Below are 144179 nucleotides of genomic sequence, written 5' to 3'. Positions count from 1 at the left end.
GGAACTAAGATCCTGCAAGCTGAGCAGCAAAACAAACAAGCAAACAGCGAAACAGAATCTTGAACCTTGACCCAAAATCTTTAGGATGGGAACTAATGTATAGCAGGGTGATCATAGTTAATAGTATTGTAAAGTTCTCATCACACACAGATATGTATACACACACACACACCCACACACACACACACAATGATAGTACTGTGAGGTGTTAACTACCTGGTTACAATAATCATTTTACAAGATATATATATGTGTATACATATATATAAAATCATTACCTTGTACGCCTTAAACTTACACAGTGTTTTATGTCGATTATATATTAATAAAGTTGGGGAAAATAATAGTCCGAAAAAAGTCTGTAGAATGGGAGGAGGGATTCAGGACTGTGTCTAGTGGGCTCTGAGGAGATCCCTATTTTCTCTCAAGTTTGAGAATGACTGCGAATCCAGGCATAAACTTTCAAAGAGGGGAGGGAAGGGTGACAGTAGAAACTGGTCATCGCTACCTAGCTTTGGATGCGGTGGAAACAGGTGGGGAGGGAAGAAGGGTGCAGTCTGGGTGGTGAGGATGCCCCTGGAGAATGCATCTCTCTGCTCTCATTGTCACCCTGTTTTCATGCTTGAATGGACTGAAGTCAAGCACTGGCTATGAGAACTGTTATGTAAAACTACCCCACAGCTACAGCATCACCATGGGTACAGTGGGACCCTAGCTTACATTCTCCATAATACTCAAAACCAGACGAGTAGGTTGAGGTTCCGTTTTATGAATGAAGAAATGCCCTTCCTCAATAAGCCGAGAGAAAGCAGGTAAATGGTGACCATTTCAGATTTCTGAAGATTTTTTTTTCATGAGTGGAAATAAACCCTTTGATGAATCAAAATATATTCTTTTCATGCTGGGGATTTTGCTCAGATTTTCTTTATCCTGGTTTGGGGACTATTATTCAGAGCACGTAGGTGAGATTATTTGTGAGAACACATGGAAAACCCATACTTGGTCAGTGTGATTTCCTACCATGGGTGGATAGTTCTGTAATGATTATTTCTGTAGGTTCTGTGACAAAGTTGTCTTTATAGCACAAATACAAATACATACAAAATAGAAAGACAAGGGAAAATTTCATCAGTCAATGTCTTAACTTCAGACAAGTTTGAGATCAAGCCTCAGGGAATCCAACTCATCTCTTGATAAACCGGGTATCCCATGTTTGAGGAACCCTGACATGCCTAGCCTTGGGTGAAGTTCAAAATTCCGTATCTCTTGAGTGAAAAGTTGATCAAAGAGAGGAGCTTCTCTGGCTTAGCAGGATCTTTCGGGAACTACAGACGTGTGAATAACCCCAACACAGGGTAACATTGCAGGGGAAAGCCAGGCAACCTCAAAGGACCTAAAGAAGACTTTGGATGAGGGGTGGCCACAACACAATAGCAGCACTGTGGCTTTGCACTGGCTGAAGAGTGAACCTCTACACTTGTGGTAAGCAGGCTCCTGGGGTGAACTTGCTCCCACTCAAGTTCAAGTGGCGTCTTGGTGGGAAGGAGAATAGAAGTATAGGGGAGAGAACCTTCCTGGTGGCCCAGTGGTTCAGAATCTTCCTTGCAATGCAGGGGACTCAGGTTTGAACCCTGGTCAGGAAACTTAAGATCCCACATGCTGGGGGGAAACTTAGCCCACATGCTGCAACTAGAGAGAAGCCTGCTCACCAAAATGAAGAGCCTGCCAGCCACAGCGAAAGATCCCACATGCTGCAATGAAGACCTCGTGAGCTGCAACTGAGACCAGAACATAGCCAAATTTGTTCAGTCACTCAGTTGTGTCCAGTTCTTTGTGACCCCATGGGCTGCAGCACACCAGGCTTCCCTGTCCATCACTATTTCCTGGAATTTGCTCAAACTTGTGTCCATCAAGTCAGTGATGTTATCCAACCATCTCATCCTCTGTCTCCCCCTTCTCCTCCTGCCTTCAGTCTTTCCCAGCATCAGGATCTTTCCCAATGAATCGACTTTTCATATCAGGTGGCCAAAGTATTGAAGCTTCAACTTCACCTCAGTCTTTCCAATGAATATTCAGGGTTGATTTCCTTTAGAATTGACTGGTTGGATCTCCTTGCAGTCCAAGGGACTCTCAAGAGTCTTCGCCAGCACCACAGTTTGAAAACATCAGTTCATCAGTGGTCAGCCTTCTTTATGGCCCAAGTATCATATCCATACATGACTACTGGAAAAACCATAGCTTTGAATAGACAGATGTTTGTTGGCAAAGTGGTATCTCTGCTTCTTAATACACTTTCTAGGTTCATCATAGCTTTTCTTCCAAGGAACAAGCATCTTTTAATTTCATGGCTGCAGTCACCATCTGCAGTGACTTTGGAGCCCAAGAAAACAAAATGTGTCCCTGTTTCCATTTTCACCTCATCTATTTGCTGTGAAATGATGGGATCCAATGCCATGATCTTCGTTTTTTGAATGTTGAGTTTTAAGCCAGTTTTTTCATTCTGCTCTTTCACCTTCATCAAGAGGCTTTTTAATTCTTCTTCATTTTCTGCCATAAGAGTGATGTCATCTGCGTATCTGAGGTTATTGATATTTCTCCCAGCAATCTTGATTCAAGCTTGTGCTTCATACAGCCTAGTATTTTGATGATGTCCTCTGCATATAAGATAAATAAGCAGGGTGACAATATACAGCCTTGACATACTCCTTAAATAAATATTTTTTAAAAGGGGGAAGAGACACAGATTTCCTTTCCTTCCACATAGCCTCCTGAACAAAGATCTCTTGTGGAGGTTTTCCCTGTCTATTCATCCTTCTCCACTTTGCTTTTCTTCATAGTATTGATGCTTATTTTGTTTCTCACCTGTGTCCACTTTGCTATTAATAGAATCTACTCACCATGAAGGATGGATTCCTGTCTGTATGTTCACAGGTATTGCCCCACTGCCTAGAAGAGTTTCTGGTACTTACTAGATGCTTACTAAGTACCTATAGAAAGAATGATTAAATCCCTACTAGATTGTGACAACCTATATGAGAAAAGAATCTAAAAAAGAATTAACATATGTGTATGTATAACTGAATCACTTTACATACTCCTGAAGCTAACATGACATTGTAAATAAACCATACTCCAAGACGATATCCTTCCCACATTCAGTGATACAAAGTTACTATATTTTATGCACTTTTAGAATTGTCCCCCCGAAGATGACAATAAAATATTTAGGGAGTTGGACCAAGGTGGGATATTTACCTGGTTGGTTATTTCTGGGTTTCAGGTTAGGTAATTTAGTCATTGAGGGCTTCAGCTCTGGAATCAAACTATCTTGGTTTGAATCCTAGTGCTGGTACTTACTAGTTGTGAAACCTCCAACCAGTTAATTAACTTATTTGTGCCGCAGTTTCCTCCTGTGTGAAATGGGATGATAAGAGGAAGTAGCTCTAAGTAGATGTATCTAAAGTGTTTGAAAGGCAATCCTGCACAGAGCAGACAAGAATTACACTTATTGTGGCTGCTTTCCTGTAAATGTCATGTTATCTCTTCCATCAACAGTGCTTTCTTTTGACCATAAACACACAGTTACATTCGTTTTCTTGAGTTAAATCTGAATTTATTAAAATATGTAGCAGCATGACCATTATGAGAATCAGAAGGTACAGTTTATGTGCAGAAAACAAAAAGGGAACAAGGAAACCCAGGTCATAACTATAGCAACAATGAAATAAGAGCTATTATTTGTTTAATATTTTATTTTACATCTATCCACCCTTCTAACTGTCCACCCATCCATCTATCTACTTATCTCTCTCTCTCTATCCTACTGTAATTGTATGGTCCTATCCAACTAAGAAGCTAGTTGTTAATGGAAGTTTCTCATCTGAAACAATAAAACACCAAACACACATACAGTAATTACTTTGTGCCAGGTACCATTCTAAACATTTAGAGAAAATTTCCCATTTGTCAGTGTAAATACCCAAGCATTCACTTGCAACTTTAGAAATCCTATGTAAAAGTTTCATACTCAGAAACACACTTTCAGGGATGGTTAATCTTAATGTTATTGTCATTATTTGTTCTCAATGATTCATGTAAGGGTCCTATGACCATATGCACATAACTCCTGCCTTCTGGAGTTATGGCTTCCCTGGTGGCTCAGTGGTAAAGAATCTGCCTTCAATGGGGGAGACATGGGTTCAATCCCTGGGTCAGGAAGATCCCCTGGAGAAGAAAATGGCTACCCACTCCAGTACTCTTGCCTGGAGAATTCCATGGACAGACGAGCCTCATAGGATCTTGTGTCCATGGGGTCACAAAAAGTCAGATATGACTGAGTGACTAATACTTTCCTGCCTTCTGGAGTTAACAGCCAATGGAGTTAACAGCTATAGTATTAATTAAATAATAGTACACATGCAAATGCAGCCCAAATGCTCTAGTCAAGATATCTTTAAACTCTCCAACCTTCTGGGGCTATTTTACTGTGTATCATTTTATATCCAAGATGAAAGAAGTCCTATCTATACTCCTCAGCATCTCTGAGAAGTTGTTAAGACTTACAGCTCTCCTTAGGGTTCCTAGTTGGCTGCTTCTCCACACCTCCTTCCCTCTCACATACCTCTCAGTGTGAACAAGGCTCCATTTTCTTTGAGGAGGTCCACCTCGGTCTCATTGGAAAAGACCCTGATGCTGGGAAAGATTGAGGGCAGGAGGAAAAGGGGTTGACAGAGGATGAGAAGGTGGGATGGCATCATCAACTCAACGGACATGAGTTTGTGCAAACTCAGAGAGATGGTGAAGGACAGAGAAGCCTGGCGTGCTGCAGTCCATGGGGTCACAAAGAGTCAGACACTACTGAGCAACTGAACAAACACAATCTGGTACCTCCACTCTCTTTTTCATGCCCCTGGAGCATTAATTTCACTGTTACTGGTAGCTAACTTGTGTTGATCTTCTGAGGAAGGGGTGGTGCGGTGGGAGAAAACAGGGTAAAGAGAACACAATAGCAATCATTTCAACCCAGAACACAAAGCAACCTTAATTTCAGGCATCATTCTCCCTGGCACTTCTGAGCCATTTCCCACCACTGAGAATTTCTCACTGCCTCTCTCCTGCCAGATCTCAAGTTTCCTGTCTTTTGTGACCCTTCTTGCTTCTCTTTCTCCCTGTTTCTCAGGCTCTTTACTCATGTATTCACTCCCTTCTTTAAGGTTTCCCCCAGAAATACCAAGAAGTTCTCCCCCTCCCGCCAGGCAAATGACAAGGGGACCTTCCTCAACCAAGATAACCATCTTATTATGATGTTTTCATAAAAAGAACTTGGATGGGGGAGATCTTCTGGAGGAGAGCACAGCAACCCACTCATATTCTTGCCTGAAGAATCCCATGGACAGAGGAGCCTGGAGGACTACAGTCCATGGGATTGTAAAGAGTTGGACATGACTGAGCAACTAACACTTACATGACTGAGCAACTAATACTTCCATTCCACCCCCCAGATGGACGTATGACATTACTCATGGGAGTTCCAGAAGTTCTGTGTAGCAGGAGCTCTGTAGATTTAGTCTAATTGAAAGGAAATTGAGAAAATCTGATTTGAAATTGTGCTTGCATAGCAAACAAACTCTCCTTGACTTAATTGCATATCAGTCAAAGTCCTGCAGAAATCAAAGTTCCACTCAAAGGGCTTAAAAGGAAGAGAATTTAATTAAGGGACTGTCTCTAGAGGTGTGGACAAGTTAGAGAAGCCAACAAGGATCCTTGAGGCTCCCGGAACGGGGGAGTGTGGCACCATCTCACCCCCAGGGCTGAAGAAACGAGAGGAAGAAGTGGCGTCTCTGTGCTCCTGATGGCTGGAAAGAGGCAGGAAGAGCTGTTGTTTCAGGGGTTACAGGTCCCAAAGATGTACCCTGATCTCTCCTTCCCCTTGCCCTCCGAACTCCTGCAGATGTTTCCCAGGGGCTGAACCCAACCAGAAGTCAGAGGGCAGGGGAGACTCCCAGGCGAAGGAGTCTGCAGGCCCTGAACAGGTCAGGTAGGATTGGGTGATGGCGAATCACCAAAACAGATTGGGTGTTTATTTGGTATAATATTGAAAACAGAATCTTAGCAAGGTGAAGGATGGCCGGACCACTGCTGGCCACTTCCTAGAAGGCAGAAGTAACTGGAGTCAAGCTTTGTTTCACCTTGACATTTTCCCCTCCTAACACCCTAGTAGCTGTTGTGGAGACAGAGATTAGGCCTCCCCTCCCTCCCCATTCCTGGGGAAAGGTCTGAGTTCTGGGCAGAGCACGGTGTAAGGGAAGTATTTGAGTGGTATCCACCTTGGTCTTGTGGCCAAGATTCCTACCTCCTTTGCACCACGGATCAGCTCCAAACTCTCTGTATCATAAGAAATAGTAAAGCAATTTTTGAAGCAGAAAACCAAGCTGCAACAGCCAGTCCAGAAGTCAAGTTAAGCATTGGGAGAAGTCAGACACGATCAAGGATGTACACTTTTGAACTCTAAATTCTTTTTTATTGCCTCTAAAGTCAAGGTCTCAACCAACCATGACAAGAGTTTACATTCCTCCTGGAAATCAGTGAGGCAAAAACAGATTACCAAAAGCTGGAGAGAAGGATGCAGTGTTGATTCTTTCCTCAGGGCTGAATACTAATTTGAGGGGATGGCTCTGGATCTTTGCAGAGAATGGACTGCAGTATCCGCCCCTGAGGACTGCCAGCCAACCTGGCCCGCTGCCTGGTGCTCCTTCATCTGGTTGTGTCTGCAGCTGCCAAGAGAGTGATGGAAGAATTTCTGCAAGAGACTTCGTTTCAACCCAACTCCTTACTGGGTCAGAGACCACCTCGACTCCAGAAGCATCATAGCATGAGGATATGGCCCTGACCAGCAAGTCTTCAGGGTTTACTGTGGAGTCAGGGAGTGACATGAAATGTGTAAGAGGAGAATACTGTCCTCTGTGAAGTTAACTTTGACATGACCTGAGAAGTGAAAGAGAAAAGTACCCTTGAATGTATTGGGTTGGCCAAAAATTTCCTTTGGATTTTTCCATGGATGGCATGACAAAACCCAAAGGGAGTTTTTGGCCAACACAATACATGTTGCCCAAGCTCCCCTTCACTGTTTTTTTTTTTTTTTTTTTTTTTTTGCTGTCTAGTATAGCCTGCAAAAGAGGTCCTGAGCTGAGTACTTTAAATTATTCACCTCAAACTAAATGTGGAAGATGCATACTTACATATCTCTATTTTAAACTAAAAATTTTTTAAATCTCTATTTTACAGAGAGAGAAGATTTGAGGAAACCACTGATTTGCTCAAAGACATACAGCTTGTACATGGTAGAGCTGAAAACCCAGTTTTGTCTGTGTTCAGCACCTTTGCACCTAACAACCACACGACATAGAATGAGTGTGCCAGGGAGTTTAGAAGGAGGATAGTGAGATGGTATAAAGCATGGATGGTTAAAGTTGTTTCCAGAGTTCTGAATCTGTGATATTAGGATTGCTAAGAAATAGATATTTGGTCATTCAGATGACTGAAATTATTTCTCATTACATTTGGCCTTCACGCATAGTTCATGGTTTACAGTTCCCCAAGACCTCTGTCCTAAGTGTTGAAAGTCATAAAGGTGTCTTTTGTTATGAAAATGAGGTGACTTTTGGAAAGCATCTGAGGTCAGGGGCTGGTTGCCAGGAGAACCAACAACATGATTAGAGGATAGGAACTTTGAGTCCCACTTCCTGGAGTTTCAATCAATTGTCAGTGGCCAGTGATTTAGTCAGACATGTCTGTGTGAGAAAGCCTCCATAAAAAATCCAGAAGGACAGGGTTTGGAGAGCTTCTGGATTGGTGCTGGGAGAATGTGCTTCTGACAGGGCCCAGGAAGCCCAGTGGCCTGTCCCCGTACTTGCTTTTTGTATTGGGCTTTCCAGGTGGCGCTAGTGGTAAAGAAAAGTGAAAGTCGCTCAACTGTGTCTGAATCTTTGAGACCCCATGGATAGTCCATGGAATTCTCCAGGCCAGAATGACTGGAGTGGGTAGCCTTTCCCTTCTCCAGGGGATCTTCCCAACCCAGGGATTGAACCCAGGTCTCCCGCATTGTAGGCGGATTCTTTACCAATTGAGCTATCAGCAAAGCCCTGGTGGTCAAGAACCCACCTGCCAGTACAGGAGACCTAAGAGACTCCAGTTTGACCCCTGGGTTCAGTAAGTAAATGTAAGTAATCTAGTGAGTAAAATGTTTCTCTGACTTCTATGGCCCCTCTAGCAAATTAACTGAACCTGAGGAGGGGAGTCTTAGGAACCTGTGACCTATGGCCAGTCAGTCAGAAATACCAGTATCAGCCTGTGCTTGTGACTGGCATCTGGAATGCGTGTGTCTGTGTGTGGATTTTCCTTTTTGCGGGGGGAGTGGGTATGGGGGTTGGAGAAGTCTGGTAGGACAGAACCCTTGCCCTGTGGAATCTGTTGCTGTCTCCAGGTAAATAGAGACTAGAATTGTGTTGGATTCTCAGCCCACCAGCTGGTATATAAGGATTACTTGGTGTTGTGTGGGAAGTCTCCCAGTCCCTCCCCTTGGAATTGGGTCCAGGATCCCCAAAAGAGAGCTATATACAAGGGTAAATTTGATCAGCCACAACTCTCAGTTGAAAGTGACAGAAATCCTATTCAATTTCTAGCTTAAGCCGGGGGGTGGGGGCAGGGGGAACTGACTTAATTAACCTAAAAGTTCAAGGACTGGTGACTCCCAGCATAGAACCAAACACTTAAATGAAGTTTCCAAGAATCATTCATTTACCAATCCCCGCCCCCCCCTCCAAAGACAGGGAGGTATTGGCTTTAACTTGCAGGCTGGTTGTGTCTATGTAATAGAGAAGATGAGTCTTGACAGAATCAGATTTACATAATCCTGTGGCTCACAACCTCAAACAAATAGATAAGGCTGTCTCCCTGACCGTCCATGTGGATCTGTGAAAGACCTGCGGCTCAGCTTGGATCACGTGCCCATCCTGAACCAATCACAGTGTTTGAGGCAAATACAATGTTCTCATTGACCAGCCTAAGTCAGAGGCTCACTCCTAGTAAGCCAGGTAAGATCATACCATCAGCAGCCCCAACTGTTCCCCAAAGAGTTTCCAAAACAGAAGGAGGCCGGGCAGATTTTTTTTTAAAGTAAGCAAATAAAAACAGTGACAAAAATTGCTAACTTGTTAACTAAATAAACAGGACAGCCGCTTGTTGTGGTAGGCTACATGAACAGGATAAGTTTATGAGGAAAGCTTACTTCATTAAGCAAGAGATGCGATGTGTTAAAAATAGCTCCCTTGAGCAGAGCTCACTTCTTGAACAAAATAGATGTTTTCCGTATACTCAATATGTAGACCTATACTATGGAATAATGATAATTTCCTTCCCTGAAGCATTTTTCTTTTTTTCCCTAGTAGGGAAATCAGGAATCTCCATAGTTATTACTCTGAAACAACAATCAGTTTAGGAGTTAGAACCATTACAACACTTTTATAGGAGAAAGAGAGAGAGAAAATGTCTTTATCCAAAGTCAATGCCTGGTAGACTCAATGTAGGCAATCTTTAAATCAGAAACTCTTCCTGACTGAAAAGCATATGATATTTACCTCTGGATTATATCAAGGTCAACATCCCTCCAGGACTGCTTTTCCAGGAGACCATTTTTCTCTGGCTGGTCAGAGCTCAAGGAATCTTGGAGTAAGAACTTGAGGTTAGTGGATGAACTAAGCCAAGGGTCTTTTCCCTTCTCTGTTCTCCTCCCCTTCTCCCTCCAGTCACCTCCAAAATTCAACTTCTAGACTGCTCGAGCAGCATCTCTTTTGTGCTTTCCTACACTAAAGAATTCTTAGTTTATTGTCCCATTTGTTTATATGTGCATTTTTTCCCATTTTTTTCCAGCCCCACTCCCCATCATGGATTGGGGCTTCCCAGGTAACTAAAAAAAAACAAAAACAAAAAAACACCTGCCAATGTAGGAGACTTAAGAGATCCAGATTTGATCCCTGGGTTGGGAAGAGTCCCTGAAGGAGAGAATGGCAACCCACTCCAGTATTCTTGCCTGGAGAATCCCACGGACAGGGAAACCTGGCAGACTACCGTCCCTAGGGTCACAGAGATGATGAGGTGACTTAGCATGCACATAATTGACTAGAAGATGAGGCTCATACTTATTTTTGTATCTACTGCAGTTTCTACTCTGCCTGGCATATACTAGGCACTCAGTAAATGTGGTTGAGTGAATGAGAGCTTGACTGTTAACTTATAAAGTAGTGATCTTCTGGTTTGTTAAGGGATGGTGAGTAATATACTACACTGAATCTCATACTAGAGTGCAGAAAAGTAGTAATAGTATCAAATGTTTAAGGAACATAGTGAGATGTATAGCTTAAGATGAGTGTTAGGGTCCAGCAGACCTGGGTTCTACTACTGGCTGTTCTGGTTATTATTTCTGCATAAGAGTCACCCCAACTCTAACCTAGCAGCCAGTAGTTCTCACTCAGAGTCATATATTTGCAGTCGATCTTGACCTGCAGGTAACTGAAGGTTTGGCTGTGCTGGAAATTTATGTTTTTACTGAAGTATAGTTAATTTACAATGTTGTGTTAGTTTCAAGTATATAGCAAAGTGATTCAGTCATATATATGTGTGTATATACATGTATTCTTTTCCAGATTTCCATTATAGGTTATTATAGGATGTTGAGTAGCAGTAGGCCCTTGTTGGTTTTCTCTGTTATGTTAGTAGTGTGTATATATTGGAGAAGGAAATGGCAACCTACTCAAGTATTCTTGCCTAGGAAATCCCGCAGACAAAAGAGCCTAGCAGGCTACAGTCCATGGGGTCTCAGAAGAGTTGGACACGGCTTAGCAAGTCAACAACAACAACAAATGTGTATATCTAAATTTCAAACTGCTAATTTATCTCTAACCCTCCCCACACCCCCTTTGGTAAGCATAAGTTTGTTTTCTATGTCTTTTGGATCTGTGAGTTTATTTCTGTTTTGTAAAGAAGTTCATTTGTATCATTTTTTAAGATTCCACATATAAGTGATATGTATTTGTCTTTCTCTGTCTTTGGTCCATCCATGTTGCTGCAAATGGCATTATTTCATTCTTTTTATCGCTGAGTAATATTTCATTGACCACCTGACCTGCCTTTTGAGAAACCTGTATGCAGGTCAAGAAGCAACAGTTAGAACCAGACATGGAACAACAGACCGGTTCCAAATAGGAAAAGGAGTACGTCAAGGCTGTATATTGTCACCCTGCTTATTTAACTTATATGCAGAGTACATCATGAGAAATGCTGGGCTGGAAGAAGCACAAGCTGGAATCAAGATTGCCTGGAGAAATATCAATAACCTCAGGTATGCAGATGACACCACCCTTATGGCAGAAAGTGAAGAGGAACAAAAAAGCCTCTTGATGAAAGTGAAAGAGGAGAGTGAAAAAGTTGGCTTAAAACTCAACATTCAGAAAACTAAGATCATGGCATGTGGTCCCATCACTTCATGGGAAATAGATGGGGAAACAGTGGAAACAGTGTCAGACTTTATTTTTGGGGGCTCCACAATCACTGCAGATGGTGATTGCAGCCATGAAATTAAAAGATGCTTACTCCTTGGAAGGAAAGTTATGACCAACCTAGATAGCATATGAAAAAGCAGAAACATTACTTTGACAACAAAGGTCCATCTGGTCAAGGCTATAGTTTTTCCAGTGGTCATGTATGGATGTGAGAGTTAGACTGTGAAGAAAGCTGAGTGCCGAAGAATTGATGCTTTTGAACTGTGGTGTTGGAGAAGACTCTTGAGAGTCCCTTGGACTGCAAGGAGATCCAACCAGCCCATCCTGAAGATCAGTCCTGGGTGTTCATCGGAAGGGCTGATGCTGAAGGACTGATGACTCACTGGAAAAGACCCTGATGCTGGGATGGATTGTGGGCAGGAGGAGAAGGGGACGACAGAGGATGAAATGGTTGGATGGTATCACTGACTCGTTGGACATGGGTTTGCGTAAACTCCAAGAGTTGGTAATAGACAGGGAGGCCTGGAGTGCTGTGATTCATGGGGTCGCAAAGAGTCGGACATGACTGAGCAACTGAACTGAACTGAACTGAATATTTCATTGTGTATATATATATATGTCACATCTTCTTTATCCATTTATCTGTCAATGGACATTTAGGTTGCTTCCATGTCTTGGCTATTGTAAATAGTTCTACTATGAACACTGGGGTACATATATCTTTTTGAAATGAGTTTTTGTTTCCCTTATATATGTCTAGGAGTGAGATTGCAGGGTCATATGGTAACTAGTTTTTAGTATTTTAAGTCACCTTCATACTGTTCTTTACAGTGGCTACACCAGTTTATTGGGTTGGCCAAGAAGTTCATCCGGGTTTCTCCATAAGATGTTATAGAAAAACCTGAACGAAACTTCTGGCCAACCCAGTACATTCCCACCAGCAGTGTAGGAGGGTTCATTTTTCTCCATACCCTCTCCACGTGCTGAAAATGTAAATGGTGAACTGACGACCAGAGTGCCTATGTGTGGCCTCTCTTGCATAGAGGTCTCAGGATGGTCAGATTTCTTCCATGCCAGTTAGCTTCTACCAAACCAGGCATCACAGAAGAGCCAGGCAGAAGCTGTGTGACCTGTTCTGACCCAGCCTCAGAAGTTACACAGTGTCACTTCCATGGATTCTATTTCTTACAAGTGAGTCACAAAGGCCAGCCCAGTTTCCAGGGAAGGAGGCCTACCTCTCAATGGGAGAAATGTGAAAAAATTTGTGGACAGGTTTAAATCCACTAACCTAACTCTTCCACTTATTGGAGTAGCCTGGAGGGAAATTAGTCATTTGGGTTTCTCCATCTATAAAATAAGATCCTTGTGAAGATTTAAATAAGATGATGTATTCAAAACACTTATCTCACAGTTAGCTCTCAAATGTTCCTGTATTATTGAGAGAGAATATATGGAGGAAACCCTTTAAAGCCAAGAAAACAGTATCCAATAATTACATTACCCTGAAAATTGGAGAAAGGTTATTGCTCTTATATTTTTCTGTAAGAGTTCCTTGTGGGACACCAAGACCTCATGGGACAATAATTTTAAAAATGTTAAATTCTAACATTTTTATACATACAGTCATTCCAGGTTCCAATCAAATGACTAAAGTTCCACATGTGAACTTTATTTATAAATGAAACGTGGTTTCCACATGTGTGCATGTATATCCATTTATTATGCTAAGAATATGCAACTTTGTGTTCTGAAGAGATACAAGAAAAAAGGCAGAAAAAAAAGTCTATCATCAAATGATATGACTTTGCATTACGCAAAATAGCAGAAAGAGACTGATGGTTGATCTTGCTTTAACACGAAAGCAAGAACTTTAAAGACTAACAGAGCCTTTGTCGAAATAACACACTGATTTAGTTTCCTCTTGGCTTTGAGCCTGTAGGATCATCATCTCTTCTGTCTAGAAGGCCTTATTCCATTTCTTTGGCTGTAACCTATTCATTTATCACCTTCTTGGAAGCCAGTGAACAAAAGAAACAGTTGTCTGTGGAAGCTGGGGAGAGAAAATCTCTCTTTGCTGTTGCCAAGGGAGAGATCTTAGCTAGTGATCATCATCTTGTTTCTCTCTGTTAGATCATTCTCATCTTTCTCATCTTGGGCAGGGAGGAATGTGCCCTCCACCCGGGGTCTTCTAGCCTCCTTACTATCGTTCTCATTCTTCCACTGCTCCCTTGTAACACAACCCTATCCTGCATGACAGTCTCATTTGGTGCGATGTCCTGGGCATGCAAAGATAGGGGGGGAAAACCCAGCTCCAAAAGTAATGACCTGGTGTCTGTAAAGAAAGAAGGTAATAGCATCCGGTCAGTGCTGACTGTTAATGAGGCCTAAATTAATTGACCAACAACCAGACTCTATTTTCAGCTCTCCTGGAAACATTCCTTGTCTTTGCCATCTTCCCTGAATCCCCAAGTATTGTTTTCTCTTCCAGGAACACTGGTTCTTCCCTGGCCTAATGTTCCTCTTGGTGGACTGAAAAGCCACTCAATTATTTGAGAGGCAAAACACTCTTCCTTCCTGCCTCTACTTCCTAACAAAAAAATTTCCTTCAATAGGACATTTCCTTCTCAGATACAGTTTGATTATCTGAGGGTATCCTGATGGATACATCTGTATTCAGTTCAGTTCAGTTTAGTCGCTTAGTCGTGTCTGACTCTTTGCAACCCCATGGACTGCAGCACGCCAGACTTCCCTGTCCATCACCAACTCGCAGTTTACCCAAACTCATGTCCATTGAGTCAATGATGCCATCGAACCATCTCATCCTCTGTCGTCCCCTTCTCCTGCCTTCAATCTTTCCCTGCATCAGGGTCTTTTCCAATGAGTCAACTCTTCGCATGAGGTGGCCAAAGTATTGGAGTTTCAGCTTCAGCATCAGTCCTTCCAATGAATATTCAGGACTGATTGCCTTTAGGATGGACTGGTGCGATCTCCTTGCAATCCAAGAGACTCTCAATAGTCTTCTCCAACACCACAATTCAAAAGCATCAATTCTTTGGCACTCAGTTTTCTTTATAGTCCCAACTCTCACATCCATACATGACTACTGGAAAAACCATAGCCTTGACTAGGTGGACCTATGTTAGCAAAGTAATGTCTCTGCTTTTTCATATGCTGTCTAGGTTGGGTCATAACTTTCCTTCCAAGGAGTAAGCGTCTTTTAATTTCATGGCTGCAATCACCATCTGCAGTGATTGTGGAGCCCCTCAAAATAAAGTCAGCCACTGTTTCCACTGTTTCCCCATCTATTTGCCATGAATTGATGGGACCAGGTGCCATGATCTTAGTTTTCTGAATGTTAAGCTTTAAGCCAACTTTTTCACTCTCCTCTTTCACTTTCATCAAGAGACTCCTTAGGTCTTCATCTTCTGCCATAAGGGTGGTGTCATCAGCAGATCTGAGGTTATTGACATTTTTTCTGGCAATCTTGATTCCAGCTTGTGATTCATCCAACCCAGCATTTTTCATGATGTACTCTGCATATAAGTTAAATAAGCAGGGTGACAATATACAGCCTTGACGCACTCCTTTTCCTATTTGGAACCGGTCTGTTGTTCCATGTCTGGTTCTAACTGTTGCTTCCTGCCCTGCATACAGTTTTCTCAAGAGGCAGGTCAGGTGGTCTGGAATTCCCATCTCTTTCAGAATTTCCCACAGTTTGTTGTGATCCACACCGTCAAAGGCTTTGGCATAGCCAATCTGTATATCTCTGGCTTAAGGGACTCCGTAGTACTGTTTTAGTGAGATGGTATGTTAACATGATTGGTTTATCTGATAAATCTGAGACTCATTATTTGCAAAGTTGTCAGATAATGGACTCAGAAGAATCAAGACTCTAAATAGTACTACAGGATAGGATCGGAGATTGTGGACACTGATGACTTTAGAAAGAGGTTCTGCAAAGAGATAAGGGATCACCATGCACAATTTGGGATATTGCAAAAGAACATCAGCGCAGGAATAGGTCTTAGAAATCATAGAAGAAAAGTGTCGATATATGCCTTTCTGCTAGCCAGTGTCTCCAGTGTGTTTGCTTCTTTAATTGTGGTATATATATCTAACAAAATTCACCACCTTAACCATTTTTAACTGTACAGTTTAGTCATGTCAACTATATTTACATTGCTGTGCAACAGTTTTATAGAACATCTCTGTGCAACAGATTTCCAGAACATCTCATCCTAAAAAATGGAAACTCTGTGTCTATTAGACAACTGCCAGATCCACTACCACCCCATTCCCAAATATTGCCTGGTAACCACCTTTCTACTTTCTATTTCTATGAATTGGACCACTCTTAAGTGGAATCATACAGTGTTTGTCATTATGTGACTGACTTATTTCACTTCACATAATGTCTTCAAGACTCACCCAAGCTGTAGCATTTCTTATGACAAGATTTCTTTCCTTTTTAAGACTAAACAATATTCAATTGCATGTATATGCCACATTTTGTTTATCTGTTCATCCATTAATGGGTGTCAGTGCTGCTTCTACTTCTTGGCTATTGTGAACAGAGTTGATACGTGCGTGGATGTGCAAACATCTCTTTGAGACCCTGCTTTCAATTCTTTTGGAATTCTTTTGGGTTTATACCTAGATTGCTAGAGCATATAATAGTTCTATGTTAAATGTTTTAAGGAAACACTACTGTTTACCAGTTGCACCATTCTACAATCCCACCAACTGTGCACAAGTGTTCCAATCTCTGCATATCTTCACCAACACTTTTTATTTCTGTTTTTTCAGTTGTAGCCATCCTAATATGTGTGAGGTGATATGTCATTGTAGTTTTGATTTGCGCTTCTCTAATGATTAGTGATATTGAGCATCTTTTATATGCTTGTTGGTCATTTGTATATTACATTTGTATATTATCTTTGTAAAAATGTCTCCTTAAGTTCTTTATTTTTTAAAGAGTTATTTGTTGTTGTTATTGTTGTCATTGAGTTATAAGAGTTCTTTATATTAACTCCTTATTAGATGTATTACTTGCAAATATTTTCTCCCATTCTCTAGATTGCCTTTTTAACTGTATCCTTTGATGCACAGGAGTTTTAAAGTTTGATATAGTCCCATTTGTCTGTTTTTTATTTTGTTGCTTGTGTTTTTGATATCACATCCAAGAAATCATTGCCAAATACATTGTTAGGAAGACTTTCCCCTATATTCCCAAATTCTTCTGGGAATTTTATAGTTTGGGGTAATACATTTATTTTTTATTTATTTATTTGGCTGTCAGGTCTTAGTCGCAGCAGGCAGGACCTTCGTTGCATCATGGGGGGTGTTTCATCACAGCTCTTGGACTCTCTAGTTATGGCCTGCGGGCTCAGTAGTTACAGCACGAAGGCTCTCTAGTTGTGGCACATGGGTTCAGCTGCCCCATGGCATGTGGGGTCTTGGTTCCCCCACTAGGAATTGAACCTGCATCCCCTGTGTTGCAAGGCAGATTCTTAACCACTAGACCACCAGGGGAGTCCCTAGGGTATTACATTTAGGTCTTTAATCCATTTTGAATTGACTTTTGTATATGGTATAGTAAGATGATGCTTCCACATCATTCTTTTGTGTGTGGATATCCAGTTTTCCCAGCACCATTTGTCGACGAGACAGTTTCTCATTGAGGGTTCTTGATATCTTTGTCAAAGATCATTTGACCATATGCAAGGACTTATTCCTGCCCTGGAGTTCATTTTTTAATTCACTGAGGTGTCTACCCTGATTATGTGGCTTCGTTGTTCAGTTCAGTCACTAAGTTGTGTCCGACTTTTTGTGACCTCATGGACTGCAGCACACCAGGCTTCCCTGTCCATCACCAACCCCTGGAGCTTGCTCAAACTCACGTCCATTGAATCAGTGTTGCCATCCAACCGTCTCATCTTCTGTCGTCCCCTTCTCCTCCTGCCTTCAATCTTGTATAGACTTCTTTGTATAGAGACTAAATAGACGCATGGCCTCTTGTATCAGTCTACCCCGAGTATAAGTACTCTACTGTTTACTAAGCGTGTGATGCTAGACAATTTACCTCTCTGTGCCTCACTTCTTTATCTGTAAAATAGGGATAATGGTAGTACCCCCCTCAGGATGGGATTGTGAAAATTAAATAAAATAAAGCCCCGTAAGAAAATGCCTGATACATAGAAACTACTCAATAAATCTTAGCTATTATTATCTCTTAAATTTGCTTCTCTCATAGTTTTACTAGAACACATTCAACACAGTTATAGTTTCCTAAGGATCTTCAGATCTTAGCAATGCCCTCAATTCTAGATCCAATACTATTCATGCCTACTGTGCATTTTCATGATACACCAACAGGGGCTTTTTTTTTTTTTTTTTTTTTTTTTGGCTCACTGTGTGGCATGTGGAATCTAGTTCCCCAATCAGGGATCAAACACATGCTCCCCTGCAGTGGAAGTGTGGAGTCTTAACCACTGGATAGCCAGGGAAGTGCCTTTCTTTCTTTTATTATTTTTTATTTTTTGGAGTGCCACACAACATGTGGGATCTTAGTTCCCCAACCAAAGATCAAACCCACACCCCCCTGCATTGAAATCCTGAAGTCTTAACCACTGGACTACCAGGGAAGTCCCTATTTTTGTTTTTTGTGAATTCCACAGGACCGCTTTTCTTGCAGCCTTCTACCCGTCCCGTACTTGCCCTGAATATAGGGAATAAAGAATGATCAATATTGGAAAAATATAAAAGAAGGTAAAGGTCTCTGTAGCTTCTTAAAGTTGGTGTTCAGTATGTATTGATCCATGAGCCTAAAATAGATCTGAGAAGGATCAGAGACTTTTCTTCCTATTCTGTGTCCACTGTGAAGTGATGGAGGTGAGGTCGCAGGTGGGAGGGGTAGAGGGGAACCGAAGCCCTTTGGTACAGCTGAGCTTGAGATTGGCAGGAAGCTGCTACAGAAATCTGCCTGGTTGTTAGAAAGCTGCATTGGCCTCCTCCTTACCTCACTGATGACTGCTGCGTGCGTATGGATGGAGCGAACTTAGGTTAAATGAATGTACTAACCGTGCTAGCAGCGAAACAAGTCAGAACAGCGAGGGACGTCGCGTAAACCTAAGCAGAGGTGACAGTTAATGCTGGTTCCGCCCCATGTGGTTTGGCACAGCTGGAGTTAACTGAGTCTCTGTACCTTCCGTTCTTTTCAGATTAATTCTTTCTGTTAGAACCAATGTGCTTTCCATTATCTTTTGATCTTGTTCCCTTTCCATATTGAAAGATCTCTGAAAAGCGAGAGGTATAAATGTTGTTTATAAAAATTTTCCTTGTCCCAATATCAATGTAAATTAACCAGCTCTGCCTTTGATATCACTGTCAACTAATCTCAATATTAGAAAACTCAGTTTTAATTAAATTGATAGCTATCTTTGATTTACATTATTTCATCCTAGAAGTCAAAGTGTCAAAAGTGGATTTTAGACATTAAGAAAAACTTTTTTTCTTATTATACTTATTACAGTACATATCAGTATGTGATTATCAAATATATTAGAAGGTTAATAGTTTTTTAAATGGAGGCAGAGATGGAAGCCCACTCCTGTATTCTTGCCTGGAGAATTTCATGGACAGGGCAGCCTGGCAGGCTACAGTCCATGGGGTTGCAAAGAGTCAGACATGACTGAGCTCACAGGACAAGACTTTTTTTACAACCTTGGAACGTAATGATTGTGTTGTCAGAGAAAACTTTCGTGGGTATTTTAAAAGGTTCTAACTATAATTGAATATTGTTTTTGAAATGGGTAAAACTTCCAGATTATTCTAGAGACTAGCAAGATAAGATGTTTTCTTCACTTTTCAAAAGTTTTTCTTATAGAAATAAAGAACATATATCCTTTATGAGAACTTTGAGAAAGTCATGTTTAATATCTCATTTAAAGGGAGCCTTGGAACTGGTTGGTTCCACAAATTCTTTTTTTTTTTTTTTTAATATTTGTTTATTTATTTGGTTCCACTGGGTTTGAGTTTCGACATGCAAATTCTTAGCTGCAGTATGTGGGATCTAGTTCCCTGACCAGGAATCGAACCTGTACCCACTGCCTTGGCAGTGTGGAGTCTTAGCCTCTGGACCACCAGGGAAGTCCCCACAAATTCTTCTAGTCAAATGTATACCCTTCTCAGCATATCCCCATCCTTCATCACTAATATATACTGGAGGTAGTTTTTCAAACTCCTGCTTTTTTTGTCCACATCAAAAGCCTCTGTCCCCAGATAAAAGTCGGTGAGATGAAATGGAATGTGAAACCAGCTTGGACTGTGCCTCTCATGAACTCTGTGACTTTGGACAATTACTTCATCTCTCTGACCTTTTATTTCCTCCTTCATGGGATGACTCACACTTTGTGAAGTTTGTTGTGAGGATTAAATAAAATAATACAGAGTGCTTACTAAGTCTATGTTCTTATTATGAGCATCTCCTCATTAAATTCAGAGCCTCTGATGTCTATGTCAGTCTGGTGAAAGGCTTGTGAATGAATTCCTCTGTATTTTCAACATTTTCTTCTGCTCCTTTATTGCTCACCTACTATGAACCTGATACAATGATAGCTTCTGGTGATCCATGAATGAATAAGAGACAGACAAGTCAAGATGCCCTTAGAGCAATAAATTAGGAGTTTGGGATTAACATATGTGTACTACTATGTATGAAATAGGTAAACGACAAGGATTGAACAGCACAGGGAACTATACTCAATATCTTGTAATAACCTATAATGGAAAGGAATCTGAAAAAGTATAATATATACACATATATATACACACACACACATGCACACACATAACTGAATCACTTTGGTGTACACTTGAAACTGACACAAAATTGTAAATTAACTGTACCTCAATTTAAAAAAAGTGCCCTCAGAGCCTCCCAGTTGGTGCTAGTAGTAAAGAACCTGCCTGCCAATGAAGGAGTCATGAGACGTGTGTTGATCCCTGAAGATCTCTTGAAGGATCTTCCCAACCCACTCCACTATTCTTGCCTGAAGAATCCCATGGACCGAGGAGCCTGGAGGGCTACAGTCCATAGGGTCGCAAAGAGTCAGACACGACTGAAGCAGTTTAGCACACACACATACCCTCAGAGCACTAGAGGAGACAAATAAATGCTATAAAAGCCCCAGAATGGAAAGCCAGAGGGTGAAAGAATTTTTTTTTTAAAGAGAAAATGCTTGAGCTGCACATAAAGGGGAGAGATTGGGCAGCTCATGGTGTCTCCTTGGGCCTCTTCCTTATGAAGAGAGTGCCCAAGTTATCCAGGAATTTCTGGGCTGCAGTTGAAACCCTACCTTATTCTGGTGGCCCCCTTTCTCTGAAAACCTTCTGTAAGGGCGTCCCTTCCAGGTGGCTCAGCAGTAAAGAATCTGCCGGCAGTGCAGAAGACCTGAGTTTGATCCCTGGACTGGGAAGATCCCCTGGAGAAGGGCATGGCAACCCACTCCAGTATTCTTGCCTGGAGAATCCCATGGACAGAGGAGCCTGGCGGGCTACAGTCCATGGGGTCACAAAGAGTTGGACGTGACTCAGCATTAGCACCTCTATAATAGGACTGCAACACAGAAAGGAGAAGTTTCTCCCCTTCATGGGGAAATAAAGAAAACTTGTCATTCTCTCCATACATTTCTCCATTCGTTTAAGTGTGAAACAAACATTCATGTCAATGAAGTACTAGGCCCTGTGCTAGATGCTGGGAATTTAAAGAGACAAGAAACTCAGTCTAGAGAGAGAGAGAAGTGAGGTTGTTGCTCATCGTGTGCGGCTCTTTGCAATCCTGTGAACTCTAGCTTCCCAGGCTCCTCTGTCCATGGAATTTTCCTGGCAAGAGTACTGGAGTGGCTTGCCATTCCCTTCTCCAGGGAATCTTCCCGACCTGGGATTCGAATCTGGGTCTCCCACATCTCAGGCAGACGCTTTACCCTCTGAGCCAGAGAGAGAGAGAAAGTCAAAATGTTAGCCTGTTTATAAGAGCTCTATTGGAAGTGTACTGAGGGGGGGGGGGGAGCAGTGCTGGTGTGACCAGTTTTCCCAGTTTATCTGCTACTGTCCCCATTTTGGCACTGAAAGTCCCACATCCTAAGAAACTGCTCAACCCTGGACAAACCGGGACAATTGGTCAACCAAGCTCCTAGCCACAGAATAGGGCCCCCTGATGCAGCCTGGGGTAGGGCTGGGAGTATAGTCATGTTAGAATTTGATGTTCAAGCATAAACTTAATGAAATACTAGGTGAACGAGAACAGGGAACGTTTGTGAAGGGAATGAATTTAGCACGTGGAAACCAGAAGATGCTGAATTATGCTTAGGAAAATCCCGGCAATGTGCCCGGAGTTCATGTAAAACCATCCCAGCATGTTTATTAACCACAGAGTTTATTTTTTAAGCTGAATTTGATAGCAAAATCTAAGTTTCCTGATTTCTTTTTTCCAGTTGCTCGTGCCCTGTGAGTGCCAAGTCAGTTCAGTCCTATTCAACTCTTTGCGACCCCATGGACTGTAGCCCTTCAGGCTCCTCTGTCCATGGGACTATCCAGGCAAGAACACTGGGAGTGGGTTGCCATGCCCTCCTCCAGGGGTCTTCCTGACCCAGGGATCGAACCTGAGTCTTCTGTGGCTCCTGCATCAGGCAGATTCTTCACCTCTGAGCCACTGGGGGCAGAACTTCATAAATTCAACCCCGCTGTTTGTTCATCCCTGTGCCTCTCTCTGCTCCCCTCATCCAATTTGTGCTCCCATAAAATGCAATGTTCACATCTCACTTCTCAGCAAAAATATGAGATGTGTTGAGTGAATTCACATTAATAATATTTTAGCTAACAACACTTTGAAGAGCTCTACAGACCATTTACCAAGGAAACTAAATTATTTCGAATGCTTGTGTCAAAATAAATGAACCAAGGCTTTTCTGATGTAGCAGCCTAACATTTTATTGTGGGTATAAACACAGCTCCCCCCTCTCCAAAATTCAGCAATCCTTTATTAAGTTCTTTCTTCATTAGGGTGAATAAAACATGTCCTCCTATGGATTTTTCCATAACTTCTAGCAGTGAAATAGGGCATCTGTTTCCTAAAGTAATTTAAACTAACATGAAATGCTTTTCTAATAGTAAAAAAGTGTCTTAAGAATAACTTAGAATTATTGCAGATGATAAGCAGAATTTATTAAGGTTATAAGTCAAAGAGAAATGTTCTGTTGTTGTTATAATTAAAGAAAAAACCTTTAGAGGTTAATCTTTTCCCCCATATTTTGGCTTAGCGATTGAGTTCGGGTTTTTTTTTTTCCTCTCCTAATAGGTTCTCTTTGGTTCCAAGGTATTCCCAGCTGCTGAGAGTCACAAATTCTGCCTGAATAGAAGGGTGACCTTTTCAGAGAGCAGCCAATGTTTGTAAGCTCAAGTACAAAGAAAACCAAGTTTACTGACTCTATGCTAGAGGAAGAAGAAAGCTCATTCAAACCAGCCCTCTCTCACCCCCACTCCCATCCTTACCAGAGTCTCCCAACTCCTTCCTCTTCATCCTGCCTGACCTTACTGGACCAGTAGAGCGGCCAGCTACAGGGATGCCATAATTCACTCAGGCTCTTTGATGTCTTTAAAATCCTGTCTCCGTTTCCGCTTGTCTTTTTCGGGCTAAGAAGCAGCATCTGGCCTCTCCACTCTATGGGCTGTCTGCTCCTGGGAAGGATGATCAAGAGGTTGCCATCCTCGGTTAGGAAGGCAGGTGACCTGGGTTATGCCTGCCTACTGCCAGCCTCCCAGGTTACTTTTGGTCTGTATCTGACCAGATGTCCTCAATTCCCCAGGCCTGAATACACTTAACCTTGCTTCTCCAAACTGCTTTGCATTCCTCACCCACCCCCAGATGCTCTCCATTCTCAGCTCTTAAAAAAAAAAAAAAAGAAAAGAAATCACAGACACTGCAGTTATCACACATCTTCTGACTGTTCATCACAGCTTTGCATGCTCCTTTCAAATCATCTCTTCCTTTCTTCTCCTTCTTTTTAACCTCCCAATTCTGCTTTTTGGCAAACAACCAAAGAAGATGTCTCTGTGTAACTTAAAAGAAATATTACAAGACAAACCTTCTCCTGGTAGAGAGCAATGGAATGATTTGCATATATAATCTCTTCCTGTGTCTCCTGCTAGCTAGCATGGGCCTTTTCGTCTCCAATCCTCATGGTCTAACAAAAGAATAAATTACAGCCCTACTGATGGAACATTAAACCGACAATCTTCTGAGGCACTGGGAGTTTTAATGGAAACCAAAGAAAAGTCAAGATTAGACAATTTCTTTTAAATGTATTTCTTTTTTCCTATATGCCCTCTCACGTATTATCAATTTTCTGACCTTCTTATTATTCAGTTTCCTAGCTGCCAAATAACATCCAAAGCTGCTTTTGAGCCAATCTCTCATCAGTGGAACTGTACTTGTTGTTAGAGAATTAAGGTATTGGCAAATTGGTTACAAGGTGTTTAGGCTTATAATTTAAAGATTTAGTTAAATTAATAAATGATAGCAATTTCAAGGACTGAATGGATTCCCTTACTTAATATTTTGCCTCCTTCCGATTTCGTTGAGATGGGAAAACTGAAAATAAAGATGTCTATATAGTGCCATCTAGTGGCAGAGATGTTTAAAAGCTCTGGAGAAGGAAATGGCAACCCACTCCAGTTTTCTTGCCTGGAGAATTCCATGGACCTAGGAGCCTGGAGTTGGTGATGGACAGGGAGGCCTGGCGTGCTGCGATTCATGGGGTGGCAAAGAGTCGGACACGACTGAGCAACTAACACACACTTTCATTGAGGGACTGATTAAATGAACCTAGAAAACTGCTGCTGTTAATATTAGGGTCTGATTTTTAGAATCTCCAGGCTTGATTCTAGTTTTGTTTTACCTTCTATCAGTCAGTTCAGTTCAGTTGCTCAGTCATGTCTGACTCTGCGATCCCATGAATCGCAGCACACCAGGCCTCCCTGTCCATCACCAACTCCTGGAGTTTACTCAAACTCATGTCCATCGAGTTGGTGATGCCATCCAGCCATCTCATCCTCTGTCATTCCCTTCTCCTCCTGCCCCCAATCCCTCCCAGCATCAGGGTCTTTTTCAATGAGACAGCTCTTCACATGAAGTGGCCAAAGTATTGGAGTTTCAGCTTCAGCATCAGTCCTTCCAATGAACACCCAGAACTGATCTCCTTTAGGATGGACTGGTTGGATCTCCTTGCAGTCCAAGGGACTCTCAAGAGTCTTCTCCAACACCACAGTTCAAAAGCATCAATTCTTCGACGCTCAGTTTTCTTCACAGTCCAACTCTCACATCCATACATGACCACTGGAAAAACCATCGCCTTGACCAGACGGACCTTTGTTGGCAAAGTAATGTCTCTGCTTTTTAATATGCTATCTAGGTTGGTCATAAATTTCCTTCCAAGGAGTAAGCGTCTTTTAATTTCATGGCTGCAGTCACCCTCTGCAGTGATTTTGGAGCCCCCAAAAATAAAGTCTGACACTGTTTCCACTGTTTCCCCATCTATTTCCATGAGGTGATGGGACCAGATGCCATGATCTTAGTTTTCTGAATGTTGAGTTTTAAGCCAACTTTTTCACTCTCCTCTTTCACTTTCATCAAGAGGCTCTTTAGTTCCTCTTCACTTTCTGCCATAAGGGTGGTGTCATCTGCATACCTGAGGTTATTGATATTTCTCCCGGCAATCTTGATTCCAGCTTGTGCTTCTTCCAGCCCAGCGTTTCTCATGATGTATTCTGCATATAAGTTAAATAAGCAAGGTGACAATATACAGCCTTGACGTACTCCTTTTCCTATTTGGAACCAGTCTGTTGTTCCATGTCCGGTTCTAACTGTTGCTTCCTGACCTGCATACAGATTTCTCAAGAGGCAGGTCAGGTGGCCTGGTAGTCCCATCTCCTTCAGAATTTTCCGCAGTTTATTGTGATCCACACAGTCAAAGGCTTTGGCATAATCAGTAAAGCAGAAATAGATGTTTTTCTGGAACTCTCTTGCTTTTTTGATGATCCAGCGGATATTGGCAATTTGATCTCTGGTTCCTCTGCCTTTTCTAAAACCAGCTTGAACATCTGGAAATTCACGGTTCACGTATTACCTTCTATGGGGATATCCAATCATGGGGACCCTTTTTGGTGTCATTGAGAAAGTTTTAATCTGCTTAGTGGAGAGCCAGAAAAACTCTGAAAATCCAGAAGAATTGCTGCTGCATTGCTGTTTTAACTTTAAACTTTCTTGCCACTCCACTTCTGATTGTAAAACAGATTCTGCTGAGAAGAGAAAAATGTTAGTAATCTAAGAAAACAGCAATGATCATACCACTGAAAATACAAAGATGCTCTCCTCTTCCAACTCTTCTCACTTAAATCTATTGTTCTTAAATGCTAACTATGTGAATGTGTACAAAGGTTTAATCAGTTATATTTATGAAAGAGATACGCTTTTACGCAGACAAGACCAGAGTTTGAGAAGCTGGCCCCTGCTAGCAAAGTTCAGAATCAATAAACAACCCTCCCTGCGCTCCGCCCCCCCCCCCCACATATAGAAAGAAAGAAAAAATTAGAAAAAATGAAGCCAAATCAGAAGCTATGGTCTAATTTATTTGTGTTCCCAAGGCTCTGCATGCCCTTTTGAAGACTGATCTTGCATTTGGAACTGAGGTGGGCTTTGCTTTGTGGGCTTCTTCCAAGACCAGAATTCTATCTTGCCCCAAAGTCCTTCTGGCTTTCTCAGAGGGCTCTCCTCTGGTAGCAGCACTGAGAAGCTGATCAGATCTGCATGCATCAGTCATCACGTGCTTCCTAGCCGCTGACAGAGGTTGCTCCTTGCCATGCTGACCTCAGAGACCTCAGATATGTTTCTCAGGCCCTCTTCCTGCTGTGCTTGCTTGCTTTCTGTCTTGATCGTGTGGATAAACTGACAAACACGAATGTCAACTGAAATATAAGACAAGCTGTGCAGATCTAAAATGTTTTGAATAGGAGGTACTTGAATGAATGACTCAGCCCTCATAGAATGTCTGCTGAGATACATATCTGTTGAATCGGGGTCAGGATTCCTAATTTCCCGAAATATTCCATCATCGGGGCATTTTTTCTTCTTTTTTTTTTTTTTCCATTTATTTTTATTAGTTGGAGACTAATTACTTTACAATATTGTAGTGATTTTTGCCATACATTGACATGAATCAGCCATGGATTTACATGTGCTCCCCATGGGAAGACCCAGAGGGGCATTTCTTCTTAAAGAAGTTTGGTCTTCCTCTCATGGTTCCCTGACATTTACAAAAGGACGTCTTTGGTCTTAATCTTTTCTTTTTTTATTAATTTATTTTAATTAATTTTTAATTGGAGGATAATTGCTTGACAATGTTGTGTTGGTTTCTGCCATCCATCAACAAAAGGACGTCTTTGGTCTTAATCTTTTCTTTTTTTATTAATTTATTTTTAATTAATTTTTAATTGGAGGATAATTGCTTGACAATGTTGTGTTGGTTTCTGCCATACATCAACATGAATCAGCCAGTGTTTATACATATGTTCCTTCTCTCCTGAACCTCCCTCCCACCTCCCCCTTAATCTTTTCTTCACTGAGGTACTGTTAACTGTGAAAATGAATATGATGAAAATGAATGTTTCAGGGTAGAGGCTTTTAGAACACGGATTTTACTATCATTTTGCCATGTTAATTAGAGAGTAACTGAATGAGGTACACCTGTCTAAAGCAGTTTTTAGTTAAAAAGGACTCAAAACCTCTGTTCTGAATTTTGGCTAAACTACTATAGAATTTGCCTTTTCAGAAACAGGATGCTAGTCTCTTGATCTCTGTGGTTTTAGAATCCCTCTACTGCCCTAATTCAAAGGCTTGCATTTTGTTGATGGCATTAGCAGCAGTCTCATAATTGCTGGTTAGAATTGACATGTGGTGAAGTTGAAGTGGTTGTTGGGCAAGTTGTTGTTAAAGAGTTTTAAATTAAATACCAGTTTGGTATCTGGTGTTCTTTGAAAGGGCCAACCTTCCACAGCAGGAATTTTAGTGGAAGAATGCCAAGCCGTGCTCACTTTTTGTCTCCCTTCCAACCCTCTTAGTGGTGCCAAGTTTATTACGGGTTAGAAACTGAGCAGGATCAAGGGCTTCATTTCTAAAATGTAATCATTTAATGTTCATATAATTTTATGAGGGCAGTTTAATTGTTTCATAATTACATAACCAGAACACGGCACGATACAAAGTTGTGATGAATGCCCTGTCTTACAACCCTAAATATACCTCCCCATCCTCCACCCCCGCCACCCCCGCCTCAGAAGTCTTAATCAAATCACATATGGAGATTCAATTAAACTAATACCTAGTTTGTGTTGGCATCTCTTTCTCTTCTCTCTGTGTGGGCATTAACTCAGAGTTTTCCTGGGCATATAGTAAGAAAAGCCTTCCTCCTATGTCCTTCTGGTTTCTCTTAGTGCTTGAACTTTCTGGTAACCTGTTAGACACTATTTTATGCTGCTCTTGAAAGTAGAACCATGAGGGACTTCCCCGATGGTCCAGTGGTTAAGACTTTGCCTGTCAATGCAGAGGGCGTGGGTTCAATCTCTGGTCAGGGAACTGAGATCCCATATGCCGAGGGGTACAGCCAAAGGTCTGGGAAAAAAAAAAAAGTAAAATCATGAGACTCTGTAGTAAGATGCTCCCCTAGGAATCTCTCTCTTTCTGTCTCTGTCACCCTTCTCAAAGATGTGTGACTAGAGGACACATGGATGCTAAGCTGTGGGCTTCATGCCCTCCCTTCCAAATAACTTTTTTCACATCCCACTCATCATGGAAAGGTGTTTGGAACTCAGTACTGGGGCACTGATCTATTTCTGGCACATCATTTTATTAATGAACAAAATAGCACCTAAAACAGATTCTTGCTTGCAGTAGTAAAAGATATCTCCTGAAAAGAGTGGACTAGTTTAACCAGGAACTAGAGCCATTCTCATTACAAGGAACTTAGGACTGGCAGGAACTATAAGGTTGTTCCAGTTTCGTAAAACTAGAAACAAGTTGTGTTAATTGCTCAGTCCTGTCTGACTCTTTGCAATCCCATGGACTGTCGCTCACCAGGCTTCACTGTCCTGGGATTCTCCAGGCAAGAATACTGGAGTGGGTTGCCATGCCCTTCTCCAGGGGATCTTCCCGAACCAGGGATCAAACCTGGGTCTCCCACATGGCAGGCAGATTCTTTACCATCTAAGCCACCAGGGATCAGTTCAGTTCAGTCACTCAGTCCTGTCTGACTCTTTGCAACCCCACAGACTGCAGCACGCCAGGCGTCCCTGTCCATCACCAACTCCCGCAGTTTACTCAAACTCATGTTCATTGAGTCAATGATACCATCCAACCATCTCATCCTTTGTCGTCCCCTTCTCCTCCTGCCTTCAATCTTTCCCAGCATCAGGGTCTTTTCAAATCAGTCAGTTCTTCACATCAGATGGTCAAAGTATTGGAGTTTCAGCTTCAGCGTCAGTCCTTCCAGTGAATATTCAGGACTGATTTCCTTTAAGATGGACTGGTTGAATCTCCTTGCAGTCCAAGGGACTCTCAAGAGTCTTCTCCAACATTCTTCAATTCTTCAAAAGCATCAATTCTTCAGCACTCAACTTTCTTCACAGTCTAACTCTCACATCCATAATGACTACTGGAAAAACCATAGCTTTGACTAGACAAACCTTTGTTGGCAAAGTAATGTCTCTGTTTTTTAACATGCTGTCTAGGTTTGTTATAGCTTTTCTTCCAAGAAGCAAGCGTCTTTTAATTTCATGGCTGCGGTCACCATCTGCAGTGATTTTGGAGCCCCGCGAAAAATAGAGTCTATCACTGTTTCCATTGCTTCTCCATCTATTTGCCATGAATTGATGGGACCAGATGTCATGATCTTAGTTTTTTGAATATTGATTTTTAAGCCAACTTTTTCACTCTCCTCTTTCCCTTTCACCAAGAGATTCTTTAGTTCTTCTTTGCTTTCTGCCATAAGGGTGGTGTCATCTGCATATCTGAGGTTATTGATATTTCTCTCTGCAATCTTGATTCCAGCTTGTGCTTCTTCCAGCTCTGCGTTTCTCATGATGTGCTCTGCATATAAGTTAAATAATCAGAGTGGCAATATACAGCTTTGATGTACTCCTTTCCCGATTTGGAACCAGTCTGTTGTTCCATGTCCAGTTCTAACTGTTGCTTCCTGACCTGCATACAGATTTCTCAGGAGGCACGTCAGGTGGTCTGGTATGCCCATCTCTTTCAGAATTTTCCACAGTTCGCTGTGATCCACACAGTCAAACGCTTTGGCATAGTCAATAAAGCAGAAATAGATGTTTTTCTGGAATTCTCTTGCTTTTTCAATGATCCAGTGGATGTTTGCAATTTGATGTCTGGTTCCTCTGCCTTTTCTAAATCCATCTTGAACATCTGGAATTTCATGGTTCATGTACTTTGAAGCCTGGCTTGGAGAATTTTGAGCATTACTTTGCTAGCGTGTGAGATGAGTGCAATTGTGCAATAGTTGGAACATTCTTTGGCATTGCCTTTCTTTGGGATTGGAATGAAAACTGACCTTTTCCAGTCCTGTGACCACTGCTGAGTTTTCCAAATTTGCTGGCATATTGAGTACAGCACTTGCACAGCATCATCTTTTAGGATTTGAAATAGCTCAACTGGAATTCCATCACATCCACTAGCTTTGTTTGTAGTAATGCTTCCTAAGGCCCATTTGACTTCCAGGAATAGTAATGGTTTATTATTTACTTGTTTGTTTGTTTTTGACTTTGCTGGGCCTTCATTCCTGTGCATAGAGTTTCTCTAGTTACAGTGAGCAGGGTCTGCTCTAGTTGTGGTGTGAGGGCTTCTCATTGCACTGGCTTCTCCTGTTGCCGAGCACAGGCCCTAGAGCTCTCTGGCTCAGTAGTTGTGGTGCTCAGGCTTAGTTGCCCAGCGGCACGTGGGATCTTCCTGGACCAGGAATCAAACCCGTGTCCCCTGTGTTGGCAGGCAGAGTCTTATCCACTGGACCACCAAGGATGTCTTATTAAGTATGTCCGTGATTCCAAAAATATATTTCTAGAATATCTAGGTTTCTTATAAAAATTTCTTGGGTTTTATGGACGTAATTAGGAAATAAAAGGACATTTCATCTTATGAGACAGCTTCCTACTCTGAGAGCTCTAAGCGACCCACGACCCCATGTTACAGTTCTCATCCACAGAGGGAATTTTATGCTTCAGGTCCTAAAGAGAGGACTTCCCTGGTGCCTCATTGGTAAAGAATCTGCTTGCCAGTGAAGGAGACGAGGATTTGATCCTTGCGTCAGGAAGATGCCCTGGAGAAGAAACTGGCAACCCACTCTAATATTCTTGCCTGGAAAATCCCGTGAACAAAGGAACGTGGCAGGCCACAGTCCATGGGGTCGCAAAGAGACAGACATGACTTAGCGATTAAAACGACAACTAAAGAGAAGGTGATGGATGGATAGGGATGAACATAGACAGATATTTGTATCTTCACAGCACTAGATTAGAACCCAGGTTGTGTTGTCTTAAGAAACGATTTAGCTTTGTATTTTTAATAAGGGGTGGGGGACAGGGTGATTTCTGCGTTGGGGATAGGAGTGAGGCAGACGTGTGGGCAGAAACTGAGAAGGAAGGACAGATATTATGGGCTCCACTGGGAAAGTCATCCAAGCCTGCTTTAGACATCAGTCTCTACAAGAGGAGACCTCGGTGCGAGGCAGTGTAAATGCTGCTGACAACCTGGCTCTGAGGACTGGGGCACCAGGAGTCTACATGAGGTGTCTACACTGACTGTACGTAATGCTGGGGAACTAGACAGTCTGCAGATAGATCCACCTGTCTGAGAATAGGAGTTCTCTGAGGGCTTGCTATCACCTGTGTACAAATTACAGCACTGTAAAATAGCTCACAGACACTGAAAGGCCCAGGGACCCAGTAACATCAGCTAATTTACCTAGTTTTCCATTAGTGTCACCCAGATCTTTTTGGTCCATTTCAACGTCTTTCCACAATTTTTTCCTACATTGGCAATCATGGAAATAAGAGATTGTTTTCTGAGGCTCCCCTGAAGCCTATTCATTCTTCAATTCGTTTACAAATAACTCAATTTAAAAGTTTATTCTGAGAGGAATCGGGTGGAGAGGGAGGTGGGAGGAGGGATCGGGGTGGGGAATACATGTAAATCCATGGCTGATTCATGTCAATGTATGACAAAAACCACTACAATATTGTAAAGTAATTAGCCTCCAACTAATAAAAATAAATGGAAAAAAAATAAATAAAATAGTCAAACTCAAAGAAGAAAAGAGTAGAATGGTGGTTGCTTGGGGTTGTTGAGGGGTAGGTAACAAGGAGATATTATATAAGAATGGTTATAAGATGAACGAATTCTGAGGATCTAATGTACAGCATGATAACTGTAGAGTTAATAATACTGTACAGTATACTTGAAATTTGCTATGAGAACAGATCTGTGTTCTCACCAAGAAAAAAGTGTGTGAGTTGATGAACATGTTAGCTTGATTCTGATAATGATTTCATAATATTTACATATATAAAATCATCATATTGTACATTTAAATAGGTAAGATTTTTATGTGTAAATTCTATCTCAATAAAGTTGGGAAAATTTTCAAAAAAAAAAAAAAAGTTTATTCTGATCTTCTCAACTGATTGTAGCTCTCTCTTATATTAACAGCTCCACAATTCCCTTGTCTCTCTCTCTCTCTGTTTTTCTTAAATATATATTTTTAAATTTTTTTATTTGGCTGCACTGGCTCTTAGCTGTGGTGCTCGGAATCTTTAGTTGCAGAATGTGAGATCCTAGTTGCGGCATGTAGGGTCTAGTTCTCAGAGCAGGGATCAAACCTAGGGCCCCCTGCATGCCTTGGGAGGCGGCAGAGTCTTAGCCATTGGACCACCAAGGAAGTCCCTCGCTTATGTCTCATTTATGGCAATATTTCATTTTACTATCAGTAAATGAAAAAAATTAAACCTTTGGAGTGTGGGCTTTATAATGATTTAAAGGAACAGAAGTCCTTCATGGTCATCCTTATGAGAGGATTTTACTATGTTTTCCTCCAGTGAAATTAGAAGTTTAGAAAAGCTTTCCCATAAAAAATGTGAATAAAAGTTTTTTTTTTTTTTAAGATTTTTAAGAATGCCTTTTATTTTTTGAAGTTCAGGTTAGATCCTGATCACCAGTTAATCATTTATGGATTGGTATTACCTCAAAATCATTTTTAGGTCATTCGGTATGTAAACAGAGAGAGTTTAAAACACTGCCTTCAAAACTAGAAAACAATTGCACTGGGACCCAGAAGCAGTTGGCATCCTTGCATAAAAGACACTGGGTAGCAATCATTTATTCACTAAAGGGGTCTAGAATCCCAGATTAAGTCACTCACAGTTTTGATTCAATTAGCTTTTGATTCAGTACCTGTGTCTTTAATGACAAAGTTATTCCAGAAAAAGTTGAGCCCTGGAAAAGTTTTACCTAGCTGAGATTCCCCTCAAGGGAGGATGTGAGTCACACAGTACTTACACTGGCAAATAAAACCACAGTGCATGTCTGCTCCCTGCGGATTTTAATTTGCAGCAACAATAAGCTGCAAGTAATGGGCCTGAGGTTAAATGGTTGAATATAAAGTTCAAATCAGAATTAAAACATCTTGTCTTGAAAACAATGAGGTAAATGTCAGAGGCCAAATGTTCTGAGAAGCTTTACAGAAATGACCACCCCCACCCCCTACCCCCAACAATCTAGATAGGGGCTTCCCAGATGGCTCAGTGGTAAAGAATCTGCCTGTCAAGGCAGAAGACGCAGGTTCGATCCCTGGGTCAGTAAGATCCCCTGGAGAAGGAAATAGCAACCCACTCCAGTATTCTTGCCTGGAAAATTCCACAGATACAGAAGCCTGGTGGGTTACAGTCCATGGGGTTGCAAAGAGTGGGACACAACTGAGCGACTGAACACCAGCACTTTCTAGATAGCCTGGGTTTATCTCCCCCCACAGATACCTTCGAGTGAATCTTTTCACTTGAATTTATTATTTCAATCCAGTTCGTACCTTGCACTCACAATCCCAGGGGAAAGGGAAAGCAGACATGACCAGGAGAAAGAATTAAGTTGTCAAAGCATGAATTTGCCAATTGATTTCTCCCCTTGGAGTACACATGCATCTCTAATACAGTGCTCCCTGCCTTTCTCCCTCTTAATTTATTCTTTCATGCTTATGTTGTTGTACTTATTCATTCATGTTTATTTAGTCATTCCTTCAACCAACAAATACCTGTTGTTGAATCAAGGTATAGAATAGAATCTCAGCTATTTCTTACTGGAGATGCTATTGGCATTTTCGGAGAGAAAGATCTTTTTATTTATTTATTTGGCTGTACTGTGTCTTTGTTATGGCACTCAAGATCTTTAGTTAGAGGATCTAGTTCCCTGACCAGGGATTGAACCCGGGTCCCTGCAGTAGGCACTCAGAGTCTTAACCACTGGACTGCCAGGGAAATCCCTGGGGGAGATAAATCTTTGAGATATTCTTGTGCTGGATGGTCCCATAGACTGCAAAACATTTGTCATCTCTAGGCTCCATCCACAAAGCAGTTTGCTCTCACCCCCTGAGTATCCTAACCCCACTCCCCACTTCGATTTCCAAACATTGCAGAAGAACTTGGGTATGATGTCTCATAGGAGGGTATCAGGATGAATAAGACAAGGTTGTGGGCCTCGGGAAGTTGGCAGCCTCAGAGAAAAGCAGATGAGTAAATACAGTACAGCTTGACAATGTGATATGAGAAAAATAAACACAAACTAATGACTCCCAGAGGTATTCAAGAAGGCTTCTCAGAAGACAAAATGTTTGAGCCTCATCTTGAGACCAAATAGAATGCTTGAGAACAAATAAAAATGAGCTAGATGAGGATTTCTAGGCATCACAAGAGGCCCAAGGGTCATGCCAGAGTTTAAAAAAGTGCTTTGAAAGAGCTACTTGCAAATTCATCATGACTGGTGCATGGAATTGGAGTTGGAGAGAGCATGACTAATAAGCTAGGAGGTGTGATTTCGAGGAGGCTGTCACAGGCTCGGCTCCAATACTTAGACTTTATCATGGAAGTGACATCATTAGGTCTGAATTTCAGAAAGGTCACCCTGGAAAGGACTCTGGGATGTAGATTAGAGGAAATAAGACTGGAAACAAGGAAAATCATTTTATGAGACTGCTGGAGTAATTCAGGAGAGAAATGAAAAGTACTTAATGGATTTCGGTGAATAATACATCAATGGATACAGTAAGGACTGCCAACACCCTCCAGTCAAAGACCACCAGATACGTATGTTTAGTTGAACAAGTTGGTTTTACTACTCACTGCAAAGGAATATGAACGCTCACCATGAGGAACCAAGGGGTTTTTGCATAAGAGGGTGTTAGAAGGAAACTATTTATTGGATTTGAGCTTTATTGGATTAGTTGGGTAATTTGGGGAAAAGTGTAAGGAAATGAGGGGTTTACTCACTACCAAAAAGTGAGGGCAACTCTATGCTTGGATGTCTCAATAAATTATATCTATTGGGAGGGCAGACTAGAGGGAAGATTGTAAGGAGGTAGTAGTCACTCTTATTAGCTGGAGGAGGGTGATGATTGATATTGTGTGTATTGCAGGGACCTTACTTTTGTCTCATGTTATTATGGTTTCCACTGTGTGAAGACATCAAATGTTTGGTTGTGTTCAGCAGCATGAGTTGGGGTGAGTTTTGTTTGTTTTTTGAAGAAAGACAGTTGACCAATAAGCCGAGGAGATGTGCTCAGTAGAGAGTGAACTGTGAAGGAGGGAGAATAATGCAATGAGAATCCAGCAGACAGTAGAGATCAACATTTTCATTTGTGAATTACACATAATTGTTTAATTTCTTCTAGTAACACCCATCAGTCAAGATAAAGGGCAGTGGAGGACTCTGTTAATTACTTCTTTAGTGTGTTATTTCCCTCTTTCTAGTAGCTACTGATTTCTATTTGGGATTCATGAGATTCTAGGGAAACTAATTCCCTTTCCAGCACCAATATGGGAACACATAACAGAATTGAAGATTATCAGTTTATCTGAATTACCTGGCCAGAGTGACTGGCTCAGTGGTGGGCACACAACCTAGGACTTTTACCATGAATGCTGGGACACATATTTGTTTTTTCCCTGCTGGATATGATGAGAAAAAATATTACTTCAAAATTTTAGAACCCTAAGGCTTCCAATGGCTTCCCAGGTGGCACAGTGGTAAAGAATCTGCCTGCTGATGCAGGAGACGCAACAGACATGGGTTTGATCCCTGGGTCAGGAAGATTCCCCAAGAGTAGGAAATGGCAACCCACTCCAGTATTCTTGCCAGGAGAATCCCATGGACAGAGGAGCCTGGTGGGCTGCAGTTGGTGGAGTCACAAAGAATCGGACATGACTGAACAACTGAAGATGTGCAAGGCTTCCAGTGGGATAAAGTAGATCACATACCAAGGAGCAGGAACAAGCATGACATCAGAATTCTCAGGAGCACTTCTGCTCACCAGAAGGCGCCTGGCCTGAGAACAAAGCCAACCCCAAGGAAGGCCGCATGAAATGACAAAGGGAAGCTTGGTGTTGCTCACATCATTTGAGCTCTAAGATGAAGCCGTGTTGGAAGACAGTTTTACCTTCGGTCTTCTCAGTTCAGATGCCCTTCATTATTTACACAAGTGTGTGTTCCTCTTCCTGTTACTTGTTATCTTGTTTCCAGCATAACTAAGGTAAGGAGTGAAGAAGGCTGAGGTGTAGGTTGACCCAGGATTACCACTGAGTTTGAGGCAGGCATGTATCCCAAGAATTCAGGGAATTAAAAGTCACGGCAAAGGACTTCCTTGGTGGCCCATTGGTTAAGAATCTGCCTTGCAATGCTGGGGATACTGGTTGAAAGATCCCCAAGTGCTGCAACTAAGACTCGACACAACCAGATAAATAAATACTAAAAGAAAAAAAAAATGAAGACGGAAAGAAAGTGAAAAACATTTTCTTAAATGAAAATATTTAAGAAAGAATGATAAATGAATGTAGACCCCATAGGCTTAAAAAAATCTGGTCTTCCTCCACTAAAATTTTCCTTTTCTCTGTCTTGGCTTATTAGGGCCAGAGTCCATATTTTTCATGCTATTATCTAATTTGATTAAAGTCAAATAAAAACTATTTATAAGTATTGCAGCATTAAATTTTGTGAGAATACAGAAGTCTAGGTTCCTGTTTCTAGTCCTTCTGCTATATATAATAAAGGTGTTAACATACACACAGGGGCTTCTCAGTTGGCCCTAATGGTAAAGAACCCACCTGCCTCGGCAGGGGACGTAAAAGGCGCAGGTTCGATCCCTGGATCCGGAGGCTCACTTGGAGGAGGGCATGGCAACCCACTCCAGTATTCTTGCCTGGGAAATCCCGCAGACAGAGTAGCCTAGAGGGCTACAGTCCATGGGGTCAAAAAGAGTCAGATGTGACTGAAGCAACTAAGTACAAACACACTCTCACACACACACAGCACTCACCAATTTACTTATTCAACTCTTAAAAAGCAAGACAAGGCAAAATGTGAGAACGAGCTCAAGTGAATTTTGCAGATGGCAAGTGCAATGGGATTTGAGAGGATGTAGAAGGCAATCTGTGCAGTTCAGCTAATGTGGGGTGATTAGAGGAAATTCCCCGGGGCTCCCTTTTCTCTCATTTAATCTGTTAGCGTGACAGGGGGCAGCAGGCTTAGTCTGTTTCTGATGTGATGGATGAGGAATCTTTTACTGGCTCTGTGACCTTGAGCAAGTCACTTAACCCCTTAGAGCATCATCTTTTTTATGATAAACCTCTTGATTGTAAGTCCCTACTTCTTGCTCAGGATTTATTGCTGAGAAGCAAAATCATAACTTCCAAACTGGAAAACATCAAAGAAAAGTAGGCAATGATGGTGATAACGAATCGTGAACCTCAGCTGATCTAAAGGTACCCTGACTATGATACTATTTACTATGTTTTGCTTTGTTTTTGTCTTTGGTCAAAAATCTAAGTATCTAATGGTGGCAGTTTTAGAGGACTTAAAAAGAACAAAGCTGTGAAGAAGAAATTGCTACACAAGTCGTACCATGTACCTCTCTGTCATCTCCATTTGGGGGCAGGTCCATTGGGCAATGATGTAAATTTTTAGGAAGCGCTTATTCAGCTGCATTTTACCCACAAACCTAAAACTGGGATCAGGAAACAGATGTACACGAACAATGACCTTTTCTATTTGGGAGCAGAGAAAGCTTCCATTCAAATGAAGTTATTCACGTGGCTCTGCTTTTGTAAACTTCGTAAGTTAATTTCTTCACATTAAAGGCTGAGCAAATTAGGAGCAAATTGCCAACACCAGCAAGGATCCAAATGCACATACACGTTGAAGGCAAAGCAGTCATAAGGGTTATAGGGGAAATGAGGTCCTTAAGATCCGGGCTGTCTTCCTCCTCCTCCTCCTTTAGCTTAGGCCAAGATAATTTCTCTGAGTCTTACTTCGTTTTTCTGAACTGTGTGTTTCAGTCTGTTCTCTTGCTTTCTCCTCTGGTCCTGTGCTGGTCTTCTTGTCCACTCCTGATCTGCTTACAGTAGAGGGCAATTGTGCAGCTCCCTGTAGTATCCCCCTTTCAGAGCCCTCACTTAACGGTGTGCTTAAAAGCAGGAAGGAGCCTCCCAGGTGGCGCTAGTGTTTAAGAGTCCACCTGCCAATGCAAGAGATGTGGGTTCGTTCCCTGAGTCTGGAACATCCCCTAGAGTAGGAAGTGGTAACCCACTCCAGTATTCTTGCCTGGAGATTCCCATGGACAGAGGAGCCTGATGGGCTACAGTCCGTGGGGTTGCAAAGAGTCAGATGCAACTGAGCACAAAAGCAGGAAATTTTCCGAGGCTTAGTCTTCCTACCATCTGAGAACCAGGATGGGTCACTCAGGGGGGTTAGGGAGGGCTGTGCTGCATAGCGTGAGTGAGCTATAGAAGAAAAACCACATTCTGGACATGGAAGACATGCCAGAATTCTGGTTTCTTTGGAATTTCAGAATAACAAAAAACCTCAGAAAGGGAGGGCCACCGACTATTGCAAGGTCCAGTTCTCTCTGCTTTTAGAGGTAACCAAGCAGCTACATTCAGGCTCAAAACAAAGAAATTCTTGAGGGATATTGTGTAACCTTATTACATTCTATCCTGATATCAATTTCTCAGTGGTTTCAGTGGGTAGAGATATGCTTTAGGCTTTGTTGATCAGCCTTTTAAGTCTCTCAGAAAATTAAGATATGGAATTGAAACCCTCGGAATTAGAACCAGCCAGCATTCAAAAGTGCAAACAACAGAGCCTGCATTGTTTAGTTTAAGCCTAAAAGGAATGTATTACGACGTTGGGCGCCTTATAATTTCTGAGAGAAACTTTATAATTGGGTTTATAGGCTACAGGGCCTGTAATAATTGGCTACTGGGTTATCCAGTGAAGACTGTATCTCTCTTGCTTCGGGACAGAGGAAAGGAAGCTTGTTCTTTTGCAGTGTCAACAATGAATATGCAACTCAAGTTCTAGGACCTTCACCCTAATTACCTTTGAAATCTGAATGCTTTTGCTTTTTAAACTTTTATTTCCATTTCTTTACTTTTTAGAAAACATATTTATTTTTTATTTTGCAGTAATTATAGATTCCCCTGCAAAAATAGCTCAGGGAGGTCCCTTATACCCTTCACCCAGTTCCGCACCCCCCAATAATTACATTTTATAGAACTATGCTGTGCTATGCTTAGTCACTCAGTCGTGTCTGACTCTGTGACCCCACGGACTTCAGCCCACAGGCTCCTCTGTCCATGGGATTTCCCAGGCAAGAATACTGGAGTGGGTTGCCATCCCCTCCTCCAGGGGATCTTCCCGACCCAGGGATCGAACCCAGGTCTCCCTCATTGCAGGCGGATTTTTCTTTACTAGCTGAGCTACCAGAAAAGCCCTTATATAACTATAGACCTGTGTACAGATCTGTGCAAATGTATAGATTTTTTACCGTCTGAGTCACCAGGGAAGTCCAAGAATACTGCAGTGGGTAGCCTAACCCTTCTCCGGGGGATCTTCCTGACTCAGGAGTAGAACCAGGGTCTCCCTCATTGTAGGTGGATTCTTTACTAACTGAGCTACCAGGGAAGCCCTTATATAACTATAGCACAAATCAAATAAGGAAACTCACATGGCCCTTATTCAGATTTTGTCACTTTTTCATGTGAATTCATTTATGTGTCTGTGTGTACCAGTCTGTGCAAATGTATAGATTTGTATAACCATCCCTGGAATCAAGGTACAAAACTGATCCATCACCATAAAAATTTTCTTTGTGCTATCCTTTCATAGTTATACCTACTTCTTCCTGTTGCTAAGCCCGGCAACTATTAATCTGTCTTTGTCTCTATGCTTTTGTCATTTCAAGAATGTTAAGTAAATGCAGTCATGTATGATATTTTAAGATTGACTTTTTTCCCCACTCTTTACACTCAGCTTATTGCCCTTCAGACCCATTTAAATTATTGTGTTAGTTAAGAATGAAAAGTTAGTTCCTTTTCATTGTTGAGTAGTATACCAAGGTATGGATATACCATAGCTTATTGAACAATTCACCTACTGAAAGATATTGTGGTTGTTTCTGGTTTGGAACTTTTACAAACAAACTTGCTTTGAATATTCACGTAGTTTCCCTGATCCACTTTTAAACCAAGGTCTTCATCATATTGACCCACTGACCCATTGGAGGTAGATCTGCTTGATAGAACCCAGATCAGAGTTTGTGCCCAAGGTTCCTAACAGACCTCCCCTATCATCATTAATCTTGTATTGGTCATTTAGTATGATTAGTACAATTTCAAACATATACAAAGTATATATAATTTTTCCCCCAATTATTTTTATTAGTTGGAGGCTAATTACTTTACAATATTGTAGTGGAAAGTATATATAATTATATATATATGATTTTAACATATACAAACTAGAAATATATAGAGATTTTAACATACACAATAATTATGTACATATACAATTTCTAACATATACAAAGTAGACAGAAATGTAAAATGAATACCCATGAGCATCACTGAACTTCAACAGTATCGTGATTCTGCCAAGTCTTTCACTCATATCTCCACCTGCTCTCCCTACAAACACTTGATTATTTTGAAACAAATCCTCAAGCTATAATTTTAGCTGTGAATATTTCAATATGTATCTCCAAAAAATGAAGAACTTTAAAAAAACATAACTAAAATGTCATTATCCCAATGTCATATTCTGGGTTCCTCCATAAACTCATAATATAACAAAGACTTCATTGCAAATAGTCTGTTTGAGAGAAGGAACCGCATTAGGGAAAAGGAGGAAGTGTGATGAAAAAGGGAAGGCTGTAAGTTAAACATGGGTAGAAAGCTGCTCTGGTAAGGATTAGCTCCTCAGCACTTGCAGACAACTAAGGGCTGACCAAGACTTCAGCAGGCAGAGAAAGCCCTCAGAGAAGAAATGCAGATGCAGACAGCAAAATTCTGGATAGCATGCACCTTACTAGTAAGGGTGAGTGACTGTGGGACCTGGGAACTTACTCTACACAGGCATAAAAACACTTTAACAAGTAATCAGCCAGTGTGCAGATTTCCCCCTAGTGTCTCATCATTTTTAGCATCTTACGTGTCCAAATTATGATCCAAATCAAGTTCATACATTGTAATTGATTTATACAATTTGTTTGAAATTTCAGATTATTTATTTATTTAAAAGATTTATTTATTTTTGGCTGTGTTGGATTTTTGTTGCTGCGTGCGGGCTTTCTCTAGTTGCGGTGAGCAGGGGCTACTCTTCATTGCAGTGTATGGGCTTCTCACTGCAGTGGCTTCTCTTGTTGCAGAGAACAGGCTCTAGGATACTTGGGCTTCATTGTTGCTGCTCTTGGCCTCTAGAGCTCTGGCTCCGGAGTTGTGGCACATGAGATTAGTTGCTCCGCAGCATGTGGGTTCTTCCCAGATGGGGGATGGAACCTGTGTCCCTGTGTTGCTAGGCAAACTCTTAATCACCTACACCACCGGGGGAGCCCCTGAGTTATACAATTTTTAAGTCAGTTTTCCTCTTTTTATTTTGAAAACTTTAAACATGCAACAAATTTGGAGGAGTTTTACTGTGAACTACAGTAAACATTTTTAATATACTTTCCTTATCACATATCTATCATCATTCATCTTTATCTCCAAATTATATTTCTTGTCACATAGTAAATAGCAGGCATTAATTTACACTTAAATATTTTGGCATAAAATCATTGCTAAAGTTCATATTATTTACTATTTTTTTTCCTCTTGAAGTAATATTTAAACAATGAAGTGCACAAATTTTAAGTGCATATCTGTTGTCTTGACAATGCATACAGTTTTGTAACCCACACCCCTGTAAAGATACAAAATTTTTTTTTATTTACCAACTTAGAAAGTTTTCTTTTACCCTTTCCCAGACAATATCTATCCCTGATTCTTCAAGGCAGACCACCTAACCCAATGTTGTTTATAATGTTTTCTAATTTTTCCTTCTAATGTCTGTAGGATCTAGAGTGATGACTTCACTTTCATTCCTGATACTGGTAATTGGGGTTCTTATTGAGAGATAATTACCCATGGGTCTCTGTTACCTGAAAACTATGTTTACCTCTTGATGGATATTGAGTCAAAAGACACAACCAGGCCAAAGAGCGGGAGAAAGAATTTATTACTTGCAGCAAGTAAGAAGAATACCAGGAATTTCCCCCAAAGCACCATCTCCCTAAACAGCAAAATTGCCAAGGGTACATGTATATTCAATGAAGGGATTGGGATGGCACATTCATATTCCTGAAGGGGCTTGAGTAGAGGAGAATTCAGCACAGAACTGGGGCAGCGGTTAAGAGAGTCCAAGTTTGGTTGCCTGAAGCAGTCAGGAGGATCAGAAAAGGTCAGCCTTTGTCAATCCTTCAGTTTCAGTTGATCTGGTGGTTGAAGGCTGGAGGGAGCTTGAATTCTGCAAAGGAGCTCAAGCATGCCTCAGGCAAGTCATTACCATTAACTGGTAGTCTTTACAACTGATTTATTATCTCTGCTATTTTCACTTCTCTTGCCTGATATTAGTAATTTATTCCTGCATTCTTTTGTTCCTTAAAATTATAATCTCTGAGCCCTGTTGAAGGACGGGCACTGTGCAGGCTTAGGTCACAGAATGGCTTAGGCCCCAAATGGCTTCTCTTGTGTAAAAAACGCCTTACCTGGTTCTCTGTCTCCAGGAAACCCCACCCTATCTACTTATATGTCTTCATGTTTCTGCACATCTTGTGAGGAGGACACTGACAGCCTTTGTCCTCCACTGTCTTCTCAAGGTCATTGTGTTGGTATAGCAAACAGCCTTGGTAAATAGCAATAGTGGCTTTCTCTGGAGCAGAGGACATGTTTGTTTACTATTTAGTATAATAAAGGCAATTTCTGCTTCAGGGATAAAAACAGGTCTACTTGCAATATATTTTAAAATACTGTTTCCCTCAGCTTGGCGTTCCTTAGCTGGGATGCTGACTCACTAACATTTGTAACATCTACCTGGGCCACTCTGTCATTCCTGATGGATTTGGGGACCAAAAGTGAAACTGTACCTCTGATTGGGAGTTGAAGCCACTCACCAGGACTTGAACCCAGCCGAAACCCAGACTGACACTTGAACCCACAGTCTTTTAATTGAGTTCACACGAGGTCTCAGGACTTAATGAAGCTCAGGTTCTTGATGTCTCATTGCAAAAAGAATTCAGTGAGAGACAAAGTGATAGGTAAGAAGTGGATTTATTTAGAGATAGACACACTATTCAAACTGAGTGTAGGCCATCTCAGAAGGCAAGAGTGGCCCTGAAATATGGCATGGTTAATTTGTATGGGGGCTTCCCTGGTAGCTCAGACAGTAAAGAATCCACCTACAATGCAGGAGACCTGGGTTCAATCCCTGGGTTGGGAAGATCCCTAGGAGGAGGGCACGGCAACCCATTCCAGTATTCTTACCTGGAGAATTCCATGGACAGAGGACCCTGGCAGGCTACAGTCCATGAGGCTGCATAGAGTTAGATACAACTGAAGTGACTTAGCACGGCTCACAATCCTCCTACTTATCAGCCTATGAAACTACCCAGCCTATAAAAACGTGCTGTAGGCTGTGCTAGTCACTCGGTTGTGTCCAACTCTTTGCAACCTCATGTACCACAGCCCGCGAGGCTCCTCTGTCCATGGACTTCTCCAAGCAAGAATACTGGAATGGATTGCCATGCCCTCCTCCAGGGGATCTGGACGTGATGCAAACATAAAGCTCGTTCCGTCTGCCATGCCACCCCACCCTCTAGATGGTTATAGAGCAGCGGCATGAGCTCCCTGGTCATACAGCAACTTCCCTCTAGCTAGCTGCTTCACACGTGGAAATGCACATGTTTCAATGCCGCTCTCTCAATTTGTCCCACCCTCTCCTTCCCCTGCTGTCTCCAGAAGTCTGTTCTCTAGCTGACTGATTTTTGGTTGCTCTTCTTCACTAACATAAGTATTGAAAGTTATGAATTTCTGTATATGAGTACTACTTTAGTTGCAGCATACAAATGATATGTTGCATTTTTATTTTTGTTGTTGTTTAGTTACTAAGTTGTATCTGACTGTTTTGCCACTCCATGGACTGTAGCTCACCAGACTCCTCTGTTCATGGTATTCTCCAGGCAAGAATACTGGAGTGGGTTGCCATTTCCTTCTCCAGGGGATCTTCCCAACCTAGTGACCAAAACCAGGTCTCCTGCATTACAAGCAGATTCCTTTTTTATGACTGAGTAATATTCCACTCACTATATGTTCCACACGTCTTTATCCATGCGTCTGTCAATGGACATCGAGGTTGCGTCTGTGTCCTGGCTATTGTAAATAGTGCTGCTATGAACATTGGGGTATATGTGTATTTTTCAATTATAGTTTTCTCAGGGTATATGCCCAGCAATGGGATTTCTGCGTCATGTTGTAGTTTTATTCCTAGTTTTTTAAGGGGTCTCCATACTCTTCTCCATAGTTGCTTTATCAATTTACATTCCTGTCAATAGTGCAAGAGAGTTCTCTTTTCTCCACATCCTCTCCAGCATTTATTGTTTGTAAATTTTTTGATGATGGCCATTCTGACTGGTATGAGGTGATACCTCATTGTAGTTTTGATTTTCATTTCTCTAATAATTAGTGATATTGAACATCTTTTTATCTGCTTATTGGCCATCTATATATCTTCTTTGGAGAAATATCTGTTTAGGTATTCTTCCCATTTTTTAATTGGACTGTTTCTTTTTCTGATATTGGACCATATGAGCTATTTATATATTTTGGAGATTAATCCTTTGTCGGTTGCTTCATTTGCAATTAGTTTCTCCCATTCTGAAGAATCAATATTGTGAAAATGACTATACTACCCAAAGTAATCTACAGATTCAGTGCAATCTCTGCCAAACTACCAATGGTATTTTTCATGGAACTAGAACAATAACAAAAAAATCACAGTTTGTATGGAAACAAACAAACAAAAAAACCCTGAATAGCCAATGCAATCGTGACAAAGAAAAATGGATCTGGAAGAATCAACCTTTCTGACTTCAGACTATACAACAAAGCTACAGTCATCAAGACAATATGATACTGGCACAAAAACAGAAATACAGACCAATCGAACAAGATAGAAAGTCCAGCAATAAATCCCCAAACCTATGGGTACTGTGTCTTTGACAAAAGAGGCAAGAATATACAATGGAGAAAAGACAGCCTCTTCAATAAGTGGTGCTGGGAAAACTGGACAGCTACTTGTAAAAGCATGAAACTAGAACACTTCCTAAGACCATACAAGAAAATAAACTCAAAATGGATTAAAGACTTAAATTTAAGGCCCCAAACTACAAAACTCTTAGAGGAAAACATAGACAGTACACTCTGACATAAATCAAAGCAAGAACCTCTTTGATACCTCCTGGAGTAAGGGAAATACAAACAAAAAATAAACAAATGGGACCTAATGAAACTTAAAAGCTTTTGCACAGCAAAGGAAATGATAAACAAGATTTAACTGATTTTTTATTTTAAACATTGAACTGATGGCCATTATAACTGATTCTTGAACAAAGTTAATCTAACACATGTATTTTTTCCTCAAAGCATCTTACAGACTTCTTGGGCTTTGGAACACTTCAGCACTCCATATTGGGGGGGCCACTTTAAAGAAAAAAATCATCCATAAAAAGCACAAAAATGCAAAAAACATGGCAATATATAATGACACCTATTTGCATCTTGAGAGCTAAAACAGGAAGGCAGAGCGGTCTTGTTTGAGCCCATCTGGAATGTGCTGAGAACACCTGGAATAGGTGACTCAGGGTTTCCGCTGCCCTGAATCCCTGAATGTGTGTATCCTTGAATAACTGGGAAAGCTCTGAGTACTGATTTAGGGGTTACACATAAATTTTAGCTCACTGGTAAATGCACAAATACAGAATCTGTGAAAACTGAGAGTTGACTATATTTCCTTGAACATTTTCCCTTCCTTCCTGAAATTTTGAGTTTCCAAGTGGCAGCATTCCCATTGAAGCATTTCTTGTGGGCCAGTTCTGATGGCAGTCACTTCTCTTAGTTTTTGTTTCTCTAAAAATACCTTCATTTGCCTTCATTATTGAGGGACAATGTCTGGGTTGACAGTTTTCTTTCTTCTGCTCTTTAAAGATACTGACCTACTGTCATTTTCATAGGTGGCACTGTGGTAAAGAACCTGCCTGCCAACGCAGGAGACATGAGAGATGCTGGTTCGATCCCTGGGTCAGAAAGATCTCCTGGAGAAGGGAATGGTAACCCACTCCAGTATTCCTGCCTGGGAAATTCCATAGACAGAGGAGCTGGTCGGGCTACAGTTCATAGGGTCACAAAGTGTCGAACACAACTGAAGCGACTTAGGACACATGCACATCATCTTCATGGTTTATGATGTGAAATTCATGGTGATTCAAGTCATTCTTCCTTTTATATAATACTACATCTTTCTCGGAGTGCTTTTTTATTTCGCTTCCTCTGGTTTTCAGCAGTTGGACTATGATGTTTCTGGGCATAGCTGTTTTTGAATTTATTCTGCCTAGGTTTTGCTGAGCTGCTTTGGATCTGTAAATGCATATTTCTCACAATGTTAGTTTCCCTTAAATATTTGCCGATTCTTAATTTTGTGCTCATCTATGCACAAAAGAGATTAGAACACTATTGTTTGTGGAGGAGGCTGTGTCTGTGGTGGGGAGGAATAAGACCTGTAGCCACACCTGAATACCTGTCTTGCTTTAGGGGTATGAGGAAGGGGTGGGTCATGTTGCTGAACAGGAAGAGCTAGTAGCTAGTGTTGAGGTATAAGAGTTTCCTGATTACTCCAGGTTTCACCTTCCACATGGCCACTGTCCTGTCTTTTAAACTGAAGGTCCAATATTCTATCTGGAGGCAGATATCCCAACTGTGTTCATTGAAGAGGGAGGCTAAGGAAGATTCAATTAGCTTATCTGCTCCTGTTGTGATAGTCCAGTTAATCACTTGGTGGCTTAGTATGAATTCCTTTCTGCCACCCTGGCTGTGGAACACTTTCGCACTGCTGTTGTCTTTTGTAGCAGTCCTGTCTTGTTGGTTTTGAGGCTGTTACTACTTTCTACTGTCCAATCCAGCCTCCTATTCATCTTTCAGAGAATCCTCCTAAGTTCTGGACCATCAATAGCCAACGTTCTTATCTTTCAATGCACTCATTTATGAATTTTAAAATTCAATTTTAAAGATGCTTTTCCTGCCAGGTCTAGAGATTTGTGGCATGCAGTATGTGCCCAGCCTGCCATCTTAAATCCAACTTGCTTTTCTTCTCCTCCTCCCCAATCCCCTCACCTCCTCTTCCTTCTCCTGCCACTCCCTCTTCTTAAAGAAGTAGTGATAATATGATTTAATTACATAGTTAGGCAAGAAGGAACACAAGAAAATCTAAGTTAATTTGGGCTAAGAAACGAGCACTACAAATTCTCGTAGTAAAGGGGGAATGGTTTGTCCTGATTATAAAAGAATGCTAAGCTTCCCAAATCCATAGATTTGATTTCTTACAACTTTTGTTTGCCTCATGTAGGCTTTAAAATAGTCTTGAATTTCTCCAGTATTTGCCTTCAATTTTTGGATTTATTGGTGAACTCTGCTTTGAAGCTTATATATTTCTAAAGTTATATCCAAACATTGCCATCTTGTGGGTCATTTCTTGGGTCTCCCAATCCCACCCCTCAAACTCACCCATTCAAACATGTTCATCCAGAAGATTTCAGGGATATCAACATTTATTAGGCACACTAACAACGGCACTGAGATTTGTATCAAATCATTAAACTTCATAAGGCCTTTATGAAGGAGGTACTGTTAACCACCTGTCAGAGGTGAGGAGATTGAGGCCTAGAGTGGTTGTATAATTTGCCTTAGGTCTCACAGCTAGTAATAATAAAAGGAAATTTTTATATTCAGTTTGCCTTCAGGACCTTTGCTTGTATTGCACCCACATATAAAACTAATAAATTTAAAAAACAACCCAGTGTGACACAGTAATATGAATAAGCTATAGAACTAGTAGAGAAGAGAGGATAACTGTTAGGAAAGGACATCAGGGAAGGCATCACAGATTTGTGAGGAGGTTGCCTCCTCTAAATGAGAATTAGAAGGATAATCTTCCCATTGGAAGCATGCAGTGGAGACCATAACCCCTGGATCTAAAAACACAGAAACACCCTAGAGTTATCTAATTTTATCTGCCATTGTACCCTGTCTTCTTTTGGGGAACTACTTGTCATTCTGCTTCATTTGTTGTTTAGTTGCTAAGTCATGTCTGACTCTTTGCGACCCCATGGACTGTAGCCAGCCCAGGTTCCTCTGTCCATGGAATTTCCCAGGCAGGAATACTGGAGTGGATTGTCATTTCCTTCTCCAGGGGATCTTCCTGACTCAGGGACTGAACCTATGTCTCTTTCATTGGCAGATAGATTCTTTACCACTGAGTCACTATAGAACTCTAATAAAGTCTGTCAGTCATGATGCCCTTACGCTTCACCTAATTTGAGACAGTTTCAGGGTACATCAGGGGCCCTGAGATTTTTGTGCTTGAGGCAGAGGGTCAGTGCTGTCTTCCCTTGTGGTAAAACCGAGGTGAGTGTCAGCAAGCTGCTTCCAGCCAAGTGTTCTTATCTGGAAGGCAATTTGGAGTAAAAGAAAATCAGGTCAAACAATAAAGTTCTCGTCATCTGTAGCCCAGCTGCATTGCTGATCTTCCAGTAGTGATAACCACTCTTGCAAAACCTGAGCAGGTCTGGGTTTTGGTTCATTGCAACCATACAAATTCTGATATTCTTTCTTCTGTCACCAGCTGAATTTGGGGCAGTACTGCATTCCTTGTCACTGTACAACTTCAATGGTAGCACAGTATACTCTGATTATGAAGGATAGCACAATTAACATGGGAAAGTGGCATTTATGGAGTTTATTGGAAATGGTGTGGTTTAAACATCTCTGTGATGCTCTGTCTTGGCCTCATCTCAAGCTCCATTCCTGAGGCCTGGATTATTTTCCTACTTCTCTGCCTCTAAATCACTGTAATCTTCTAAAGCCATCCTTAGATTTCTTGCTTTAAGCCTAATTTAATTTAAAAAAATTGTTTATTTTTTGGCCATACCATATGGGTTCTGGATTCTTAGTTCTCTGACTAGGAATTGAAACCAGGCCCTAGGCAGAGAAAGCACAGAGTCCTAACCACTGGACCACCAGGGAATTTCCTAAGCCTACTTTGGAGATGCCAGTCATTTTATGCCATTTTTTTTTTAACTTAATGAAGTAACTTTAATTATTGCAAATAAAAATGACAAATTCAACATGATAGAAATTAAGAGTCACCATAACCCACCACACATAATTGCTACTGGTATAGTTCTCTCTCTTCTTCTATGTGTCAGCACAAAGAGAATTTTTTTTTAATGGCTAATTTTGATCTCTTCCTTCACTAACCACATTGCCAATGCGTTTTTCATGTTCCTTTATTTGTACTATTTCCTAATCATTGCAGTATTCCATCCTGCAAATTACCAGTATCTTTGAAGACATCTAATCTTCCAGGGAAATGGAGAGCAATCTCACATCCCTTGGCTTGCAGTGTCCTTTCTCACCTGCTTCATCTTGTTATCATATACTCATTCTTCCAATCTTAGTTCAAGTGTCACTTCTTTGGGAGCTTCAATTTATCATAGTATTATTTGCGGTTTTTGTACAAGTTGCAAACAATTCTTATGTGTGGGATTATCTGGGTCTATATAAGTGTTTTGTTCAGGAATCGGATCCCTATTGTTTACAAGTGCCTGACACCGGCTATTGTTAAAATGAATGGAATAATTGCAATGGAACTAGAATAATTCCACTGCTGAGGAAACACTTCTTATTTATAAAAAGTAACATCTACCATTTAGGAAGTGTTATTGTGTTCCAGGCACTGTGCTAAGTGCAATATGTCTCTATATAATTACATTTTCAGAACAGTAATATGCACTGTTGCTCCTATTTTACAAATGAGGAAACAGAGGCTTCCAAAAAGCCAATTAACTTGTCCAGAGACTGATAAAATATTTCATCTTTGGTCAGTGCATTTATTTATATTATTTTACTTGGCATTGCTAGCCTCTTTGTGCATGAATATAAAAGTCGTCATACATAGCTTATTTTCAAAAATCACTTCAATGTTTACATTATAAACTAGTTTTTGATACCTGTCAAAGAAGGGCACTTAGAATAAGGGGCAAAGAGACAGAAAGGAGCTAGTTATTCCCTTCACTAACCAGCTGGGTGTCTTTGGGCTTCCACAGGGCAGGCTCCAGAAAGAGTACCGCTGAATGGGCTGTCCCGAAGAAGACATTTAGTTTAGTCCAACTCTTTCGTTTTACAGATGAGACGAAATGGCTTGTATAACTGACCACGTGGCAGAGCCGCACAGCCTGCCTCCTGACTCCTCGTGTTGTTTGTTCTGAGTCACCCAACCCTCCCCGAACAAACACTGACCGGGCGCCTACTGTATTAGGCATTCCCAGGCAGGGAGTTTCTTTTTAGCTATCCTAGTATCGATTATTGGCTGCTTGCTTTTCCTCCCTCATTTTTCACGCGACCATTTAAAAAAACTGCCCTTCCGTGCGGAGTTAAAGGCGGGGGAGGATAGTGCCAGCCTGGCGTCAGGCAGAGTGGCGTGAGCTGGTGACTGGCGGGCCCCGGGTCGGCGGCTGGACCCGCACAGCGATGATCTGGGAAGTCCATGACGCCTTCTGACCAGGGAGTGACCCCCCGGATCATCTGGGTGTGGGAGGGGCGAGGCTGTCTCTCTGCCTGAGCTTTTCAGTGACCCCGCTGGTAGGGCGTCGGGGAGGAAACTCCGGTGCCAGATGCCTACGCCTTTGCTTTCTGTTGCGTGGTGACCAAGGCATCCGTCCAGGTTCCCAAAGTTCAGTCTCTCCACCAGGGTTTATCGTGAACTGCCAAGTTTCCAGCTATGGGGGCGAACACGGTTTCCCCTTGGGCGACAGCTGACCGCGGGACGGACATTTCCACCACCCCCAGTTGGCTTGAGGCCCCGACCGCGGCCTTCCCCCACCCCGTCCCCCTCGGCACCCCCCCACCCGCCAGAGCTGGCAGTCCCAAGGCCGGCGGGGTCAAGTTCCTTTAGGGCGCCAGGGAAAGGCCACAGTTTCGGTGCTGCCACGCGAGGTCTTCTGGGCAGACATTAGCCAATCCTCAAGAGGCATACACGAGCCCCAGCCAATCAGCGCCCGCCTTATTCCTAGGTCCCGCCCGCGCCGGCCTTTCCTCCCAGACCCACCTCCCCACCCCACTTCCAGGCGCCTGTAGACGCGGCTGTAGCTGCAGCCGCCTCCAGAGCTGACCCGGGCCTGGGGACCGGCCTCCACTGGCGCCCTTCGCTTTCTCCTGCTGCCTTCACTGAGGATGAGTCCCTGCGCGGCCGTGCGCCCACCCCGCGGAGACCACTGGCGCATTTTCATCTAGCGACTGGTGAGGGAGGCTTCGGCCGCGCACGGCCGTACGGAGCCGGGCAGAGGCGACGGGACGGTGTGATCTTCCCGCAGGGTGCGGGGGACAGCGGGCCGGGGACTCCGCGGCGCCGAGGCCGCCGGGCTCCGCGCGAGGCGGCGCGAGGCCGGCCGTGTGGCCCGGGTCCCAGCGGCCACCTCCCCGCCTCCTCCCCGAGCTAATGAATGGTGTGTGCGGGCAGCGCGCTACGTTGCGGTTCTCCTGCCACGCCCTCCAGCGACGTCGCGCTGTTTGTTTCTGGTGGTTGTCTCCTGTCCCTGTCCCTCGAGCCTTGACTGTGAAGCCATTCCTCGAGGCGCCCGTATCCCTCAGCCCCTTCGTCGCGTCACAGAAGTTTTCGTTCACTCTGGGGATGCTAACGATGAAGTGCAGAGTGAATCGACTGTTCTGTGAAAGGGACCCGTTCTTTTCTTGGGGGATGGAGGAGACAGGATATAGGGCTTCTGTTCTTGTATCATGTTGCGGATTTCTAAAAAAAAAAAAAAATTCAGCAGCGAGATAAGTAACCCAGGATATCCGTGATTCCGGATTTCCAGCGTAGGTAATAAAACGTAAAGGGTGTTCACCAAACAGGTCAGGAAGTAGAAATTGATGTGACACCTTTTTTTTTTTGCCCATGCATGAAAGGTACGGGGTTTGAAAGTCGAAATTTATCAGAAGTGATAAAAGAGCCAGTGTTTCTATGCCCGTGATGTCCAAATTCACATCCTGCCGTAGATCCTTGATCTTTTCACTGCCAGCCCCCCTTTTTAAACTTTTTAATTTTTATTTTTATTTATTTATTTGACTGCACCTGGTCTTAGTTGGGGCACCTGGGATCTAGCTCCCTGCCCAGGGATGAAACCTGGACTCCCTGCACTGGGAGCCCAGCGGCCTAGCCACTGGACCACCGGGGGAGTCCCTGCCCTTTCTAATTTGAATTCCTTGATTTTTATGGATTTTAGAAACTAATATAGGGCAGAAAGAGCTGCTTTCTACAAAGGATTATAGTATAGATACTGGCAGAAAGTACAGATATTTAGTCAAAGCAGCTTCTTTCAAGGAATTTAAAAAAATGACTCTTCTGTTATTTAAAAATTTTAAAAACTTGTGTCCACGGCTTTCATTATGCTAAATTGTACCTTATGCTTCAAGACCATAGAGTTCAATAGACCATATTACATAAGGAGCTCAGTGTTACTTGGTTAATTATTATAAATGATTTCAAAGTCAGCTTATTATTATTTTTTAAAATCTTTTGGTCATGTCGTGTGTCATGTGGGATCTTAGTTCCCCAACTATGAGCCGGGATCAAACCTGTACCCCCTGCAGTGGAGCACAGACTCTTAACCACTGGAGGGACCCCTAAGAAAATCTGTTTATTATCATGCTGCTACTGCTACTGCTAAGTCACTTCAGTCGTGTCCGACTCTGTGCGACCCCATCCCTGGGATTCTCCAGGCAATAGGGTGATGATAATTCTTCCACCTCCAGAGATGTGCTTGCCCCCTAAAATTTGGGGAATTGTTCAATTGTGAAACTGGGTTTTGTGCTAATAAAATGTTGAATTTTCTATCTCTTGTACCCAGAGAATAATTGAGAAAACATTAGAATGAAGTACAGTATTGATAAAGCTAAATTGTTTCCTAAAGTAGTAAGTAAGTAAGATATTTTAAAATTAAGTGAAATATTTTCAGGGGTTACAGAAGGAATTTAAAATTTTAAAAATTCTTTGATTATAAGTCACCATAATTTGTAGCTTTGTAACAGTTGACATAGATACAAGGCTTTAGGGAAGATATTTTGATTTTAGAGAGCTCTTCAAAAAAAAAAAATAAACCTACTGGTTGAATACATATTATATTTTGTGAGAAATACAAGTTAGTATGGCATTCCCTTTCCTCCCTTCAGGAGCTTAAAATCTTTGTAGGCAAGGTCTCCACTCATAATTTGGATTAGGGAGATTAAGCTACTTGACCACGTTTTAGATGGTAGGAATCCATTTTTTTTTTTTTTTTTAAGTGAGACATGTATTTATTAGGCAGAAAAGAATTGCGCCCTCATGGTAGTTTGAATTACTTTTTAGGAGCCATTTCTTCCGGGTTTCATTTGACCAGTCATTTTGATTTGCCTGGTTCTGAGTCTGTATTCAGTATAGCTTAGGAACTTCCCATGTGTGCCTGCTCATCTTTTAGCCAAGATGGATTCTAGCACAGAGGCTTATGGGTAGTTGACATCACTTACCGTGAGGTGATGCCTCCTCCCTTTTTGACCTCTAAGGAGCCTTTCATGTGTAGTCCACAAGGTCTCCTTGACTTCAAGAATGAGGAATAAGTGATCTTTTATATTTTACCTGGGCAGGGGCCCAGACTCTTCCATTGTCCTGCTTTTATGGAGTTTCTGGTTTTTATAGAGTTTCTGTCCACTGGGGAGAAACTATTCAGTTCAGTCGCTCAGTCGTGTCCGACTTTTTGCGACCCCATGAACCGCAGCATGCCAGGCCTCCCTGTCCATCACCAACTCCCAGAGTCCACCCAAACCCTTGTCCGTTGAGTCGGTGATGCCATCCAACCATCTTATCCTCTGTTGTCCCCTTCTCCTCCTGCCCTCAGTCTTTCCCAGCATCAGGGTCTTTTCCAGTGAGTCCGCTCTTCACATCAGGTGGCCAAAGTATCGGAGTCTTTGCAGTCCAAGAGACTCTCAATAGTCTTCTCCAACACCACAGTTCAAAAGCAGCAATTCTTCGGCGCTCAGTTTTCTTTATAGTCCCAACTCTCACATCCATACATGACCACTGAAAAAACCATAGCCTTGACTAAACGGACCTTTGTTGGCAAAATAATGTCTGCCTCAAATCCCCCCTGAGATGAACCCCAAGAAATCTTTATTAGGAGGATGAAGGGCAGAGGTCTGTCTTCTCTAGCTTCTTTAGACTGACATGGAGCTCATACACTCTGCCTAGTTGGGGTCACAGAGCTCTTGTTCTGTCTCACCAAGAGACCCGGGGTGACTTGTTATTTTGGCAGGATCTATTCTGAGGAGTGGCTGGTATCTCTCCATCACTGTCATGTTGATGCAAAACTGTTTTAATTTGGAAGAGACAAACTTAATAATCTGGATTGAAAAAATCAGGGGCCAAATATCAATAAAATAATTTTTTGTAACTGGGAGCCCAAGCAGGAGTAAGAACCAGGTTACATTTCATAGCAGTTTTGATCCTGGTCTAGATAGAGTCAGAGCTTGGGTTACCCTGTCCAGAGGAATGGAGCTATTTGGTGTGGTCATACACATTTTCTTTGTCCTGTTAGCCCAATATGATTGATGTAGGTGTCACAGACCCAGTTAGAAGTAGTGGGACAACTGACAACGTGAATGTTAATAGACAAAATTGGTCACATTTGTTTTCAGGAGAGTAAGTCAGAAACCCAATCTGGCCCTGGTGTTTTGGGGAGACTTGTAGCCAGGTAGCCATTTGTCTCGTTTTATCTAGGTAGGTTTTAACTTTTGATGTGGTATTAACGTATAGATAACGAGTGTTATTGGTCCCTGCACATGTGTTTTCTCACCTTGTTAACATATGATTTAAAGCAAATTCATTGTCTAAAAATACAATAATTATAAGAGGAGGCCTTTTAAAAGTAAGGTCATGGTCACCAGCTGCTAGCAGACATTCTCTTGAGACTGGTTGGTGGCATCCCAAGTTCGACACAGTTCAGAAAACTTAAGTTCTTAGTAATACAAGGACTTGTCTGAAATCACCTCCATAGTAGGCGCCCAATTCTTAGGACTACAAGTAAGGGTGATTCTTTTCTGCCACACTATTCTAGTTCTTATTGAGGATTTCCTGACTGCATTTTGAAAGACCAGTTTGGGTAGAGAGAATAGGTAGAATTCACACTGTTTTCTATCTGTGTGATTTTAGATAGGCTATTCAAGCTTTTACATCAATTTCCTCTTTGTAAAATAAAGTTAATAATATATACAGGGCTATACAGGCTGGAAAGAAGATTAAGTTAGTTCATTTATGTAAAGCACTATGCTTGTCCATATGAAAGTTCAAAAGATGGTAGACGTAACGTTTGTAAGCCGTGGACAAGTTGGCAGCCTTGTAGAGGTTTGAGTAAAAACGTTCCAAGCAGGAGGGACTTTAATATAGTTACTCTATTTTCTGATCTATATATATCACTATGTTCCTTTTTCCTTCATAACATTTCTTGGGTACTTACATGTACATGAATTGTCTCACTGATTTTTCAGAACAACTCAAGAGATAAATAGTTACTCACTTTTTACTGGAGAGAGTTGAAGCTTAGGCGATGGGTGATGTGCCCAGGGTAATTTATAATTTAATTAGTTGTGTATCTGAGTTACTAGCTCAGTGTTCTGAATTCACAGTCTAAACTTTATGTGGTACATAATCGCCAAGTCTAACTGGCATCCTCTTTCTGAGGTCACAAGGCTATTAATGCATTAAATATATTGTTTCATTTTGGTCTTAAATATTTCAGAGACTAGCATGTTCAGATTTGTGTTTTAGGAATATAGCTGAACTCTTAACCAAGGGTATAAATAGGATTATGAGCCATTGTTGAGGGCTCAACCTCTCCTGATTGGCACTTTGTAGTGAACCAGTCTTCAGGGTTAACAATTGCCTGTAGCTAGCTCATTAACACTTCATCACATGTAAAACAAATTTTCACCTTTAATTTCTGTTTGTTCCTTTTGTTTTAAGTTTGTTTTCTCTGATTTCTAAAGTATTTACCCTCTACTTTTCTTCCTGGCTACCCAAGCCAGAAACCTAGGAGTTATCACTATATCTAATCAACTCAGGGTCCTAAATATGTTTTTGTTTGCTCACTTTCTTTTTTTTTTTTTTTTAAATTTTATTTTATTAGTTGGAGGCCAATTACTTCACTATATATATATATATATTTGGCATTGTGCATTTCTGTTTTCTGAACTTCTTGGAGTTTTCAGAATGGACCAAGGTGATTTTAGTGCTTTTATATTTACTCTTACTTCTGCCTTAAATGCCCACCAACCCCAGGCTGACACGTGCTCATCTTAAGTCTTCATTTATACATATCCTTTGGGAAATCTCTCTATCCCTCTTATTGACTCTACATTCCTATGAGTCACTTGTTGTATCTTTACCATAGATTTTTACTCATGATTTTTTTAGTATTTGCTTAAATTCATCCCCCTTTTTACTAAGCAGTTCATTCCCCTGTGCTAAACTGACCCACTGATGGTAGACTATGTACTAGATAATAAAACTTGTTCAGTCAATACAGTGTTAAATGAGCTGTATTTTCATTTAAGTATTATCGATGAATATTGAGAATATAATTTTTCAAATTATCTAGAGCAACAGTGAAAACTGTCAGTCACTTAGTTGTGTCTGACTCTGCAGTCCTACGACTGTAGCCCTCTCTAGGCTCCTCTGTCCATGGGATTTCTTAGGCAAGAATACTGGAGTGTGTAGCCATTCCCTTCTCCAGGGGATCTTCCCAACCTAGGGATTGAACCTGGGTCTTCTGCATTGCGGGCAGATTCTTTACCGTCTGAGCCACCAGGGAAGCCCTTAAGCTCTACGTATTTTTGTTTTTGCAGTACCTTGTGACCTGTAGATGCACTGAGGAGGCAGCATAGTGTTGTAGAAATAGCTTGGACTTTACTGTGAAATAGATCTGTTTGAATCCTGAATCCTAACTCTTTTGCTGATAGTGTGATTTGGGTGGCCTACTTAACCTCTCTGATGTAAAATATCACATCATGAGTACTTCATTTGGTCTCTTTGCCATCAATAAGTATTGTTTAAAGCATAAATAAGATTAACACTAGGCATTGGGCCAGGAATTTAGGGGAAACATGAGGGCAGGAGACAGGTTTGAGGATTATGAGCACATAGGTTAAAGTAACATGAAGAGATTGAAACTGTCCAAGGAGAGTATGAATTAGGAAAGGAAGACTCAGTGGAACACTGAGAGAAGCCCAACATTTGAATGTCAGGAGAAGGGAAAATGCCTTTGGAAGAAGTGGTAGGATAGAGAGCCCATGCTTAAATGCTTCAGTGGTTCCCTGTCCTTTCGCTACTGCTTGGAGATGTGAATGTGGTGGTAATGATTCAACAGCAGGGAAGTCAAGTAACATTATCCCCAAGTAATATTTGGTAATTTGGATGTCATTGGTAACCTTAGTATGTATGGTTTCATTGGAGGAGAGTGCTTGGAAACCAGTGACAGATACTGAAGACCAAACATGAGCTCTGGGATAAAAGTTTTCTCTTTTTGTTACTGAAGAAATGGTAGTAATAAAAGCTGCTGTTTGTGAAATATACATTTGGTGGCATGCCTTGCTGAGCAGCTTCATTAATCATTATAGTAACTCTGTGAGGTGGGTGGCATTGTCTCTGTTTTCAGGTGAAGAAATGAAGACTTGGAGAGATATTGTGCTTTGCAGTTATATAGTTGGTAACAGCTGGCATTGCTAGATTTGAATTCAAATACGTAGGATTCAGAGAAGTGCTAGCTCTTAGTCACTTCCATATTTATGTTCATAGTACTCTGTATGTGCCTCTCTCGTTACATATTGTATAGTATCACTTTTATTTAGATTTAATATTCTTTTTTTCCCTTTAAGTGTTTGAATTATGTATCATAACAAATTAGGGAATTCTTTTCTCTTGTACCTTAATTATTGCCTGTAGGGTTTGAGTGACTGATGTAAGTGGTTCTTTTCAGGTATTAGGAAGACACTGAAAAATTTTAGAGCCTCAAAGGAATTAAGTACTTGTGACTATTTTGCCACCTATCATGTTTTCCAGTTTAACATTTTAAACTACTTAAGGCTTTGGTACTTTGTCTTCATGTCAACTAACTACCAAACACTTTGTTAGCTTGTTTGCATGTAGTCTAGTGGAAACAGAACTGGAACTAGAAAGAACTAGGAGTTCTGTAGTTCTGTGCTATCATTTCCAAATGGGGAAATCATAATCATTAGGAACCAGTTAGATTTAGAATTTCTGACTTAGTGTGATTTGAAATGGGAGTGGAAAATATGGATTTGGAATGTTTATGTCTGCTACACAGAAGTTTTTCCTGTACATACATGTAAACTCACTTATGTCCTTCTAAATAGTTAATATAACTGTTTTTCCTCTGTCATTCATATAAATACAGAAGTCTCTTGGTATCAGTCAGGTATTGGTTCTAGGACCCCAATTGTATACCAGAATCCACAGATGCTTAGGTCCTGTATGTAAAATGACTTAATATTTGCATACAAGTATACTTTAAATCATCTTTAGATTATTTCCAATATCTAAATACAATATCAATGCTATGTAAATATGGTTAAACCTTGAACAACATGGATTTGAAGTGCATAGGTTGACTAATACTTGGATTTTTGTTAATAAATGTGTACTGCAGTACTACCAAGATCTGCCTTTGGTTGAAATTGCAGATATGGAACTGTGACTAGGAGGAACCTAGCATAGGGAAAGCTGGCTGTGAGAGGGTCATTGTGTTGGTCAAGCGTCAGCTGTAGTTGAAAATGCTGTGTAAATATAGTTGGTCAGCATGAGGCAAAATCAAGCTTTTGTTTTTGGAACTTTCTGGAATTTTAAAATACTTTCAATCCAAGCTTGGTTCGATTAACAGATGTGAAACTTGCAGATATGAAGGGCTGACTACATACTTAAAATGAAAAAAGTATTTTGGGAACTTAATTTGATACCTTGAAAAGGGTAATTTATGTAGAATTTCTATTATAAAAGCTTTAAGATCTAGGCATTATAGATGGATTGACTGCTCATTTAAAATCCAGAAGACAAAAGTACTGAAAGGAGAAGATAATTAGGAGATGATAAATAAAAGGTGATGGAGAAATGCTTAATGTGAAGTAGTCCACTCTAGATATAAAATTTCTAGTATATTGGTGTTTAGTTTTCTGTTTCTTTTTTTTTTTTTTTCTTTTGGTGTTTAGTTTTCTAACAGTGAAGAAACTGAAGATAAGTAGTTTATCAAGCGGTTGACAAATAATGTTTGTTTCTCCAGATCTGAAAGGGCAAAGCAAGAAAATTAGCATATTGGAAAAAGACTAGAGGCTCATGTGTGATGGTTGAGTTTTCTTGACTTGCCTGTGGCCTCTCTAATCAACACATTAGCATTTATGTGTGTTTTTAAGATGTATGTTTATTTTAAAATGTCTACATGCACTTGGTAAAGCATTCAGAAGAGGTTTGTAGTAAAAAGTAAGTCTGCCTTCCATCTCCATCTCCAGTCGTGTGCTCTTCCCTGGAGCAACCATTATTAACCATTTTCTTGTATGTTCTTCTAAACATCTTTCATGCATATTTAAGCATAAACATGTGCTTACATATACATTTTCTCATAAGTGGCATTACATATGCATCTAGTTTTAAGAGACATTTTACAATTTATCTTGCAGGCTATTTCATATTAGAAAATATGTAGCTGCCTTTTTTTTTTGATACACGAGCAATCTTTTGCATGGACATACCATAACTATCTTTTAACTATGAAGATTTTTTTCATGCATTGATGCAGTGACTGTTCTTGTACTTATGCCGTTTCACACATGAATATATTTTTACAGGATAAACTCTTAGGAGTAAAATTGCTTGAGTCAGAAGGAATGCATTTTACATTTTGGCAAATATTACTGAATTGCTGTTTATAAAACTGTACTGGTGTACATTCACCAACAATGGAGTAGAGTGTCTATTTCTCCACACCCTTTTCTATACATAGTGATAAACCTTTTTGATCTTTGTCTTTCTGATAAAATTAGTGTCTCATTGTAGTTTTAATTTACATTTATTTTCTTTTGAATGAGATGAGTTTCTTTTTAAAAATCCATTTAAATCCACCCCACCTCCCCTTTTTGTGTGAGAAAGTTGGTCATATTCTTTGATTTTTATTCTATTGGTCTCTTACTACTTTGTATAGAGGATATATTAAAGGAAAATTTTTCTCCTTTTTTGTCTTTAAAGTTTTTTATGTATGTTTTAAACTGATGGAATTTATTGGAGTTTTATAACTTTTGGATTTTAGATCATATTTAGAGAGACTTTTTGTGCTTTGAGATTATAAAAAAGAGTCTCTTTATTTTTCTTCTAGTATTTTTATGGTGTTATATCTTATGTTTGACCCATCTGGAATTTATATTGGCGTAAGGTATGAAATAAGTATTTATAGTTTTTTTCCTCCTAGATAGCTATCCAGTTATTTTGATACTTGTTGTTTGGCATATTTTTAAAAACACTTATTTATTTGGCAGCACTGGGTTCTAGTTAGGGCACGGAGGATCTTTTTGTTGTGGCATGCAGGGTCTTTAGTTACAAGATCAAGTTTCTTGACCAAGGGTTGAACCTGGGCCCCCTGAATTGGGAGCATGGAGTCTTAGCCACTGCTACTGCTACTGCGAAGTCACTTCAGTCGTGTACCAGGAAGTTCCAGTACCTGATGTTTAGTTAACATCTCCCTCTGTGGTGAAGAGCCCTCCAGGCAGAGAAAACAGTGTTGGCACGGTGCCTGGCACTTAGTAAATACTAAATGATAAGAGTGTTGGTGGTATTAGTGGTGGTGGAGGTGTTGGTGATAATGATTATTTAAAAATTTTTTTTTTAATGGCTGCTCTGGGTCTTCACTGGTGCACGAGGGCTTTCTGTAGTTGCAGCAAGCGGGGGCTGCTCTTTAGGGCACGTGGGCTTCAGTAGTTGTGGCTCATGGACTCAACTGTGGCGGGGGGGGGGGGGGGGGTTCAGAGCGCGGGCCCGGAGTTGTGGTGCACCGGCTTAGTTGCTTGAGTCTTGGATCTTCCTGGAGCAGGAGTTAAACCCTTGTCCTCTGTATTGGCAGGCAGGTTCTTAATGACTGGACTGCCAGGGAAGCCTGATCATTCAGTTTTAAGGGATAAAGTTTTCAAGTGGGATTCCTATAAAGACAGTAGATTTAAGTGTGTTTATAGCTTGTGGAGGTGTAACTGGTTAGAGTGTAGAAATATAGGAGAGAATAATGAAGGTTCTGGAAGAAAAGAGGTGGGTTCCAGAGTGACACACGGAAGTTAACCTTAAACATAAGACTGGAAAAAAGGTGAGAGGATGACTGATGCAGATACAGAATGTTATAGATATGAAGGTGATGTTGATGCAAATAACCAGTGACCTATAGTAAGAATATTCCAACTCAACTGCAGACTGTAGCCCAGGAAACAACATCTCAGTAACTTGGGAGGAGCCAGTATAAACATGAACTTTTTTTTGCTGGGAAATATATACAGTCAAGTGTACATTTGTAAGAGTACTGCTAATCACAAATGACAGATATCTCAAGTAGGTGATTGTAGTGTTTTCCTGTGTATGGGGAGGTGCGAGAATCTGGTCGTCTTACCTGTTGTGAAGCCTGTAGATCCCCAGTGTAGGATGCTTCATTCTGTTTTCCCCATCCTAAATTTTCCTCAGGACGTACTGTCGGTGGGTTACTGCTGTGGGCTGTGGCTCAAGCTGTGTGTTAGTACTGGATGGTGAGCCACACTCTTCTTTAATGGTAAAAGCAGATGTACAGTGTGCTTGACAGGCCATAAAACAGGCTGTTTTTGGTTAGCATAAATTCAAAGACAAATCATGTATAAGCAAGAATAAGCAAGAATGACCTCTCCATATCTATGTGAAAATTTCTTCTATTAGTGAAAAGCTTTTTTTTTTTAAACCTGGTTAATTTTTTTTTTTTTTTTTTTGGCAACCATAACAGAACTGATAATGCAAAACTGTGGCCATCTAAAAAACAATATTAAGGTGACCTCAAAATTCATTTCTTTGAAAGTTACATATGAAGTAGGGACAGGTGACCACAATTTCAGGGCTTGACATCTCCTAAAATGCAGGAATAGCACAAAGTAATACCTCTCTCTTCCTTTCTCTCCTTTCTTCCCTTCCCTCATCTCTCTCACTCACACAGTCTCTCTCCTGTCAGATGACAAAATTTAAAAAAAATTGGTAACAACTTTGGCATTCTTTATTCAAGGGAAAACAACCCATGGATTGCGGGGAGTTCAGTCCTCACTAGCAGTGAGGCAGTCTTCCAAGGGACTTCGGGCGAGAGAGAATTTTGCAGAATGTTGAAAGAGGCAACCCTGAAGCAGGGTGTGCTTGACTAGGTGGTTGGGGATTCCCTGCCGAGGCGTGCAGGTCCTATTTTGTGCAGGGAGGTGAGCGCGCCAGAGCAGAATTGGAGGATTGGTTGGTGTTAGGTTTCCTGGATGAGTGTATTTGTAAGTGCGGACTGACGAAGGCTTGGGTTTGTGGTACGAGCAGGACCTGATTAAATGAATTAACTTCATCACTCCCCATATACATACCTACCCATAATGCCTGGGTCCTGAAGTAAAGTTTGAGTGAAGTCAAAGAACTTAGACATACCTCGGATGTGAGAGACCCTTCCAGTGATCTGTATGGTGATGTTGGTAGAATCCAGGCAAACGAGATGGAAGGTGGCTGCCAGGTGGATCCACTTCCCTTTCCACCTCAGCTTTCTCGGTGGGGGTGGATGAAGTCACCTTTCAGGCAGGCTTATAGTCAAGCAGAACCGACCTCTCTGATCAAAACTGGGAGAGGAGGCCGAGCTTTTGTCGGTGAAGCTCTTAACTTTGCCACAAATTCCATATGGAGAGTATCACAGGGGAGGAGGAGCAACTAAAGTCAGATCCTGCCATATATTTGCTTGCTTGCTTTTGAAAGTAGGAATTAGGGGCACTTCAATAGGGGGTAATTGTATTGTAAAATACTTGAGTAAGAGAGAGATTCTGTATTTTTTACTTTGTTTCTCCTTCTCTTACAGGTCACCCTTGCAATTATGGATATTTAAAAGGATCAGACAGTGTGGAGGGGGAGTTCCCCTCCTCACTCCCCCTTGGTGCTTGACTCCAGGAATAATTTATAAACTGTGGAAAGTTTTCTTTTTTAAAGAAAGAACTTGTATTTGATATAAACTTTATAGAGCTATTTATAATTTTTTGATTTAAATGCCAAAATACATTGTACAAATCTATATAGTTTTATACTGTTACCAGGAGGATTTAAATTATAACCCTAAGCAGGCCGTTTATTCTCTACCAGTCTTTCTGAATAGCACCTTTGTGGCCTGGCTTTTTCACTTTTTAAAATTATCTGACTGTTCTGAAGAAGGAAGCTGCATAAAAACAATTAGGATGAATTCTTCCATCCCTGACTGTACATCAAAGTGTCGATCCCTGACGCATGCTTTGGACGTCCTTTCTGTGGTGACAAAGGGGAGTGAAAACCAGATTAAGGCCTTTGTCTCCAGTCATTGTTACAATGCTGCAACCATCAAGGATGCCTTTGGCCGGAATGCCCTCCACCTTGTTTCCTCCTGTGGAAAAAAAGGAGTGTTAGATTGGCTTATTGAGAAAGGAGTGGATCCCTTGGTGAAAGACAAGGAGTCAGGATGGACAGCTTTGCATAGAAGCATTTTTTATGGACATATTGATTGTGTTTGGTCTCTACTGAAGGTGAGTGTCATTTGTTTTTTTAAAACTTTTCGGTCTGGCAGGTGTTTTTCTTAATCTCCACGAAGAGATTGGTATTCTTATCAATTGATAAGAACTTGATATCTTTTACTATTGTAACCATTTTTAGAATTATCTTTTAATTTAAACCTTTTACGATGTGAAATTCTAAACATATACTAAAGTTTATAATGTAAACTATGGGCCAGTTTTGTGTTACATATTTAATATGTCTCCACTGACTTTCTCCACCCCATGTTATCTTAAAGTAAATCCCAGACATTTTGTCATTTACACAGTACTATATGTCTTTCAGTATTTTTAAGAAGTATGGTTTCCTTTTCTAGAACTATATTATTAGCTACTTTAAAAGGACACTAGTTATTGAAATCATATAAGGACTCTGATTTGAGTAGTGTGTTCATTTCTTGTTTGGCTAGGGATTAAGTTTTTATTGTTTTTGTTCAGTCACTGAGTCATGTCCAACTCTTTGTGACCCTGTGGACTGCAACCAGGCTTCCCTATCCTTCAGTATCTCCCAGAGTTTGCTCAAATTCATGTCCATTGAGTCAGTGATGCTGTCTAACCGTCTTGTCTCCTGCAGCCTCCTCCTCCTGCCCTCAGTCTTTCCCAGCATCAGGGTCTTTTCCAGTGAGTTGGCTCTTCGCATCAGATGGCCAAAGTACTGGGGCTTCAGCATCAGGCCTTCCGTTGGATATTCAGGGTTTATTTCCTTTAGGATTGACTGGTTTGACCTCCTTGCTGCCCGTAAACAGTATGAGAAGTCAAAGTTTTTATATTTGTTTGAAAAGTTTATAGTCAGAATCAGTTTTGCATGTGTGCTAGGGCGCTTCAGTCATGTCCGACTCTTTGCGACCCTGTGGGCTATAGCATACCAGGCTCCTTTGTCCATGGGATTCTCCAGGCAAGAATACTGGAGTGGGTTGCTATTTCCTCCTCCAGGAAATCTTCCCAACCCAGGGATTGAACCCATGTCTTTGGCATCTCCTGCATTGGCAGGTAGGTTCTTTACCACTAGCATCACCTGGGAAGCCCAAAAAGTGTTAGTTGCTCAGTAGTGTCTGACTCTTTGCAACTCCATGGACTGTAGCCCGCCAGGCTCCTCTGTCCATGGGATTTCCCAGAATCAGTTTATTTTAAATTTCCCATGAAGTAGATTAAATCTAGGCTTGTTGTGCTGGTTAGACAAATAATGTTTTGAGATATAGCCCGGTATCATTTTATTAATAAATGCAAGTTAAAAACTGTCAGAAATCATGAGTTTTAAACTGCACAGTTTGTTTTTGTACAGACATTCAGTCGTGTTTGTGGAGGACCAGAGAAGAGTAAAGCAGTTCCTGTCCTCAAGGAACTTGTGGTCACACTGTAAGACATTAGGGAACTTATATTTTAGTTTTGACTTCAAAACAATTGTTTGCATAGTGGTCTTTAGGTAGTAACATTTACTGATCAAAATGATTTTCAGTATACTGAAAATGGCAAAATATCCTTTTTGGAGCTAAACTATCTAGGTGTACTACTTACCAAGTCGTCTTGGATGAGTTACTGAATCTTGAACCTCAGTTTCATCAATAAAAAAGAGGATAATGATAGTACCATCCTCATTTGTTTTTCCCCAGGGAGTTTTAGTGAAGAAAAACTTTTCTTAAGTACTAATAGTACTGTTAATTCCTATTTTATCTAAAACCTTTGGGTATCACTTTAATTCCCTTATTATAAACTCTTTTATAGGAAAAGTTAGGTTAATAAGAGTTAAAGTGTCTATCAGCTCTACTTTTGCCCTTTCCCTTTAGTTTCTGCTGGAAAATTGGATGACTGCCAGCCCTTACAAGCTTGAGAATGTCCTTTGGTTTTCTGCTGTCCTAGGGTTTGCCATTCAGGTGTGAGGATTTGGGTCTTCAGCTTGAAATAGGTCCTGGTATGAATTTTGGACCTTCCCTGCCTTTGGGTTTCATTTCCCTTTAGAAATCCTCAGTCATCCTTGCTGCCTTGGCTAGGAGAGGCCAGGAAATGGTGCCTTGGGCCACTTTGCTCTTGGCTTGATTCTGATTTTCATCAAGAGTTCTTCTGATCAGTGATAGACATCCAACATGGATGCTTCCCACTGATAAAATATCCCATAGAAACTCCTTTCTTTCACTGAGTACTCCCATGTTCTGTAATCCATCTGCATTTGTTTAGTCCAGACTTCTTTCCTTTCCCCTTTTAATTCTTTAATTGGAAGGGCTGCAATGATAGAGGTGTTTGTTGTCAATTTTGCTTCTGCTGACAACTCTAGCATTTAAGGTGTTATGGATGAGCAGGAAGAGACTATACAGAAAAACACATTTTAAATGAATTACATTTGATAAAAACTTCATAGTATGAAATTTTAAAATTAAGTGCTAAAATTGTACAATAAATATACACCCATGCTGTCAGTTCCCAGTTGCCAAAGATGAAAACCCTTAGCAGAAACTTCTTATGGAAAAACTAGCTGAATCATAAGATTGTGTGGACTAAATGATAACCTATTTGTAAAGTATTTGGAACAGAAATTTTTCTTTAGTGCCTGATGTGTATTAGGCAGTGATCTCAGTGCTAGAGATATTGTAATGAAAAAAAAGAATGCTTTTTTGCTTTTTTGTTGTTGTTATGCTTAGATGCTATTTAGTAAGCTGGTGAACTTATCTCCTCTTTGGGGGATATGTGAAGACTTGATCTTTAAATAAATGAGATAGATTACACACTGGTCCTCTACCTTTAGAGTTTAAAGTGAGCATATTAAAAAAGCATCAGAGACCACCATATCTAGGGAACTCCAAAAGCAAAAAAAAAGTTCTTAGTCCTTTTGAAGTTGGGGCTACTTAAGAAGATACAAATAGGGTCCGGTAAAGTTTAGGATGAATTTATAAAACTGGTAAAGTAAAATCTGCAGGGATCTAAGTTTCTGGGATCCTGTTTGTCAAATTCATAATTTGGAACACTGCCCTGGAATCAGCCCTTTTTTACTCTTATGAAGGTCAAAATCAGGTCTTTCTATGTGGATTTATTATATCTAACTTAGAAAATAGGCAACATACGTTTTTAAATTTATTACGATCTTATTAAAAGATCGCTTCTGAATTGTGTTGTATTTGCTAGCTCGCTGTCTTGAGTAGTTTTGCTCACTGACCGCCCTTGTGACATCAGTTGCCGTCGCCGTCTGGAGCATGGTGAAGTCAGGACTGGTGTTGCTGTTTAGGTGCTAAGTTGTGTCCGTCTCTCTTGCAGTGCCATGGACTGGGCTTCCCGGGTGACTCCGTGGTAAAGAATTGATTTCAGTTTATTAAAATCCATTGTTACAAAATAAGAGAAGAGTCCCTTTCTTAAGTAACCCAAAACAGTGTCCCGACACATTACGGTTAAAGTTTAAAGATTTCATGGTTCCATCTCAACCTATAACTCCAGTGTGTATAGAGAGGCAGTGATCACTCACATCAGTTAAAAGAGTTGTTGAGGGCTTCCCTGTGTTAAGTGGTTAAGAATCTACCCACCAGTGCAGAAGTCATGGGTATGATCCCTGTTCTGAGAATATCCCATGTGCCCTGGAGCGACTAAGCCACGCACCACAGCTGCTGAGCCTGTGCGCCGAGAGGCCCTGCGGGGCCGCAGGAGGAGCTGCCACAGTGCGGCTCGTGCCCGGGCCAGAGGGGCGCTGCTCCCTGCCGCTGGGGAAGCCTGAGCACAGCCACGAAGAGCTGGCACAGCCAAACACATGATACATCCCAGCAAAAAGAAACTTAGGTTAAAAAGTGGTTGTTGAATGCCTTATTAAACTGTCAACAAGTACTAAGTTATTTTTGAAAAGGAGTACATTTTGTATTTAGGAAGCTGTAATGTAATAGTACTATGAATTGAACATTGCACTTTCTCCTCTCCTCTCATTATATTTTAAAAGACAGTAAGTATGTACTAAGGATAGGGTGTACTAACTACCTTAAATCAATGGGATGCAAAATGTTCTATTTCATGTTTAAATTCTGGAGATATAAAACTATAGATTAAATTAATTATTAAAATATACAAAAGCATGCTTTCACGTTTATTTATGGCCACACCACACATCTTATGGGATCTTAGTTCCCCAACCAGGGTTTAAACCTGTGCCCTCAGCCGTGAGTTTTAAGACACAGTCTAACTGTAAGTGATAAGGCAATGCTCTGAAATTTCACATAGAAAATTTTAAGTGGAAAGATAAAAATCACACAAGTAGAAATAAAAAATATAATTGTCTTCATGTCAATAATAGATATAATAAGTCAAAAAGATGGAGCATAGGTATACATAGGTATACATAGGTATACATAGGTATACATTGTATACAGTAAATCTGAAAAAATAAACATACAAAAAATGAAAACTATTGTTTGCCATTGTGTAGAAATCTTTACACCCTTTATCTGGATGTGGAATTTGGTTCTTCAAAAAAAAAAAAAAGAATTGTGTATGTACATACACACACACTCTCAGAGTTAGGGCCCTCTAGGTAACTGACCTGCATTACCATGGAAAACTTTCATATCTAGTTCATTTAGATTTTTGTTTCATTTTGGTTTTAAATGTTGCTTCTTTACATTTTATGGTTCTTCTTTATTCTACCAAAAATTGGATATTTGATGTCTCTTAGTTTTCTTCTGTATGAGAAATAAATGTTTATGAGCATAGGAGATAATTGTTATTAGGTGTTTATTTTTAATGTTCTTTATAGTTTTATCATCTGACTTGATAAATGTAAATGTTACTGATTATAGGTAAATGATTAAAAATATATGCATGTATATCTATATCTATATGCACATTTTTTCCTTTTTTAGCATGGTGTTAATCTGTATATTCAAGATAAAGAAGGCTTGTCAGCTTTGGATCTTATAATGAAGGATAGACCAACTCATGTAGTATTCAAAAATACTGGTAAGAAAATTCCATAAATATATTTCATTAAAGTAAAGCTTAGAAAATTTTAACAAAATTTTATTGTTATAAAAGTAACTGAGAAAATTTGTGTATAGATATCTGCAAAGACTTTTACTCTAATATATATAGATTGATAACTTTGGTTTTCTTTCAGAACACTTAGGTTTATTTTATACTTTTTCAATCTAGATTTATGTGTATAAGAATAAAAACACAGCCTTGAAGAAAGTAGGGAAAACCACTAGCTCATTCAGATACCACCTAAGTCAAACCCGTTATAATTACACAGTGGAAGTGACAAATAGATTCAAGGGATTAGATCTGACAGAGTGCCTGAAGAACTGTGGACGGAGGTTTGTAACATTGTACAAGAGGCAGTGATCAAAACCATCCCCAAGAAAAAGAAATGCAAAACGGCAAAATGGTTGTCTGAGGAGGCCTTACAAATAGCTGCGAAAAGAAGAGAAGCAAAAGTCAAAGGAGGAAAGGAAAGATATACCCATCTGAATGCAGAGTTACAGAGGATAGCAAGGAAAGATAGGAAAGCCTTCCTCAGTGATCAGTGCAAAGAAATAGAGGAAAACAATAGAATGGGAAAGACTAGAGATCTCTTCAAGAAAATTAGAGATACCAAGGGAATATTTCATGCAAAGATGGGCACAATAAAGGACAGAAATGGTACAGACTTAACAGAAGCAGAAGATATTAAGAAGAGGTGGCAAGAATACTCAGATGAACTATACAAAAAGATCTTCATGAGCCAGATAATCACGATAGTATGATCACTCACCTAGAGCTAGACATCTTTGAATGCAGAGTCAAGTGAGCCTTAGGAAGCATCACTACGAACAGAGCCTAGTGGAAGTGATGGAATTCCAGCTGAGCTACTTCAAATTTTAAAAGATGATGCTGTGAAAGTGCTGCACTTAAGCAAATTTGGAAAACTCAGCAGTGGCTTCAGGACTGGAAAAGGTCAGTTTTCATTCCAGTCCCAAAGAAAGGCAGCGCCAAAGAATGTGCAAACTACTGCACAATTGCGCTCATTTCACACGCTAGCAAAGTAATGCTCAGAATTCTCCAAGCTAGACTTCAACCGTATGTGAACTTCCAGATGTTCAAGCTGAATTTAGAAAAGGCAGAGGAACCAGAGATCAAATTGCCAGCATCCATTGGATCATAGAAAAGGCAAGACAATTCCAGAAGAACATCCACTTCTGCTTCATTGACTGCGCTAAAGCTTTTGACTATGTGAATGACAACAAGCTGGAAAATTCTTAAAGAGATGGGAATACCAGACCATGTTACCTGCCTCCTGAGAAACCTGTATGCAGGTCAAGAAGCAACAGTAAGAGCTGGACATGGAACAGTGAACTGGTTCCAAAGTGGGAAAGAGTACGTCAGGGCAGTATAGTGTCACCCTCCTTATTTAACTTCTGTGCAGAGCACATCATGTGAAATACCAGGCTGGATGAAGCACAAGTTGGAATCAAGATTGCAGAGAGAAATATTAATAACCTCAGGTATGCAGATGACACCACCCTTATGGCAGAAAGTGAAGAAGAACTAAAGAGCCTATTGATGAAAGTGAAGGAGGAGAGTGAAAAAGTTGGTTTAAAACTCAACATTCACAAAGCTAAGATCATGACATCCGGTCCCATCACTTCATGGCAAATAGATGGGAACAATGGAAACAGTGACAGAGTTTTTCTTGGGCTCCAAAATCACTGCAGATGGTAACACAGTCATGAAATGAAAAGACACTTGCTCCTTGAAAGAAAAGCTATGACCAACCTAGACAGTGTATTAAAAAGCAGAGACATTACTTTGCCAACAAAGGTCCGTATATATAGACAGTGCTATGGTTTTTCCAGTAGTCATGTATGGATGTGAGAGTTGGACTGTGAAGAAAGCTGAGCATGGAAGAATTGATGCTTTTGAACTGTGGTGTTGGAGAAGACCCTTGAGAGTCCCTTGGACTGCAAGGAGATCAAACCAGTCCGTCCTAAAGGAAATCAGTCCTGAATATTCATTGGAAGGACTGATGCTGACCCTGAAGTTCCAGTACTTTGGCTTCCTGATGCGAGGAGCTGACTCATTAGAAAAGACTGCTGCTGGGAAAAATTGAAGGCAGGAGGAGAAGGGGACGACAGAGGATGAGATGGTTGGATGGTGTCACCGACTCCGTGGACATGAGTTTCAGCAAGCTCTAGGAGATAGAGAAGGACAGGGAAACCCGGTGTGCTGCAGTCCAGGGGTCACAGAGCTGGTCATGATTGTGACTGAACAACAAATAAAGGCAGCTAGAATTGTAACTACTGTAAAGTGATTGATGTGCACTGAGAAAGGACAGTATTTGAGGTTAAAGGGAAAGGAAGTGATTCTTCTATCCACATGTCCATTCTTGTAATGGCACTTACCTTTTCAATTTTTTTGCCCTGTGAGCTTTGTGAAGGTAAATTGATCGAAAAGAAGAAGAGATGTAAATGGGGGCACTAGTTAATTTGCATTTTAACCATTGACAAGTTAGGTAAGGACATGTTCTTCATTTTACTTCTGTCTTGGACACTATATTCCAAGTTACAGTCATTATTTCATTGAAGACCTTGATAAGTATTCCAAAGCAAAAATGAAGATTATATCATAATTAGCTGTGATTTTTATCCCATTTTCATTTTTGTTGCCCTAATCCCTAGTGTGATTTTGCATCTATCAAGAACAAACTATTGGAAAATAATGTTTATGTAATAATAGAAACTAATACCATGTGCTTCATTTAGAACCTGTATATATGAAACGTTTTAATGACATTCTACGTTTAAATAGTTATGTGTAAATAGTTATGTGTAGTATTTTCATGAGAGCTAGGTGAATATGGCAGGTAGCATTTTACTCATTTGGCAGTTAAACCTTAGCTGCTAAAGAAACAAGGGTTCAACGTGTTAAATTGCCTTCGTTGAGACAGGCCTGTGCTGACTTGGATCTTCTGATTTCTGTTTCTAGAGTGTTATAATAAATTATAGATGGATAACTTAAAAGAAAATTTTGGTAGTATCTTTCTAAATACAGTAGTTTGGTTTTGTAAAGAGTCATATTTGAAGTAAACTGATTAGTTCAGTATGTAATTAAACAACACTGATACTTGTTTAAAATGTGATAGAATATAAAAACTAATTTTTATTTTAGATCCTACAGATGTCTACACTTGGGGAGATAATACAAATTTCACCCTGGGTCATGGAAGCCAGAATAGCAAACATCATCCAGAGTTGGTGGATCTGTTCTCCAGGAGTGGGATTTATATCAAGCAGGTATTTTACTAATTCTTTTAAGATTTTGTTAGTCTTAATCATAGTTAGACTGTATAAGGTATCATAAAACTATGAGATGTTTATGCAGTATTCTTGCCTGGAGAATTCCACGGACAGAGGTGCCTGGTAGGCTACCGTCCACGGGGTCACAAAGAGTCGGACACAACTGAGTGTCTAACACGTTAATGTTTGTGTAAGGAGCATTAGAAGTTAGAAGGCATTATACAGATAGTAGTTTTTTAAAGGCAGAACTTCTGTTGGATTTTCTAGCTTTATTTTTCCATTTAGAGTTCTTCAAATTGTTTCTCAAGTGAATTTGTTGTTCAAACTCAATTTAGTATTAGTTTTAGGTAAGTGAACCTGAGTTGTTAAATATAAGTAATTGTAAAATTTTAATTGATAATTGTTAAGGTTTTGCCTTTGTCTTTATATCATAATTCTGGTTATCTCCGTCTTCAGTGTATTTCGCTACTATTGACCTACTCATCTTTTTCTATAATGCTCTGTATGTGTGTGTCTCTGTGTGTATAATACATATCTGGCCTGAGCGTTTCTTCCTCTTGAACTTCATTTCAGTTGCACTCTGGATGGTCTTCAAAGTTTCTAAGTTTAACTGAAGTGTTTATTTTGCCACTACTAGAGAACCTCTACTTAATAATTTTTAAAGCTATAAATCTCATTTTCTAAATACAAAAACTACACCTCAGAATATGTCTGCTGAGTTCTTTTCTCCGTTTTTCCCCCGTGATGTAATCATAACTCTTTTATTCTAATTATTTGATGATAAATTATATAGGCACCATATTTAGAGCTATGTAGGACACTGTTTTTTACACCAGAAGTCTCTAATGTATCACAATCAGCAATTTAGAAAAAGTAATAGAAGAGTTAAACCCAAGAGAATATTAAAATTTGAGAGGGCAAGAATAGGAGCCCACATGATAAGAGTGACGAGAGAAGTAGAGTGGTGTCCTGAAGCTTAGAGAGGCACCTGCTTTCCTTTTCTGACTTGGTACAAGATACAGTCAGGTTTGGTGAGGGGAGGTTTTTCAGGAGCAGAGATTTTTACACAGATGTGCAGGAGCAGTGGAGGCATCAGGAGTAGTGGGGCTGTCTACATAACCAGGCTCTCAGTAAATAGTGCCGAATACTGCTTTCTTTCCTCTCACACCTATCCACGGTGTTGGTATTTCAACGCTTATTTTGTGATTAAAAAAAAATCGTTTACATCCGTAATTTCTTCACAAAGTACTCGGTGTCTTTGCCTTAACTGAAGTGTAGCTGTGTCTTTGTGTAGACTGTTTCATCCTTAACCCTACCAAGTGGACTGTGCTCAATTCTTCAGGTCAGGTGTCCTGATTCTGGCTAGCCATCTATTAATACAAGGACTTGGAAGGAATTGAGGATGCTGAAAGGACTTGGGACAGACCAGAGTCTTAAGCCTGGGGTTAGGGTCTCTTAGAGAAGGTGCAGCAAGCTGTTAGAGCGGGGCTGGCTCTCTCTCACCTACTTAAAAGCTTTCCGTAGACATTGCTGATCAGTCACAGCGCACACTTCCTTTCCCTTCCTCCTTCAGTGCCACTCTCTTCCCCGCCTCTCTGTGTTAAAGTGAATTGGGACAAGTGCTCAGAGTTCACCTGTCAGCAGCCACGAATGATTGATCAGAGCTGAGGCACTTAGAAAGGCTCCTGTTTTCCTTTTCTGACTTGGTACAAGATACAGTCAGATTTGGTGAGGTAAGATTTTTCAGGAGCAGAGATTTTTACACAAGTGGGAAGAAGTCATGGAGGCATCAGGAAATGGGCTGGTTATACCTTCTGATCGTAAGACACATGTGCTATAGAATTGAGCATATTCCACTTGGTAGGGCTAAAGATGAAACTACATGAAGACAAAGCTACATTTCAGTTAAGACAAGGACACTTAAGTATTTTGTGAAGAAATTAGGAATGTAAAGGATTTTTTTGTCTTAACCACAAAGTAAGGTTTGAAACACAAACACTATGGATAGGTTTGAGAGGAAGGAAAGCAGTGTAAATTAGTAAGAAAAGAGGAAGCAAGTTTTTGGCAGTATTTACCGAGTGCCTGGTTATGTAGATAGCTCCATTCCTCATTGAAAAACAGCTGATTCTGTCCTACCAAATGAATTGACTGCCGTGGGACAGAGATTATTGTTGTCAGCATAATGTATTCCTGATAATTAAGGTGAAAATGCATGATCAGTTCCCTCTTTAAAAAATTCAGAGGTTTTAAAGTTGGAGGTCTTATACTCTGGCGTTAGTTGTTTGATGTTGTTAGTTTTTAAGCTGTGTCTGACTCTCTTGAGACCCCGTGGACCGTAGCCTGCCAGGTTCCTCTCTGTCCATGGGGTTTACCATACAAGAATATTGTAATGGGCTGCCATTTCCTTCTCCAGGGGCGCTTTCTTACCCAGGGATTGAACCCTGCATTGGCAGGCAGATTCTTTGCCACTGAGCCACCAAGGAAGCCGAAGTTGGAAATTACAGGGGCGCTTTAATGTTGAATATAGGATTGAACAAAATACATTATTTCTAGTTTCATAAAATAGTATGAAGATTTTAATAATTTTACAGATTTTAACTTTGTATTACAAATTTGAATACAATTTTTTATTTTATGTTTAGACTTTCTAGATGTTTGTGGTACAGCTAAATAAATGACTTTTTTTCTTTAATCAAAGACCCAGAGTCTTTGATAAACTTTTTTCTGTAAAAAACAAGTTCTATAAAAAAGTGTTTACAGAACTTGTCAAGTGGTTAAGGATATGTGTAAATAGCACTTGCAGTGCAGCTTATAATATTCTTATAAACAATTCTAGGATTTTTAAATTTCTTAATCCTTTTTTAATGTCCTAAGTTAGAAATATTTATGGATAGCATAAGAAATACAAATGCAAATTTTTTAAAGATAAAGGATGTTTAAATAGTATTTAGGTAAAATTACTGTACTGATGATGCCTTGAACAAAGCTTGAGAATCGGTATAAATTATTTAAAGCCATGTAATGATATTAAAGACATATTAAACACTTCAGAGATAAAAAAGGACACACTGTTTACCTACCACTCCCTCTGTAAGGGGATATTGAGAAAAATATTCTTAACAGCATTTCTACTGTTCTCTTTAGTAGTATGTCACTATCTGGTAATCTTTATGCTTCATATTTTATTCCGTTCAGTTCGTGTTGTGGGATTTTATGAAATTGGAAAACAATTGGTTACTTTTTGTATTTTCCTTTGTTTAGTCTCTTCTGTGTTACATGTGCTTAATTCCTTCTAAATTTTTCCCCCCATATGTCAGTGGTTTTAGACATAGTTTTAAAATAGACCAGTATATATTTTAAATTTTTATTTCAGAAAACTTTATAACATGTACAAAGTAGAGAGAATAGTATCATGAATTCTGATGTACCCATTATCTAGCTTAAACAATTAGTAATATTCTGTTATTTTGTTTTTATGAAATACAGGATATCTTATATAGAGACATTTAATAATATTCTCTTGTTTTCCTGTAGGTGGTGCTTTGTAAATTTCACTCAGTGTTTCTGTCTCAGAAAGGGCAGGTTTACACCTGTGGTCATGGTCCTGGAGGACGATTAGGCCATGGAGATGAACAGACATGCTTGGTAATTGAAATGTCACTATACAGTTTAGGTAACTTTGGTAAAGTTTGGTAAATTGGAAGCTTCACTTAACTAAATTTCTTTTTTTAAACTAACTGAAAGGAGAAAATAGTATACCAATTGTATACCAATAGTATATCAATGATAATTGATTTTAAAAGATCAGTTACTTTCCTGGTATATTGTGTTTAAAATAAAGATTTAAATATGTAAAATTCTAAAGCATCAAAAAATTTTTTCTTATAGCAAGTATTGAATCAGGAGATATAGTATATAAATAAGCTTTAAAATATTTCCATAGTTGAAATTTTAAAAGGAGTTTACTAATTGTAAAAGATTTTTTCTGTTGTAGTCCAGGATTTCTTCATTTTTAACTTCTCATTAAGGTGTTTGTGGTATAAAAATTGAGCCAATATTTTCATTATATAATCACAAAATTGAGTCAGCTACTGAAACTTAGTGCTAATTCCAGAGAAAACCTAATAATCATTACATTCAGAAAAATACCTTATTTTTAACTAAGTTTTTTTTTTTTTGAGGGGACTGCTGGCATATTCATCGATTAAGAGGTCTTTAAAAAGGAGAGAGTGCTATGATAATTGCTTCTATTATTTGAAGGGTATATTATGTGCTTGGCATTGTTTATGCTTTCCATTTAGTATTGTTACCTTGATTTAAGCCTTAAACAGCCTTGTGAAGTTATAGCCTTATTATCCTCATTTTATACATAATGACAATAGTAATAATAGTACTCATTTATCAGTTGTTTACTCTGAGCCAGAGATGGTTGTTTTGCGCTTACCAACTCATTTACTCCTTCTATTGATCTTATTATCATCCAAAATACTATTATTATTTTGTGTTCAGATGAAGAAAATGAGAGAAGTTAAGAGATTTTTTTAAGATCAGATAGCTGCTGAATTCAAAGGCAATGGGACCCCACTCCAGTACTCTTGCCTGGAAAATCCCATGGACGGAGGGGCCTGATGGGCTGCCTGCCGTCCATGGGGTCACTAAGAGTCGGACATGACTGAGCGACTTCACTTTCACTTTTCACTTTCATGCTTTGGAGAAGGAAATGGCAACCCACTCCAGTATTCTTGCCTGGAGAATCCCAGGGACGGGGGAGCCTGGTGGGCTGCTGTCTATGGGGTCACACAGAGTCGGACATGACTGAAGCAACTTAGCAGTAGCAGCAGCAGCTGGTAAATGGCTGGATTAAGATTTGAACCCAGAACAGATGACTTTAAAGGAATATAACATCGTTTGGTATTCATTGAAGGGCTGTGTTGATTCCTGTATTTTTATTTATTGCTTCACTCCACGAGTGAATACTTTGGTTAAAGAGTACCCATTGTTCAAACCAAACAAATTTGCACTTGGTGTATGATACATGATAAGGGCTCAGAATCATTTATCGAATCCAATTGTTTTATTAAAATCTCTCACTGGGCTTTTGTATTTTATTTATAAAGCAACGTTTGTGTCCTATTAAATTCATCCCGCTCCTTGTTGAATTGTAGAGTTTGCCTATGATTGATACAGCCATATAGCAGTCATGTCATTTGGGATGTAATATTCTCAGATTCTATTTGTATATTTTATATAAATGGTTAATGTAATATACCAAAGTTAATTTTATTTTGTAGGTCCCTAGGCTTGTGGAAGGACTGAGTGGTCATAACTGTTCTCAAGTAGCAGCTGCTAAGGATCATACTGTTGTATTAACTGAAGATGGATGTGTTTATACATTTGGTCTAAATATTTTTCATCAATTAGGACTCATCCCTCCACCTTCCAGTTGTAATGTACCCAGACAGGTAAACTTTCCTCTTTTAAACAGTAATGTGACCATTGCCATAAAACCTGCATGGACAAAAGGATAGAAGGTGTTGATAAGAGCACCTTATTTTACCTTTAGTCAATGGTATATGTTTCTTAAATGGTATATATCTTATTTTTCACGGGAGAAATTGAGCATAGTACAAAATAAAATTTGTTTGGAGTGAGAAAGAAAGCACTTGGGATATAGGCAGCAAAGTGCCTTTGATTCAACTTACAAGTGGTGACAAGCAGAGGGGGATCCAGATATTTGGGGTTTGAAGCTTAATTTTGAGGCCCTCCTTAAAAAAAAAAAAACAATTTTATAAGTAAAAAATGGGCCATGCAAATGAGGTACCCAGAAACTTAAGCTTATGACTTCATGTTCAATCTGTCTCTGCACAGAAATCATACCTGGCAAGTTTATTTGAGGGAATATAAGCCTGAAAGCCACTATTCTGTGTTCTTTTGTCCCTTTTTCTTTTGTACAACTACTGGCAGAAGGTGACCTTTCCTCAACTTCAAGGACCTAGTACACAGTACAGGACTGGTGCTTTAAATTAATATATTACTAGAATCACCTATTGGAGAAGGAAATGGCAACCCACTCCAGTATTCTTGCCTGGAGAATCCCAGGGATGGAGGAGCCTAGTGGGCTGCCGTCTACAGGGTTGCACAGAGTCGGCCACGACAGAAGCGACTTAGCAGCAGCAGCAGAATCATCTATAACACTTGTGTTTTCAACTCATAAAATTTTGCATTTTTGGTATTAAATTTCTTCATTGGTTTAATTCTCTGAATTTAAAATGATTATTAGATATACATTTTTTATTAATAAAGCTTTAAAATCCAGTGCTTTTGCATTCTGGATGGCTAGTGAATCAATAGTAATTAATTACTCCAAGATAATTAGAGGTAGTTTCCAATCTGTGGTACTTCTTAGAAGATCCATTTTCCTCAACCAACTGTGGAATTTGTAGCTATTTAATCATTTTGTAGACTTCTTTAGGAATGGTAGCTTTTACTCATTTTCATTCTCTTTGTGTGGCTGTCTTGGAGCTCTGTCTTGTTACGGACACATCCAGTGTTCTTAAGTGAGGGCAGATTTGTGCCCCAGAGCCATTTGGCAATGTCTAGAGACAGTTTTAGTTGTTACACCGGGAGAGGGGGGCTAGGGGTGGGGTTAGTGGTACTGACATCTGGTGGACAGAGGCCAGGGATGCTGCCGAACCTCCTTGACACAGTCCCCCACAACAATCATCTGGTTCAAACTGTCAGCAGTGTTACTGTTGAGAGACTCTGGATGTGTCAAATGTAAAAGTACCATGTTTTCTAGTAAGAACCAGAATGCCTGTTTTGAATATTGCTTGTTAACCAAAGTTTAATGATTCGGTGTATGTAAGGTTTTTTATATGTTAAAACTGCTGAGTTTAGGCGGCTGCACCAAAATGTCTTATGTTCTGAGAGGAGTTGGGGTCAGTGTTAGTGCCGAGATCTATTGGTGATGACTGCCGTTAGCACTTGAAGGGGTTACTGTCAGCAAGTATGCCCTGTGTTGGCTACCCTGGTCTGCTGGATCTTTTGCAAAATTCCATTAGTTTATAGATACATAATCAACCGAAGCCTCACTTGTCTTTTGAATAGATGCAGGCAAAGTATCTGAAAGGAAGGACAATCATTGGAGTAGCAGCTGGAAGGTTTCATACCGTGCTGTGGACTAGAGAAGCTGTTTACACTATGGGACTAAATGGTGGACAGCTGGGTAAGAAATCCAGGATGACAGTATCTGAAAAGTAAATTGTGTTCTTAAAATGGATATTTTGTGATTTGTTTATGTAATTTTTTAGGTTATTTACTAGATCCCAATGGAGAAAAGTGTGTAACTGCTCCTCGTCAAGTCTCTGCCCTTCATCATAAGGACATCACTCTGTCTTTGGTTGCTGCTAGTGATGGGGCTACTGTCTGTGTTACCACAAAAGGAGATATTTACTTACTTGCAGACTATCAATGCAAAAAGCTGGCTTCTAAGTATGTATATTTCTGTGAAAGAAACATACCTTAATAATTCAACTCTTCCAGCAAATATCTGAGTTTCAGCTCTATGTTATTCTCTGAAGTGTCAAATGGGTACATTGAATGGTGGAAAAGTCAAGAGTTTTTGCCTAAGATGATAATCTTAATCTTTTGGCAAATGTTCAGTAGATATATGTAAAAGTTCTTTGTAGGGTTGTAAAGAGTATTTCTGAATTATGATAATACGTGGTTAAATATGACCTATAAGTTTCCCTTCTTTATGCTTCAGGTGCAGAGTTAGATTAATCATAGTTCTTGCTTTGTGACACAATCATCTTTACATTGTTAATCATATTCTGTACTCTCTACTCAGTTCAAGTATTTATACCTAATTGGTGTATTTTCATATTTTTGTATAGCCAGTTGTTATAACATATCATAGTAGCATGTGGTAAATAAGTAGTTGGCTGTCTAATCAAAAAGTCAGTTAAAGCAGGGAATTATAAAGCTTAAGGTTTAAGTATAGATGAGTCAGTTAGCTGGAGTTCTGTCCTTTGTGCATAAACCATATTTGTAATGTGTTATTCATTATTTCATTTTGAGTGACTCAAGGAGCAAGTGCTTAAAAACAGTTTTAAGTAAGTTAAGGGCAGAATCCTGTATTTTTCATACATTTTTAGTATTTTATATAGTTGGTTAATCTGTATCTGATTTGACAGTAATTTTTTTTTCTTGTCATATTTTTTGTGTCATTTTAAACTATTCTTTTATAGAAAGTGTTCTTCTCAGACTATTTTGTTGGTTTACATATTTCACTATAAGTGTAGTAATAGATACAAGTAGAGAAATAGATCTTTGAACAGGTATAATAGCTCAGTTAGTGGGAGTAGGTATGTGTAGGAATTCTAGAGAGTAACCATCCAGCTTTTAAACTAGTCAGGGATTTGAACTGAAATACAACAGAATGTGCTTTTGCTAATGTCAGTGAGATGGTAACTTCATGAACAGATACCATTATGAACAGAAAATGTCAACCATCGATATATACAACTTATTTTCAGTGTATAACAATTGGAAAGTTATCAATTGTAAGGTCATATTTTAGTTATAAAAACATGAAAATGTGATCAAACATGTTTTTTAGAACTGATTATGTAGGTATCTTTCTGAGCATGAGATAATTTGTGGATTGTTAGAATTTGTTTTTACTTTGCATTTATAAAACTTACCCTGACAACACTAAGTTACATAGATATGTTACATCATGTTTTGCCTAAGAAAATTCTTTTGTTACAGCATAGTAATTTTGAAAAGAAAAACATTTAAAAATATTTTTTAAAAATAATTTTTATTTTATTTTTTAAAATAAAATGTAAAAATACAATATTATGTTATTTAAAATATAAAAATAAAGTATTTTTAAACAATTAAAAATATCTGAAAGAGAGTACAGTCATTGGAGTAGTAGCAGGTAGATTTCACACAGTGTCATAGGCATCACATGTGTGGATGTAATGAAATGTGTAATGAATTGGCTAGTGGATGGGTTATTAAATTGGCAACACCAATGGTAGCTATATCTATTTAAAATTGTCCACATTTGGAATTAAGGATTTCTGTCTTGTTTTGAGGTTTAAATTTTTTCTGTTATAAATGCAGATAACACATAGGATATTTTTCGCCTTACCAGTAATTTAATCTGGGGAGAATACATATGTTAGTACATGGGATTTTAGATACATAGCATGTGTATCTGAGTAGGTATAAACTTGCCATAGAAGGAAATGGTCATTGTGTAGGGGAAACTCATAAAAGGAGGGACTAAGGATACCAAAGTTCAAATCACCTTACTTTTTCTTTCGCAGCAATCACCCTAAAGTATTGTTTGAACAGTCATTTCTTTAAAATTGAGCTTGTATATTATAGCAAACATATTAATCTAGAATTTTTTTTTTTTTTCCATTCAGACAACTGAACTTGAAAAAGGTTCTTGTATCTGGGGGTCATATGGAATACAAAGTTGATCCTGAACATTTGAAAGAAAATGGGGGTCAAAAAATTTGCATTCTTGCAATGGATGGAGCTGGAAGGGTGAGTATATATTTATGTAAAAGCTTAGTAATCTTGTTCTCAGTTGATAGCTATAGAGGACCTGATAATGTAAAACTGTGTTGCTATGATAGTGGATTCCTACTGACTTTTGTTTCCCTACATGTTTTTGTCCCTACTTGTTTTTGATGTCCAGTACTAATTGGTTTGAAATACTAATTGGTATTTCAAAGAAAGTATGACCTTTCATGTTGCATAGTACTGCCTTGTTAAACTATAGTTTAAAATTTCATTTATTGAAAAATATTCATTTATTGTGTTTAAAATAGAAGTAAGGGATTTGATGAGTTATTTGATATATACAGTAAGTATTCAAAAATGATATTGAATTAAATAGATATGAGGTATATAACTACTCTTTTAAAAAAGTAAAAAACTAAGCTGGCAGTATTAAAAATACGTAATTGGAAATTTTCTCTCAAATTTGATCTTAAATGTATACAAAATATTATATATACAGAGACTATAACTATCATATAGAAAATATAATGTATTTCTGGATCACTATATAGTCTCTGGGACTTCCCTGGCAGTCAAGTGGTTAAGACTCAACACTCCTAGTGCAGGGAGCATGGATTTGATCCCTGATCAGGGAACTAAGATCCTGCATGCCACCTGGTGCAACTGAAAAAAAAAAAAGCCTCTCTTGTCTCTTTTCATTTAAGTAAATAGAGTTGTAATTTTCATTTCTCTGATAAAATTGTCAACTAAAAATATGTATTATACATTAGAAACACTGAATAAGTTTTACACTGTGATTGGAAAAACAGATTGCTATCTGCTTTTTGTTTATAAAATAACATACAATAAGTGTATTGAAGTTTTATAAATTGCTATAAAAATTGACATTTTAGAAACTGAAGAATTAATCATAAAACTCCACCTACTGGTACATTATAGGCATAAATCTGTGATAGATCATTTTATTTGAGGGAACTATCTTTAACAATTAGAGATCTAATTTGTACTGAAAGAAGGAAGCAGAGGCATAGAATTACATTTAAAAAGTTGAATATTAAAAACATTTGACTTTGGGATATATTTCATGTACATTAATAGAGATCTAGATTGTTTATACATGTGGATATTTACTTCCTGTAAAATTAATAACTTTACTATAAAAATGACAGACAAGCTCTGATGGTATCAGCTAATCAGTGGAGTCTATATTTTGTGTATATTACTTGACTGACCTTGGCAGATACCATTCTGTGCTTTAAGATTCTTAATTATGAGGGGGTTGAGCTTTTCAAGATCAGCAGTATTAATTTTTCAAATGAAATCATACTTGGAATGCCTGTGTACGGTGTAGATGAAAAAAAAGGTTTGCTGCTCTAGATAGAGCTGGATTGGAAAACCCAGCCCCTCGTCTCCTGTCATTTTCAATCCTTGAACAGCAGCCCCTGGGCCATTTCTCCGGAGCACTAAGGCTGGCAGAATCACGTGGAAGCCGCTGAATGCTATGATGATTGTTCTGTCTCTTGAGATTTTGTTTTACTTGAGTTATGCAGACATCTTTTTTTTGTTCCCCTCGAGAATAAAGTTTGGATTTTCATAGGGTGGTTTTCATTCTTCTTGTAAATATTACACTTAAGTCTGACATTCAAGTTTTAGCATTAAGAATTTTGTTTTTCTTTAGCTTATTGTATGCTAAACATTGTAGCATATGTTTGCTCCAAATGAGTAACACTGAACATTACTTCTTAAGAGAAGTGTCTTTGAAGTGTTTTCTGAAAGATACACCATCATGGCTTTTATATATATCTTTTACTATGGAAAAATGAACATTGAAACATACTGAGAGCTCTTATTTTTTGAGATAAGACTTGTTGATTTCATTTTGGTTGTTTCGATGCTATATTGCTTTCTGTCCCACTGTAATTTGGTTTTATCTTAGGTATTTTGTTGGAGATCCGTCAGCAGTTCTATGAAGCAGTGTCGATGGGCCTATCCACGCCAAGTTTTCATTTCTGATATTGCTTTAAGTAGAAATGAAATTCTTTTTGTCACACGAGATGGAGAGGGATTTAGAGGGAAATGGTTTGAAGAAAAAAGAAAGAGTTCTGAAAAGAAAGGTTAGTTCATATATGTGAATGGCATGTAAAAGCACCTTCTAGCTAATGTTTAATTTTGTACTTATTTATTATTAGCTGTAACTGACAAGTGTTACTAGGTTTTACCTCTATATCTCTTCTTTTGATTTTGGTTTGTCTGTGCAGGTAAACAAAGGGAATTCAATCCACTTAAATCCTAAATTTTCAACCTTGTATCTGTCATTATGCCCTGAAATCATGGTACATTCTCATCAGTAACAGAGGCTGAGTATTGCTAATCTCTAACCTTGGCTCTAGGGACCGGGCAGTATAAAATTAAAAACAGAAAAACAACAAAAAACTTTGCAGGTGGATTTGAACAATCTTCCAAGTTCCTTTTTTCCCCTCTCTCCCCAAATTGAGAATTGAGTGGCTTATGCTTTGGGGGTGTTTTGGGGTTTTTTTGTTTTTTACATGTTTGAATATATAAAATGAAGCTTTCATAAGGTGTTTTAGGATTTAGAGGAAGATTACAGGAAGAATAAGGTTTTTATATTCATTTAGAATTTTAAAAAGTTCAGCTCATTTTATTAAGCAATTTATTTTAAACAAATAAAATAATTGGAGGCAAGTTTTATTCATTCCTTGATGAATATAAAGGAGCGCTTTAAGATGCTAGCATGGAAAATAGGAGTTATTCATTACATTATATAGTTCATTTTTGATTTTCTGACTATGAATTTACAAACTTTTGGATTGCTTAACATTGTTTTTTTTTTTTTTTTTTTAACTCTAGTAGCAGCTTTTTTCTTTCATCCATAGTTAGTAATCTGTTGTTTTTTTTTTCTTTCCAGAAAAACTAGAATTCATTTACCTCTTCACATCTCATTCCTTCCACCCTAGCCCAAGTCACATCAAATGGTCACTGTGAAAAATGTTTCCTTTTTTTCAACTCTTGTTTCTTTTTATTTATTCTCTTACCAGAGTGAGCTTTTAAGATCTGATCCCACTATTGCTGTGTTTAAAAACTTTTTGATGGTTTCCTCACTTCCTGAACATGGCCTACAAGGCTCCTGCTCTGACCCTTGTCTGCATCTCTGAACTCCTCTTGAGTTCTCTCCCTCTCATTACCACTCTCCAGACACACTGACCTTCAGGTATTCAATCTTGTCCACTTGTGGTTAGTCCCAGGGCCTTTTCTATTTTCACATCTCAGCTTAATTTATACTTCATCAGAGTTGTTTTCACCGATTATTTAAACTTGGTTACCCCTTTTAACTTTTAATGTTCTCTTTGTATTTTTATCATATAGCTTAGTTTTACTTGTTTTTATGTATTTATCTTTGTGGTTAATTTTTCTAATGTTGGTCTCCTATCATATTATAAGATGGCAAGGACCATGACATATAGTCATTATATCCTCACAGTGAAGTAAAGGTTTCTTTGTAATCATTAGCATTCAGCATATTTCCTTCCCTCATTAAGTCATCTATTGAATGAACAAATTAGTTATTATATACTAAAAGATATATAAAGAACATTTATAATTACTCAGGAGATTATAAACATATTCTTCAAAATTATAAAGCCACAAAGGAATGATTTTTGGATAGTTTATTGATTTGTATTTTATTTCTTTATAGATTACACAAGTCTATAAACATTTAAGGTATATTTACTATGTGCTGGATATAGGGCTAGGTTTTAATGATACAAAAATATGTAAGGTGGGCCCCTGTTCTCAGACAGTCATGAGTTTGTAGGGGCAATAGATACATTTATAAATATTTGCAGTTCATGGAGACAAATACTAATTTGCACATAATAAGGTTTTTGAGTGTCAGGAAGATTAGTGAATCCCTGTGAGTAAAAGAGTGAATTTGAGAGTAACCAGAGGGACTTTAACTTGTGTTGGAGCCCTGGGAACTGTGCCTTAGTCCTAACTAGTCTAAAACTGGATTCACGCTCTCATGCTTACGTGTCTGCTTCTCACTGGTTTTAAGTAAATGGCTGTCTTTCACACCCCATTTTCCTCACCCTCTACAGCCCACTGGTCACCAAGTTTTGTCACTTCCATCTCAAATATTTTTGAAATCTCCACTTTCTCTAGTTTCATTGCTACAACCTCAGTCTTAAAGTGTTCATTCTTTTTTTTGGACTCTTAGTTTTGTCAGTGATCTCTTTGTCTTTATTTGCTTTAAACAATTTTTATACTACAAGCAGAAACATTTACTTGCATGCACATGCCATATTTTTCTTTCATATCCCTGATCTGACTTGTACTGATAAAATCTTTTGTTTAACGTCTGTCTTCTCTGCTTGATTGTATACTCCAAGATTGTAGAGGCATGCTGTCTTGTTCACTACAGTATTACCAGGGCTACACTGAAAAGCACTATATCACCGTAGCACATGTGGTCATTCAGATATTTGCTCGATAAATGGAAGGAAGGGGGAGAAGAAGGGAGGAAGCAAATACAATTTTTAATGGAAGCTGAGGAACTTTCAACGGTAGTATACACACTATATTTGCCTTTTAGACAGCTTTGGTTCCAGTGTGGAGGATACAATCATGAGTAATTGGAAAAAAGAAAATTTTTAAAAAATCATGAATAATTGAGAATTGACCTACCAAAATTCCTTCTATCAGATGAATAATATATAGGGTGTAAATTATGTTGAAGAGAGAGGAGATGTAGTTCTTCAAAAGGACTTAATGCAGATAAAAGATTTCCCTGTTCTCCTAATCGTTTTTCTATTCCATTTACTCCTAAATCGTTTTAACAGTTTCAATAAAGCCTTGATTAATGAAAGTTTATTTTTTTCTTTTTAGCAGAGATTTTATCAAACCCTCATAATTCCTCACCAGATGTGTCTTGTGTCTCTGATATAAATAGTGTATATGAAAGAATTCGACTTGAGAAACTTACTTTTGCCCATAGAGCTGTTAGTGTCAGCACAGATCCAAGTGGATGCAACTTTGCAATCTTGCAGTCAGATCCTAAAACAAGGTAAATGTACACTTGTCTATATTAAATTTCATTTTTAGAAGGAACAGTCATTGGGTTTTCTTTTGTGTTCAATAGCTCCTGGTACAAATTTAATTGAAGAGCTGTTGTCAAGTCTTATAGAGACTTCAGACATATAATCCTATTACTAAGTTACCTCAAAGGTGGAATTTGTTATATTGGAAATTATGAATGATTGTTCTTGCAAAAGGATATTTATTGAAAATGTTGAAGGTAATATGTACACACACACAGAATTTATTCATATCTCTGGTACTTCATGAGGTCCTGTAGGTTCTCAGATTTTGAGAAATATAAATATTTGTTACATAGTTTACAAAACTTTCTGACCATTGAGTACAGTGGGAAATGATAGAAGAGGTAGTGTAGAGTCATCTGGAAGGCATTGCGAATCTCAGTGCAAATCTTCTGTCAGGTTAGTACAGAGATGACAGGTTTAAGATAAATATCAAGGGTCTTATTGGAGAGGGGAAAAAGTCCTAGAGACGGGATTATCATTCCTCCTGGTTTGCCCAGGTCTGTCCCACCTTGAGCACTGAAAGTTTCCTCTCCTGGGAAACTGCTCAGCCCCAGGCAGACCAGGGGAGTTGGTCACCCTACCGAGAAGAGTGAAATGTAGATTGGGAAGGTAATGATTGCATGCTTACAGTACTGAAAGAACCAGGGGTATGGACTGATGTATGTGTGTATATTTATCTTTATTTCCTTGAGTTTCTAACTTATTCTGGGACCTGGGACCTAAAGTATTTATTTGCTGTTCTGTATATATTCTTCTCCACTTGTGACATGAAAGAATATAAACAGGAAAAGGTTGAACACTGTACTGTACTCTTTTTGAATGTTTTTAGTTATACTTTTAAAAATACATTGAAAAAATTTCTCCAAAAGTCATTCAAATTTATGTTTTAGTGTTTCCTTATAGAAACAGAAAACTCTCCTTTCAAAGGAAAACTTAATTCTAGTCATGTTAGTTTAGAGGAAATAAGATACATAAAGGAATAGAATATATTTAAAGGGTATCTAAAATTATGTGCAATATTCTTATCAGAAATGTCAAATGAAAGATTTTCTAAGTTTAATAAGTAAAAAAATTATACTTAAGGAGGGATGTTCTTGGTTTTTTGTGTTTTCTTTTCTTTTTTTCATTATTTTGAAAGTAAAAATAATTTTTGTTTTATTTCTAGCCTTTATGAAATTCCAACCGTGTCCTCCTCATCCTTTTTTGAAGAGTTTGGCAAGCTGTTGAGGGATACAGATGAAATGGACAACATCCATGATGTGACATTTCAAGTTGGCAGTAGACTCTTCCCTGCACATAAATATATTTTGGCAGTGCGTTCGGACTTTTTCCAGAAATTGTTTCTTTCGGATGGTACTGCATTAGACTTCACAGATGTTTACCGGAAAGATGAAGATTCTGCAGGCTGCCATCTCTTTGTGGTAGAGAAGGTTCATCCTGACCTGTTTGAATATCTTTTGCAGTTTATATACACAGATACTTGCGACTTTTTAACTCATGGCTTCAAACCAAGACTAAATTTAAGCAGAAAACCAGAAGGATATCTGGGCACTCCAAATTGTCGTTCGAATAAAATGAATTCCCATGAAGATAATCAGAAGTCAGCATTTGAAGTTTACAAAAGTAATCAAGCTCATACAATTAGTGAAAAGCAGAAGAGTAAATCCAAATCTTCCAAAAAAGTAAAAAGTGTTGGGGAAGATGATCCTGTAAAAATGTTACAAAATGTCGCAAAGAAATTTGGTTTCAGTAATTTAAGTAGTAGGTATGACTCCTCCTTAGTATCTATTCATGTACCTCATTATGTCTTCCTTTTAGAAATTCTGTTTCTTATTTTTTTTTTCTCCTGCTTAGCTTTACTTTGCTTTTGCTCCTGCTTCTGATCTTGGTCCTTCTCTTCCCCTCCCCACCCTCCTCCATCCCCTCCTCATCTTCCTTTTCTCTTTCCCTTACTTTCCCTCCCTCTCTCCTTTTCTCTCCCCCTCCCCTTTCTGTTTGGATCTGTTTCTTTCTTTTCAGGGACCTGTGTTTCTCTGTTTTCTGCTAAAGCTATCTCTAGAATCCCTGGATTAAAACATTAAAGGATAGGAAGGCTGTTTGTGGATTTGAACTCTCATGGTGTCTCTGTAACAGGGATCTGGAGTGGCAGGCAGTGTGGTATTCTGCAATGAGTACTGTCTTTGGAGTTGGACCTATATGTGCCTCTTAGCTCCACTGTAACTAGCTAGGGCAGATTTCTTACTTCTTTGAGCCTCAGTTCCTCAGCAGATAAAATGAGAGGGATAATGTTTACCTTACATTATTGGTGTAGTTTGGTCATAAAGCATGCGTACAGTGCTTGACAATATTTCTCGTCTTACAAACCAGATTTTTTGGAATTCTCTATTTTTAAGGTATTTATGTTGCCTGTGGCAGTATAACCTTAGTTGTGGGGCAGGAGCCAAGGGAGGAGAGTTTATCATGTTTTCTAATTGAAACCATGAAGGGTTTTGTGTCATGGCTTTCACTTGTTTTTTTTGTCAGTAATGATGTTTAACACATTTTGAGTATTAAGTAAAATTGAAGGAGACTGTATGACTTCTTTATCACAGAGTGGGGGGTTTGCTGAGATACTCTTTTAGGTGATACAAATTATATAATCATGTTTAGATGTGGGCTCATTTGTTGGATTTTTGTTGTTTTGGTCGGGGGAATATAGTCACCAATTGTTATTTTTTATCCTTGATAGGTTAGATGGAGTCAGATATGAAAATGAAGAAATTAGTATCATTGCCAAGAAAACTGGTAGTAAACCAAAGCTAAATCAGAAAAAATGGTAAGTTAGGAAATGAAGATAAACTTTTCATCTCTAGATTTTGGGAACCTGACTGGAAATAGAGCTCTCTTTATTTACACATGTATGCAGCAAAATGTGTATGTGGATACCCTCTCACCTTTATTAATCTTTTTCATGTCTGGAAATGTTGGAGAATTGTTGAGGCAAATGGGTAAAATATTAACTGCTCAGTAAGACATAGAGTTCATTTTTTTTTTTCCTGATTACTTTCTAATGAAGAATTTAGAAAAATTTCCCTAAATTTTGTATTTTTTTTAATAAATAGGTAATGGTGTTAACCCAGAAACCAAAATAATTATGCCTCTTCTCTTCATCATTATGAAGATTATTTCCTTTAGTATAAATTTTTCTCCAAAATAAGTATATTATTCTAAAATATGTTTATTATTAAAAGTTTTTATTTTTAATAAATGAATGGATAAGGAAGCTGTGGTACTTATACACAATGGAATATTACTCAGCCATTAAAAAGAATACATTTGAATCAGTTCTAATGAGATGGATGAAACTGGAGCCCATTATACAGAGTGAAGTAAGCCAGAAAGATAACCACCAATACAGTATACTAACACGTATATATGGAATTTAAAAAGATGGTAACGATAACCCTATATGCAAAACAGAAAAAGAGACACAGTTGTACAGAAGAGACTTTAACTCTGTGGAGAAGGCGAGGGTGGGATGTTCTGAGCCATAGCATTGAAACAAGTATATTATTAAGGGTGAAACAGATCACCAGCCCAGGTTGGATGCATGAGACGTGCTCAGGGCTGGTGCACTGGGAAGACCCAGAGGGATGGGATGGGGAGGGAGGTGGGAGGAGGGATCGGGATGGGGAACACATTAAATCCATGGCTGATTCATGTCAGTGTATGGCAAAAGCCACTACAATACTGTAAAGTAATTAGCCTCCAACTAATAAAAATAAATGAAAAAAAAAAGTTTTTTTTATTTTTAGGTATTTGTCTCTTGTAGGTAGAAAATTTTAGAGAAAAACCTGGTTGTATATAGACTGTGCTTAGCATGAAATAGGTTGTACAAATAAAAGTGAATTAATGACCTTTGACTGTGATGCCACTTAGTGTCATGTTAATCAGCACCTGTCCTGTATTGAAAAAGGAAAATTAGAAAAGACTTTCTTGAATATTTATCTGTACGCAGTTCCTTTTACAAATACTATCTTCATTGTAAGGCCTTTTTTCCCTATAGTGGAAGGAGATAAAATATTTTATTTGTATGTATACCCTCAAGTTGTTTGCTATATGCCACCTTTAATTAGGAGAAAATCAAAAGTTAAGACAATTCCTAAAGCTTTTGCTTCAATTAAACTTTTTTTTTCCAGTTCATTTTTATGTGATGTGACCATGAAATCAGTGGATGGAAAGGAATTTCCTTGTCATAAATGCGTTCTTTGTGCTAGACTTGGTAGGTTTACTTTTTTGTTGGTTGCAGATTTATTTGTTTTGGTATTGTTTCCTATTCTTAATTGATTCTTTTTTCTTTCAGAATATTTTCATAGTATGCTGAGTAGCTCATGGATTGAGGTAAGATTTAAGTAGAAACCACATAGGCTGCTAATTATGCTTTATATTTTTGGGAAATTATATACTAAAGAAATTCTAAAATATTTTTAACTCAGTTTTTCTCTTGTATTGACTTTATTTATGCTTAAATTGGCTGGAAAATAGCAATTTTTTGAAATTAAAGTTGTTCCAAAATAGTTACTTAAATGAATTCTCCATTATTATTTGGAGTTATACGTGGAATACCAGTTTGTTTCTTTTTTCTCAGATTTTCTTGATTCTTTTTCATGTTACAAGGCATTTTAAAATTAAATGTATCTCATTTTAGCTTTGTGTTTTAACATTATATTCTTTTGTATCTGATGTGATTCCTGTTAAACGTTTTTCATACTGATCACCTCAGTCAGATTGCAGTGTTATTTTGTAGTTGAAAATTAATTGTTTTACTTTTATTTAGGCTTCCAGTTGTGCAGCTCTGGAAATGCCAATACATTCTGACATACTAAAAGTTATTTTGGACTACCTCTATACTGATGAAGCTGTTGAGATCAAAGGTATTAATAAAAGTTAGGACATTTTAGATATTTAAGATACAGTTTAAAAATGATAAAATTACACAGATCTTAGTTTCTGCTTTAATTGAATTAATCAACAAAGGCTTAAATTTAGAATAAGCTATGCAGATGATTACTAACAGTAAAGGAATGGAATAGAAAATTTTCATTACCTATGTGAAAATGAACTCTATATGAATTGTTAACAATGGTTGAGATTAGATTTAACATTTTCATACCCAGCTACTTACACGATTGAGATGAAAAATTGACAACAGGGAGTATGGTTCTTTCTTGTCTGTTTTTCCCCTCATGTAATGTGTCTGAAGTAAAATAAATAGACTAATAATTGAACTGAATTTTATAAAGAGGATGCAGTTATATGCTTTGTCAGGAACACACCCGTGTTTTACTTACCAGGTGTCTTTAGTCATAGGAGTGATACACTCTGTTTTCTGTATATACCAAATTTTCTTAATCAGTTTGTTGATGGACACTTAGGTATTTCTGTACTTTAACTATTGTGAATAATTTTGCAGTGAACATGGTAATGCAAGTGTATCTTCAAAATACAGATTTCAGTTCCTTTGGCTAAATACTCAGAATTGGGATTACTGTATTGTATGATAATTCTAGTTTTAATTTTTTACGGAAGCTCCATATTCTTTGCATAGCGGCTTTACCAGTTTACACTCCTCTCAACAGCGCAGAAGAGTAACCTTTTCTCCACCTCTTCATTTGTTATCTTGGGTTTTTTTTTTATAATAGCCTTCCTAACAGGTATAAGGTGACATCTCCTTGTGGTTTTGATTTGCATTTCTCTGATAAACAGTGACGTTGAGCACCTTTTCATTTACCTGTTGGCCATTTCTATGTCTTCCAAGGACAAATGTCTAAGATCTTTTGCCCATTAAAAATAAAGTTTTTATTTTATATTGAACTGTCATTGATTTATAATGTTGTATTAGCATCAGGTATATAGGAAACTGAATCATTTATGCATATACATGCATCCTTTTTCAAATTCTTTTCCCATTTAGGTTATTACAGAATACAGAATATTCCCTGTGCTATACAGTAGGTCCTTGTTGGTTATCTATTTTGAATATAGTAGTATGTATATGTCAATCCCAAACTCCCAATTTATTCTTCACCCCAAGCTTTCCCTTTTAGTAACCTGAAGTTTGTCTTCTAAGTCTGTATTTTTTTGTTTGTTTGTTTTTGCTGTTGAATTTATATATTTTGGACATTAATCGCTCATGCTTTGCTATTATTTTCTCCCATTCCAAGGTTGCCTTTTCATTCTATTGACTCTTTGGTGTGATTTTTGGTTTCACGGAACACCACTTGTTTATTTTCACTTTTGTCACATGTGGTTTTGGTACATCTAAAAAATCATCGCCAAGGCCAGTGTCTAGGAGCCTTTTCCTGGTTTTTCTTCTAGGAGTTTTTTGGTTTCAGGTCTTAGATTTAAATCTTTAGTCCACTTTGAGTTGATTTTTGTCCAGTTTCATTATTTTACATGTGGATATTAGTTTTTCTCATATCCTTAACTGAAGAGACAGTCTTTCCCCATTTTGTATTCTTGACATTCTTGTCAGAGGTTAATTAGCTGTATACATGAAGGTTTATTTCTGGCCTATTTTATCTCATTGGTCTACGTGTCTCTTTTTATGTCAGGGTGTTCCTGTATTGATTACTCTAGCTTTGTAATAGGACTTTGAAATCAGGAAATATGACAGCTCCAGTTTTGTTAAACTTATTCAATTTTGCTTTGGCCATTTATGGTCTTCTGTGGTTCCATGTGAATTTTAGGATTACTTTTTCTGTTTCTATGAAAGGTACCATTGTAACTTTTATAGGATTTCATTGAATATGTAGATTGCTTTGGGTAGAATGGGCATTTTAACAATATCAGTTCTTCTAGCTTATGAACATGAGATATCTTTCCATTTGTTTGTATCTTCTTTAATTTGTTTTTTCAATGTTTTGTAGTTTTCAGTATGCAGATCTTTTATTTCCTTGGTTAAATTTATTCCTATGTCTTTTATTCTTTTTGATGTGATTGTAAAGTGGATTGATTCCTTAATTTCTCTCTTAGCTCAGTGTTAGTGTAAAGAAGTGCAACAGGTATATTGATTTTGTATATTGATTTTTTTACTCTGCAACTTTATTCATTTATTATTTCTAATAGTAAAAGATGCCACCAAAATACTATTAAAAATAATAAATAAATTTACAGGGTTAAAAACAGATATACAAAAACCTGTTGCATATCTAATTTGTTGACAGTTTTTATGATGAATGTATGTTGACTCACAGAGTCGGACATGACTGAGCAACTGAACTGATATTGAATTTTATCATGTGCATTTTCTGCAACTATTAAGATGATCATATGATTTTTGACCTCTGTTAATGTTGCATATCATCTATATTGATTTGCATGCTTTGAACTATCTGTGCATCACTATCTGTAAATCCCACTTGATCATGGTGTATGGTCCTTTTAATATGCTGTTTAATTGTGTTTATTGGTACTTTATTGAGGGTTTTTATATACACACTCATCAGGGATATTGTTCTGTAATTTTCTTGTAGTGAACTTGTCTGTCTCTGGTAGCAGGATAAGGTTGACCTCATAAAGTGAATCTGCAAGTGTTGCCCCCTCTTTGATTTTTGGGATTAGTTTAAGAAGGATTTATGTTAATTTTTCTTTAAATATTTGGTAGAATTCACTGATGAAGCATTGTGCTTTTGAACTTTTCCTTATGTGGAAGATTTTTGATTGCTGATTCATTCTCCTTATTCTGTTATTAGTCTGTTCAGATTTTCTATTTTATTATTCAGTTTTTGTATGTTTCTTATTTCTAGGAACTGATCCATTTCTTCTAGATTGTCCAGTTCATTAGCATATAGTTATCCATAATAGTCTCTTATGATCCTTTATATTTCTGTGATATCATTGGTAATGTTTCCTCTTTCATTTGCAATTTTTTTTTTTTTTTCCTTAGTCAACTTAAAGGTATGTTAATTTTCTCTCTTCAAACAAGCAACTTTTTGTTGGTCTTTTCTGGTGTCTGATTCATTGGTTTCTGCTCTATCTTTAGTATTTCCTTCCTTCTGCCAAGTTTGGGCTTTGTTCTTCTTTTTATAGTTCTTTGTTGTGTAAAAACCTTCAAAGGTAGTTCTTTTGAGATTTTTTTTTTTTTTTTTTTGGGGGCATTTGTCAGTATAAACAATTCTTAGAAATTCTTTTGTCCTTTAAATTTTGATATGTTGTGTTTCCCATTTTCCTTTGACTCAAGGTATTTTCCTTACTTTTTCTTTGACTTCCTGTATTCAAGACCATCTGAATTTTCCAGTTTTATTCCTATTTTTCTAATTTTATGTCCTTGTAGTTGGAGATGATACTTAATATGATTGCAGTCTTAAATTGTTGTTTTGTGGGTCTACACATGGTCTGTCCTGCAGGGTGTCTTGTGTACACGTGAGAAGAATGTCTGTTTTGCTGCTGTTGGATGGAGTGTTATATATATGTCTGTTAGGGTGATTTGGTCTATAGTGTTAATCATATCTGTTGTTTCTTTATTAATTTTGTCCGGGTTATTTATTCATATTGAGTATGGAGTATTGAAGTCCTCTATTTAGAATTTTTAAAAATATTTGTTTACTTGTTTATTTTTGGCCGTGCTGGGTCTTTGTTGCTGCACATGGGCTTTCTGTAGTTGTGGCGAGTGGGGGTTGCTCTGGTTGCAGTGCGTGGGCTTCTCGTTTCAGTGGCTCCTCTTCTTGCAGAGCACAGGCTGTCAGAGCTTGGGCTCCGCAGTTGCGGCTTGTGGGCTCTGGAGTGCAGGCTCAGTAGTCTGGCACATGGGCTTAGTTGCCCCGCGGCATGTGGGACCTTCCCAGACCAAGGATCAAACCTGTGTTCCCTGCATTGGGAGGCATTTTTTTAGCCACTGGACCACCAGGATGCCCAAAGTCCTTTCTATTATTGTATTCATGTCCATTTCTGCCTTCAGCTTTTAATATTTCCTTTATATAGGTGCTCCAACATATCTAATGTAGTTTTTTCTTTGTTGTTACCATGAGGCTTACATGTAATATAATCATGGAACTGGAAGTGTTAGTGGCTCAGTCATATCTAACTTTCCGACTCCATGGATTATAGCCTGCCAGGCTCCTCTGTCCATGGGATTCTCTAGGCAAGAATACTGGAGTGGGTTGCCATTCCCTTCTCCAGGGGATCTTCCCAGCCCAGGGATCAAACCCAGGTCTTCTGCACTGCAGGCAGATTCTTTGCCATCTGAGTCACCGGGGGAAGCCCTAATGTAATTATAACAATCACAACTTTTTTTCTGTATTTCTTTTAATTTCTGTGTGGTTGATTAACAGTATTAGTTTCAGGTGTACAGCATTGTGGCTTAATATTTTTATTGATTATGCTTCATGTTAAGTTGTTAAAAAAAACAATGTCTTTATTTTTCTGTACTATACAGTATATCCTGTTGCCTTCTCATTTTATACGTAGCAGTTTTTAAGTCTTAATCCCATAACCTTATCTTGCCCCTCCCCTTTCCCTCTCCTCAATGGTGACTACTGCTTTGTTCTCATTGTCTGTTTTTGTCCTTTTTATATACCTGTGTGTTCTTTAAATTCCACGATTCCACATACAAGTGATAACATGAGGTATTTGTCTTTCTGACTTATTTCATTAAGCATCGGAGAAGGCAATGGCAACCCATTCTAGTACTCTTGCCTGGCAAATCCCGTGGATGAAGGAGCCTGGCAGGCTGCAGTCCATGGGGTCGCTAAAAGTCGGACATGACTGAGCGACTTCACTTTCACTTTTCACTTTCATGCATTGGAGAAGGAAATGGCAACCCACTCCAGTGTTCTTGCCTGGAGAATCCTAGGGACTGAGGAACCTGGTGGGCTTCTGTCTATGGGGTCACACAGAGTCGGACACGTCTGAAGCGACTTGGCGGCAGCAGCAGCATTAAGCATAATATCTTCTAGGTTCATTATTGAAAATGACAGAACTTCATTCTTTTTTATGGCCAAGTAGTATTACACTGTATGTGACACACACACATATATGTATGTATACACACATGTAAACACCACATCTCCTTTATCCATTCATTGGGTGATGGTTTTTTGGGTTGTTCCCTTTCTTGGAACGGATGACAGAGGATGAAATGGATGGATGGCAGTCACCAACTCAGTGGACATGAGCTTGATCAAACTCTGGGAGATGGTGAAGTACAAGAAAGCCTGGTGTGCTGCAGCACCTGGGGTTGCAAAGAGTCAAGGATGACTTAGTGACTGAACTACACCTATCTTGGCTGTCATTTACTGCTTAATTTTGCATTCAGATTTTCTTCACTCTTAGTTTTCTCCCCCTCTGATATTATTTTTTTTTCCAGATTACTGCTGACTTTATTTTTTTTATATACCACTAAAGCATTTATTTGTTTAATTATTGGAATATACTTGATTTACAGTGTTGTGTTAGTTTGAATCAGTTATACATATACATGTATCCACCCTTTTTTAGATTCTTTTCCCATGTAGGCAATTACAGAGTATTGAGTAAAGTTCCCTGTATTAATAGGAGGTCCTTATTAGTTATCCATTTTATATATAATGGTGTGTATATGTCAATCCCTATCTTCCAGTTCCATTGTTTCTTTGAATATTATGTTCTTTCTTATTTGCTTCTGTGAGTCCCCTATGTATCTTTTTATAGTATTCCCTAAATCCCTTATACACAGTTTATTTTTTATTCATTCTTTTTTTTCTGTTCTTCATATTGGATTATCTCAGTTAACGTATAGTTTCTGTCTTTATTGATAGTCTTCATTTCTTGAGATGTTATTCTGATGCTTTCTTTTAAATTTTTAGACATGATTTTTAAAATTTGTTTTTGGACATATTTAAAATAATTGATTTAAACTCTTTGTAATAGTTCAGGATCTTGGCATTCTTAGGGACATTCTCTTGACTTTTTTTTTTTCTTTTTTTGCCTATTGGTCACACTTCTCTTTTCATCTTTTATAATTGCTGGATCTTAGTTCCCTGACCAGGGCTTGGCAGTGTAATCACACTAACCACTGAACCACCAGGGAATTCCCATAACGTAGCAACTCTTGAAATCAGATTCTCTTTCTTCTCCAGGGTTTATTTTATTTATTTATTTTTTCTGTTTATTTAGTGACTTTTTGAAGCTAATTCTGTCAGATTGATATTCTTTGTCATATGTGACCACTGAGGCCTCTGCTTGTTCAGCTAATAGAGTTTTCCTTGAATGTCTAAACCAGTAAATTTCCCAGCCTACGCCTAGGAGTTGTTTGTGTGTGTTGTGGTGTGGCTTCAAGAGTTTAGGGCCTTCCTAAGTGTTTTCTGGGCATGTCCACAGTCCTCCACATTTGTATGGCCTTCTGGATTCACAGGAATATGTTAAAACTTTTCAAAGCCCCTTTTAGACACTTGTATTAGTCAGCTTAGACTGCTACAACAAAATAACAGACTGAAATTTATTGTCACAGTTCTGGAGGCTAGAAGTCTCAGACCAAGGTCTGTCTGGCAGGATTCTCTTCCTGTCTTATACACAGGTTGTGTATAATTTTGTTATTGTGTCCTTACTTGTTGTGTTGTGTAACAAGCCTCTTGTTATGTCCTTACTTGGCTTTTCCTCAGCGCTTGTGTGTGAGTGTATATGGAGAAAGAGTGAGAGAGCACACACACGTGGAACAGCTTTTTGGGGAAATATGGATAGATTTCTGTCTCTTAGAAAGACTAATCTCGTCAGATCAGGGCCCTACCCTTATGACTGCACCATGTGAATTTTCAGGGGACACAAACATTCAGTCTTGACAACATCTCCTCCCTGAGCTATTCTTTTTAAGTTTTTTTGCTTGCCTCTTGTTTGCTCTGCCCCTCATCATTGTCTTGGACAGCCTCAGTGTTAAACAATTGCTATTTGTTTTTAATAAGTACCCTTTTCTGAGGCTCTTCACACAGAGCTTTGAGTCAGGTCAAATAAACCCCTACTAGTGGGGTTTCCAGGAAACTGCCAGATAGCTTAAATAATAACAGTTATTTGATAATGTTGCCCCACAACTGTTCTCTCACCTCCAGTGTCTGTACCTGCTTATTTCAGCCCATGATTGCAGGAGTGATGGCTTTCAGGACTACTGTTGAGAATGGAGGAGAGTAGGGTCTGAGTAGGAGGAGCCAGGGTGTCCCAAAGCTCACTGTTCTTAGCAAGATTCAGCCAAGTTTTTGGAGTCAGTACGCCCTGATTATTGTGAGCCTTTGGCTAATTTCTAGAGTTCTGAAAGAGTTGATTTTTGCTCAGTTTTTGTAATAATTCTCATTGCTTTGGTAGAAGAAAAGAATTTTTGATGTCCTTAGTCTGCCATTTACAGTGAGTTCACCTCTCATTTAATGTTTTTTCTACTTTAATTTTTTTCTTTTTAACCATTTTTTGCTTCCTATGGTGGTTTTTTTTTTTTTTCTTCCTATTTATATTACTATTCTGGCAGTGACTCGGGGGCATTGGTTAAAGTCATAAATAGTACACTGGACCAAGGTTATGTTAAATTAAGGAACTTCTCTATAGTTTAAAAGTACTCTTAGATGACCAGTTTCATTTTAAATAAGCCTAAGAGCTTTATTCACCTCTGTCGTCCCTCGCTATATGTGTGTGTTTAACATATACCTGTATATTATCTTTGATGATGAGAATTGACTTCCCCCCCTGTTAGTTTCTGTAACAATAATGGGAGATTTTAAATAAGGCAGGCATTCTAGCCCTTTAGACTAAAAGAGATCTACTCAAATTGCCCATTTTATGGTCCTAATGTAAATCAGGGCATTTTGATGGTTTTGGGTTTGTTTTTTTTTTAAACAGTTTTCTACCTATAGATAGAAATATTTTATCATACTTACAATTTCAACATTTAGAAGCGAATCATCTTACCTCTCTTTTATAGTGTTTTGTAGTATCTTAATTAGTTCGACTTTTTTTCTAGGTATAATGTTTACAAAATAGTATGAGTGACACTTTTTTTTTTTCCAGAATCTCAAAATGTGGATTTTGTTTGTAGTGTTCTTGTGGTGGCTGATCAGCTTCTCATATCTCGACTGAAAGAAATTTGTGAAGTAGCATTAACTGAAAAACGTGAGTAATTTTGAATTAGAATCTTAGTGTTTTCACAGGTTCAGGATTTATGGTATTTTATTGACTTTATGTTGCAGTTTAAGTACAATGCCTGTTTTTATATCATGAAAAATGTCAAGACAGTTAAAATTATTTCTTGTCATCATTTGTAAGCACATCCTTATTTCACAGATGTTAATATGTGAATACATGTAAATTTTATAATTGAAATATGTTAATTTTTTTGAAATATCATAAAACTTGAATAATAAAGATGGCATGAAATTATTTTGCAATCTGAAGGATGAGAGTTTGAAAGTGGAAATTCTTCACACTTGCCCTGGTCTGTAAGTCTACACTTAACTACCCTGTTATTTACTGGAATTTTTTTTTTAAGCCACGTTGTACAGCTTATGGGATCTTATTTCCCCATCAGGGATGAACTTGTGTCCTTGGCTGTGCAAGTACAGAGTTCAAACCTGTGGACTGCCAGAGAATTATATTTGCTGGAATTTTTATGTAACCATCCCATCAATGTATTTGATCAAAAGCATCTCTTTTTTTGAAGCTCTTACTTTTCTCTCTGCTTATTATTTCAGTTATTTGCAGGACTGTCATCCTAACACGGAACTTTGGAAGCCAAAGTTATTTTTTTTATCATTTTGTGCCTTACATCCAAATTGCAGCTGTCAAAACCAGTCAGTCTCTTAACTATGTCGATCACATTTCCCCCACCTTTTTTTTCTCCCTGTCACTATGCTAGTTGAGATCACTGTTACTCGTCCCTTCTGTGTAGTGTCATAGTAGTCTTTTAAGTCCTCTTTCTCTCTTCTGACTTCTCTTTCTTTAATCTTCCTATAGGAAGTGGTTAGTGTCTTCTCCTATTCATATGTTTTTAATTGCTTCCTCTGAGATAATGGTTAAATTTCCTTAGCCTGATAACAAAAGTTTCTTGGCTTTCTAATCTTATCCTTGTTCTCCTTCTTTGCCTCTTAAGGAAGTGTGAAGAGATTTCCTGTTAGATTTTTCTGATTTGTACTTGCTAATAGTTTATCTTAGCTCAGGTATCTTATTTACTCACTTGAGTTCTGTGGAGTATTTTCTTCTTGGTTATCAAAGAGAGAGCAACAGCTATGATCTTAAAAGCCAGAAAAAGGAAATACAGTTGTCCCTCAGTGTCACAGGGATTGACTCCAGGAGCCTCTGCAGACACCAAAATTTGTGAATGCTCAGGTCCCTTATGTAAAATAGTATAGTATTAATACAGTGAATACAGCTGGTCCTCTGTGTGTGGAACTTGCTGGTATGGAGGACCAGCTCTATATTAAAGGACACAACATGCAGTAGATATAAAATATAGAAATTGAGGATATTTTCAGTTGTTCGGTCTACTTTCCTGTTATCCTTTGGATATTCTTTCTTGGCTCCTGCTGCACAATTGCCCCTGTTAATGAATTTCTTGATCATCTTAGAATCTAGCAAGAGAAGGATTCAACAGAACCTTGTTGTCTGTTTACTGGGCAGTCCTTGTCCTTGAAACCAGCTGAACAACTCTTTATAAAGTTTTTATATGATTCATTTTTATTTCTGTGAAATGGGGGACTTTGGGTTCATCATTAGTTGAGACTTTGTGTCAGTCCTGAGTGAGGCAGAGGTCATTATTGTCTGCATATAACTTTTGACTGAGTTACAAGAGAGAAAGAGAAAGGAAATGGAGGAAGCCAGGTGTAGAAAATAGTTGTGTTTTTCTGTTGGCTGGGGCTCAGAGTAAATAAGAAAAGGGGATTTCAGAAGCTAAGTTACATGTTAGGTAAGGAGAATATTCTTGGACAGTCTCTAGTAAAACACACTTCGTATATACAGTTGCAAGGATTATAACAAAATCTAGCATCTTTTGTGCAGTATGCCAGATTGTGCACTGGCATGAATGATAATATAGTAGTATTTAAATGTACTTATTTTCTAAATATATAGTTTGTGTTTATATATGTAAATATATTCACATAAAGTCTGATAGTTGATTTAACATAAATATATTTTATAGAATGATTCCTTCACTTTCTCTTAGTCATAAGTATATCTTTTTAGTTTTATAGAAGAGGAAATAACTATTCTGTGACATGTAAATGAAAAGGAGTGTTGTTTATCAGTGAAAGTTAAAAATACTCCAAAAAGTTTAGATGGAAGATTGTCAGCTCTTACTGTTTACTTTTAGATGACACTATAATGCACCTTTTCTATTTTCTTTTGCTTGAAATTTTGTGTGTGTTTATTTTTCCTCATAATGAATCATTTAAAATTACTTTGGCATATCGGGTTGGAAAATAAATTCTATATTTGCCCTAGTATAACTTTTTTTTGGCAGGACAGTACTTTCAGTTTTCCTTCTTCTAAATGTTCAAACCTGACAAGTTAAGAAATAAGTGTGTTTCATTTGCTATAGTTAAAATGCCTTTCATCTTGTTTTATAGATCTTTTCTTCCTTTGTAGTTACCCTTAAGAATGCTGCTATGCTGCTGGAATTTGCAGCAATGTATAATGCTGAACAATTGAAACTCTCTTGTTTACAGTTTATTGGACTGAATATGGCAGCTTTACTTGAAGCAAGGTAGGTTGAGTATTATATACAGACTGTTGCAAAAGCACTTATTTATGTATAATAGCAAATATGTTAGTAATTTGAAAGTGAATAACAATAAATCCTAACTTTGTAGAAAAAGTGAAAATGTAAGACATTTAATCATTTCATCTGTATTTGGATGCTTAATATATGCCAGCCATTGCTACAATACTACAGTGAACAAATGGACAATATCCTTGCCCTCAGTGTTATAGGAGCTTACATTCTGATTGGAAGGTTATGGGACAATATTATCACAAATATATTTGTATATGTATTCATATCTCTCTGCTTGTTTAGGCTAATTTGTAGCTATGTAGTTGTACCTGGCTTTTGGAAACTATCTGTAATACTAATTAAGCCAGCACTTAATTACTTCACATATATTTATGCATATAATTTGTTACTGGTTGATTTCTATTTTCTCTTTGTATTTATTCTCTTTTAAGATGTTCCCTATACTACATATTCTTTGGTCAAACTTAGTGTGCAGCAGATGGCCTGAAAAATTTAGTTGGTCTGGTTTATTGCAAGGTGGTACATGTGTGCAGGCTTTGATGGTAATGAAATATTCATTATGAAAAATGACACATGTTACAAGTTAAACATTTAAACATTATATCCTATGTTATAAGCTAATATTTTATGTTATATTGTTGTTTACTGGATGAAAGGAATTTGATAAATGCTAATGATTTAGGAGTCACAGACATTTTAGAATTAGAAGAATCTTAGTAAATTTAATCCCATTCTTTTCAACTATTTTAGCAGTGGACTTTTTTAATGAAATAAATTTACAGATTCATTTTTTAGTGTAAGGTCAAGATGTTATTACATTTTTTCAGTATAAGAAGATGAGTCTTTTTGGTGAATACAGAAATTTCAGATTAGAGTTTTTGGTGTCAGTTGCATTTTTAAAGTCAGTATCCAGTATAATTCTGTATTTTGTTTTAATTGTAATAATAGGTAACACTTATTGCCATAAAAGTAGTTATTAATAATAACTAATAGTAGTAATACAATAATAGTTACATAATAATAGTGATAATAATACTACCATGTACCAGGCAGCATTCTAGAGGTGTTGTATGGATTCTCATAATTTTTATGAAAACCTTATAAAGTCGATGTTTTATATCCTCATATGAGGATGAAAAAAACACATGAAACTTTTTTTGCAAATAATCAAGAAAAACCTTGATTCATATAATTAGAAGTGGTAACAGTTGTTTGATAATTAACCTTTCAAAGGATGATTTTTAATAAAACTAATTTCAAAACATGTTTGAAATAAAAGTTTTCTACTTTTTTATAAAGGTGAATCACTAAGAGATTCTTAATAATTGACATTTAGGGTCTATTTAGAAGAAATTCTTATGGCCGTTTAATCTTTGTTACTTGGTGCAAAATGCTTTCTAAATACAAATTAATAGTATGGGATGTTAGACAATGTCATTTAAAATGCCTCTGGTATTTTATTGTCGGAACAAAGGTTTCAGAACAAATTCATTTATTTTTGCTGACATTAGTAATTCTAATCATAGCCATTTTTTTTCATTATCGCCAAATTAAGCTCATTTAATATGTCAGATAAGAATCAACCACAGTGTGAAATGAACACCATATCTAAAATATGAAAAATAAAATATGATGTGGAAAATGATGCATCACACTACTGTTTTTCATTTATTATGTTGTGACAAATTTGTCAGCTGAAGTATTAAGGGTGGCACATGTGCTGTGTTGAATAATTTTACATAAGTAGACTTGCATAAGTTTCATTAAAATAAAGATTTGTTTGTATAAATGTAAACATTTCTAGTCAAATATGTGTTTCTCAGAAGTGTAAATAAATATGCAAATAGATGTTAAGAAAGGAGAGCTGCATGTAAATAACTGATGTCACATTACAAGTTAATTATCTTTAAATGCTAAAAAAAAATGGTATGGTACAGATTTGAATATGCTTGTTGCACATTGTTGTTTAGTTGCTAAGTCATGTTTGACTCCTTGCGATCCCGTGGACTGTAGCCCACCAGGCTCCTCTGTCCATGGGATTCTCTAGTTAGAAACACTGGAGTGGGTTGCCATTTCCTTCTCCATGTTTCATATTAGTTGTAAAAAGGTTTGAAGTATACTTTAGAATGAAAACTGATTTAAATTTTTACTGATGCCTCAAAGTATCAGTAAAATTCCTTGAAATCTCTTTGAATTCAGTTGAACTAGTCCAAATGTCATTTTATACATGAAGATCTTAAAACCTAGAGAGATGAAGTGAGTTGCTCAAGATAATGTAGATGATTAGAAACAGTGATAATTCTAGATAGAATTCAGGTACCTGATAGGCCATTGTTCTATCAATATAATCCTCTTTTGTAGGATTATAATAAATTATGCTAACTATAATTAATTATATATTACATATGATTATATAGTACATATAATTATATAATTATTACTCTTTAAGGATTTTAATTTGTGGAAAATGAAAGTTGAAAATTTATACTTTATTATGATAGAAAATATTTTTCTATTATTTGTAAGAGTTGCTTGAGTTTTATTCAGTATGTTTGTCTGTTTGCTGTATATTTGAAATATATAATCACACATACTTCCAAAAAGAATTTGTTGCTGCTGATATATTTAAAAAAAAAAATGTTACTTATTCAACTATGTAAAATGTCTCTATATATTTGAAAATCTTACCAGGTATTAAATTACTTGAGTCTTAAGATAGAATTTTATAATTTATTTTTTAGATCTCTTGATGTTTTAAGTGATGGTGTTTTGAAGGACCTTTCTGTGTTTTACCGGAAAATGGTAAGGTTTATTTTTTTTTCAGTTAACAGTATCAAGTAAAGCAGTTTATTTGGCCCAACTTTTCAGTAGAACAAATTCCTAATGAATTCTGATTCATTAGGATCTTTTGAAAATGAGGTCATGAGACTTAGGTACCCACTGTACAGGTAAACCTGATAATCAAAATTAAAGATGTCCAATGATAAAATTAATGTCTATTTAAATTCCTTTATAAATGGAATTTATGGAAAGCTTCAGGGTCTTGTTGTTTTTCATTTAGCAAAGATCTGGAAATTATAAAAACATGGGCTTTTAGTGACTTTATTTATTTTTATTGAGGTGATGTTGATTTATAATGCTGTATAAGTTTCATGTGGACAGCATTATATTTCTGTTTCTGTGTACCCTGCAGGTTGCTTCCAACCAAGAATTTAACTTCTGTCTGTCAGCATATGGTTGATCCCTTCTACCTGTTTCACCACCTGCTTTTCCCTTTCATAACCACACTGTGTTCTCTGTACAAAGGGAATTTGGGGTTTAGTTTATTCATTTATTTTGTTTTTATTTGTTTATTAGTGTTTTATATTCCATCTATGAGTGAAATCATGCAATATTTGTCTATCTCCATCTGACTTATTTCACTTAGCATAATACCCTCATGGTCTATGTTGTTGCAAATGATAAGATTACATCTTTTTTCATGGTTGAGTAGTATCCTATTGTATGTATACGTATGTGTGTGTGTGTGTATTTATATATGCAAATGCATATAACACAGGTTCTATATCTGTTCATCCCTTGATGGGCACATACAGTGCTTCCATATCTTGGCTATTTAAATAATGTTGCAGTGAACATAGGGGAGTATGTATCTTTACGAATAAGTGTTTTTGTATTCTTTGGATGAATACCCAGAAGTGCAGTACCTGGCTATAATATGGTAGTCTGTTCTTTATTTTTTTAGGAATCTCCATCCTGTCTTCTCTAGTGACTATACCAATTTAAAATCTCACTAACAGTGTACGAGAGTTCCCTTTTCTCCACATCCTTGCCAACACGTGATATTGTGTTGTCATTTTGACCCTAGCTCTCTGATAGGTGTACAGTGATATCTCAGTGTGGTCTTGATTTGCATTTTCCTAATAATTAATGATGCTGAACATCTTTCCATATGCTTGTTGGCCATCTATATGTCTTTGGAAAAATATATATTCAACTCCTGTCCATTTTTTGATCAGACAGTTTTTTTGTTGTTAAATATATCATTGAGTTCATATATATAAGTTGCTTTTTGATATATCATTTGCAAATCTCTCTTCCCACTTGATGATTTCTTTTGCTCTGTAGAAACTAGTTTGATGTAATCCGATTTATGTTTGTTTTCGTTTTCCTTGACTGAGAAAATAAAAAGATACTGCAAGACTCATATCAAAGTGCATGCCACCTATGTTTTCTTTTTTAGGAGTGTTATGGTTTCACGTCTTACACTAAAGCCTTTAATTCGCTGTGTGAATTAATTTTTGTCTGTGGTGTGATAGTGGTCTAGTTTAATTTGCTTTGCATGTGGCTGTCCAGTTTTCCTAGCACTATTTATTGGAGATTGTCCTTTCTCCATTGTATATTTGCTCCTTTGTTGTAAATTAGTTGTCCATATATGCAAGTGTTTATTTCTGAACTTTAATTCTGTTTGGAGATCGTTGTATTTATTTTTCTGTCAATATCATGCTGTTTTGATTACTATGGCTTTGCAATATAGTTTGAAATCAGGGTGTGTGATACCTCCAGCTTTGTTCTTTTTAATCAGTGTTGCTTTGACTATTCAGCATCTATTTTGGTTCCATATAAATTTTAGAATTTTTTGTGAAAAATGTTCTTGGGATTTTGATAGGGATTTCATTGAGTTGGACTGCTTTAGGTAATATGGTAATTTTTCCGTTCCATGAGACTGGAATGTCTTTCCGTTTATTTGTATTTTCTTGAATTTCTTCTGACAGTGTCTTAGTTTTCAATGTACAGATGTACAGATCTCTCACCTTCCTGTTTAAATCTTTTCTTAGGTGTTTTATTCTTTTGTTCTTATTGTAAATGTGATTGTTTTCTTAATTTCTTTTTGATAGCTTATTCTTAGTGTATAGAAATGCAACAGGGTTTTGTATGTTGATTTTGTATCCTTTGCTTTGCTGTATTCATTTGTTATTTCTAACAGATTTTTGGTGGAATGTGTAGTGTATCTATATGCGTGTAAAATCATGTCATCTGCAAATAGTGACAGTTTTACTTCTTTCTTTCCAATTTGGATGTCTTTTATTTTTTATTACCTAATTGCTCTGGCCAGCACTTCTAATACTGTGTTGAATAAGAGTGGTGAGTCAGCATCCTTGTCTTATTCCTGATGTTAGAGGATAGCTTTTAATACTTTGCCATTGAGTATGTTAGTTGTGGATTTTTCATATATTATACCCACTTTATTGAGAATTTTTATCCTAAATGGGTGTTGAATTTTGTCAAATGCTTTTTCTGCATCTATTGAGATGCAGAAAAGGCCACTGTTTCCTTGTAGACTTTCCTTCTAGATTGATCTATCTGTTGATGTGTATGTGAAAATCGCTCAGACGTGTCTGGCTCTTTGTGACCCCATGGACTATACAGACTATGGAATTCTCCAGGCCAGAAAACCAGAGTGGGTAGACTTCCCCTTCTCCAGGGGATCTTCCAGGGAGACCAGGAATCGAACCTAGGTCTCCCACATTGCAGGTGGATTCTTTACCAGCTGAGCTACAGGGAAGCCCATCTCTTGATGTAAGTGGGTGGTAAATACTCCCTACAATTATTTTGTTGCTGTCATTTCTCTCCCTTTGGGTTGGTTAATAGTTGTTTTATATACTTTATAGTTCTTAGGTTAGGTACACATACATTAGTAACTTCAATGTCTTCTTGATGAGCTGTCCTCTTTATAACTGTATGCTGACCATTTTTTGTCTGTTACATTTTTCGGCTTGAAGTCTGTTTGTCTGGTGTGAGGACGGCTATACCTGCTTCTTTTTTGCTGCCATTTGCTTGGAGTATAGTAGCCCATCTCTTCACTCTGAGCTTGTGTTTCGCCTCACAGCTGAGGTGTGTCTGTGGGAGGTAGCACAGAGCTAGTCTTGTTTTTTGGTGCTTTCACCCAGTCTCTGTCTTCTGATTCATGAATTCAGTCCATTGCATTTAGGGTGATTATTGATAGATGAGGAGTTGGTCCTGACATTTTATGTTTTGTTTTTTGGTTGCTTGACATCTCCGTTGTTTCTTTTTCCTTGTGTTTTTGTCATTTTAGTGTGGAGGTTTCTTTCTTTTTCTCAGTGTTTTCTTTTTCTATGTTTCATATCTCTGCTCTGTAGGATAAAGTTTTGTGGTTGTCCTGAGCTTTGTAAAAAAACAGCTAATAGAAAAAATCTTTTTTCTGCTGGTTACCTTCCTTTACCTGTTCAGTTTTTTCATCCTCTTTTATGTTTTTGTTTTCTCAAATTATCCCTTTTTATGTTGTGAGTTTGCTACCAAACAGGAATGGCTTATAGTTCTTTTTCTTTTTTTCTCTGTTTAACCTTTATGCTCTACAGTTTCCTGGTTCTATTTATCATCTTGCTCAAAGTTTTATTTACTTTTGTCTCTATTAAAGTACTGCTTTCAACATGTCTTGTTACGCAGGTCTAATGTTGATGAACTCCCTCAGCTTGTTTGTTGGAGAAAGCCTTTATCTGTCATATTTAAATGATATCTTTCCCAGATAGAATATTCGTGGCTCACAGTTTTTAATCTTTTAATATGCTGAGACTGTCATTTCACTCCCTCCTGGCCTGTAGCGTTTCTGCTGAGACATCTGTTGATAGCCTAGTGGAGGTTTCTTTATAGGCCACTGTCCTTTTTACACTGCCTGCCTTTAAAAATCTTGCTATTGACTCTTAGCAATCTTATTATTTATTACTTGTCTTGGAGAAGGTCATTTTGTATGAGGTAATTTCATGTACTTGTATATCCAGTTACTTCCCCAGATTTGGGACTTTCTCAGCTGTTATTTCTTTAAATAAACGCTCTGCTGCCTTCTCCCTCTCTTCTCCTTTTGGGTTACTGATTACCTTAGTGTCATCCTTCCTAAAAGAGATAGGTCTTGAGGAATTTCTTCATTTTTTAGTATTTTGTTCCTTCTTTTTCTTATACTTGTATCATTTCAAAATCTATCTTTGAGCTTGCTAATTCTTTAGTATATTGTCTATTTCTATTTCTAATGCATTCTTTATGTCATTTATTAGATTCCTCAGTTCCAGTGTTTGTTTCTTTTTTTTTAGAGTTTCTCTTTAGTAAAGGATTTCTTCTGTTCATTAATTTTATTCCTGAGCTCATTAAACCACCTTTCTGACTTTTCTTGTAGCTCCTTGAGTTAACAACTGTTTCGAATTATCTTTCAGTTATGTTGAAACACTCTGTGATTCAGTTTGGTTTCTGGAGAATTATTTTCTTTTTTGTGGTACAGTGTTATTGTGGTTGTACACGGTGCTTGATGAGTTATTCCTCTGCAGGTGCATTTGAAGTTGATGATAGGTTGGAAGTTGGAGTCCTTACTCTTGTTTCCCAGTAGGTGGCGTTATAACACAAGGTTTTGGTTTCTTCCCCGAGTTGCGTCCGATTGTATTTTCTAGTTGGCACTTTCCGGCTTCCACTGGCTCAGTGAGAAGTGTGTCAGTGCCTTGCCTGTTCCCTCTGTGCCTCCCTGATCCTTACTGCCTTTCTTCTGCCAGAGCTGCAGTCATTATTGGGATGTGGGGCCCTTCCCCAGCGTCTGGGATTCTTTGAGTGACGGTCTCCTCTGCATGGGGGGAGGAGGAGCATGAGAGTGGTAGGAGCAGTCTCACAGGTGTCTCTACTGTGTCCGGTGTTGTGTAAGGTTTCTGGGCTCCGCCACTGTGGGAGGTGGGGGTAGAGGGCTGGCCTCCAGGGCCCACTGCCACTGCTACCCAGCGACCTGGGGTTGTGAGCACCATCACTCCTTTCAGGAGGCTACAGACGTGGGTACCGCCTCACCTGCTGCCTCTCGGTTCTCTGAAGCTGTGGACTCAGCTGCCATGGTGAGAGGCCCCGGATTGCAGGCACAGACTCCACTCTTAGTGGTTCTGCCTCCTTCCTCTGTGTGTTCCAGCCTGCACCTTTAGACGTGCAGATGTGTGGAAACCTCTGGTGTCCTAGTGTTGGACAGAAGCACCTTTCTTGAGCTCTGGCTGTTTTACTGGTTGTAGATTGAAGGGGCGAGAGAAAGGTAGGTGATGTAATTCCTCTACACATTTAATAGAATTTATAAGAAAAAGTAACATCTTTTTTCTTATAGATTCCAGCAATGGAGAGAAGAGTCATTACACCATATCAAGATGGACCAGATATTAGCTATTTGGATGTAGAAGATGGAGATATCTTTTTGAAAGAAGAAGTAAATATGGAACAGAATTACTCGTAAGCTTTAGATTTGGGGTTTTTTGGGGTTTTTTTCTGTTTCTTTTCTCCTTCCCCCATTCCCAATCTTGGACACTGTTGGCACTTTTGTACTGCCACTGAAAGAAAATGTGAAAACGTAGAAAATAGGTATTTATGTTCATTCTTAGTCTTGATATGACTGCATAATTAATATTTGCAGATATAACAAAATTAAGCATAAGCATAATAGGAATATAGCCTTCCAGTTTAATATGTTGGGTTGAATAAGTACAGTTATCTTAGTACCTTTCCAAACCCTGCAGAGAGCATAGTAAAGAAATGAAAAAGGCATGTTGTGCTAGAGTAGAGAGAACAGTGAATGTCAGTCAGGAGATGTTAATGTTTTGGAAGTTAGAAAGTGGTTGTTGAGCAATAGTGACTTAGAACAGAAAAGACAAAACAGAATTATTGACAGGCTTAAGAATTAGAGGTACTAGGTTTATGAAGACTAGTGTACCTGGTTGGATTTCAAAAAGAGCACTGTTTGAGAATTTTTCTAAAAGCATTGATCTATTCCTGATCCAAGTAAGTGCCTCACCTCCATCTTGATAGAAGAGAAAAGGTTTGCCTTCTGGGGAGGGTGAACCGAGTGGATTCATCAGCCATTCCTCTGGATCCCCCAGTATATTAGAGAACCCTACTAGTTCAAGAGATATGACCTATAATGCCTGGCATTTGGGAGTCCTCTGATAAAATATCCCAGGTTCTACATAATCTCCCTGTTGACTGTTTGACAAGTCAGGTTCAGAATTTTCAGCCTGTGTTTTAGGCTAGTTTACCAGCTGGTTATAGAATTACTTTCCCTTTACTTGGTAAATGACCTGTTAAAATTTTGGTATGTTCAAGTAATTTACTACATATAAGTATGAATGTATATATATGTAAATGTATAATAATCAATTATGTTGCTCTCTGAAAAGTTCCTCTTGGTTCCAGGAAATTTTTTTAACCTCTTTTCTGGAGTTTGATGATACCTGTTGGGCTACTTGATATTTATAAATGTCTGACTTGGATGTATGATGTGTTACCACATTAAAAGTGATCATAAAATTAACACTGATTTAAGTATATTATCCTTTACAAAATAATAGTATTCATAGCTGACCTGTGTTAACTGGGGATAAATTATGTAATGAGATTTATTATTTTTAGATGAGATAAGATACTTGTAGTCCTCATAGATAGTGTTATTTTCCCTTTCCTGGTTAATAATGCTTACAGCATCCCATGAAATGCTTTAAAAATTATCACCAAATATTTCTAGTTCCAGATCATAGATTATAATAGTTTGTATGTGAACATGTACAGTATTTTACTTCTCAAAGTATTTTCATATATACCACCTTGTTTCTGACTTTCACAGAAATACTAGTTACCGTGTGATAGTATCACATTGAAGTTTAGTGGAACTCTGGGCCACGTAGATAAATGGGACTCTAGAGCATGTGTATTCTTCTGTGTTTTCTGTTTGATCAAAATGCTGTATTCCATTGCTCAAAATTTCATTGTTCTGTTTACCTCTAACTTAACTTTTTTAAAAATGACTTTTATGTTTGCTTTTTTTCTAGGGAAAGTATGTTCAAGAAGACAAAAACAAAAGCGAAAAAGAAGCCACGTAAACGGTCAGATAGTTCTGGAGGTTATAATCTTTCAGATATTATTCAGAGTCCGCCATCTGCAGGTTAGTGGAACCTATTTGAGGGTGTATTTTCTGATGTAATCTTTCACGACTCTGTTCCTCATCTAATTCACTTAACATGTGTTGAATACTATTACATGCCATTTGCTGGGTCTACAGAACCAGATAATCCTTGTCTTAGGGAGCCCACAGAAAATGGTGTGTGTTGTGGTTAAGTACTCTGATACCTGCTCTGTGAGAACAGGAGAGGCACCCAAAGCAGCCTGAGATCTGTTAGAGGACACATCTGTTAGAGGACAGCCATAGCTGGGCTGGCTCTTGCAGAGTAAAGAGGTTAGTTAAGGAGAGGAGGCAGGTTGACGTGGTAAGAGAACAGGGCAGTGTTTCAAGCCTAGAGACAGTAGAAAGATTGCCCATATCTCATGCACACAGTTCCGCTTGGCTCGGCCATATCAGATCTCTGCTGATAGGAGATGGGTGGGAGAGGGTCAGACTTTGGAAGACATTAATTCATAATACTGTCTAGTGTTACAGTCTACACTCAAATTTCCCTACTTGTCCAAAAATGTTTTTATAGCCTTTTTTGTTTTAATGTAAAAGAAAATCTAATGTCTTACTAAGATTGACATTGTCTTTGCTTATTAATTTTTTTTTTAGTGTTTTTACACTAGAGTAGCAACCCCTCACAACGTTTTGTTCTGTTTTCAGAAGTTAAGGCTAGTGGTGGTATAGACTACCCTATATTGTAGATTCATCTGATTAGATCTAAATTAAACTACCTAAATTTTAAGTTTCTTTAGATAAAAATTTGAAGTGTAAACAAATAATGACAGTACAATATGGCTTCAAAGAATAGTAGGTGTATCTATAGCAGTAAGACAAACTGGTGCAATTTCTATCCACAGTATTTTCTTTCATAGTCAGTCAGCTTTATACAAACAACTTAAGCACAAATGAGGTATTTGACATGTTTGATAAATAATGTGAAGAATAATTGCTTTAGGTAATAAAGAAGATATTTAAAAAGATAGCTAATATAAAGGTCTTTCTCATTTACTACATATCTTGATTCCTATTTTAGGACCTTTTCAAGTTTAAAATTCTGTGATTTTTCATTCTCTGTGTTACATGAATTACCTCACATCCTTAGAAGGAAGCATAGGTACATTGATGGGAAGGTATTTAAATGGATAGACAATCATGGAACTAGTAATTTTCTAAATACCTAAAAGGTTTATGGAAAAAGCAGACATTTGGTTTGTTTTAAATAAATGATGTTATTGTTAGCACATGTGTTAGAGTCATAGCATTTCAGAGTTGGAAGAGACATTAGTAGTGAACTAATTTATGCCCCTTCCTTTAAACTTGAAGCAAGGTCAGAAAACTTTTACGTGATTTCAGGTAGTAATAGACAGAAGTAGAATTTATTTTCTTGATTTCCCTTTGGTATTCTTCCTGCTATACTACTCTTTCTGTGGCCAAAGTAAATAATGATTGAAAGGTTAAATTTAATAGGGGCCAAAAAAAAAAAAAAAGACCTATTCTTGAAGAAATTTTGAGTATGAGGCTAATTTCATCAAGGATGGTTGTGTGACAGCTTAATTTTTGTGTTGATCCTTAAAGTTAGAAGACGTTATTTATTAGATTAATTTATAATTGACTTCAGGGAACATTCCACTAGTAAATAGACTCTTTTATAGAAAGAGTAGAGTTTACTTATTTTTGCCTTCCTTTTTTATCTTTATGGGGGAAAATATTCTGAGTCACTTCTTACATTAGATACCAAATAACAATCTTCCTCATAGTTGATATGTAGTTGAAATGAATAAAACTTGTTTTAAAACCTCCATTTCAATTTTTTTACTTCATTAAATTATTTGGTTCTTTAAATGTAATTCATATATGTTTAATGTATATGTGTTTAAATGTTTTAAAACTTTTTACCTTTTAGGATTGTTAAAGTCTGGTAAGACCGATTCTGTGGAGTCTCTTCCAGAGCTGCTGACATCGGACTCTGAAGGAAGCTATGCGGGAGTGGGGAGTCCTAGAGATGTACAGTCTCCTGACTTTACAACGGGATTTCATTCAGAGAAGTCTGAGGTCTGTCTTTGTTTTTTAATGCACTATTTTCTTCAAATTCTAGTCTAGCGACGGTTTAGTCTTTCATTGTTTTTACTCTAAAGTGAAAGTTGCTCAGTTGTGTCTGACTCTGCGACCCCATGGACTATACAGTGGAATTCTGCAGGCCAGAATACTGGAGTGGGTAACTTTTCCCTTCTCCAGCAGATCTTCCTGACCCGGAATTGAACCGGTGTCTCCTGCATTGCCAGCAGATTCTTTACCAGCTGAGCTACTAAGAACCCAGCATTTTTTTACTTGGCTTTTTTATAAGTGTTTTACTCTAAAACACTCCTCTAACTGGTTTATGAAATATATATATATATAAAACTAGTGACATAGTACATGTAGTATTCATTTTCTCAAATTTGCCTAATGTTTCTACTCTTAAAGATTTTAATGGCACTGTTGAGCTGTTTATGATGTTATATTTCTAATCTTTCTACATTAAATATAATATTGATGTAAAGTATAGCAATACTGTATAGGCAGTTGAAATATATGTGTATGTGTAGTTGCTCAGTCGTGTCTGACTCTTTGCAGCCCCATGGACTGTAGCCTACCAGGCTCCTTTGTTCATGGAATTTTCCAGGCAAGAATACTGGAGTGGGTTGCCATTTCCTACTCCAGAGATCTTCCTGAAGCAGGAATGGAACCCATGTCTCTTGTGTCTCCTGCATTGGAGACAGATTCCTTACCAGTGGCACCACCTGTATATTCATGGCTGGATTACTTGAAATTTATTTTTTGGAATGTCAGTTAACACAGCTAAAACCCAAGGAAAATGATTTTGAAAATGAGCTGAATTGCAAAATCTGTTTAATATCTTTCCTTCATGGTAATAATTAGAACAATGCAATCTGAAATGGAATTCTTCTCCTAGTCTAGCATAATTGACACCAAGCTGCTGAATTCCTAGTCTGGTGAACTCTGGGGAGGCCATATTTTAGACATCTCTTAACATTTTATTCCATAGTTGTTAATCTACAGGGAATGAAAACATCTAACTTACCAGATATAATCTTTTTCTAACCTCTCTGCATTCACAAAATATATCAGAATATCTAGAAATTTGTGAGACCTCAGAAAATGTACCCTTTATTAAGAGTCTCAGGCCTCAAGGACTGATACAAAACAAAATTTTATTAAAATATTTTATGTAGAGTAGAAGTTTGGGGGCAATTCATATTACACTAAGGTTGGCCTGGAAGACATTTGAGGTTTAAAGGAAGGTTGAAGTGCCTTTCTAGCAGTAGTAGAAGAATCTATCCTTGCAGTGGAAATAACTATTTCGGTAACTTCCTTGACCTTTTTTAATAGCAATAGTTGTAGCATCCCTTTTGAAGTAACAATATTATTTGGCTTTCATTTTATTCAGAGTCCTTTAAGTATATTCAGAGTGAATTGTGTGACATTTAAAAGTGCTAGATGATTACTGTCATAAAATTTTATTCTTTAATATAGTTTAACCAGTATCTACTGAGTACCAACTGTGTGTAAACTGCTGTGCTAGGGGTACCTATTACTACTCAACTAAAAAAATTTTTTTTTTTTTTACCTCCAGGGGAAAATTAAATCATATGTTAATGGTACACCTCCTACATACTTTAGAGAAGATTTAAAACCATGGGAAAAATCACCAGTACTTAAAATAACTGCTCCACAGCCCATTCCCAGTAACAGAATTGATACTACAAGCTCTTCCAGTTGGGTTTCTGGCTCTTTCAGGTAGGATTTTTATTTTGTTCTGTACTATACTTGTTAGTTGGCAAAAATATCATTCATTCTTAGTCAAATGAAAATTTTTAATGGAGCACATTTAAAAACATTAATATAAATTTCTAACATAGAGGAAATGATCTAACTGCATACAAATTACCAGCTAAAGTGCATACAAATTACTAACCAGCTAAAATAGGCTCTTTTTTCCAGACAAAATATAGTTGCCTTTGTAGTGTCATTAGTGAATACTAGTAAATCCTCTGTAACAAACACATACATGCACGCAGTGACTTGATATCACCTTTTTTTTTTTTTAACGAATAGTGCATATTAGTAAAAACACCCACTCAGGAAGACCATTTTGTCTCTTATAGGCTTCCTTTATCTTTTCTTTAGCACATTAAAGGGTATTTAAGATCTCATAAAATGTGTTGTTGTTCACAGTTATTGTCAGAAGATATTAATTTAGTTATACTGTTATACTGTAGTTTTACCTTACCTATATATTCTGTCCATTATTTTATTTAGAAAATCCAGTTTTTAAAACTGAAGGAGTAAATATAATTAAAATACAGTATTTTTTTCAAAATGCTTATTGAGGTTGTTCTTCATTTTTTATTATCTAGTATGGTTTATTATAGGCTAAAACTGTTAATTGCCTAGTTATCATTTGGACCATTTGTGTAAATATTTTGAAATATGCTCTATTGCACAGTTGGAATAAAGATTATGATGTCCTGGTATATGATGGTTCATGATCTAAGATAGTCAGAAAGTAGTTTCAAAATTTTTTGCCTAAGTAAACATACTTGTGGGAACACTTGGAAGCATCTTCTAATCATTAATGTTAGACTGCTTTATTAAACATGTATCACTTAACATTTGACCTTAGATACATTTTAATTATTATTATGTATGTATATATAAAAGAAGCTTTCATTTATCCTTTTTGAAGTTGACCACAGCTGACAAAATGGACCTAAATTGTCCTCTCATTAATGATGTTATATTTAACTTACAGTTTCAGTAATATTTAGGTAGAAAGTAATGAATGGGTTGTAAAGTAGCTTTTATATGTCTTTTAGTCCTGTCAGCCCTCCTGTCGTGGATCTCAGAACCATCATGCAAATTGAAGAAAGTAGACAAAAATGTGGAACTACACCAAAGACAAATTTGGGGTTGGTTACAAAATCATAAAAAGGAAAGAACATGTTGTATTATAGTTTTGCCCTAAGGAATTAGAAAGACCTACTGGACCTTTCCTATTATTTTTCTGCATTTGATGTTAAAGTTAGTTCTAAGCTCTTTTCTATTGATAGGTAATTTAGCCTCCATAACATTATTTCTTAAGTACATGCTAAAGATTGAGTTGGGTTGATAGTCCAGCTCTTGTGGAATACAATATTATATGCCAGAAATTGGCCTCTAAAATAATCCTTATAGGCTATTTCTGATACAAGTGTGATGAACGCTATTATAAAGGCTCATTGTAGCTATTACTTTATCCTTGGTAGTATAAACTGATTTTATATATATATGTATATATATATATGGTCACTGCTGAAACTTGTGGTCATTTTGATCTAGTAATAGTAAAATTTCATCAAATAAACACAAAGCAATATAATTACCTGTAATCTTAAGCAGAAATTTCTAGCAAAATTATTTCTTATGGAATTAAACTTTCTCAGAAGCAGTAAAACTGATTGGTTTAATTTAATTTCTAGAAAAATGATTTCTCATGGAGTTAAACTTTCTCAGAAGCAACGAAAAATGATTGCAATGACTACCAAAGATAATAATTCAGGAATGAATAACATGGAAACAGCTTTAAGTGCTCCTTCAAAAAGCCCCAAGCCAGCGAATGCATGGTATGCTCTAATTTTTATTAAAATAAGCTTTGTACATTAGCTTTTAAGGTGATTCTTGGCTTTGGTTGTTTTTTTTTCCTCCTCCTGTTTTTTCAAATATTTTGTTCCCCCTTAGCTTTTATGTTATGAATCAGACCTCGGGAAATGCTTTAGTTTTTTGTTTGTTTTGACAAGTATATCATGATTTTCAAATTTTTTCATATGTGTAGATAAAATTTCTTCTTGGTATTTTAACTAATGTTTATTGCTAAAGTAGTTTGAGAGCATTATTTTTTCATTTTTTTTAATAAAAAATAATATATATCATGGAGAAGTTTGATAAAAGTAAATCTCTTTTAGCACCCTAATTTCTTTGCACATTCCCTGTATGTATCATGAATATCTCTGTTATCATAGCTTGTCATGGTCACTTTTAAGCAGGACTGTTTACTTAACAATATGTTATATAGTTTTCTCCATTAGAATTTAACCATAAATGCAGCATTAGCGGGAATCATTTCCGAAGAGTTCACATGGCAATTTTGAGATATGTTAAATAGATTGTACTTCCTACTTCCCTCCCATCCTCCTTTTTTGGTAACTAATATAATAGACTTTGTAAAAAATTTTTATTTATTTTTGACTGCACTGGGTCCTCATTGGTCTGCATGGGCTTTCTCTGGTTGTGGCGTTGTGGGCTCAGTAGTTGTGGCGTGCAGACTGTAGGGTATGCAGGCTTCAGCAGTTGTGGCACTTAGGCCCAGATGCTCTGTGGCATGTGGAATCTTCCTGGACCAGGGATTGAATCTGTGTCCCCTGCATTGGTAGGCATATCCCCAGCCTCCATACCACCAGGAAGTCCACTAATAGAATATATGGAAACCAATTTTAGAGGAAAAGTACATGGATATATGAAGGGCAGGAAAAAACCCTATTGCTGTCACAAGCATAGAAGAGGGTACTGGAGATTACCCTTGATTGGGGGGGGCGGGCATGGGGAGATCCTTTCATTGCTTCTAATGCCACTTTTTTTCTATTTGTAAGAAGGAATATTTTTTCCCAATTAAAAAGCAAATTATTTTGAAGAGAATATCAACTCATTTTATTTTGATTGCTATCAGGAAGACTAAATGTCAGAACCACTAGTAAATCTAAAACTTGATCACAGAAAAAAGAAAGATGAGAAAACCCAATTTAAAAAGAAAAGAGTAAAACTTGAGGGAATGGGTTTAGTAGAATGTTTCAATTCATTGGTATTTGTTGTGTAGCTTCTACATGCAAGGCATGTTCTAGTTTCTGATAAGGCAATATACAAAAGTAATTTGATCACTGCCTCTGTTAGGTTTATGGAGTAGCTGTTAAAATAGAGTTAATGTTTTTCCTAAACAAAAGCATGGAAAAGACCAAAAAAAAAAATTCTTAAATTCGTTCTCAAGATACTAAATATATTGCTATTTGAGCCAGTTAACTAAGTACATGAGGAAGCTTTCTGCTGTCATGTCAGTCGTGTCCGACTCTGCGACCCCACGGACCGAAGCCCACCAGGCTCCTCCGTCCATGGGATTCTCCAGGCAAGAATACTGGAGTGGGTTGCCATTCCCTTTCCAGGGGATCCTCCTGACCCAGGGATCAAACCCGTGTCTCCTATGTTTCCTGCCTTGGCAGGCAGGTTCTTTACAACTAGTGCCACCTGGGACGCCTGAGGAAGCTTTGGGCTTAGTAAATACAGTTTCAGCCGTGCCATCAACCGGCTTCCTTATTTAAAAACAAAAAGTAAGTGAGCAAGAGAAGAAACAAAACAATGATTACTCGAGTTGGGAAATCCAACTAATAGACTTAATCCAACTCTTGGTTTCAAATCTATTTCAAACACTGGAGTTCATTCCAACCCCAATAAAAAAAATTCTCTTTTGACTGGTTAAGATTCACAACAGAACCATCGTATGACTCTGGTTCCTTTTTTATGCCTTTATTTTTCCCGGGAATAACTAATTCCCTTACTGGGAAACATCCCAGCTAACTTATGGCTTTTGTTTTTTATTGGAACCATTTTCATTTAGAACTCTGAGTTCTCTAGTTTGAACTAGGCCTTTTTCAGGCACGCTTACTACTGGGATCTTGAGGTTTCTCTTAATTGTCATCCTGGGGATTTCCTTTGCTTCCCTCCAGTGTTCGGTCCCCAGTTTCCTAGAGGCTGTGTTTTTTGCTTTCTTGGTTTATTCTTTGATTTGAGGTAGCACACTCCACATCAAAACCAGTAGTTTTCTGATGAAGAATGTATAGGACGTACATTTTTGGAGCTCTTATAACTTTGAAGATGTTTTTATTCTCGCCACCCTTGACTGACAGATGGGAACAGAATTCTGAGTTGGAAATCATTTGTAGAGTTCCTTTTTCTTATTTCCATTGGAAAGTCTAATGCCATTCCAATTCCTAACTCTTCATATGTTACCAGTTTCTTTTCCTCCTCCCCCCTTTTTCTCTCTAGTGTTCTTAAATTTCATAGTGAAGTGCCTTGACGTGGGTTCTTTTTTGATACGTTATACTGGCTACTTGGTGGGCTCTCTTATTAATTGTGTAAAGCATGTCTAGGAACATCCAAGTTTAGGAACAGCTTGTATACTATTTGATGCTTTCTTCCTTACTATTTTCTCTAGAAATCATATTAGGAAAAAAAAAGGAATAGATTTGTTTTTCTGAGGATATCTCTTGTAAATGTTGGTCTAAATAAAGTTGGTAGAGTTTAAAGTTTGCTCAGCTTTGAAAAAAGTAGAAAATTAATAAATTAGCATTTTAATTTAATTTGATTTACAGATTGTATATATGGAATATATTCATTGCTATAGTGATTTTTTCAATTACTTCTCAAAGGGACATGTTCATCTCCTGATAAATCATCTAATGTGATTTTTCTTAATTATTAAAGGATGTTTTTATTCTGTTTTTATCTTAATAATGGGCTTCCCTGGTGATTCAGCAGTAAAGAATCCACCTCCAGTACAGGAGGTGTGGTTTTGACCCCTGGGTTAGGAAAATCCCCTGGAGAAGGAAACTGCAACCCACTCCAGTATTCTTGCCTGGGAAATCCCAAGAACAGAGGAGCTTGGTGGGCTACATACAGTCCATGGGGTTGTAAAAGAGTCAGACACAACTTAGCAACTAAACATCAACTTTTTTTTTTTTCATTTATTTTTATTAGTTGGAGGCTAATTAGTTTATAATAGGGTTAATGTGCAATTCTTTAGCAAATCACAAATTAGCCCTTTAAGTCTACTTCTGGTTGTGATAGGGAATTTACTTAGTTTGTTCACCCATTCCTTCATTTAGTCTGTATGATGACTTCTAGTATGTAACAGTACTCCTGCTGCATGCAATTAGGTGTGACAATGTTAAATAGGAGAAATAACTGGTTTTTGCATTACAATGAAATTCTAACCAGTTGACTTTTAAATCTGTTGTGAAACTACCAAGTGTATATGGGAGTTGATCACTTTTCATTATCCTTTATTTTAGTTGGAGAAATAAAACTGCATTTCTCACCAGCCATCTTGAGTGGAAGAATGCATGATCTTTGTGGCCTGGCTGTATGAATATAACTTCTTCCAAATTCCATTTTGAGCTAACCTATAAACTAAGTTCAGTTCTTTAATTTTTTAGCTAGAAATTTTACTCATTAAAGCACAATTTTTAGAGCTTCCTTAGTTGAGAAAAAAAATGTTGATTAATTTTTTATGTGGCTACAAATGTCTACAAATGCTTCTTAAGTTTCTCTGGCTGCTAAAATGGAAAAGAGCCAGAGCCTTTGAGTTAGGAAAGTAAAATTGTGGGAAATCAGACATCAGACACTGTTTCAAATTATGGCATGATCAGTGGAAAGAGTAATAGAATTCATTTAAAGAAGTCTGTATAAGACGATTTATAAGTAGCCACTATGCATGATTAATAAACGTGAATATAAGATATCTTGTAAGTAAGCATTGTTACCTATATTGATTCTTAAGGATATGTTATCATAAATAGCTATGAAAGAAATAATTTTTTTTTAGGGTGTACACTATTTACCACGTCTAGAAGTTTGCAGATTACCAAAGTTTGGTAATTTGACATCTTGTGGTTTTTATACAGATGATTGTGAAGTTTCTGTATTTAGAGACATGAATTACTTACAAACGACATTCATCAGATTTGTTTGGCAGAGTATTTGCCAGAAGTGTTCCTAGGGACTAACAATACAAAGTACTTTATAGCACAATTGCATTGTTTGCCGGTAGAAGCTTTCAGGTACGTGTATTTTGGGGAGGAGAAGGGAGTTGGTAAGGAAATGGGGCGTGGTTCTTTGTGTTTAATTTTTTAATGTTCTGCACATGTATGTGCTTTGGGGAAAATTTTGTGATAAAGTCAGTCAGGTAAGTTCCTTTTCAAGAAATATCTTTAACGTAAATGCCTTGGTAGGTCATATTTCTGATAAATGTGTAAAGAAAATTTATCTCATTTGATTTAAGAATTTTACATAGGGTGAATGATTTTTGTCAACATAGTAGTATAGTGATTAAGCCTGGTAATCAGGAGTCAGCCTTGCCTGAACTTTATTTATTTATTTATTTTTGCCTGAACTTTAAAATGTGGATCTATTGCCTAGTAGCAGTGTGAATTCAGATTAAGTCTTTAGTTTGATTTTCCAGTCTTACTCTGTCAGATCAGTTATTTAATTTTTCTCTGTTATCTTGTTCATAAATAGGCTAAAAACAGGACCTATTTCACAGGGGTATTGTGAAGAGTAAACAGTTAATGAAATACATTTAGAACAGCACCTTAAGCATTGTATAATATTAACCATTAGTATATAAATAAAATGTAACTTTATTTGTAATATGTTCACATGATTGATTTATTTAGCATGTATTGAGTTATTTTGGTGAGTTTTTTCCTAAGAAAAACCTTATGTGAAGCAGTTGTATTTAATTATTGAGCAGATAGAAATTTGGTAGGTTTCAGCTGATTTTGTTATGAATAGATGCCTATTAGCTCATATACTAACAAAACTAAGTGTGAGTCATCATTTTCCTTCCATCTGTGTCATCTTTGGCACTTTATAAGGAGTATTATTTTGATTCTTATTGAAGCCAGTGATAGACTAGATGGCCAAGCATGAGTTCTGTGATCATTAAGGACTGGGTTTGGATCCCAGTTCTGCTTATCTCTAGTGATCTGAGGGTCATTCAAAGGCCTCAGCTTTGGTTGTGTTCTTTTAAATTTAGGTTGTGATGAAAATACTTTAAGGATTATTGTTGTAAAGATTAAATGAGATGATGCATATAAAAGTGTTTTGGTGGTTAGGTCAATCAGATATATATTAGTTATTCAGACAAGAACATTTCATGCAAAGATGGGCATAATAAAGGACAGATATGGTATGGACCTAAGAGAAGCAGAAGATATAAGAAGAGGTGCCAAGAATACACAGAAGAACTATACAAAAAAGATCTTCATGACACAGATAACCACAGTGGTGGGATCACTCACCTAGAGCCAGACATCCTGGAATTCGAAGTCAAGTGGGCCTTAGGAAGCATCACTATGAACAAAGCTAGTGTAGGTGACAGAATTCCAATTGAGCTATTTCAAATCCTAAAAGATGATGCTGTGAAAGTGCTGCACTCAATAAGCCAGGAAATTTAGAAAATTCAGCAGTGGTTACAGTACTGGAAAAGTTCAGTTTTCATTCCAATCCCAAAGAAAGGCAATGCCAAAGAATGTTCAAACTACCACACAACTGCAGTCATTTCACACACTAGCAAAGTAATGCTCAAAAATTCTCCAAGCCAGGCTTTAACAGTACATTAACCATGAACTTCCAGATGTTCAAGCTGGCTTTAGAAACTAAGGCAGAGGAACCAGAGATCAAATTGCCAACATCCGTTGGATCATCGAAAAAGCAAGAGAGTTCCAGAAGAACATCTGCTTTATTGACTACGCCAAAGCCTTTGTGTAGATCACAACAAACTGTGGAAAATTCTGAAAGAGATGGGACTACCAGACCACCTTACCCGCCTCCTAAGAAGTCTGTATGCAGGTGAAGAAGCAACAGCTAGGACTGGACATGGAACAACAGACTGGTTCCAAATTGGGAAAGGAGTATGTCAAGGCTGTAAATTGTCACCCTGCTTATTTAACTAATATGCAGAGTACATCATGCGAAATGTCAGGCTGGATGAAGCACAAGCTGGAATCAAGATTGCTGGGAGAAAGATCAATAACCTCAGATATGCTGATGACACCACCCTTATGGCAGAAAGTGAAGAGGAACTGAAGAGCCTTTTGATGAAAGTGAAAGAGGAGAGTGAAAAAGCTGGCTTAAAACTCAACGTTCAAAAAACTAAGATCATGGCATACAGTCCTGTCACTTCATGGCAAATAGATGGGGAAACAATGGAAAAAGAGACTTTATTTTTTTGGGCTCCAAAATCACTGCAGATGCTGACTGCAGCCATTAAACTAAAAGATGCTTGCTCTTTTGGAAGCTTTTCTTCTTGGAAGAAAAGCTATGACCAACCTAGACAGCACATTAAAAAGCAGAGACGTTACTTTGCCGACTAAGATCTGTCCAGTCAGAGCTATTGTTTTCCCAGTAGTCATGTGTGGATGTGAGAGTTGGAGTTCATAAAGAAAGCTGAGTGCTGAAGAATGGATACTTTTGAACTGTGGTGTTGGAGAAGACTCTTGAGTCCCTTGGACTGCAAGGAGATCCAGCCAGTCCATCCTAAAGGAAATCAGTCCTGAATATTCATTGGAAGGACTGATGCTGAAGCTGAAACTCCAATACTTTGGCCACCTGATTCGAAGAACTGACTCATTAGAAAAGACCCTGATGCTGGGAAGGATTGAAGGCAGGAGGAGAAGGGTACGACAGAGGATGAGATGGTTGGATGGTATCACTGATTCAATGGACATGAGTTTGAGTAAGCTCCTGTAGTTGGTGATGGACAGGGAAGCCTGGAGTGCTACAGTCCATAGGGTCGCAAAGAGTCGGACATGACTGAGCAACTGAACTGAATCCCTGAATTCAGATAAGATAATAGGATTTTAGAAGGCTTTGCTAATCTTTTATGGGGAACCCCAAATAGTTTATGAGTTTACTCTGGTATGGATTTTATGGTTTCTTCAAAGTATGAATTTAGTTTTGGGAGGAATTAACTGGTTAGCATTTGTATTCACTTTGTTTTCTGAGGAAATAGATGAAATTAATGTTTGACTAGGAAATTTTTTATATTATTCATAATATTGACTTATTAAGGATTTCTGAAAATGATGCTTAGGATTAATACCTAAAAAGTTACATTTCTGGATTAGTTTTTCTAAGTCAGACTTTAGGAAGGAAAGATATTATGCCTATTAATTGACTATATATCTTCATATCAGAATTTGTGTTCTCATTGTCGTCTTTTTCTCTTTAAGCAAATTTTGTTAAATGCTGTGAAAATTGTGGATAGTACAGACTTACATAGCATTTCTGTGTATCAGGTACTGTTAAATATTTTACCATAAGTTAACATTTGATCCATATAACAACCTTTATAAGGAAGGAGATGGTATTAGTATCTCCATGTCTTTGACTAAGGTTATAAACATTTTTTGTTTTGATGTAGATGTTTCCTTAGTTTAACTTTTGTGATCAAGTGTCTCTTTGTATGTGGGTAAGGTACAGTGCAAGATTTTTATTTCCTCATGCAGATAACTAGTTGTTTCAGCAGAACTTATTGAAAAGGTTGTCTTTGCTCTCTTTTGTTACTTGGCAGTTTTGGTGGAACTCAGTTGACCATGCGTGTGTGGGTCTAATTCTGGACTCCACTCAGTTTCATATGACTTACTTGCATGTGTTTATGCCCATGTAGACTGACTTGTTGATGATATCTTTTATACATTTTAAAATCAGATAGTGCAGTTTCTCTGATTTTGTTCTTTTTATTCAGAATTATTTTTAATGTCAACCACATTTATATAAATCTTAGATTTGGCTTGTCCAAAAAAAAAGTTCTTTGTCAGATGTATGTTTTACAGATATTTTTTGTTTTCTTAGGGCTTCCCTCATAGCTCGGTCGGTTAATGATATCTTCTAATGAGCAGAAGTTTTTGATTTGCTTAAGTCTCATTTATCATTCCTTGATTTGATAGTTATTGCTGGTTATGTCTGAAGAAACCTTTGCTTGCCACCAAGTTACGAAGTTAATCTGTTTTCTTCTGGGACATTTAGCTTTTACATTAAGTCTGTAATTCAATTTTCTTCCAGGACATTTAGCTTTTACATTAGGTCTATAATTCATCTTGAAATAATTTGGGGGGGTTATGGTGTGAGATAAAGGCCTTTTTATTTTCTTCTATAAAAAACACTGTTTCCCACTTGTTTGCTTTGGCAGTTCCATTATTGAAAGTAAAGTGACTATCACATGAGGGTCTGTTACTGAGTTCTCTAATCTGTTCCATTGATCTGTTAATAATTATGTCAGTACCACACTGTCTTGATTACAGTAACTTATTTTATCTTCTTCCAGTTTTATATTTCTTTTTTAAGACAGCATTGGCTAATCTAGGTTTTTCTATTCTCATATAAATTTTAGAATCAATTTGTTAGTTTCTACAGTAAAAAGCTGGTGGGATTAATTCAATTGTTTAGATACATGTCTGTACAGATTTTCTGTTTTATTTTTTGTTATCTTTGATTAGAGTATGTCCATTTCTTATAAATTGTGAAATTTATTTGCAAGTTATTTATAATATTTCTTTATTGTCCTTTGAAATTGTTATATTATCTATTGCTTTGTAACCAATTACCTTAAACAGTAGCTTAAAACAACCAGTGTTTATGGTCCTTTGGGTCAGGAATCCATTATGGCTTAGGTTGGTTAATGCTTTTTTTTAATGTAATTAAGTGGGGGGACTCCCTTTCCCCATCACATTAAAGATGTTGTTTCTCTTTTGACTTTCATTCTAATAAATAAGCCAGGTGTATTCATACTGTGTTGGGTTTCTGTGGCTGTTTTTAAGATTTCTTTTTTGATCTCTAGTTTTTAGCACTTTGCCCACTATGTGTCTAAGTATGTTCTTTTTTACATTTTTCTTCTTTGGGGTTGGCTAAAATTCTTGAGTTCTTTCACATTATGGATTTCACCAGATTTGGAGATGGCCATTGTTTCTTTGGATATTTTTATCTGCCCTATCTCCTATCTTTCTGGGTCTCCAGTTACATTTAATATTACCTTAAGTCACCATGACTGACTTAAATCAATAAGACATTTTTAATCAGAAGAAAAGATTGAAAAAATTTATCTTCCAGTTTAGACTTTTCCAATCTTGCTGTTACACCCCTCCAGTGAATTTTGTTGTTGAATATTAAAGCCTTTGAATTTGTTTTCTTCTTTTCCATAGTGTCTTTTTGATAGACACTTTCCCTCTGCTTAGCTTACTTATTTATTCTAACCATATTTTTCGTTGTTACCTGAGGCATAGTTATAATACTGTTTTTAAAAGCATTGCTAATTTCAGTGTCTGGGCTATCACCCATGTTGATCTCCATTGATTGTTTTTCCTTATCACAGTTTTCATTAGTTGACAGCAAAAATCCAACATCACACTGAAAACTGTAATTACATCACTAAAATTTTTGGTATATATTCACTTCATTGTCCCCTAGTCACTTTCAGCAACAGCCTTTTAAGAAAAATGAATGTTTTTCCATGATCTTTGTTGTCTTTCTACAGGGTATCTTCTCAACATTCAATTTCATCCAAGTCATTCCGGGATTTCTTAGTAGAAGAAAAAAAATCTGTTACTGGCCAGAGCTCAGGAGATCATGTCAAAAAAGTTTGTTTTAAAGGAATTGAAAATTCCCAGTCTCCAAAAGTTGTAAGGTAAAATAAACATTTTCCTACCTTTAAATGTTCTTATAGTGGTTTTATGTTCTGAAATAGTCTTTAAAAATTTATAAGGCAGGTTTTTATACATTCTTTTTACATTCAAAATTAACATGTTTATTTTTAAGATATATTTTGATAATTGGCTTACAGTAAACTATATATATTTAAAGTATACAATTTGAAGTTTGGCATATGTAAACCTTTGTGAAACTATCATCACCAGCTATTCAGGTTGGTGACTATTAACCACCATTCTCCAAAGTCTCTTCATGCTCCTTTACAGTCCTTCCCCATCCTGTCTCCTTGCAGCTACTAACCTGATTCTGTCATTATGGATTAACTTTTATATTCTGTAGTTTTATTATATCAGTGGAATCATTCCACACATGCTTTTTAAAAAATCTCTTTCACTTAGCATCCATTTTGAGATGCATCCAAGTTTTTTTGAGTCTGTTTAGGTATTTCCATCTTTTTCTCTAGCTGTTTTTGATACTTGTTGTCAGAGTCCAATGTATTTTAAAAACATGTTTCATATTATAAATGCCTACATGAAAACCTAAACATAGATTAAAAGTGGTATTTTAAAAAAATTTCCCCACCATGGTATGTAAATTCTCTTTTAATTATCGTTCAAAAGGGAACAAACATTCTTGGGGCATTGGGCCAGTGTTGGAAGGAAAAACTGTTTCAAGTAGGTTGACTAAATGGAGTTTTCTTTTTTACCTTATTTCTGCTAATATGACATCTCTTATATATTATACTCCCTAGAATGTTTTAGACAAAATAAAAATGTAATTAAAAATGTTAGTTGTGATCAGATTAATAATTTTTTCATAATGATTAAACAGTTTTTCATTGTCAGATTCCCCCCCAACTCCTTTTTAAAAATCAGATCTTTTATCCAATTGTAACGTATCAAACAGGTAATATAAACTTCTCTGACTGGAGTGAAGAGAGGGTTCTAGAAACATACTTCTTTACTGTCACCTTACCTGTAAGCTGTAAGCAGCTCCTGAGGAATGCCAAAGTCTTCTAACAACACTGGAAAGTGCAGGTTTAGATGAACTGTTTAAACATAGCTTTGTTGTTTTTGTAATTGGCTTTCTTGTTACAGATATGTATATTTGTGACTGTAGTTTTTGAGCCTTTTACTTATAGTACAGAAAATCGGATTAGAAAGGATCTAAAGAAGTCGTGATCTCTATCTAACTTTTCAAATACTTTTGGCAGTGTAATGTTATTTTAAAACAAAATTCTTAAATCGAACTCTAATGTGTAAAACAGATAAACCTTTTTATATAATGTTTATGTATGATTAAGGGAGTATTAAAGCTATTGTGATAGGCTCATAAATACAAATTGGGTGCAATGTAAGATGTCTTAATATTAACATATATTAGCTGATGTGTATCAGACATTATAGCAGATAATAGAATTACAATGGTGAACAAAATTAACATAGCCCCTGCTCATACAGAACTTAGTCCAAAAGAGAAGACCAACCCTATACAAAAGTGACAACACATTATGAAGAGGAAGTTTATCAGCCTCGATATTCAATTTATTTCTCATGTTTTAATTGTGTAGTATTTATTTTCACTGTTGTTCAGTTCCTAAATCATGTCTGACTCTTGCAACCCCATGGAATGTAGTCTGCCAGGCTCCTCTGTCCATGGGATTCTCCAGGCAAGATACACTAGAGTGGATTGCCATGCCCTCCTCCAGAGGATCTTCCCGACCCAGGGATTGAATCCACATCTCCTGCATTGGCAGTCGGATTCTTTTTATCACTGAACCACCAGGGAAGCCAGTTTATTTCAATTAGGATCTTCTAAATAAGTCATTATGGGCTTCCCTGGTGGCTCAGCGGTAAAGAATCTGCCTGCTAATTCAGGAGACATAAGAAACGCGGGTTCGATTTATACCTGTGCTTGCATCTTAACCCAGGTCCACTAATGAAGGCTTAAATTATTAACTGTCTCTCTTTTTCTTATGGATGTTCAGTGTTTTCCTTTTAAGTAGATTCTTCCCATTTGGTTTTGAATATGCACAGGTGTCTCACATGTGGAGTGGTGGGGGGTGGGGGGGGTGGCGAGGGAAGTCAGTCCTTCACTCAGCCTCCTTACTTTCTTCTAGAATTGTCCTGTTATTCCCCATTCCCTGCTTCCTTCACAGCCAGATTTCTCAAAAGAGCTGTCATTGCCCACTTCCTACTTCTTCTGGCTTCCAGTCCCACAACTAAACTGAAACAGTTCGGGCTAAATTCGGAAGTAGCCTCTATATTGCCAACACCATGGGCTCTTTATATGACTCATCATACTTGAAGTTCACTTACAGGTTATCTTCTCATTTCACTTGTGTTCTTTCTGTGTTGTTTCATGAGTTTCTCTGTTCAGTTATCAGCTATACATGAAAGACTCAAAGTTAAATTGCCTGTTCACATCTGTCATCTGAGCTTCAGACTTAGGTCTCCATCTGCCTTCTTTGATATTGCCATCCTATTTGGATGTTCAGAAATACCTTAAGCTTTTATGTCCCAAACCAAACTGAACATTTTCCTCATAGCCTTCTCATAAAAGCAGAAATATAGGCAAAACACAAACCCAGCCTATTCTTGATTTCCTGAGTAAATGTCTTTCGCAAGTTCTGCATGAGCACCTTCCTCAGCAGTACCCAGTCTGTCAGCAGGACATGCCAGTTGTAGCTCTTTCGTATTATATCCATTTGTGTGTTAAACTATCTCCACTGCCACCACCCTCATTTAGACTACTGTAATCTTTTACCTGGGCTGTCTGAGTAAGCTGCCTAACAAGTGTTGCCATATAGCCTTTTATCCTTCTCTATGGCATATTTGGCTAGTGTTTCTGTATTTTTAAATGCAAATCTTACCTCATAGGATAAAAGCTAGAATTCTTATATGGCCCTCAAGGCTGATACAGTCTAGCTCCTATCAACCTCTTTAGTTTTTAACATGGTCTCTGTATTTTAGCCTTGACCTTGTAGTTTCTCAAATGCCAGTTACCTCTTCCCACTTGACTGCCTTTTGACTTGTTGACTCACTTCTTCCAGTCTCTGTTCAGTCAAAGCATTGAAGAAGTCTGACTTCTCTCACTGGGTCAGTTTCCTGTTAATACCTTCATGGCTCTTCTCGCTTGTCACATTTACCACAGTCTGAGGAGTACCCCTTGTCTGCGGTTTTCCTTTACATGGTTTTGGTTACCTGCTGTGAGCTCTAGTGTGAAAATATTAAATGGAAAATTTCAGAAGCAAACAATTTTTTTAGTTTTAAATTCTGCACTGTTCTGAGTAGCGTGATGAAATCGCTCTCCATCCTGACCATTTGCCTGATCCATTTTACCGTTTCACCGAGGACACGAGTCATCCCTTTGTCCAGTGTGCCCTGCCCGTAAGTCACTCAGTAGCAGTCTCAGTTATCGGATCAGTTGTTGGGGTTTCACGATGCTTATGTTCAAGTAATCTTTATTTTACTTAATAACAGCCCCGAAGCACAAGAGTAGTGATGTTGACAATTCAAATATGCCAAAGAGAAGCCATTTAAATGAAAGCTTCAAGTGAAAAAAAAAAAAAAAGTGGAAAGTTCTCAACCTAGTAAGGAGAGGAGAAAAAAATAATTGTGTCTTTAGGGTGCTACGATTATGCTATAAATGAATCTTCTACCCATGAAATATTCATGCTAGTTTTGCTATCATACTTTAGAACATAGAAGTAAAAGGCTTTATGTTTCTATGAGATATTTTGAAAGAGCCAGAGAGCACATTCACATAACTTTTATTACACTATATTGTTATATAATTGTTTTATTATTGTTGTATGTTTCTTACTGTGCCTAATTCAGAAATTAAACTTTACCATAGGTATGTATGTATGGGGAAAAAACATAGTGTGTATAAGGTTCAGTACCATCCGCAGTTTCAGGCATCCACTAGGGGACTAGGAATGTATTCCTGTGGATAACATGGGAACTATCGTAAACTTACTGTTGGTGTGATTCTTTGTTTACTGTTTTCGAATTGTTGTTTAGTTGCTAAGTCGTGTCCGACTCTTTTGTGACCCCATGGATTGTAGCCCACCAGGCTCTTGTGTCCATGGGATTTCCCAGGCAAGAATACTGGAGTGGGTTGCCATCTCCTCCTCCAGGGGATCTTGCAGACCCAGGGATTGAACTGTGTCTCTTATGTCTTCTGTATTGGCAGGTGGATTCTTTACCACTGAGCCGCCAGGGAAGCCCAGTGTTTACAAATACTAGTCTTTTAATGTCTGTGTTCAGCTGTATGTTCAGTGAGAGCAAGGAAGATTGACTTGCTTGTCACTGATTAGAATGTTTCCTAGTGTGTAGTAGGTGTTCAGTGATCATCTGGTGAACGGAGGGGAAGAATAAATGAAACAAAATTGTAGCTCTTATTTCAAGTAGCATTTGTTTTTAATGTAATGAGCTATATTGTTTGCCCTGGATGTATAAATGTCAAGGTGTGAATGTTAAGATTGTTTTGTAACATTTTTACATTTTAAATAGTGAATGTATTTCAAAAATTTTCTAATTTTCTTTGGATAGATACTGTTTATCTTTTAAAATATTAAGGATGTGTGGTTTCATAGTTGATCGCTAGGGTGTGCTATAACATCAGGCTATTAACTGTGAAAAGTAGTGTATGATGTTACAGTGCTTTAGACATTTTAGTTAAAGGAGTGTATGATAGTATCTTGCTATCCATAGCTTGGGTGTTTTTACCATTAAGAGAGCTGTATTTAAGGAAATAATATATAACAGATAAAGTAGAATATTTATTAATTCACCAGATTATGGGACACTTAATATATGTATTCTGCTGGCCTCTCTTGGGTGTATATATAAAAGTATAATACACAGACCCAGCCTGAAATATGTTTGAAATCTGGTTGGTAAGTCTAAATATGCATACATGGAAGTTAACTGACAGAACAAAAATACAGTGAAACATAACAGTGTTAAAGAAGTCACACGGCAATATATGACTGTATGCTATATGAGTGGTTCAGAGAAGGGAAAATGACCATGGGCTAGAGCTGTCTAGAAAAACTTCATTGAAGAAGAAAAGTTTGCGCATTAGTTCATAAACATTTTTCCTACTCAATCTCAAATATTTTGATCATTATGTTTATGGCTATATATTTAAATGATTATCTTAACATAACATAATGATCAAATGGCCATATATTTATGGGATTTTTAAAAGAAGAGAGGAGAAAGGGCAGTATAAAGAGAGGAAATAGTGGGAATTAGAGCAAGAAGACAGGAATATTTTAGGGACTCAGTGGCAGGGATGGAGGGCTCATCCCACAAATAATACATTCTTGTCTTAATTGTAGAAAATGTGATCATCCCCCACCCCCAGGGAGGGAGCTAATAAAAGAATGGCAAAGTTACTTACTGATGTGAAAAGAGAGGTTTATGCACTTTTTGTTTGTTTATTGTTACTTCTGTGTTCTTTTTCATTTTAATGTGTTTTCTTTCATTTTCCTTTCACTTAAATACCCCCTTAAGTGCTTCTAGGAAGAAAATGTGATCTTGCATTTCTAATTAGTAAGGAAAACTACATGTGAGATAAAATCATTATATCAGCTCTAATTTTATATAAAATCTTTGTAATTGTGATAATACAAAATTATTTTTAATAATTGTCAACCATAAAAAAAAAATGTCAACCATGTGAGCAAGAAGTAAGTTTTTATCTTGAAGTCTAAATTTGGCAAGATTAATGTTCCTCAGTTTGAACAAAAATCTTTGAAAGATTTTAGCAATCCCTTTTATGTTACTTTTATTTCCAGAAGGCTAAATTTTATAAGATTATCTGTTGGGATGTCTGTTTCTATGCTACAAATACCTGAGGCTTAATAATGCTGTTATTTATCATTGGAAAGCTTATACTCTTTTCGTATTTGTTTAGTCATAGCTCTATTTAGCAATTTTACTTCATTCTAAGATGAAATTTTTATAAAGATGTTTGAGTAAATTTATAATTAAAAACGTTGTCCATTGGAAAATCATTAATGAAAAAATTCTAACATCTTAAAAAACAGATTTGAGGTGGGTATAATTCTTATAGCAGTCCAGTGTGAACCTTTCTGAAATGAGAGCAGTAATGCCTGTCATATGGGTTTGTTACAAGAATTATATCAGATAATTCATATGATAGTACTTTATAAATTATATGTTAAGTAAGTTCTGATTGATTGGCTTTAACAAGTACCTATACAAGATACTTTAGTCCTTATATTCAGTTCTGTTTGCAGAGAGAAAAGGTGATATTTGAATCAGTCCTTAGAGAATTAGAAGATCCTTGTAATGGACTGTATTCTGTGCTACAGTGTATGGAAAATACTCTGTATTTTGAGTGAAAAAAGCCTGGATTTGGGTTCTGTCTTTACCATTTACCCAGCTTGCTAATCAGGCAAATTATCGAATATTCTTTGAGTATTTTTAATAGTTTCCTAATCAATATAATAGGAACAATGCATGCTTTCTTCAGAGTATTAGAAAGATTAAATGAGATAATGTATATGAAAATAGATTCAGTAAATTTGTTTGCCCACACACATCAGGTTTAAACATTTTAGTTCTTAGTGCATTTGTACTCTGACCCTGTTTCGTTTTAACTTTATTTCCCTCTTAATCTCTTAATCCAGTCATTCAGTTCATTGAAGAGAACAACCCACCTTTACTTAAGCCAACAGTCTTGAACTGTTCCATGTATTTGTACGGCCAACCCCCATCTCAGTGCCGCTCTCCGAGTCAGCTTTAATGTCATTTCCTCAGTGAAGCCAATAGTGTATATACCCTTCTCCATATTATGTAATTTCTCCTGTGAATCCATAGTACTTTGTACATATTGATATATCAATTATCTACTCTCACATTGCTTTATCATTACTTAAATACCTTTTAAAAAATCTTCTACCAGAGTGAAGAGAACTGGGTTTTAACCTGAGTTTCAGTACCATAGTACTGACATATACCCAATAAATGTGCATAAATGAATCAGAAAGTCAGTATTTTAGGCCCCGTTTATTCATGCTCTGTTTGACTTTCTGTTGTAGAGCCCATCTAGACCTAAATTTGCTTATTGCTGAATGAGGGCAGTCAATTAATCTAAATAATTTCTAGGTATCTTTTTAAGCATAAAATTCCACAACTAGGACTCTCTCATAGTTCCTTTGTTCATTTTTCTCCCTACAGGAACGCTTCTTATCTCCCTCATTCTATACCCTTTTTATTGTTTTTTCTGTGAGACCTTCTCAGATGACCAAATCTATTTGGTTGTTTTAATCTTTACAGTCAGTAGGCCTTTAAGTTTGTTTTCTTAAACTCTTTTCTGTTATATCATGGCTCCTCATCTAGTTTGTGAGCTCTTAGTGTGTTTTACATGTCTGTTCTCTCAGCCACATGTGAATCAGTGAAGTTAGAACACACGCTCTCCCTGTATACAAAAATACACAAAGTAAACTCAAAGTGACTTAAAGACTTGAACGTAAGACATTATACCATAGAACTCCTAGAAGAGAACTTAAGCAAGACATTCTCTGACATAAACATACCAGTGTTTTCTTAGATCAGCCTCCCAAAGCAGTAGAAATAAAAACAAAAATAAACCTCGTGCACAGCAAAGGGAACCATAAAGAAAATGAAAAGGTCATCTATGAGATGGGAGAAAATATTTGCAAACTATGCAACTGATGAGGGCTTAATTTCCAAAATATATAAACAACTCATAAAACTCAACAAGATAAAAATGGGCAAACATACAGATGGCCAGTAGGCACACAAAAGGATGCTCAATACTGCTAATTATTAGAGAAATACAAATAAAAAATATAATGAGGTGCCACCTCATACCAGCCAGAGTGGCCATCATTAAAAGGTCTACAGATAAATGCTGGAGAGGATGTGGAATAAAGGGAGTCCTCCTACACTTTTGGTGGGAATGTAAGTTGGTGTGGCCAGTGTATCGAGGCTCCTCAGCAAACTGAAAGCAGAATTACCACAGCAGCCCCACTCCTGGGCATACATCTGAACAAAACTGTATTCAAAAAAGTACATGCCACTCCTGTGCTCCTAGCAGCACTGTTCACAATAGCCGAGACACGGAAGCAACCTAAATGTCGTATCTACAGGGGAAAGGATAAAGAAGATACGGTACATAGATACAACCGAATTCCACTCGGCCATAAAAAAGAAGGAAATAATGCCATTTGCGGCAACATGGATGGACCTAGAGATTATCATACTAAGTGAAGTAAATCAGACAGAGGAGAAATATCATATGATATCACTTATATGTGGAATCTAAAGTATGACAGAAACGAACCTATCCATGCAACAGAAACAGACTCTCAGACATAAAGAACAAACTTGTGGTTCCCAAGGAGAAGGCGGGTGGGGAAAGGATGGTGTGAGAGGTTGGGGTTAGCAGATGTAAGCTATTACATACAGAATGGATAAACAAGGGCCCACTGTGTAACATAGAAAACTGTATTCAGTGTCCTATGAAAAACCATAATGGAAAACAGTGTTTCTAAAAAGCTGAATATATAGATATGTATAACTGAATCAGTTTGCCAAACAGCAGTAAGCAGTAATTAACATTGTATGTCAACTGTACTTGAATAAAACAAATTTCTGTCCTATCTATAATCTCTGGGATATCAAAGCATTTTCTGTATTTTTCTTGCTCACAGTCTATTAGAGTCCCTCACAAAATTTGGCTGCTGACCATTGTGTTTTTATATATTTTGAAACTTCGTGCTAATCTGTCACTTTTATTCATAAAATGTTATTAATGTAAAACAGTCTTCATAGAGTTGTCTATTTCCTAATGTGTTTTTTTAAAATAATAAATTGACTATATGAATGTTATTAGAAAGAAACAGACCTTTTTTGGAGAGTGTAGTTGATTTAGTGTTGTGTTAGTTCAAGTATACAGCAAAGTGAATCGATTGTACCATACACCCACTCTTTTAGATTCTTTTCCCATATAGATCATTACAAAGTATTGAGTAAAGCTCCTTGTACTACATAGTAAGTCCTTCTCGGTTATCTCATATATATAGTAGTGTAGATATCAATTTCAGTCTCCCAGTTTATCCTTTGCCTACCCCATTTCTCCCTGCTAACCATAAAGTTTGTTTTCTACATTTGTGACTCTGTTTCTGAAGAACAGACCCAATATCTTGTAAGATCTTCCCCCATGATATTTTATACATCTAATTTTATAATTATCTAGAGATTTTTGTTGTTTTATTTACAATTTCAAAGGTAAGTCTGACTTCATAAATTAATTTGTCTCGAGTCAGAGCCTTGCAATTCTTCTCTGTATTTCTATTAATAAGCAGTTTTACTAATGTTACTAAAAGCTTTAATCTCCAGTTTTGGCATTTGTTTTGCAGATGTTCTGCTCATGGTTCCCCAGGACGAGAAGGCAACCACGTTTCAGATGTACCACTTCCAGACAGTCCCAAGTAAGGTTAATTGATCAGCTTTGGGACCTCAAAGCTAGACTTGGTTTGGCACTGGGAGAGAACACTAAGAGCTGAGAATGGTATCAATAGAAATGTATTATCTGAATACTCTGCTCTACAGTTTGAGTCATCTTTCTGTTATATTGCTTTGCTCTGTTCCACTTTTTGGTGTTTCCAAACCTTACAGCCCTGATTCAAATATCAGTTCTCCCTGTTTCTCTTTCTCACCTCGTCATTCTGTTAAGTTTGAATGCAGAAGCTTCCAGGTCCCCTTATGTTCTAGGTCACAAGGAGACAATGCAACACTGGTAAAGAGTATTTCAGGGGAGATATTATGTGCAAAAATTTGGCAAGATGACTGAAAGCTCATTATTCCTATTCTTTCAGTCCCTGGCTGTCTTCTTCACTGACCGTTCCTTCCATGGTAGCACCAGTCACTTTCGCATCTATCGTAGAAGAAGAGCTACAGCAGGAAGCAGCTCTTATCAGAAGCCGAGAAAAACCCTTGGCTTTGATTCAGGTAAGTAACATGCCTGTTTGGGTTTAATTCAGGGTAAGAACTATATACTGTATTTCATTCTTAGGTCTTAAGAAAATTCTGTTTGCTTTGCAGAGGTGCATGTGTATTTAGCACAGTAAAATGTAAATGTAGTGTAAAACAAAACTGAAGCATTCAGCAAGTATTAATTGAAGGTATTCAGGATAGTAAAAATTAAATTGTGTAAAGCTGATATTTTTAGCACTGGTGATGCTTTGGACTGTTTTAGTTTTTGAAAGTGACCAGTAGAGAGCTGGCCTTACCTAGCTCTCCATCTGACTTCTGTATCAGTCAGAGTTGGTAGGTTGTAAGCCACAGACACCCAGCCAGGCTAACTTAAGGAGAACAGAACTTATTTGAGAGACACTAAGATTCCATAAACTTAGCTGAAAACCAGAGAGCCAGGCTTAGGAAACAGACGAGACTCATCGTTGTCCTAAAGAGCTCAAAGAGCTAGACAACTTGTGCAATAACAGGAAGTATCTCACAGGATGAGAGATTGCAATGAATGGATTCCATCTGCTATCTTTAGTTTCTTTTTCCTTCTGCTCAAGATTAAAATCAAGGAAAGGTGGGTATCTGATTATTGTAGCTCAGGCCTCAGCCCTTCTCCTTGCAGGATACCTATTGTGCTGTATTGCAAGGCATAGAAAGTGGTAATTCAAAGAGTAAAGCAAGTTTTCTTCCCTTCCTCCTTTCAGATTGAGGAGCGTGCAATACAGGATCTGTTGGTTTTCTATGAAGCATTTGGCAACCCTGATGAGTTTGTCGTTGTTGAAAGGACACCACAGGGGCCACTGGCAGTACCTATGTGGAATAAGCATGGATGCTAGTTCACCATGGAGTTACAAGTTTCATAAATTGTGATTGTTACAAGTAAATGCTGTGGAAAAAGAGTTCATACAAATTGGGTAAACCGATCATTCTGGATAGAATATGAAAGGATATAATTTCTTTACTGAATTTTAAGTATATAATGTTTGTATGATTAAAAAGAAATTCTTCAGAATTGTGATTTTAGTAACCTTTTATGTAAAAATGTGTGAGGAATACTTATTAGCTTAAGTTTGAGTAGAACTATTTCTTCTGAATAGTCTTAAAAGGAAAACATGAGTGATTGAAGTGTAAAATGTAAGAGTGATGGATTAAAAATAACTTTCATTTGGGACAAATAATTTAGAAGAGTTTTGCCAAATATCTTTTTTTTTTTTTTTTTTAGTGTGACATTGATGAGCTTAAAGTAGGAACATCAGCCATTACTTCTGATTTGTTAATGGTCAAAATTTTGTGTTTGCTATTAGTAGTTTTATGTCTCCATTCTTGTGTCTTTTTCCATCAGGCTTTGGGTTCTAGCCTGATTTTTAAAGCTTGGGCTGTTTGAATGCCATATTATTTCAGTTTGAACAGCACTGGGTTCTAGCCTGATTTTTAAAGCTTGGACGGTTTGAATACCATATTATTTCAGTTTGAACAGCACTTTCTCCATTTTGCTTTGATCTGTGGAGTACTGTGGAAAGGAAATAAAACTACTCTGAGGAGCTTAGTCTAAGATAAAATTAGGAGTCATTGTGGGGATTGTTTTTTGATAGGGAGAGGAGACCTTATAAAAAGCCTAATTGTGAAAGAATCAGTTCCTAAAGGTGTTAAAATTTTCTAAAGTAAATGCTTAATTATATATACAAGAGTTGAATAGTATGGGGGAAGTTTGGTTTATAGTTACCTTTGCAATGTTACATAATCAGATTTTCTGAGCCTGGATTATATGAACAGACAGAAACACTGTTTTCTTTACAGTATGCTGTTTGGGTTGTTTCTGAGTGGTTAAAATTTTAAAACAACAAATGTTAAATCTGCTCCGGCGCCTAGACAAATTGCGAAGGTTAATGTTTCTGGGAAATAATAAGCCTCGGGGAACATACAGGCAAATCACTGCTGTAATGAGGTTGATGAAATATGACTGAAATTAACAACACTTGAGCTTTTTAGCTCCTCCCAAAGCAGCGAACTTGTAAGCAAATGTGCAATAAAAAAATAATCTTGATCCATTTCACTGTTGATGTGTGTTTGATATCTTGTACTCTACTGACATCTATTACAGGAGGAATTACCAGTGATTCTTCCTAATGTCATGTATTGTAGCCACTACTTAAAAGGGCAATTTTCCTAAAATGCATCTGTGAAAAGTTTTATATTATGTACATTTGAGTAAATTGAGAAGAAACAACTTTTGTATTGTGTTACTAATGTTGCTGTAAAGAGATTTTCTGGAGTAATTTTCCTGCATTTGAACCTCTGACTCCTCCATGCATCGTGGCATCTTTAAAGATGCCGTAAAGTGATGGTCTTCCTGCTGTGCTCCCTGCTGCCTGGGGAGCACCCTAAGGGCCTTGAGTGGATGGGATGTGAAGGAGCGGCAGGGCCTGACCAAGTCTGTGGGGTTTTAGGTCTTTACCAACCTCATTGAGGGTAAGCACTTTATGGCCTGTTTATATAGTAGAGTATTATATAAATCTTCATTTGGAGGGAGTGGAAAGAGTTCTTTTGCTATTGAAATGAAAGGTAAGCACTGCTATAAACTGATTTGTAAATGATTGCATGAAAGCAACCTGATATATTATGACCAAAAAGTCTAGGGAAGTAATGGGTTTTTCCCCCTAACATTATTCAGCCTACAATAATTAATTCATCTTTAATCTCATGAATTGGAGAAAGTCTTAAAACTCTAGAAGTGGGCAATTTAAAGGATTGGCGGGATGAAGAGGTTTTTAAGACTGACGACAACACTTGCTATAGAACTCCTTAGCCTGGAAAGGTGTTGACTGGGTGGAGAGTTGCTGGGGATAGAAGTGTCAGAGCAGTATATGCTTAAAATGTGCAAGATCAAGAAGTATAAGAGCTAGATAAAGTCATATTTTTTGACAAAATACTAGGATTTAGGACTTACTGTAAAGAGGGACAACAACAGATATAGTCTATTGAGGAAGGTATTGCTACTTAATAGCTAATATCTGGGTTTGTTCTATAACTCTTCTGGAAGCTGGGGTATATTTTTTAGTTCATGAGAAGGGGGTTGACAACCGATTCATAAAATCTTAGATTTGAAGAAGCCTAATAGATCAACCCTGTATATCTTTTTATTGTATAAATTAAAAGAGTGTAAATTCCAGAGAAAATGAGCAATGAGAATTCTGTCTTTTCAGTCTGGTCCACCTATAGCTATACCAGACTGCCTTTTCTAACTGTCTATAGTAATTTAGCCAAGAGTAAGAAAATATTAAAATACACTTAATAAAAATAAATATAGTCTGGAAGCTTCCAGAATTATTGATTTAAGAGCTATTTTCAGAAGAAGCTACCACAACCTTCCACCAAGGAACTGGGGACAAGTGATCCAAGATATTCATGGTAATGTTTATGTGTATCTTTTGCTTGAAAATGACCATCAAACTATATCTTAGACCCTATAAATACTTCATTTTCTTACATGTTGTTACTTGGTAAAGCTGAATTCTTGTCAGTTTTGCCTTTCCCAAACTTTCTGATCTTTTTTTTTTCTTCTCTCTTAATCTGTCATTCTAAGTCATAAACTTTTGAATTCTTTGTCTCTTTCACCATTTCATTCTTATCAGTACTACTCTGTTGTATGTCCTTAAGTCTCTCTGAAAGTTCTGAAACTTTTTGGTGTCAGGATCCCTTTATAATGATTAAAATTTTTGAGGACCCCAAACAACTTTCACTTATATTGATTACATATCTATCATATATAATGTATTGCAAGTTACAACAGACTATAAGATTTTAATTCATTAAAAAATCATAAACCAATGCATACTAACGTAAATAACATTTCTAATGAAAAAGTAACTGTTTTACAAAAAATTACACAAGTGAGCTTGTTTTATATTTTCATATATAAAAACATGTAACACTATTTCAGGTTTAGGTCTTTATCACCTGGTTTAATAGAGGACCCCTAGACTCTCATATTTATTTCCACATTTAATCTGGTATGAAAACAAAAGTCATATAGTGTCTGGAAACTTGAAAGATTGAGATTGAAAAAGGCAAATAACATGAATAGTTTTGACCTTGCCAACTCCTGAAAGGTTGAGAAAGTGATCCAGTTAACTGCCAGACTCCCTTAACTGCCACCCTATTCTCTTTCTCCTGGTCCAAGACATTCAGCTCTTTAACTTTCAAAAAATACCCCCAAAAGCATATTTTCCTGCTCTGAAAACTTAAGTTACTCCCTCTATACTTTGCTCACCTTGGGCTTCCAGTGATTTTTTTTTTTTAATCTATATGTATATATAGTGGTAGAGCCAAACCTGACCTGGTGTTTCTCCCAGATAGGCTTAAAGTTTTTTCATGCACATTTCTACCTAAATTTTTCTTTTTCTTCGCCTATTGAAATTCTACCCATCCATGATAAATGCAACCCCAATTCTATTTTTCTTATAAAGTTTTTGTTTTTTCCTTCTCATACCACCTCAAAAAATAGAGTAGCATACATGGATCAATTATGTTCCCATTTCCTCTGAACACTTTATACCTTTTTTAGGGAATTTGTCAAATTCTACCATTATTTTTGTTTTTCTGTTAGTCCTTATAAGGACTTACTGTTACTTATAGTTTGAAGGCATAGAGCTAGGCACTCTTTTCTTTCTTGTGTGTATTTAAATCATTAAACTTGAACCATTACACAGACATAAGTGCACAAGAGAAAAATATTTAGTTCAGTGATTTACCAGTAGGTCAAGAAATGGACCATTAACAGCCCCTTGGAAAAGAGGTGCTGGATTTGATTTGCGAGTATTTCATGAAGGATTTTTGTTTCTGTAATTCATGATATTGGTCTGTGGTTTTCTTTTGCCCTTTTTTCTACCTTTAGAATTAGTTTAGTGATGGCCTCATAGATTGTTTTAAGTAGTCCTTTTTTCCTATGTGTCCTAGAATTTGGATATGGATTTTTGTGGCAAGGTTTTAAATTATTAATTCAGTTTCTTTCTCTTTACATGTTATACACCTATTGAGATCTTCTGTATCTTGAGTCAGTTTCAATAATTTGTATGTTTAGGAATTTTTCTAATTCATCTAAATTGTCTAGTTTGTTGGCATAAAGGTGTTGATAGCATTTACGTCTAATCCTTTTAATTTATGTAAAGTTGGTGGTGAGGTCCCCACTTTCATTCTTGGTTTTGGTAGTCTGTTTTTCTTTTTTTCCTTGATCAATTTTACTGTTTTGTTCAAAGAACCAACTTTGTGGTTCCTTTCGATCTTTCCCTGTTGTGCCTGCATCATCCTTGGTTTCAACCCTGATCTTTATTATTTCCCTTTTTCTGCTTGCTTTAGGTTTAATTTGCTGTTCTTTTTCTAGATGTTTAAGCTTAGATTATTGATTTAAAGTCTTTCTTCTTTCTAAAACATAGACATTTAAAGCTATAAATTTGCCAGTAAGCACTGCTCTAGCTGCATTCTGTAATTTTTTTATATGTTATGTTTTCATTTTCATTCA

General features: G+C 37.8%; 1 protein-coding gene across 4 annotated transcripts; it reads left to right on the top strand.

The window, feature by feature from the left end:
- Positions 1-51674: 51674 nt before the first annotated feature.
- On the top strand, positions 51675-140709 carry IBTK (inhibitor of Bruton tyrosine kinase). 4 transcript variants are annotated; one of them, XM_065911343.1, is made up of 29 exons: positions 51675-51866; positions 63749-64439; positions 69293-69389; positions 72576-72700; positions 76238-76348; positions 77995-78165; positions 79811-79928; positions 80014-80194; positions 82147-82270; positions 84186-84363; positions 87158-87332; positions 88535-89134; positions 90098-90184; positions 91548-91630; positions 91712-91749; positions 92186-92282; positions 100372-100473; positions 102943-103060; positions 105832-105892; positions 111231-111352; positions 112942-113054; positions 114964-115112; positions 116695-116858; positions 117938-118030; positions 118580-118723; positions 128458-128607; positions 138055-138126; positions 138514-138646; positions 139366-140709. In XM_065911343.1, the coding sequence occupies exons 2-29, from the start codon at positions 63933-63935 to the stop codon at positions 139495-139497; spliced, it is 4245 nt and encodes a 1414-aa protein (XP_065767415.1). In that variant the 5' UTR covers positions 51675-51866; positions 63749-63932; the 3' UTR covers positions 139498-140709. The 4 variants fall into 4 exon arrangements, with proteins under 4 accessions (XP_065767415.1, XP_065767413.1, XP_065767417.1 ...); XM_065911341.1 differs by having other exon boundaries at positions 87155-87332; XM_065911345.1 differs by lacking the exon at positions 76238-76348 and having other exon boundaries at positions 87155-87332.
- Positions 140710-144179: the final 3470 nt, after the last annotated feature.

The sequence above is a fragment of the Muntiacus reevesi genome, chromosome 19, assembly GCF_963930625.1.
Source record: "Muntiacus reevesi chromosome 19, mMunRee1.1, whole genome shotgun sequence".
Classification (NCBI taxonomy): Eukaryota; Metazoa; Chordata; class Mammalia; order Artiodactyla; family Cervidae; genus Muntiacus; species Muntiacus reevesi.
Note: the sequence above shows the minus strand (reverse complement) of the source record. Positions and strands in the feature narration are given on the sequence as shown.

Coding starts and splice junctions, on each gene's coding strand:
- IBTK (XM_065911341.1), top strand. CDS start 63,933: ATGCCAAAATACATTGTACAAATCTATATAGTTTTATACTGTTACCAG. Junction 76,349..77,994: donor GAGATGAACAGACATGCTTG/GTAATTGAAATG, acceptor TTTATTTTGTAG/GTCCCTAGGCTTGTGGAAGG. Junction 91,750..92,185: donor TGAGTAGCTCATGGATTGAG/GTAAGATTTAAG, acceptor ACTTTTATTTAG/GCTTCCAGTTGTGCAGCTCT.